Genomic DNA, 115220 nt, shown 5'->3' with positions numbered 1-115220 from the left:
ACGGTTGCCTTAAAGTTGTGTGTGGTTGTGGTGCCAGGCGCTGTCCCCCACCCCCGGCAGGCAGCCAGTTCCTGGGCCCCCGTGTGTGCTCCCAGCCCGTGGCTGAGGCTGCTGGGGGGGGGGGGGGGCAGCGTGTCATGTGGCTCAGACTGTTAAGGCGGAAGCCAGTGTGTCCCACGGGGGGTGGCTCCTGGGCAGTGGGGGCCCGGCTCCTGGGACAGCACAGTGGGGAGCAGGCTCCTGGCTGTGGGGGGGGAGAGAGTGCCCAGTGCCCCTTGGCAGGGGGCTGCATTGCAGCAGGGCCTGCTGTGTTCCCTGGGCATGGGCACCGCTGGCCCCAGTGGCCCAAGAGCATCCGTGCTGTGGAGGGGGCAGGGGGGCGTCCCTCCAGGCTCCCGGTGCCAGTGTAGCTGGCTAATGCCAGCAGAGCCGTCCCCCACGCTGGCTTGGGGGGCATCTGCACAGGCCTCCCTGGGGATTCCCTTAGCGCCTGTCCTCAGGCTGCCATAATACGGCTGAAGCTGCCTGTATGCACCAGGGTGGGGGGCTCTAAGCCCCAGTGAGAATCATTCCTCTTGAGCTGGGGAGATGCAGCTCCATCCTCCCCTCCATACGGCCGAGCTGCTGGCTGCAAGTGTCCCCCAGCAGGTCGGGAGCTGCTCGGCTCTAGACTGAGGGAGGCTGGGCTGGGAAGGTCTTTTTAAAACCCTTTTTTTCCTGTTGGTTTTTAATAAACGTTACAAAAAACTCCACAAACCTCTGCGCGGGGGCTTTTCCGGGCCTAGGATCATGCTGGGCGCCAGCCACCCTTCTGCCGGTTAGTAACACGAGTGGGGGCTCGGCTGGGTGGAACGTTTCATCGCTGCCCTGCCCGGGGTGGAGACCTGTTATCTGGGTGATGGTTTGACACTGCAGGCTCGAGCAGCGCAGCGTTGGCTCAGGTTTACCCAGTCTCCCCAGTGCTAAGAGCTGGAAATGGCGGGGGGGGGAGGGATGGAGAGGGAGTTGAATGAAAGAGTAAAAGGGGGAGAGGAGCCAGTGTCAGCCCCATGGCTGAAGCTCGTGAAATCCACGAGGAAGGGGCAGGGTGAGAGCCGCTGTTCTGTTGGGTTGACGCTGAGCAGGGCCTGGGGGCCAGAATTCTTCTTTTCACTTTTGAAAATGTTTTTCAAAACTGAAACTTCTAAGCCAGAAAGTTGGCTGCCCTCTGCCCTGACCAGCCAACCAGCTGGGCCAGGGAAGGGGGCAGAGAATTGGAAACCAACAAATGAAAAAACACCAAACCCCTTGGAGAGGCCCCAAACAGGAGCAGCCTCCCCCCAAGAGTCTTGGGGTACGTCTTCACTACCCACCGTATCAATCGGGTAGCAATCGATTTATCTGGGATCGATATCTCACGTCTCGTTAAGACGCGATATATTGATCCCCGAACGCACTCACCGTCGACTCCGGAACTCCACCAGACCGAGCGGCGGTAGCGCAGTTGACGGGGGAGGTGCAGCCGTCGATCCTGTGCCGTCTGGACCCCAGGTAATTCGATCCAAGATACTTTGACTTCAGCTATGCTATTCGCGTAGCTGAAGTTGCGTATCTTGGATCAATATTCTCCCCCCCCGTGTAGACCAGCCCCTGGAAAACTTGGGAAACCAACTGGTCTCACAAACCTGGTTTCCGAAAAACGCCTGTTTCATGGCAAAGCAGTCAAACTGCCCCCAGCTCTGTTTGTATCCTTCACTCTTCTCCCCCCTCCGCCAAAGTCACAGCCTGGTAGCTGAGCCCCTCCCAGTCTTCAGTGGATTTAGCCTTATGTAGGGCAGGGCTGTTATCCCTGTGGGGGAAACTGAGGCACAAAAGGCCCAGATCCCCAAAGGTATGTGGCCACCTAACTCGTGTTGAGCTCAATGGAAGATCTCATCTGTGAAGATCTGTGCCTAAGTGTCTTCCCCAGGCTGGGCCTTGATCCCAGGTCTCTCCCACCCCAGCCTAGAGTGTGGCACTCACTTGCCCTTGGTGGTGGCAGCACTTTGGATTCTGGCTGCCGGGGGGGCAGCAGGGAGTGTGTGCTCCAGGCTGCAGTGCCAAGGAGCTGAGCATGCTCCTGGCAGCTACGGGGGAGTTGCAGGGGCAGTGGTGGCCATGTCATTAGCCCTCTGCTGAGGCTGCATATGCTGGATGCTCCTGTTAGCTTCAGTGGGAGCAGCTATAGCATCCGGTCTTGCAAGGTGCCAGTAGCACCGTTCGTGCCGGGGCTCAGGCCCTGCTCAGCTAGCCAACAAGTCCAAAGCCCACCCAACCCTGGTTCAGTACCCTCCCCCCACCCCCTTTGCTTGCAAGGGTCAAAGCAGGAGTGCTGGTGGGGCAGTGAAGTGTGGGGTGGGGCTTAGCACCTCATTAGAATAGAGAGTCTGGCAGCTTAGCCACCCACTCAGCTGGTTAAATCTCCCTCTGGACGTTTCTTGGCTCTTACCAGTGCTGGGGGCCACGGGGCGAGGAGGGCACGACACTGCAGGGTTCCACGCAGCCTGTGCTGCTGCTCAAGGTTTCCACGCCTGGGGGTAAGTTGCGGGTTATCCTCGACACGCTGGGAGGCTTTGCAAACTGCCCAGGGAATGACACAGCGGGCGTGGGAGAGGGTCGAAATACGAGCCAGGCCACTCATGGTGGGTGCTTTAGAAATGGGTCTGATGGAGTCAGCCTACAGCCCGCTGACCAATGGAGAGCTAGTGCGCGTAGGGGCTGCACCGCGTAGGAGGCACTGCAGAGTGGCCGTGGCTGGTGCTGGAGAGTGGGACAACCAAAGGGGTTCAGAGGCAAGCAGCGGAGGAGCTAGGCCATATGCTGGAGGTGGGGATGTGAGACCCTTCTACAGCTCGAGGAGAGCGAGAGCACCTCGGAGAGAGGGTTAGTTGTGGTAGCACTGCCAGTGCCTAGGGGAGATCTGGACCATGGAGCCAAGCAGGTGGCTTGGCCCTCTCTCAACTAAAGTAGGGCAAGTCACCGGATCCTGGGCTGCGGGCAATGCTCCTGCCCTGCCTGGGGCTAGCCTGGATGAGACACCTTTCCCCTCCTCTGATTTCACAGCCCAGGGCCCCCGGCTGAGCGTGGTCAACAGGGGTCTCCATGAGGTGCTGCTCTCGACTGCTGGCAGTGCCAGGGCATCGTATCTGGAGTGGGTAGGTGGCAAGCCTGCTGCCTGCAAGAATGGGGTGCTCGGGGGAAACCTCAGTCTGACAACCTAGAGGAGAACATGTCGATAACCAGGGTGCTGAGCAATGGGGAAAGGGTTAAATCTGCTGGGTGGGGGCATGATCCCCAGGTACAAGCACAAGGGGGAGGGGCCCGTTGAGGGGATGCCTGGGGAGAGTTTAGCCCACTTTGCAGTTTGCCTGGGGATCTATGAACACAAAGGGTTAATTGGCTGCCCCTGGGAAAGCCCATTTGATTCCAGTGGGGCGGGGGATGGTGCACATCCTTGGCAGAGGCAGCTGAGCTCATCCCCATGGCTACTGGCCCCCTCCACCCTGTTACAGGCTAAGCCTGGGGCTGCCTCTGCGTGTCGAGCCTCTGCTGACACCTCCTGACTGGGCATGGAAACGGCAGTGCTGCAATGGCACTATGGGTCTGTCCACACTGCAGTGGAAGCCTGAGGGTCAAACTCAGGCTAACCCTCCCTTCTGTCTACACACAAATCGCACTAACCCAGGGATTGGACCCAATGGGGGTGGGAGTCTGAGCCTGAGTCAAGCTGGGACCCAGGGTTCAAGCCCTGTTTTGCAGTGTAGATGCAGTCCCACTGGATTCATGCTCTGAGTGTGAAAAGGATCCCACAATCCCACAGGGTAACTTTCCTTATCCTCTGGACAGTCAAGTTTGTTGGATAGATTCATAGACTGTAAGGCCAGTCATCTAGTCGTGATCATCTAGTCTGACCTGCATGTTGCAAGCCACAGAACCCCACCCACCCACTTCTGTACCAGACCCCTGACCTCTGGCTGAGTTACTGAAGTCCTCAAATCATGGTTTAAAGACTTCAAGTTACAGAGAATTCACCATTTACACTAGTTTAAATTTGCAAGTGACCTTATGCCCCATGCTGCAGAAGAAGGTGAAAAAAAACTCCAGGGTCTCTGCCAATCTGACCCAGGGGAAATTCCTTCCCCATCCCAAATATGGTGATCAGTTAGACCCTGAGCTTGTGGGCAAGACCCTCCAGGCAGACACCTGGGAAAGAATTCTCTGTAGTAACTCAGAGCCCTCCCCATCTAGTGTCCCATCACTGGCCATTGGGGATATTTGCTGCTAACAGTCACAGATCGGCTGCTACATGCCATTGTAGGAAGTCTCATCAGACCATCCCCTCCACAAACGTATCAAGCTCATTCATAGACTCATAGAAACAGAACGGGAAGGGACCTCGCGAGGTGATCTAGTCCAGGCCCCTGCACTCATGGCAGGACTATGTATTATCTAGACCATCCCTGACAGGGGTTTGTCCAACCTGCTCTTAAAAAGCCCCAATGATGGAGATTCCACAACCTCCCTAGGCAATTTATTCCAGTGCCTAACCACTCTGACACTCTGAAGTTTTTCTTAATGTCCAACTTAAACTGCCCTTGCTGCAATTTAAGCCCGTTGCTTCTTGTCCGATCCTCAGCGGTTAAGAAAAACCAATTTTCTCCCTCCTTGTGACAACCGTTCCTCGCCCTTTCCTTACCAGTCGCCGACAAGGGTCGGCTGACAGACTCAGGCATCTACGGCTCCGCCCTGGTCACCGGAAGGGCAGTGGTCCGACTCGGAGGGAGAATTCAGCCCCTCACCTAGGAGAGGCGAATCACCGACAGCCTGTGAGACCAGCGTGGCGGCGGCGTGGCAGCAGGGGCAGTGGCCAGTATCAATGCGGGAGTCCAGGGCGTGCAGGTCCCATATTCCCACCGTTCTTCTCAGGCCACATCGGACAAACTGCCTCCGGCCCAGCCTTGGGCACTGGGGCCCGCGGGAGCGGCGCAGCAGGCCCAAGGAGCCATCCCCAGACAGGCAAGGGGAAGCTGCCCCTCGCCCTGCGGTGCAGTCATCTTCGTCGGCTCTGGACGCGGCGGTGGCAGGCCCCTCGCCAGGGCCGACCCTAGCTATTCTGGGGCCTGCAGGGGGAGGCCAGGCCTCTGCGGGGGCAGCGGGGGGGGGGCTGGCCCCAGGCCTCCATGGTGGGGGGCTGGCTTGGAGGGCAGGGGGGAACCACCCCCCAGCACTCACCAGCGGTGCGGCTGGGGCTGGGTCGCTGCACTTCCCGCCGCCAGTGAGTGCAGGGCCAGCCCTTCTGCAGAGCTCAGGGGAGTGGGGGCGGGGCTGGGGCAGAGCAGGGGGCGGGAAGAGGCGGGGCTTGGGTGCAGCAGGGGCGGGGCCATGGGGAAGAGACGGGGCAGGGGCTGAAGCAGCACGTAGTTGCGCAGGGCACCAGGAAATGTGGTGCCCCAAATTTCCTGGTGCCCTACGCAGCTGTGTACTTTGTGTATGGGTAAGGACGGCCCTGCCCCTTGCAAGCGAGCAGCCCCCCGATGATTTCAAGGAGCACCAGGCCCTGCTCAGAAGGGTGGCTGCCAACCTGAACTTGGAGGTCGAGGAGCTAGTGGAGTCCAACGACCTCTTCAGCATCATCCCCTCCTCCACCCCGGCCCTGGTTGCGTTGCCCGTTCACCCTAGGGTCCTGAAAATTGCCAAGTCTGTGTGACAGGACCCCCTCTTCCATTCTGCCTACCAAGAAAGCGGAAAAGAAATATGTCCCAGCAAAGGGATTTGAATAGCTGTACATCCACCCTCCTGCAGGGTCCCTGGCAGTGTCCGCCATCAATGAAAGGGCCAGGCAGGGCCAGGCCAGTGGCACACCCAAAAATAAAGACACCAAGACTTTATTTGGACTTGTTTGGCTGGAAAATTTATTCAACGGCCAGCCTGCACTTCCGGGCGTCTCACCATCAGGCCCTGCTAGGCAGGTACAACATCAACCTGTGCCACCTTCCAGTCCTTGGGCCTGCACACCCCTCAACAGGCTAAAACGCAATTCCAGCTGCTGCCTCCTCCGCCTCTGTCAACGTCGTGAGGTTCCCCCCCAGTCCAGCTCCTACAGAAAGAAAGAGAAAGACAAGGGGTTGAAGTGACGGTACCCTTCGTCATCCCGCTCCTCTGCCCAGCCTGGCCCCTCTAGAGACCAGGGCAGCCAGAAATGGGCATTTTGAGGATGCCACTGCCCAGGATCCAGCCCCCTTTTTCCTCGACTGTCTACGCCCCTTCCGGTCGGCCTGGTCTCAGCTGACCTCGGACCGTTGGGTGCTCGACCCAATTTCTTTGGGCTATACCCTACAATTCCTGGATATCGGCCTGATCCTGCGGGGGGAGGGCTGATATTGCTGGGCCCAATCCTGCAGGCCGCCCCATTTTTTCACCCCTGGCGGCTCTGCACCCTGGGCAGCTGCCCCACTCACCCCACCCTAGTTATGACCCTGCTGGCATGAGCCAGCTACACCCCTTTGCCATGCCACCTCATGGGGAGTAGTTCACACACCTGGAGTCACATATGCCTCATGCTTCCATGCGGTCCCATGCAGCAGCCCAGAACGCCAAGACCTCTGAGTGGCTCGCAGACCGACTGGAGGAGAGGGAGCCCTTGGGGGCCCCGGCCCAGTCCTGCAGCAAAGCAAAGGGATAACGCCAGGGAGCAACAGCCCCAGGCCCTCCAGCAATGGTCCTGTTGTGGAGAGGCGGGCTGCGAGGCCACCCCTGAACCTGGTGTGTTCTGGACAGCACCTCCGGAAGCCAGCAACCACTGACCTTGGGCAGGAGATCGCCCTGGACTGCCAGGAGCTCTTCAGCGGCAAGGCAGGGCAGAGACAGCCCCCTAAACCCAGGCGGAGATTCAGTTTGACAGCACACACCTCTGCCAGTCAGTATTAGGGGCTGTATCACAATACCGCTAAATAAGGGGATTTAAACCACCATCAGGGCACCCCCATGTGGGGCAGATGTGAGCTGGGAGCTGCCCTTCATCCAGGGCCGGCCCACAACATTTTGGCACCTGAGGCGGGAAGCTCAAATGACGCCCCCATACCCCCTCGCTTGGGCCAAAACTTTGAAAGGTCTCAATTCTGCCTTCTTCCTGTTCTACTCCTCTCATGGTACTGCTCTCCTACCTACCCCAATAAAGGAGAACTAACAACTTAAAATGCCTTGTTCAAAAATTTTAAGTAACATTTTACTTTCAAACGCCTGAACAGCAAATGTAACTTTTCTTCTCTGCATAGTAAACACTGGCATTTGTATCTCTTTGAATAATCAAAGTGTGCTTTCTGTGCCGCCTTGGTTGCAAAGATTTGAACTGCTTCCTGAAGGTCCACAGTCTGGGCCAGCTCATGCTCTATTGCAGGGGCGGGCAAACTTTTTGGCCTGAGGGCCGCATCGGGTTTCGTAAATTGTATGGAGGGCCGGTTAGGGGAGGAGGTCGTGGCCCGGCCCCCATCTCCTATCTGCCCCCTCCCTGGGACTCCTGCCTCATCCAACCCCCCCGTTCCCTGATGGCCCCTCTGGGACCCCTGCCCCATCCACACACCCCCGCTCCCTGTCCCCTGACCGCCCCCGGACCCCCACTGCCCCATCCAACCCCTCCTCTCATTCCTGACTGCCCCCCCGGGACCCCTGCCCCATCCAACCACCCCTTCTTCCTGTCCCCTGACTGCCCCCGAAACCCCTCCCCCTGACTGCCCCCTGCCACCCCATCCAACCCCCCATTTCATTCCTGACTGCCCCCCGGGACCCCTGCCCCCATTCAACCCCCCTGTTCTCCCCCGACCCCTATCCACACCCCCACCCCCCAGGGCCGGCTTTAGGACCTGCGGGGCCCGATTCGAATACCCGGCAGCGGTCCAGGTCTTCAGCGGCACTTTGGCGGCGGGGGGTCCTTCAGTGCCGCGGAAGACCCGGAGCCGAGTGAAGGACCCCCCCCCGCCGCCGAAGTGCCGCCGAAGACCCAGAGCGGATCCCCCACCGCCGGGTGAGTAAAAAAAATTAAAAAGGCGCCTAAGGGGCCCTCTTAGGCACGGGGCCCGATTCCGGGGAATTGGGGGAATCGGCCTAAAGCCGGCCCTGCGCCCCCTGACCACCACTGCGAACTCCCCTGCCCTCTATCCAACCCCCCTGCCCCGCTCCCTGCCCCCTTACCACGCCTGGAGCACCGGTGGTTGGCGGCACTACAGCCGCACCGCCCGGCTGGAGCCAGGCCACGCTGCCGCCGCCACCATGCAGCACAGAGACCGGGTCAGGCTGGGCTCTGCAGCTGCGCTGCCCCAGGAGCTCACAGCCCCGCCGCCCAGAGCATTGTGCCGGCGGCGGAGCGCGCGAGCTGAGGTTGCGGGGGAGGGCAACTGTTACAGGAAGTGTTAGAAGTATGCGCAGAGCAACAAAAGCATTTGGAAAGAGGGTGGTCATCTTACTTGTGCACATATATTCCAGAACAGCCTTTGGAGTTGATCCTGCTGAAATGTAACTTGAAAGGGCTTTCAGTTCATCACCTAAATCACTCGCATCAATATCGCGCATGTCATTATGTGTCAACACTGTCTCTAGTGCCCTGCATTACTGGTGTAGGTCTTCTTCGGGTATAGTGAGGAGTTTTGGAATATCATACAACATCCCACATATACTGCTGTGTTCCTTGAGCTGCATGAAACGTTCTTCAACTGACTGTATTGCACAATCTAGCACCTGGTTAAAGAATTCAACTTTGAATTGTTGTTTGGGGTCTCTGATGGGATTATCCCATGCCTCATAATCAAAATGTCTTCTTCTTCGGTGACTCTTGTATTCTTGAATGGGTGGGAAAATAGCTTCAGTGTGAAGTTCCTCTGCCAGCTTCTGTGCACTCTTCAGAACGTTTTGAAATCCCTCATCTGAGCGGTAAGACTGTAGGAATGACTTTGCTTTGTCCAGTTGTTCCATTGCTCTAGATTTATCAAGGTCAACACCTTGGAGTCTCTTGCTTACAACATTTATTTCAAACAGTATGTCATGCCACAACACAGCCACACAGAAATTTGAAGTTATGTATGTTTCTGGTGATTCCATTTCCCTCTGCCACTGTTCTCCCACAAACAGTTCCTGTCATAGCATTATCCTCCATAATGGCAACTATGGCATCATCTATCTTCCCAATTTGGTGTTTGATAGGCTTTATCGCCTCCACTCGACTTTCCCATCGTGTGGCACTCAGTGGTTTCAGTGTCAGAGAGGATGTTCCCAGATGTTGCTTCAAAATTTGCCATCGATGAGTTGATGCAGAGAAAAACACAGAGATGCTTTGAATTACATTGAAAAATTCAGCAGCCTCACTAGAAGCTGATGCTGCATCACTGACCACCAAGTTCAATGAATGAGAACTGCATGGGGCAAAAAAAGCTCGAGGGTTTAACTCTCGGATCCGTGTCTGCACTCCTCTGTTCTTTCCTCTCATGTTGGCACCATTATCGTAGCCCTGACCTCTCATGTCAGCTAGCGCAATTCCCGTATCTTCCAGCTTTTTAAGAACCACATTTGTCATACCAGCTCCTGTAGTATCATCAATGTCAATAAATTCTAGAAAATGCTCTCTGACAGTCACCATTGCAGGGACATTTTCACTAGGTTCTGTTGTTGTTACAAAATGCACCATTAAAGTCATTTGTTCCGTATGGCTGATGTCAGGTGTGCAGTCCAGAATAACAGAGTAATATCTTGCTGCCTTCAGATCTGCCACAATCTTCTGTTTGACTTTTGTTGCCAGTAACTGTATGATCTCATTTTGAATTGTTTTTCCAAGGTAGTGGTGTGTGTACATTTCTTGGGTGGTGACTCTTCTTAGATGCTCCTGGAGTACAGCATCAAACTCAGCCATCAGCTCCACAATTTTAAGGAAGTTTCCATTGTTTGGCACATACGGCTGATCTGAAGTGCCACGCAGAGCTAGGTTTTGGGTAGCAAGCATTCTCACAATGGCAATGAGCCTTTTCAGAACATTTTGCCAGTAAAGAGACTCTGATGCAATCTTCTCATGATGCTGATCATCTATGGTGGCCTTTAACCTTAGTCTCATCTCAAGCTCTTTCCACCTATGGAATGCTCTCTAGTGATTAGCTGCCTTCTCACGGCATGCCAGATTTCTAGCCAGATTTTTCCAGTCCTTTGTTTCCATAGAACCCAATGTGGCTGGAACATTAGACTGGAAGAGTTTGCAACAAAAACAGTATGCAGCATTCTGGGTTTTTGAGTACATAAGCCATGGCCTCTCCACTTTGTCACCATTGGGGATTTCATACCAGTAATGTGTTGGATGGAAACTTCTATTTTCATTGTCTTTGGGGAACATGAAGTTTTTCACTTGCTGTGGCCCATGCAGTACAAGGAAGTCCCTCAGGCTACTGCTCAAGTGGGTCCACAGTCCTGGATCATCTAGACTTAAGGAACTAAACTCAGCAGCAGCTGTTTCTTGCGCCTCCACCACACTCTTCTCTGATCTACACTTTTCTTCAGGAATGTGCATGGTTACACACTCTCTCTCCCTGCAGCTCCTACTACTTTCTGTTCTTCCCTCTCACCTTTTCTCCTGCCTGCCTGTTATGTCTCTTGTGCCCTCCTTCCTCCAGCACAGCACTCCACCATCTCTGTGCATCTAGAGCAGAGAGAATACATATGCACCAGCAGCAGACACAATTGTCTACACTCTGGGTCCTAGTGGTGCCTCTTCCCCCCCCCCCCCCCCCAGTCTGGCACCTGAGGCGGCCGCCTCAGTTTGCCTCATGGTAAGGCCAGTCCTGCCTTCACCTGCTCAGTTTTTATTGCCTCCCTCTGACCCCGCAACCCCCCAGCTGGCCCTAGAGTGCTTGAAATGGCATCCTCACCAGAGAATTTACTCTCCAGAGTGTTTGTTTCTCTGAAATATCAAATCCCACAACCATCGGCAAATGTGCCACCCCATCCCCTGCTGCTTAATGCCACCTTCCCTCCTGGTCAACGGCCGTAACACCCTCTGCCCCCTCCGCCCAAGATGGCGTCACTCGGGGGGGGGATAAAAATCAGATGCATTGTCTGGCAGGAACGTTTATTGTAGCAGCATGTGCAGAAAGAGAAAAAGCAACAGGAAAAGTGCCCTGCCTCATAGTGTGGTCAGTGCCCGAGCGTTTAGCTGCCTTTACATTTTACGGGGTAAATTGCCCTAATTTGGCTACAGAGACATGTCAAATGCAAAGTGTTATAAGATATTTGTGGCTATTTTTACTCCCACCCCGTGGTTCAGAACAATGACTGCAAAAGTCTAGTTATTTTGCTGTGGACTTTGTACTGACCTGCTGGTGATAGAAAGGACAACTTAAGGCAAAGAGAGTGCGCTATTCTGGCGCACACATTGCAAGGCAAGGCAGATGTCTTGGGGCTGCCAATATAGCTAGAACCAGAGGGTTAGCAGGGACCACAAGGGTCATCTAGCCTAAGCCCCTGCCAAGATGCAGGATTTGTTGCGTCTAAGGCCTTGTCTACACAACAAGGTTTTGTCGACAAAAGTTATCAGTGGAGGTGTACACCTGGAAATGCTCTTCCCACTGATGTAACTCCCCTGCTAGGACGACATAATAAAACCACCTCCCTGAGCAGCATAGAGCTTTTTGTGACGTAGTTAGAGCAATGTAGCATCCGTGTAGACACCTTGCTTGGTTATGTCGCCCTAACTGACCTCCAGGAGGTGTCCCACAATCCTATCCTGACCGCTATGGTCAGCGGTTTGAACTCTGCTGCCCTGAAGGTACACAGCTCTGCCCCTCTCCCCCGGTTAAAGGCCTGGGAATTTTTGAAATGTCCTGCACAGTTCACGCCACTGAACATGCCAGCTGTCCACAGCAGACACTCTCCGCGTGGAGCACGCCGAACTGTTGGCTCCGCTGAGTCTATGGGGAGAGGAGTCTGTGCAGTCACAGCTTCGCACCATTTTGATACCTACAGGATGATTGCTAGTGACATGCAGAAGAAGGGGCAGGAGAGGGACACGCAGCAGGATTGTGCTAAAATAAAGGAGCTGAGGCAGGCGTACCAGAAGGCAAGTGAGGCCAACCATCGCTCTGGTGCAGCGCTGAAGATGTGCCTCTTCTACAAGGATCTTCACACTATCCTCGGCAGCAAACCCACCTCCACCACCATGAGCCCCATGGATACTTCCGGGGGACTAGTCTGGAGGCAGCGGCCAGTGGACTCAACCCTGGTGACAAAGTGGTGGATGAGGAAGTGGAGCTGGCATACAATATGGAGCAGAAAGCAAAGGTAAGAGATTGAAGTCCAGGACTTCCATGGTAGCATTCTCTGAGATGCTCCCAGTTCCACACGCAGGGCCAGTTAGACAGGCAGAACTGCAGAGTCTCAATGCATGGATGAGACAATGGTTTAGGGAGGAGGGGTTTAGATTCATTAGAAACTGGGGAAACTTTTGGGAAAGGGGAAACCTGTACAGGAAGGATGGGCTCCACCTAAACCAAAACGGAACCAGATTGCTGGCACTCAACATTAAAAAGGTTGTAGAGCACTTTTTAAACTAAGGACTGGAGGAAAGCTGTCAGGTGTGGAGGAGCACGTGGTTCGGACATCCCTTAGGGGAGGATCTATTAATAGAGAATCTCTATGTCCTAGTGAGGACAAGAGGATGGAAAATGATAAAATACAGGCAGGGTCTGATCAGAAACAGTCAAATAAAAAAGAGTCCTGTTCAATTACATCATATAATGGCAGACAGCTAAAAGGAGACAAGTTTTTAAAGAGCTGGTATACCAATGCTAGAAGTCTAAGTAATAAAATGGGTGAACTAGAGTGCCTAGTATTAAATGAGGATATTGATATAACAGTCATCACAGAAACTTGGTGGAATGAGGATAATCAATGGGACACAGTAATACCAGGGTACAAAATATATCAGAAGGAGAGAACAGGTCGTGCTGGTGGGGGAGTGGCACTATATGTGAAAGAAAGCGTAGAATCAAATGAAGTAAAAATCGTAAATGAATCAAACTGTACCATAGAATCTCTATAGATAGTAATTCCTTGCTCTAATAATAAGAATATAGCGGTAGGGATATATTACAAACCACCCGACCAGGATGGTGATAGTAACTGTGAAATGCTCAGGGAGATTAGAGAGGCTGTTAACATAAAAAACTCAATAATAATAATGGAGGATTTCAATTATCTCCATATTGACTGGGTACATGTCACCTCAGGATGGGATGCAGAGATAAAGTTTCTTGACACCTTAAATGACGGCTTCTTGGAGCAGCTGGTCCTGGAACCCACAAGAGGAGAGGCAATTCTTGATTTAGTCCTAAGTGGAGCACAGCATCTGGTCCAAGAGTCAGATATAGCTGGACCCCTTGGTAATAGTGACCATAATTGTTAGGGTTCCTTTCCCACTCTGAACTCTGGGATACAGATGTGGGGACCCACATGAAAGACCCCCTATGCTTATTTTTACCAGCTTAGGTTAAAAACATTTTCAAGGCACAAGTTTCACCTTGCCCTTGAACAGTATGCTGCCACCACCAAGTGATTTAGACAAAGAATTAGGGAAAGGACCACTTGGAGTCCTATTCCCCCAAAACACAGAGGATTTCCCCTCTTGGCAAAACTTTAAAGATACAAAAAAAACCCCACCTAGGAATAAACCTTCCTCTTAGCACAGGGAAAATTTACAAGTGAAAACAAAAGATACTCTAATGCATTTCCTTGCTATTACTTACTATTTTTGTAATATTAGATGTATTATTTTAGTGGGAGCTGGATTACTTGCTTGGTCTCTCCCTTTGTCTCCGGAGAGAACACCCACACAGCACAAAACAAAGCCTTTTCTCCCCCCCAGATTTGAAAGTATTTTCTTTCCCCATTGGTCCTTCTGGTCAGGGTGCCAACCAGGTTATTTGAGCTTCTTAACCCTTTACAGGTAAGGAGGGATTTTATGCTACCCTTAGCTGTATGTTTATGACAATAATATAATTAAATTTAATATCCCTGTGGCAGGAAAAACACCACAGCAGCCCAACACTGTAGCATTTAATTTCAGAAAGGGGAACTACACAAAAATGAGGAAGCTAGTTAAACAGATACACCTCTACCCCGATATAACGCTGTCCTCGGGAGCCAAAAAATCTTACCGCGTTACAGGTGAAACCGCATTATATCGAACTTGCTTTGATCCACCAGAGTGTGCAGCCCCGCACCCCCAGAGCGCTGCTTTACCGCGTTATATCTGAATTCGTGTTACATCGGGTCACGTTATATCGGGGTAGAGGTGTATTAAAAGGTACGGTGCCAAAAGTGAAATCTCTGTAAGCTGCATGGAAACTTTTTAAAGACACCATAATAGAGGCTCAACTTAAATGTACACCCCAAATTAAAAAACACAGTAAGAGAACCAAAGAGGTGCCACCGTGGTTAAACAACAAAGTAAAAGAAGCAGTGAGATGCAAAAAGGCATCCTTTAAAAAGTGGAAGTTAAATCCTAGTGAGGAAAATAGAAAGGAGCATAAACACTGGCAAATGAAGTGTAAAAATGTAATGAGGAAGGCCAAAAAAGAATTTGAGGAACAGCTAGCCAAAGACTCAAAAAGTAATAGCAATTTTTTTTAAGTACATCAGAAGCAGGAAGCCTGCTAAACAACCAGTGGGGCTACTGGACGATCAAGGTGCTAAAGAAGCACTCAAGGACAATAAGGCCATTGCGGAGAAACTAAATGAATTCTTTGCATCGGTCTTCATGGCTGAGGATATGAGGGAGATTCCCAAACCCAAACCATTCTTTTTAGGTGACAGATCTGAGGAACTGTCCCAGATTGAGGTATCATTAGAGGAGGTTTTGGAACAAATTGATAAATTAAACAGCAATAAGTCACCAGGACCAGATGGGATTCACCCAAGAGTTCTGAAGGAACTCAAATGTGAAATTGCAGAACTACTAACTGTCGTCTGTAACCTATCATTTAAATTAGCTTCTGTACCAGATGACTGGAGGATAGCTAATGTGACGCTAATTTTTAAAAAGGGCTCCAGAGCTGACCCCGGCAATTACAGGCCTGTAAGCCTAACTTCAGTACCGGGCAAACTGGCTGAAACTATAATAAAGAACAATAGTGTCAGACATATAGATGAACATAATTTGTTGAGGAAGAGTCAACATGGTTTTAGTACTAATCTACTAGACTTCTTTGAAGGGGTCAACAAGCATGTGGACCAAGGGAATCCTGTGGATATAGTGTACTTAGATTTTCAGAAAGCCTTTGACAAGGTCCCTCACTACAGGCTCTTACACAAAGTAAGCTGCCACAGGATGAGCGGGAAGGTGCTCTCATGGAAACAAAGGGTAGGTATAAATGGTCAGTTTTCAGAATGGAGAGAGGTAAATAGTGGTGTCCCCCAGGGTCTGTACTGGGCCCAGTCCTGTTCAACATATTCATAAATGATCTGGAAAAAGGGGTAAACAGGGAGGTGGCAAAATTTGCAGATGACACAAAACCACTAAAGATAGTTTAGATCCAGGCAGACTGCGAAGAGCTACAAAAGGGTCTCTCAAAACTAGGTGACTGGGCAACAAAATGGCAGATGAAATTTAATGTTGGTAAATGCAAAGTAATGCAGATTGGAAACCATAATCCCAACTATACATATAAAATGATAGGGTCTAAATTAGCTGTTACCACTCAAGAAAGAGATCTTGGAGTCATTGTGGATAGTTCTCCGAAAACATCCACTCAATGTGATGCAGCAGTCAAAAAAATGAACAGAATGTTGGGAATAATTAAGAAAGGGATAGATAATAAGACAGAAAATATCATGTTGCCTCTATCTAAATCCATGGTATGCCCACATCTTGAATACTGTGTGCAGATGTGGTCGCCCCATCTCAAAAAATGTATATTGGAATTGGAAAAGGTTCAGAAAAGGGCAACAAAAATTATTAGGGGTATGGAACGGCTTCCGTATGAGGAGAGATTAATAAGACTGGGACTTTTCAGCTTGGAAAAGAGATGGCTAAGGGGAGATATGATTGAGGTCTATAAAATCATGACTGGTGTAGAGAAAGTAGATAAGGAAGTGTTGTTTACTACTTCTCATAACACAAGAACTAGGGGTCACCAAATGAAATTAATAGTCAGTAGGTTTAAAACAAATAAAAGGAAGTATTTCTTAACACAACTTACATTCAACTTGTGGAACTCCTTGCCAGAGGATGTTGTGATGTCCAAGACCATAACAGGGTTCAAAAAAGAACTAGATAAGTTCATGGAGGGGTCCATCAAAGGCTATTAGCCATGATGGGCAGGAATGATGTCCCTAGCCTCTGTTTGCCAGAAGCTGGGAATGTGCGACAGGGGATGGATCACTTGATGATTCCCTGTTCTGTTCATTCCCTCTGGGGCAACTAGCACTGGCCACTGTTGGAAGACAGGATACTGGGCTAGATGGACCTTTGGTCATAGAGTCATAGACTTTAAGGTCAGAAGGGACCATTATGATCATCTAGTCTGACCTCCTGCACAACGCAGGCCACAGAATCTCACCCACCCACTCCTGTAACAAACCCCTAACCTATGTCTGAGCTATTGAAGTCCTCAAATCATGGTTTAAAGACGTCAAGATGCAGAGAATCCTCCAGCAAGTGACCCGTGCCCCACGCTGCAGAGGAAGGCGAAAAAACCCCAGGGCCGCTGCCAATCTGCCCAGTAGAGCCATTCTTATGTTTTTATGTTCTCATCTGGTGGTGCGACGAGTCAGGCCCTCTTTTCACTCCGGAGGGGTCTAGCCAGAGCGGCACACAGATGAGCAGCATACAGAGCCGGTCTGAAGCCACACGCATGCAGAGATGCACCCATGCATCCTAGGTTACCCTTAGGAGTGAGATATCGGGTTCAATTATCCTAGCCTGTGAAAAAGGGTACCAATATTCAGAACAGACTCCCTAGCCGCTTATAGTAACCCCCTTCGGAAATCATCTTTGTCCCTTCTTGCCCTTTCCCCCTTCCCTCCCCCCAAACTCACCATAATTGGGACTCGCAGTGACCTGTGTGCTAGCCAAAGGACAACAAGAAAGAGGGGTGTGTAACTTTTGTGACTCATGGCTGTGAGCACAATCACAATACTGGTTCTGTTCATTGTTTCTTTGCCTTCTGCTGATGAGCCCTTGAGAACACACTCCTCCACACTGGTGGAGCGCCTCCATCAGATAAGGCAGCGACCCAGGAATAAGAAGGATCTGTTTCGCAAAGCACTGCAGTCAACAGATGCAGCACATAGTGAAGCAAGAACATGGAGGGAGACAATTAATGAAAAATTCAGGCTGGATAGCCAGGAAAGAAGACAAGGTGGGAACAGATGATAAAGCTCCTAGAGGGCCAGACAGAGATGTTGAAGTCCCTCATTAGCCTGCAATCAGAGCAAATCTATGTCCGACTCCCCCTCCAACCATTGCAGTACTCCAGTCCATGCCCTCCCCAAACTCCCCCACCTCATTCATCATGTGTTCCCAATCCCTCACAGTACCCCGTGCACGCCGCGCCTGGGGACTGTTTTTTCCAATGCAAACTGGAGTTACACCCAGCTGTGAGAACCCTAACTGTGAGACTGTTCCTCATTTCATGTTCCCTGTTTGTCCAAAAGTTTGTGTTTTATCTCGTTATTAAACTTGAGTCTTTGAAATAAAATGAGTCTTATTTAGGACATACATACATAGCTCAGTGCTAACATTGAAACAAAGTGGCTATAGGTAGGAATATTTGCTCCTTGCAATTAATACTCAAGAAGCAAGCACTACAGGGGTTATTCATGGTGGTAAGTAAACACTGACTGACCGAATGCATCATATACAGACATATTACTGGGAATCATTCTCAAAATGCTCCTTCAAAGCCTTGCTGATTCGAATAGCCTCCGATTGCTCCCTTCTAATTGCCCTTGTATCTGGCTGCTCAAAATCAGCCTCAGCAGCCCACCCCTGGGGTAACTTTTCCCTCTTCGATTCATAAATATTATGGAGAGCACAGCAGGCCGCAATGACCATCGGAATATTTTCCTTATTGAGGTCTAACAAGCCAAAAAGACAGCACCAGCGACCTTTTAATCGGCGAAAAGCACATTCAACGGTCATTCAGTATATGCTGTGCCTGTTGTTGAAGCAGCTCTTGCTGCTGTCTAGGTTCCCCGTGTAAGATTTCACAAGCCATGGGAGCAAGCAGTATGCTGGGTCTCCAAGGATCACTATGGGCATTGCATATCCCCCATTGGAATCTTCTGGTCTGGAAATCATAGAATCATAGAATATCAGGGTTGGAAGGGACCTCAGGAGGTCATCTAGTCCAACCCCCTGCTCAAAGCAGGACCAATTCCCAACTAAATCATCCCAGCCAGGGCTTTGTCAAGCCGGGCCTTAAAAACCTCCAAGGAAGGAGATTCCACCACCTCCCTAGGTAATCCATTCCAGTGCTTCACCACCATCCTAGTGAAATAATGTTTCCTAATATCCAACCTAGATCTCCCCCACTTCAACTTGAGACCATTGCTCCTTGTTCTGTCATCTGCCACCACTGAGAACAGCCAAGCTCCATCCTCTTTGGAACCCACCTTCAGGTAGTTGAAAGCAGCTATCAAATCCCCCCTCATTCTTATCTTCTGGAGACTAAACAATCCCAGTTCCCTCAGCCTCTCCTCATAATTCATGTGCTCCAGACCCCTAATCATTTTTGTTGCCCTCCGCTGGACTTTCCAATTTTTCCACATCCTTCTTGTAGTGTGGGGCCCAAAACTGGACACAGTACTCCAGATGAGGCCTCACCAATGTCGAATAGAGGGGAATGATCACATCCCTCGATCTGCTGGCAATGCCCCTACTTATACAGCCCAAAATGCCGTTAGCCTTCTTGGCAACAAGGGCACACTGTCGACTCATATCCAGCTTCTCGTCCACTGTAACCCCTAGGTCCTTTTCTGCAGAACTGCTTCCTAGCCACTCGGTCCCTAGTCTGTAGCAGTGCATGGGATTCTTCCGTCCTAAGTGCAGGACTCTGCACTTGTCCTTGTTGAACCTCATCAGGTTTCTTTTGGCCCAGTCCTCTAATTTGTCTAGGTCCCTCTGTATCCGATCCCTACCCTCCAGTGTATCTACCACGCCTCCCAGTTTAGTGTCATCTGCAAACTTGCTGAGAGTGCAGTCCACACCATCCTCCAGATCATTAATAAAGATATTAAACAAAACCGGCCCCAGGACCGACCCTTGGGGCACTCCGCTTGAAACTGGCTGCCAACTAGACATGGAGCCATTGATCACTACCCGTTGAGCCCGACGATCTAGCCAGCTTTCTATCCACCTTACAGTCCATTCATCCAGCCCATACTTCTTTAACTTGCTGGCAAGAATACTGTGGGAGACTGTATCAAAAGCTTTGCTAAAGTCAAGGAATAACACATCCACTGCTTTCCCCTCATCCACAGAGCCAGTTATCTCCTCATAGAAGGCAATTAGGTTAGTCAGGCATGACTTGCCCTTGGTGAATCCATGCTGACTGTTCCTGATCACTTTCCTCTCCTCTAAGTGTTTCATAATTGATTCCTTGAGGACCTGCTCCATGATTTTTCCAGGGACTGAGGTGAGGCTGACTGGCCTGTAGTTCCCCGGATCCTCCTTCTTCCCTTTCTTGAAGATGGGGACTACATTAGCCTTTTTCCAGTCATCCGGGACCTCCCCCGATCGCCATGAGTTTTCAAAGATGATGGCCAATGGCTCCACAATCACATCCGCCAACTCCTTTAGCACCCTCGGATGCAGCGCATCCGGCCCCATGGATTTGTGCTCATCCAGTTTTTCTAAATAGTCCCGAACCACTTCTTTCTCCACAGAGGGCTGGTCACCTCCTCCCCATACTGTGCTGCCCAGTGCAGCAGTCTGGGAGCTGACCTTGTTTGTGAAGACAGAGGCAAAAAAAGCATTGAGTACATTAGCTTTTTCCACATTCTCTGTCACTAGGTTGCCTCCCTCATTCAGTAAGGGGCCCACACTTTCCTTGACTTTCTTCTTGTTGCTAACATACCTGAAGAAACCCTTCTTGTTACTCTTAACATCTCTTGCTAGCTGCAACTCCAAGTGCGATTTGGCCTTCCTGATTTCACTCCTGTATGCCTGAGCAATATTTTTATACTCCTCCCTGGTCTTTTGTCCAATCTTCCACTTCTTGTAAGCTTCTTTTTTGCGTTTAAGGTCAGCAAGGATTTCACTGTTAAGCCAAGCTGGTCGCCTGCCATATTTGCTATTCTTTCTACACATCGGGATGGTTTGTTCCTGCAACCGCAATAAGGATTCTTTAAAATACAGCCAGCTCTCCTGGACCCCTTTGCCCTTCATGTTATTCTCCCAGGGGATCCTGCCCATCTGTTCCCTGAGGGAGTCAAAGTCTGCTTTTCTGAAGTCCAGGGTCCGTATTCTGCTGCTCTCCTTTCTTCCTTGTGTCAGGATCCTGAACTCGACCATCTCATGGTCACTGCCTCCCAGGTTCCCATCCACTTTTGCTTCCCCTACTAATTCTTCCCTGTTGGTGAGCAGCAGGTCAAGAAAAGCTCTGCCCCTAGTTGGTTCCTCCAGCACTTGCACCAGGAAATTGTCCCCTACACTTTCCAAAAACTTCCTGGATTGTCTGTACACCGCTGTATTGCTCTCCCAGCAGATATCAGGGTGATTAAAGTCTCCCATGAGAACCAGAGCCTGCGATCTAGCAACTTCTGTTAGTTGCCGGAAGAAAGCCTCGTCCACCTCATCCCCCTGGTCTGGTGATCTATAGCAGACTCCGACCACGACATCACCCTTGTTGCTCACACTTCTCAATTTTATCTAGAGACTCTCAGGTTTTTCTGCAGTTTCATACCGGAGCTCTGAGCAGTCATACTCCTCTCTTACATACAACGCAACTCCCCCACCTTTTCTGCCCTGCCTGTCCTTCCTGAACAGTTTATATCCATCCATGACAGTACTCCAGTCATGTGAGTTATCCCACCAAGTCTCTGTTATTCCAATCGCATCATAGTTCACTGACTGTGCCAGGACTTCCAGTTCTCCCTGCTCGTTTCCCAGGCTTCTTGCATTTGTGTATAGGCACTTAAGATAACTCATCGATCGTCCCTCTTTCTCAGTATGAGACAGGAGTCCTCCCCTCTTGCGCTCTCCTGCTTGTGCTTCCTCCCAGGATCCCATTTCCCCACTTACCTCAGGGCTTTGGTCTCCTTCCCCCGGTGAACCTAGTTTAAAGCCCTCCTCACTTGGTTAGCCAGCCTGCTTGCGAAGATGCTCTTCCCTCTCTTCGCTAGGTGGAGCCCGTCTCTGCCTAGCACTCCTCCTTCGTGGAACACCATCCCATGGTCGAAGAATCCAAAGCCTTCTCTCCGACACCACCTGTGTAGCCATTCGTTGACTTCCACGATTCGACGGTCTCTACCCAGGCCTTTTCCTTGCACAGGGAGGATGGACAAGAACACCACTTGTGCCTCAAACTCCTTTATCCTTCTTCCCAGAGCCACGTAGTCTACAGTGATCCGCTCAAGGTCATTCTTGGCAGTATCATTGGTGCCCATGTAGAGAAGCAGGAAGGGGTAGCGATCCGAGGGCTTGATGAGTCTCGGCAGTCTCTCCGTCACATCGTGTATCCTAGCTCCTGGCAAGCAGCAGACCTCTCGGTTTTCCCGGTCGGGGCAGCAGATAGATGACTCAGTCCCCCTGAGGAGGGAGTCCCCGACCACCACCACCCTCCTCCTTCTCTTGGGAGCGGTGGTCGTGGAACCCCCATTCTTAGAACAGTGCATCTCATGCCTTCCAATCGGTGGAGTCTCCTGCTCCCTTCCCTCAGATGTGTCATCTAGTCCACTCTCCGCATTAGTACCTGTAGAGAGAACATGGAAACGATTGCTCACCTGTATCTCCATTGCTGGTACATGGATGCTCCTCTTTCTCCTTCTGGAGGTCACATGCTGCCAAACTTCATCACCATCCTTCTGTCCCTGCTGCGCCTGCTCTGAAACTTCAGAACGTTGTGGCCGTAGAAGCATCTCCTGACGTCTGTCCAGGAAATCTTCATTTTCCCTTATGCAACGCAGAGTCGATACTTGTTTCTCCAGACCTCGAACCTTCTCTTCCAATATGGAGACCAGCTTGCACTTTATACAGACAAAGTCGCTTCTGTCCTGTGGAAGAAAGACAAACATGGCACAACCTGTGCAGGTTACAACAGCTGATCGCTCACCTTCCATATCACCTTCCTCTTAAGAGCTTCCTCAGCTGTTGCAGGAACTACTCAGAGAAACCAGCGGATGAAAGCCTCAGTGAGCTCTCCCCAGGCGAACTCCCTCTGTTAGCCTCTGCTGTTGGCTGCTCAGCTGGTTCGCTGCTGACTGCCCTTATATACCAGTCAGGCCCACTCAAGGCCCACCTGGAACAAAGCACTCCCAATTCACACTTTTCAAACAAACAAGCAAGCAATCAAGCACACGGTCAAACTGACAAACTGTCCCAGCAACAGACACTCAGATACTCACCAACACAGCCCCCCTAATGCAGCACTTAGCGTACCTCCTCTCGGACAGCTCCCAGGCAAACTCCCTCTGTTAGCCTCTGCTGTTCGCCGCTCAGCTGGTTCGCTGCTGACTGCCCTTATATACCAGTCAGGCCCACTCAAGGGGGCCTGACTGGTATATAAGGGCAGTCCCTTATATATCAAGGAAGTCCCAGCATGCAGCTTTCTATACAGTCCAGTATTCTGAAAGATGCATGCATCATGCACCTTCCCTGACCACCCCGCCTTGATGCAGTGAAACAGCCCTGGTGATCCACCAGTGCCTGCAAGACCATGGAGAAGTAGCCTTTTCAGTTGATATCCTCCGTCACAAGATGGTTGGGGGCCAAAACTGGGATATGCGTTTCATCTATCGCCCTGCCGCAGTTAGGGAATCCCGTTGCCGCAAAGTCATCAGTTATTTCCTGCATATTACTGAGAGTCACAGACCTTCGTAGCAGGAGGTGATTAATGGCCCTGCACACTTTATTAATGGAGATATCCCATCTCCTAGAACTGGAAGGGACCTTGAAAGGTCATCGAGTCCAGCCCCCTGCCTTCACTAGCAGGACCAAGTACTGATTTTGCCCCAGATCCCCAAGTGGCCCCCTCAAGGATTGAACTCACAACCCTGGGTTTTAGTAGGCCAATGCTCAAACCACTGAGCTATCCCTCCCCCCACTTGCATGACTGCAGCCCCCACGGTGGACTTTCCAGCTCCAAACTGATTCGCGACTGACCGGTAGCAGTCCGTAGTTGCCAGCTTCCACACAGCAATTGCCACTCGTTTCTCCACCATGCGGGCAGCTCTCATTCTGGTGTCCTTGTGCCACAGTGCTGGCGTGAGCTCTGCAAATAGCTTCAGGAAGGTGGCTTGGCACATTGGAAAGTTCTGCAGCCACTGCTCATCATCCCATAGATGCATCCTGGTGTGATCCCACCACTCAGTGCTTGTTTCCCGAACCCAGTACTGACGGTCCACCATGACAAGCTGGTCCATGAATGCCAGCAGCAATCCTGAATGATTTGTTTCCCTGGCAGACAGCAGGGCAGGCATCACCAATTCACTCTCTGTTTCGCAGCTGACGAAATACTGCAGGACCAGCCGTGTTGTGTTCATAACGCTCATCACCAGAATGGTCAGCAGCTCATGATCTGTGCTGCCAGGCAGAGATGGCAGGTGCACAGTTTACAAGGGCTGTTGAAAAATGGTGCAAAACAAAGTAGGAAGCCCATGGAATGATGGGACAGAAAGAACTGCATCATGGGATGGCGAGCACGTCCCCATGAAGCCCCACGATCCATTCCCAGAGCTCCCAGCACCAGAGGGTGACAAAGGGTGGCGAGTTGCACTATGGGATAGCTACCCATGATGCAACGTTTTCTTTGTCGATGCAAGAGCAACGACTATGGACGCGCTCAGCCAACACAAGGAGCATTGTGTGGACGTGCTCTCCCAATGTTATTAAAGTGACATGATCGTCGACAAAACTTAAGTCGACTTAACTCTGTAGCCTAGACTTGGCCTAAACGCCATCCAAGACAGATGGCTGACCAGCCTTGATAGAAAAGGCCTAGAAATCTGATGGAAAAGGCCTAAAGACCTAAGTAGAATTAAGGACATGCATTTAACCATGTATTTAATCATGTTAGCTATTTGCCAATCAATTTAATTGGCTCACTTGGCTCACAAGTATATGCAGCTGCTTCCCCATATCTTCTCAAGGTTTTTAGTGCAAAGGGTCAGCAAATGTACCTTGTTTTCCCTTCAAAATGACAAATGTATCCGCCACAGATGTCTCTTGTATCCCCCTCCCCAAAAAGTAAGATATGTATCCTGTGTAACCTATTATCCATAAGTCAGCGTAATGACGCAAAAGGATGAAGGCTAAGTTGTTTGTTACTGGTTATAAAAAGGGCCTGTTCGGCCATGTAAGGTGTGTCTCTCCTCTGGCATGAGCCGATGAGAGCGCCCGCTCAGCTGATCGATCAATAAAGAACTTGGTACCCGTCTTCCTGGCTCTCCGTGCCTCCTTGGTGTAATTGGGTAAGCTCCGGGGAGAATGGGCCCTATTTGGCCAACAGCCTCTTCCACTTCTGCACCAGCTGTGGGGGCACCATCCTGGTGAATAGCAGCGTGTAACAGCTCCCCAGTTAGGCCACAGCCTTTTTGAACAGCACCCTTCTCTGCCTCAGGGTAAACTCCTCCAATGTGAGAACAGTCTGCAGATGTGCACATGCAGTCAGTAGCCTGCCCTCTGCTCCCCCCATTCACCTCTCCCCCCAGCCCACCACCACCACAGCATTGGCGCAGGGGCCAACAGAACAGGGAAGTAAGGTGGAAAACAACTTATCTTCACGCTCTGCCTACACAGACCTGCTTGCTTCCTCTTCGGAGCCTGATAAAGTGATTGCCACAGACATCAGTCACCACGCAGCACTTCCTGTGCAGGTCTGCGCTAGTTTGAAGGTACAGAGCACCACAGAGACAGCACATTAAAAACAGTAAAAGAACCTCCACGCATGCCAGGCATCTCAACTCATCAGGCATCACGCCACCCTAGAGATTTCTTTGTAGCTACAAGTTCATCAGAGCTTCAGCTCAGACCAAGCTCACAGTCCTGTAAGGCCAAGTCCTTCCAATCCTCTCCCAGGACTGGAGCCCTCCGGGGGACCAGGGGTCCTGTCCGTTTGCTGGATCAAGAAGAAGCCCCCAAGTCAGCTTAAAATCCAGGCTTTTTAGCCAGAAGTCTTTTCTCTGTTGAGTGGTCTCTGGAGAATCCAGTTTGAACCAATATATGGATATCTCTGGGGAGTGGGGGCTTCAAAGGCTGATGATGGAGAATTTCCCAGAGGAAACACACACAATTCCACAATAACTCATACACACCTGCATTAATACAATGGACAGCAAAGGTGCTATCAGGTTTAACTTAACTTGGTAAAGCGTAGCCTAATTCCAGGTTTGTTTCGAATATTACAGGCTCTTATCATCTGTCACCCCATGTTTCTGGCAACCGACAGACCTTCTGGGCCGACTCCCCCACTTTCATCCCTCTCTTGGCTTGCGGACATGCTCAGCTGTGCTTTGTGTGTGTCTGCCCACACCTGCCTGCATCAGGCCTGGTCCCCACTAAGCCCCCACTTCGGACTAAGGTACGCAAATTCAGCTACGTTAATAACGTAGCTGAATTCGAAGTACCTTAGTCCGAACTTACCGCGGGTCCAGACGCGGCAGGCAGGCTCCCCCGTCGATGCCGCGTACTCCTCTCGCCGAGCTGGAGTACCGGCGTCGACGGCGAGCACTTCCGGGATCGATCCGGGATCGATTTATCGCGTCTAAACCAGACGCGATAAATCGATCCCAGAACATCGATTGCCTGCCGCCGGACCCTCCAGTAAGTGTAGACGTACTCTCACACTCACTTGTTTATCAGTCCTATCGATTTCCTTATGCAGTGGTTACGGCTCGCTCAAGTCTGTGGCACTACCTGAAAAAGTCCTTAACTTCCCCCTAAAAGGGATCTAATTGTCTAACAGCTGCAAAGCTAATCATACCGAATCTGCCTAACCACACCTCTACACTTCTGCACCATTTGACAAGTGCGCCCACCCCCCCTTTCCAAAGGCCTTTGAACTGCCTGACAGTCCTTCAGTCTCCAGCCACCCCACTGCCCCCCCATCCCAGCATGCCCGGGTAGCATATAGGAATTGGGCAGTGCCCCGTTTAAATAGTTGTGAGCCCTTTAGTGGTGCAGCCTGTTGTGTGTGTGTAGCTGGGCCGTCACGCTAATGAACACAGTGGTTTGGACCACGCCATGCCCGGGTGGATCCTGCATATTATGTTTGTTGTAAAGAGCAGAAGAGGTGACACCCCTAAGCAGGGCTGAGGAGAGGCAGGGAAAGGGGGACTGCTGTATGGGGGCCCCAAGCTCAAACATCTGTAACGTTAGGGTTACCATATTTCCACAATCAAAAAAGAGGACACTGGGGGGGGAGCCCCGCCCTAGCCCCGGCACCCTGGCTTGGAGCGGTGGTTTCTCTCAGCAAGAGGGCGCTTCCCCCATCAGAGCTGTCTCTGGCAGGCACAAGGGGAGTGCGAATCGTGGGGAGGGGGAGTCTGGTCTCTCAGCACCAGAGTTTCTCTGGGGCAAAGGGGGAGGCCTTGGCTGGCAGTTGTCTGGGAACTTAATGGGATTTTGCTGGCCAGGCAGCTTCTGTGACTCTTCAAAAATAACAGGAGTACTTGTGGCACCTTAGAGACTAACAAATTTATTAGAGCATAAGCTTTCGTGGGCTACAACCCACTTCTTCGGATGCATATAGAGTGAGAAACCAACCTTCCACACAAACTTCCTCATGGATAGACTTTACAAAAACTAGACAAGCCATTTACAAGACAAACTTTGCCTCTCTACAAAGGAAAAAGGACACTAAACTATCTAAACTGCTACATGCCACAAGGAGCCACAACAGCAGTTCCCTTAACCCACCCAGCAATATTGTTAACCTTTCCAGCTATACTCTTAGTCCAGCAGAAGAGTCTGTCCTATCTCGGGGCCTCTCCTTTTGTCCCTCCAGACCCACGAACATGATACAGTTCTGCGGTGACCTAGAATCCTACTTTCGACGTCTCCGACTCAAAGAATATTTCCAACATACCTCTGAACAGCATACTAACCCACAGAATCCCCCCTACCAGCACTACAAACAAAAGGATTCTGCGTGGACTCCTCCGGACGGTCGAAACAACAGACTGGATTTCTACATAGATTGCTTCCGTCAACGTGCAAAGGCTGAAATTGTGGATAAGCAACATCACTTGCCCCATAACCTCAGCCATGCTGAACACAACGCCATCTACAGCCTCAGAAACAACCCTGACATCATTATCAAAAAGGCTGACAAAGGAGGTGCTGTCGTCATCATGAATAAATTGGAATATGACCAAGAGGCTGCTAGACAGCTCTCTAACACCACATTCTACAGGCCATTATCCTCTGATCCCACTGAGGATTACCTAAAGAAACTACACCATCTGCTAAAAAAACTCCCTGACAAAGCACAGGAACAAATCTGTACAGACACATGCCTAGAACCCCGACCAGGGACATTCTATTTGCTACCCAAGATCCATAAACCTGGAAATCCTGGACGCCCCATCATCTCAGGCATTGGCACCCTAACATCAGGCTTGTCTGGTTATGTGGACTCTCTCCTCAGACCCTACGCTACCAGCACTCCTAGCTATCTTCGAGATACTACTGACTTCCTGAGGAAACTAGAATCCATCGGTGATCTTCCAGAAAACACCATCCTGGCCACTATGGACGTAGAAGCCCTCTACACCAATATTCCACACACAGATGGACTACAAGCTATCAGGAACAGTATCCCCGATAATGTCATAGCTAACCTGGTGGCTGAACTCTGTGACTTTGTCCTCACCCACAACTATTTCACATTTGGGGACAATATATACCTTCAAGTCAGCGGCACTGCTATGGGTACCCGCATGGCCCCACAGTATGCCAACATTTTTATGGCTGACTTAGAACAACGCTTCCTTAGCTCTCGTCCCCTAACGCCCCTACTCTACTTGCGCTACATTGATGACATCTTCATCATCTGGACCCATGGAAAAGAAGCCCTTGAGGAATTCCACCATGATTTCAATAATTTCCATCCCACCATCAACCTCAGCCTAGATCAATCCACACAAGCGGTCCATTTCCTGGACACTACTGTGCTAATAAGCGATGGTCACATAAATACCACCCTGTACCGGAAACCTACTGACCGCTACACTTACCTACATGCCTCCAGCTTCCATCCAGGACACACCACACGATCCATTGTCTACAGCCAAGCTCTAAGATATAACCGCATTTGCTCCAATCCCTCAGATAGAGACAAGCACCTACAAGATCTCTATCAAGCATTCTTAAAACTACAATACCCACCTGCTGAAGTGAAAAAACAGATTGACAGAGCCAGACGAGTACCCAGAAGTCACCTCCTACAAGACAGGGCCAACAAAGAAAATAACAGAACACCACTAGCTGTCACCTTCAGCCCCCAACTAAAACCTCTCCAGCGCATCATCAGAGATCTACAACCTATCCTGAAAGATGATCCTTTACTCTCACAGATCTTGGGAGACAGACCTGTCCTCGCTTACAGACAACCCCCCAACCTAAAGCAAATACTCACCAACAACCACACATCACTGAACAAAAACACTGACCCAGGAACCTATCCTTGTAACAAAGCCCGATGCCAACTCTGTCCACATATCTATTCAAGTGACACCATCATAGGGCCTAATCACATCAGCCATACCATCAGGGGCTCGTTCACCTGCACATCTACCAATGTGATATATGCCATCATGTGCCAGCAATGCCCCTCTGCCATGTACATTGGCCAAACCGGACAGTCTCTACGCAAAAGAATTAATGGACACAAATCTGACATCAGGAATCATAATACTCAAAAACCAGTGGGAGAACACTTTAACCTGTCTGGCCATTCTATGACAGACCTGCGGGTGGCTATCTTAAAACAGAAAAACTACAAAAACAGACTCCAACGAGAGACTGCTGAGCTGGAATTGATATGCAAACTAGACACAATCAACTCAGGGCTAAATAGGGATTGGGAATGGCTGAGCCATTACAAACATTGAATCTATCTCCCCTTGTAAGTATTCTCACACTTGCTTCTTATCAAACTGTCTGTACTGGGCTATCTTGATTATCACTTCAAAGTGATAATCAAGATAGCCCTGCCTGGGAGGTTAGATCAGCCCCGCGTCTGACCACCCGTAGGGAACGCTGAGGACATGCCGAGCTACTGAGGCCTTCCAGCCCCACCCAATGCTAAGGCTCTATAAGAGGTTGATCAATGGTTACCAATTGCTGTAGATTGTGATGGAGTTGTGTTGCGTATAACCATGGCTCAAAGCCGTCGGTAACTTGCTGCTGCTGTGCTTACAACCGGCTAGAGCACAGACTGCTCCAGGCCGCGACCCAGCTAGTCACTGGTTATTAACCCTTTACAAGGGGACCTGACCATACTGTGAGCGCTTCTCTCCCGGTACTCAGAACAGCAGCACACAATCGGCTGCCCCCCTTTCCTCCTCCCCAGCACCCCCCACAAACCCTGACCCCGCACACATACCAACGCTCGGGGATTGAGCACGAGTTGCGATTTCTGAGTCAAATCAGGCCTCGCTCATGATCTCGCGATAGAACTCTCAAATGACAGGATTTTTTCTTCAGCTGAGGCACATTCTTAAAATGGGTTTCCAGGCCAACCCACCCACCCCCGAACCGAAGGAACATGGCTTCTCCACGGGGCAGATACTGTGCTCTGAAATGCCCCTCTGCCATGTACATAGGCCAAACCGGACAGTCTCTATGCAAAAGAATAAATGGACACAAATCAGACGTCAAGAATTCAAAAACCAGTCGAGAACACTTCAACCTCCCTGGACACTCAATTACAGACCTAAAAGTTGCAATTCTTCAACAACAAAAAACTTCAAAAACAGACTCCAACAAGAAACTGCAGAACTGAAATTAATTTGCAAACTGGAAACCATTAAATTAGGCTTGAATAAAGACTGGGAGTGGATGGGTCATTACACAAACTAAAAACTATTTCCCCATGCTAATTTTTCCCCTACTGACAGGTTTCAGAGTAGCAGCCGTGTTAGTCTGTATCCACAAAAAGAACAGGAGTACTTGTGGCACCTTAGAGATTAACAAATTTATTAGAGCATAAGCTTTCGTGATGCATCTGAAGAAGTGGGCTGTAGCCCACGAAAGCTTATGCTCAAATAAATTTGTTAGTCTCTAAGGTGCCACAAGTACTCCTGTTCTTTTTCCCCTACTGTTACTCACACCTTCTTGTCAACTGTTTGAAATGGGCCATCCTGATTATCTCTACAAAAGTTTTTTTTTCTCCTGCTGATAATAGCCCATCTTAATTGATTAGTCTCGTTAGAGTTGATATGGCAACCCCCATTGTTTCATGTTCTCTGTGTATATATATATATCTTCCTACTGTATTTTCCACTGCATGCATCCGATGAAGTGGGTTTTAGCCCACGAAAGCTTATGCTCAAATCAATTTGTTAGTCTCTAAGGTGCCACAAGTACAGGCGGGGGTTCCATTCCGCGGTTAGCGCGTAAAGCGAAAACCGCGTATAGCCAAAACCCCATTGAGTTCAATGGCCGGCGGAATCGCCCGCACTATAGGTACAGTATTAAAATGGTTATTTTGCTCCTTTTTTTGGTTTTTGCCAACCGCGTAAAGCTGAAATCGCGCCTGTTAAATGCGCGTAAGATGCGAGAGACCACAGACTAACACGGCTACCGCTCTGAAATGAGAATGTATGTACCTCTCAGATACACAAAGCTAACAGGCTAACCAGTGGGGAAGAGGCAGCAGGGCGCAGGGCAGAGGAACGTCAGCTCAGATATAACCTCAAATAAGGAATTGAATCAACTGGGGGGGAAAATCCCGACATTTGAGAGTTCTAAAAGTGAGGCTTCATTTTACTTAGCAATCCTGTCAACTGGCCTGGGCATGGCCGGGGCTCCAGCTGTCCCTGCTCCCCTGCCAGCCTGGGAAGTGAGAGCGGGGACCCCAAGCAGCCCCCCAAACCTGGAGCTCTAAGGCGCAGAGGTGAGGCTCGGAGGGCAGACCTATGGCCTGGAGGCTACAGAGGGGCTGAAGTGCTGAGGGTGGGAGCTAAGGGGGGGGGGCTGTACTGATGGTGAGTTCTGGGCAGATGGGGTGAGTGCTGGTAGGGTGAACTGAGGTGGGTGGGGGTTGATGGGGTGGGGGGCTGAACTGATGGGGTGGTGATCATGGGGGCTGCGGGACTGAATTGATGGGGGACAGGGTTAATTGCTGGGCAGGAGAGGGGCAGATGTGGGGGTGAGGGCTAAAATCACCTTACCCAGTACATGTGGGAGAGTGGGGAGCACCAATTGTCACATGCCCACTCCCTGAGATGGGCACGGGGAGTCCAAACATCAAGAGACTGACCTAAGAACACACTATGATCTTTAATTTTTAAAATGACATGATTTTAGGACCAATTGCACGATTTTGGAGGGGTCCGACTCAGGATTTTTGATCTCTTGAAGTTGACAATTAATGGGGATTAATATGAAAACTGAAAGGTGGATAAGGAACTGGTTGAAGGGGAGACTACAATGGGTCATACTGAAAGGTGTATTTCCTTTGTCTAAAAAATCAGTTCTCTTCTCAAAGAAAGATAGTAATAACTTTGTTACCACCTCTTGAATCCAACAATTGAAACAATTGTAGAAAAACCTTCAATTACTTTCTAACACAGATGTGGGCAAACTACGGCCTGTGGGCCACATCTGGCCCGCGGGACCGTCCTGCCCGGCCCCTGAGCTCCCGGCCGGGGAGCCTAGTCCCTGGCCCCCCTCTCCCGCAGCCATGCCACAGCGCGGGCCACGCTCAGGCCCACTGCTCCCACTGGGCAGCATGGAGAGCGCAGCTGGCTCTGGCCAGGTGTCGCGGCTGCGAGCTCCTGCTGCTGGTAAGGGGGCGGGGAGCGGGGGCCTTGGGTAAGGGAGCAGGGGGTCCTGGGGGGCAGTCAGGGAGGAGGGGGCAGTTGGATGGGGCGGAGGTTCTGAGGGGCAGTCAGGGGATGGGGAACAGGGAGGGTTGGGAGTGGGAGTCCCAGGGGGCCTGTCGGGGGGGGGGGGATGTGGATAGGGGTCAGGAGGGCAGTCAGGGGACAGGGAGCAGGGGGATTGGATAGGGGATGGGAGTCCTGGGGGGGCTGTCAGGGGGCGGGGGTGTGGATATGGGTCGGGGCAGTCAGGGGACAGGGAGCAGGGGGGTTGGATAGGGGGCAGGGGTCCCGGGAGGGGGCGGTCAGGGAACAAGGAGAAGGGGTATTGGATGGGTTGGAGGTTCTGAGAGGGGCAGTCAGGGGGTGGGAAGTGGGAGGGGGCGGGGGCCAGGCTTTTTGGGGAGGCACAGCCATCCCTACCCGGCCCTCCATACAGTTGCGCAACCCCGATGTGGCCCTCGGGCCAAAAAGTTTGCCCACCCCGGTCTATCATTTAGGCTACTCACTTTTTGCAGTTCACCAAGTTTGGAACAGATCATTTAACTTTAGGGAACTTCTAACAGCCATTTCTTATCCAAACCCCCCCCCAAACCTGCAACCTGCCATTTATAACACGTTCAGAGCTATTCCAAAAACAGACAAACCAAAATCAGCTTCTTGTAAGTGGGCTTGGCAAGGGCCATTGGGACTCCTCCTGCCCCCGTGCCCCACATAGCCAGGCCACGCCCATCCTGCCTCCTTTTTCTGCTTCAGCAGCATACAGGCCCGTTTCTATCGCTCTGTCCCCACAGCCAGATCTGCCACCTAGAAGCCTGTTATGGTTCAGCCTTGATTGCTAGCCTAGTGGCTAGGATGCTGAAGGAGGGTGCAGGAGACCAGGGTTCAAGTCCTTACTCTGCCACTGCCTTGTTGGGTGACCTTGGGCAAGTCATGGCACTGCTCTGTGACTCAGTTTTCCTATCAGTAGAATGGAGATAATGATACTGGCCTCCTTTGTAAAGTGCCTTTGAGATCTCCTGATAAAAAGTGCTAGGAGCTAGGGATTGTGCTGTTCAGTCTGGCCTTCCAAACATGCACACGTCACCTCCTACAGTCCGTACTAAACACACCTGCCTGCCAGCTTGATGGTGACTTGAATTCTTCCATTGGCTCCCCATCTGCTGTTAGACCCAACAAAGCCCTACCTGTCTGTCTGACTGTGCCTCCCCAGAGACAAACGCAGCAGCTAGGAGACATTCAATGAAATGGAAAGGGAGCAAATTCAAAACTCCTGCAAGGAAATGCTTTCCCACTCCGTGTGTAATTAGCCGGGGGGACTCAATGCCTGGATATTGCTGAGGCCAAGAGCGTAGCAAGATTCAAGGAAGGCAAAGATGCTCATAAAGAGAACAAGAACAGCCAGAGTCAGGGTAGTTTATGCTGACAAAAGAGGTTTGCAAGGGACTGAAAACGTCACGCTCCAGGGCTTAAACTGACCTCTAGAGACCAGGCTGAGCAGATTAGCCCATTACAATCTGGCTCAGTCTCCCTTTCCAAGTGGTCACCAGCTTCCTGAACCTGCTGTTCGTAGGACAGTCGCCCCTGGAGGCCCCGTCTGAGCTCAGGCCCCTCGTGCGAGGTGATGCACACTCCGTGTGACACGCTCTCTGCCCTGAAGAGTTTATAATCCAAACAGAGGATGGCAGAGAGCCGGGGGGAAGGGACTTGCCCAAGGACACCCAGCAGATCAGCAGCAGAGGTGGGACTGGACCCCAGGTCTCCTCAGCCCTAGGCTAATGTGCTAGACACCACTGCCCCTCAGCCCACTCGGCAGTGCTGCTGGAAATCAGCCCACCACTTCCTGATCTGGGCCTTGAGTTTAATTTAAACCCAGCTCAAAAGGGGCCGTGTAGCTGCTGCCGGGGGGGTTGCTCGCACTGCCCACCGCAGGTGTCACTTCCTAATCGGCGGCACCAGAGAGACAGTCCCACGGCTCGAAAGGAGGTCACTCTGCTGCATGCATTGTCTGGCATGCCTGACCCCAACCTGCCTTTCTCCCAGCATGCACCAGGGTTGGGGGAGGGCTTCCGCCATCTGGTTTTAAAGTCAGTCCCACGCAGCCTTGCCTCCATTTCTGCCTCCACAATTCATGTCATTTTGAGGCTCCACAAATCTGGTGCTCCAGCTTCTGAATGGTCTAAACTGCACAAACAATGACTAGTGGTGCAGAAATGGCCGGCGGCGTTTGAAAATCTGGCCCATTAGCTCTCACTTAGTAGTGACCGGTAGTTAATGGGGTTTGAAGGGAATATGCTCATGGGACAACAGGATGGGTCATATGGTTCTGGCTGATGAATGGAGGGGAACAAGCAGGTAACTTAGTACAAAAGGGGGAGGATGCATCACTCCTAGAGGATGGGCAGGTGGATCGTTGCATTAAATGGAGCCTGAGCTGGCTCTAGCCACGTTAGCTGTGGATCTTGCCTATTTGCAGCTGACTCCTTCTATTTCCCTGTGAACAGCAGGCGAAAAATATTTTGAAGCACAGGAACCATCTCATTAAGCAGGTGCTTAAATACCAGAAACAGACCAGAACTGGAGCCCCAACGCCAAACCTTGCAGACGCTGGGCGACTGCAGATCTGCGTCTGATCTCAGCAAGTTGGTCTTGTCCCAAGGGGGGGGCAAACCAGAACTTTAGTTCCAAACCCCCAGCCTGATCTTTGCGGCGCTTTGGACCTGAATTTAACAACTTCTGTTAAAGGGAAGCAGAATATCAAAACTCCCAGTTAGGGTAAATCACTGCATATAAAACATCAGCATGAAGCTGGGAGCTGCCCTGTTATGAGGCTACACCACCTAGCAAAGCAGGTGATCGGGGCTACACCTCGTTGGGAATTTTTCATTGAAATGTTTTTTGACAAAAACTGTTTTCATCTGAAATGATACACTTCAAACATTCCTTTAGAAAAAACTTGAAGTGAAGAATTTTGATAAAGTCAAAAATGTCCTGCTTTGACATTTTCAGAAGGGACCATTCGGATTTTTCAGTTCAAAATGGCTTGTCTACACAGAATTCACTGGTTTATAGACAGTGATGAGCTCCCAAAATCCTAAGAACCGGTTCCTTACCGAGTCCTCGGCGGCAGGGGGGTCTTCACTCGCTCCGGGTTTTCGGCAGCAGGTCCTTCACCCGGAGCAAGTGAAGGGCCCGCCGCCGAAGACCCGGTAGGGAACCGCGCGGTGAGTACAAGCCCCACGTGCCTGTCTCCCCCCTGCCACCCACCCACCCGACCCTAACCCACGTCCTGCCCCCAACTGCCCCCTCAGAACCCGCAACCCATCAACCCCCCCTCCTTTTCCCCTGACCACCCCCTCCCAAGACCCCCCACCCTAACTCCCCCCCAGGACCCTACCCCCTACCCAACGCGCCCCACTCCCTGTCCCCTGACTGCCCCAACCCCATCCACCACCACCCCGACAGACCCCCAGGACTCCCACGCCTATCCAACCCCCCGTTCCCCGTCCCCTGACCGCCTCCCCATAACCTCTGCCCCCTCCAACCGCTCCCTACCCCTTATCCAACCCCTCCTCCCAGCCCTGGCTGGCCCCCTTACCATGCTGCTGTGTAAGGATGCCACGCAGCTGCTGGAGCTTGCAGCCCCACCCCCTTACCCAGAGGTGAAAGTAAGCCGGTATGCCCCCGTACGGCGTACCGGCAAGAGCCGGTGCACCGTACCGGGGTGGCCCAGCTTCCCCAGGGGGCAATTTAAAGGGCCTGGGGCTCCCAGCAGGGGCTGGAGCCCCAGGCCCTTTAAATTGCCACCAGAGCCCCACTGCTGGAGCCCTGGGTAGCGGCAGCAGGGCTCTGGGGGCTATTTAAAAAGTCCGGGGCTCCTGCTGCTTCTACCGCCCCGGCCCTTTAAATAGGCCCCGGAGCCCCGCCTCCACTACCCCAGGGCTCTGGGGGCTATTTAAAGGGCCGGGGCTCCAGCTGCCTCTGCCGCCCCGGTCCTTTAAATAGCCCCCGGAGCCCCGCCTCCACTACCCCAGGGCTCTGGGGGCTATTTAAAGGGCCGGGTGGTAGAAGCAGGGGAGCCCTGACCCTTTAAATAGCCCCCGGAGTCCTGGGGTAGTGGGGGGCTCCGGGGGCTATTTAAAGGGCCGGGGCTCCAGCTGCCTCTGCCGCCCCGGTCCTTTAAATAGCCCCTGGAGCCCGCTGCTTCCCCCAGGGCTCCGGCGGCTCTGCGAGAGGGGCCGGGGGAGCCTTGGCTCCCCAGCTGGGAGCTCAGGCGGGCCAGACAGGACGGTCCTGCGGGCCGGATGTGGCCTGCGGACCGGAGTTTGCTCACCCACCCGTCCCTTTAGGAACCGGTTCTACACCGGCTTCTAAATTTAACAACCGGTTCTTGCGAATCGGTGGGAACCGGGTCCAGCTCACCACTGTTTATAGATGTATAGTTTTAAAAAAAGTTTGAAAGGATCAAAATTGGAACGGAATGTTTTGATTTTATTGCAACAAAACATTTTGATCAACCCCCCCCCCCCAAATTTTTTTGGAAGGGAAGTGGAGGGGCAGCATTTCATTTGGCTGGAAAATGTGGGTTTTGGTTTTCATTCTGTTTTGAAATGGGGGGAGGAACCCCTGAAATTGTAGAACTTCTCAGCTCCATCCCAGTTCTAACGAGAACTGCAGCAAGGGAACAGCAGATTTCCACAGCTCTTTCCAGTTACGGACTGTGTCTTTTGTGGGCTTGGCTGCTGACTCTTCACACGTCCGGGTTTGTAGCAAGAGGAAAGGAAAGCTGAGTTGGGGGTGGGGGAGAGGGACGAGGTAGCAGCCCTCTGTCTCTGGATCCAGTTCTGATCTTTCTGCCATGCTACATGTCACCAGGCTGCCCTTCCTGTCATTCAAATGGCAGCTCAGAGCTTACCCAGGGCTGGAACCATCATGGCGCATGGCCTCAGCCCCTTGGAGGGTTTGTTTTCACTGCAGTTAGCCTGAGTGATCTACACTCGAATGACTCCTCGAGTTAGCCCAGATACAGTGAGGAAGGCGACTCTGCAACAGAACCCTTGGTCCTGCACTCACGCAGGTGTGCTGCTAAGGCTTCTGGAAGCGCATCCCAGGAAGCTGAGCGGCTGTATGAATTCTTTCCAAGAGAATTGTCCTTTCCGGCCCATGGGGGAATTGTGGGAAAGCACTGGAGGACTAATGGCACTCGACTGCGTCACACTACAGAGTAGTCATGTTAGCAGCTAATGAGTCGAGCTGAGACAAGTTTTAGTCTATCCCCCTATCCTTGGGCCAGCAAACTCGAGCTAAAAGCACCACTAGGCTCAAGGTAAAGGCTTTTGTATGTGGACAGCACTTGAGCTTGGGGCAACACTCAAGTTATAACTTTACTTGTCAGTGAAGACAGGCCCTTAAAAGGGAGATGTTTATTTAAAAAAAAATCATCTCTGAACTCCAGGCACAAACAAAGAGGTTTCTACACAGCCTGAATTTCAGCGTTGTCTCCTTGTTCACTAGGGGCCACCACCATGGAACTCCGTTCAGCAGAGTGTGACATCTAGTGGCTGAATTATTGACTGCAAGTGAATGTATTGTTACGGGTCATCACCACCACCCTTCATTTAAACGGGTGTGAGAAACAGTGAAGCTACTTTATGGAACCAGATAGCTGAACCAACAGCGGCTGCCCCTTCCCCCCAAATACATGCACGTGTCACCACCCAAAACAAAGGCACATGTGGACAGAGGGATTTTGCTGGCTATTGTTTTGTGAAGGTTTGTGTGTCTGTGAGAGAGAAACAGGAGAAAACGTAGGGGCAGAAAAAGCCAAGGATACAGTCAGAACAAGCATGAACCTGAGAAAAGCAGGCTTCTGGGCAGAGGGCTAGCTGGAAGAGGCCTGGAACAACCATGTAGTGACCCAGATGTGGCTAACCACTTGGATCATAAAGGGGTAACAATATCATTACAGCGGTGAAGGCCTTTTTCAGCATCAAATGCAGACACTTGTGAGAAATGGGTTTTGAGTTACCTGAGGCTGTCAGGACAAAGACCCTTCTTGGTCCATCCCTGCCTCCCTGTTCTTTAAGATGTCTCAAAGCTGGGACCCCCCCAAAATCAGAGGCCACTTTGGAATAGGTGGCTGCAGGTGTTTTCCTTTCCCAGGGGTTTCTGCACAGACTGCACCCCCAGTTGGACTGGTGACTCAGGAGCTAATTGTCCGCCTGGGGGGCACACAGCTTTCTAAAGAACTCGGGACTGCCCAGGGTATTTTAGCCCTGCAGACGAACACACACAGGCCTGGGTTTCTCTGGCGTAACTGACTTTTGGGTTCAGGCACCATTTGCTGTGTGAGCACCATGGGGAGCAGCTGTAGCTTCCGGCCCATCTCTGCTGAAAAGCCCCCATGTCCCCCTGCCACACAACCTGCTCCAGTTGCACTGCAGGAGTGTGAGGGGTTTGGGGTCAAATTCTGGTGGGGATTAGTGCTTGCTCCCCATTTTGCAACAGGAAACATGGAAATGATCTGTAGTGATGATCTTGGGTCCAAGTTCAGGGGCGTATGGATTTGGGGTTCTGGATCAGGCCTCGTCTCTGGGGTTCTGGATCAGGCCTCGTCTCTATACATATATTTTAAACCAAGTAATTTAAAATCTGATTTGGAAAGTCTCCCTCATGCTGCTTTGGTCAGACAGCTGAGTCCTCCAAGAAATTCATCTACATTAAAAATAAAACACGTATTCCTTTGGGGTTTCATTCAATGCTGACACTAGCTAGTTCTCCCCCTCCTCATGGTTGATAGTGAGTACTGGGGGGAAGGAAATGGAAGGAAGTCTTCAGAGGATACAGATGTACCTTTGTACTCTGTGTGCTGTGCCTTTACATGTGTGTACAGAGATTGCAGGCATTTTGGCTTCAGTGTTGTTGCAGTCTGTTCCCAAGGAGAGGCACACGCTGTGCTCGCTCCTGTAGATTGTATGTTCTTGTCTTGTGGTTTCCTCTGATCTAAACGGTCATTTTTAGACTTTGATATGGAAACACAACACGTGCATAGCCTCTGGGGGACGGTTTTGGCATCTTGCATCTGCCTGCTCCCCCGCTCCTCCTCTCTCCCAGGTTCTTCGTGAACGTGAAGTGGACGGTAATACTCAGTCTCTGCGTGGCTCTGCTGATTCCCTGTATGGTTTTGACACCCTCAGGTAAGACCCACACTGAACCCTGGGCTGCCAACTCCCACAACCCCTCCTTAGCCCTTCTCTGTGGTGCAGTTTCGCCCCACACAGACTCGGGTTTCTGTGCACTGGGTCCTTGCTGCAAACCAATCTCAGCAATGGACTCCTTGCAAACAAATCACCGGGCTGGTGTCTTTGGTCGCATGGTATTGTTTCTGCTCCCTCACTCTATGAATGAAAAGTTGTGAACCAGAGAGTAAGGAATAGTGAGCGCTCTTGTTCGTGCATGAATCTCCATCATCATGTTGGAGGGGGTTATCCATAGGAGGAACAGCCATTGCCCATATAAGCAAAACCCCTTCACAAAGCATGGCTAGTCCAGGGCAGGATCAGGGCTCACTCGGACAGCTCTTTGATATAGGAACAAATGCTTGTCAATGTAGTGTTTGCAGAATTTCCCCAGCTCCAGTGGCCACAGTGGGCTGGGCTGGCCAGGGGGATTATGGGTATAATGCCAGAAGCAAGCAAAATGACTGGCCACTGTTTTCACCAATTTCAGTCTGCGAGCTACACCCTGGGAGCAGAGAGAGCTCTCTGGATATGCCTCATCTGGAGTTCCTAATGAAGTCAGCAGCACAGCTCAATAAAGCACTTCTCTTGCAGGTACATGGAAGGTTTCATCCCCATGGAAGTCTGTCCGTTACCACAGGATGCTCATTTCCATCATCCTGGCATGGACTCTCACAGCTCCCTCAACATCTGGTAGGGAACTGCTTTCACTTTCTTTGTCCTCCTGTCTATGTCAGAACATAGGATTTACCATCCTGGATCAGACCACTGGACCATCTCATCTGGTGTCCACCTTCTGCCCTACCAGCTCAAACCCTCGTCCTTCTAGCCTGGTTCTCCCACTGCCACTTGCCAAATGGGTCAGGCCAGACTATTGGGCCCAGATCCTCAAGGGTCCTTTGGCTCCTATTTTCCATTGGAATTCCTTTGAGGCTCTGGGCCTTGGTTCATCCAGCCCAGTATCCTGTCTCAACCTGATGCTTCAGAGTAAGAGAGAAGCCCCTGTGACATACCCAAGGAGTACAACCTGGAACTGTAGGACTGCTGTGCCTCCTTAACTCTCCTCCCTGGGCTGTCTATTACACTGCCATGCTAGTGACAAGCAGCAAACCCCTCCACGTGCTGTGATCACTCAGCCAACAGCATAGATGATCAGGGTTAGAACAGATATCAGGAGGTCATCTAGTCCAACCCCCTGCTCAAAGCAGGACCAATCCCCAGACAGATTTTTACCCCAGTTCCCTACTAAATGGCCCCCTCAAGGATTAAATGCACAACCCTGGGTTTAGAAGGCCAATGCTCAAACCACTGAGCTATCCCTCCCCAGGCCTTAAAAACCTCTAAAGATGGAGATTCCACCACCTCCCTTGATAACCCATTCCAGTGCTTCACCACCCTCCTAGTGAAAGTTTTTCCTAATATCCAACCTAGACCTCCCCCACTGCAACTTGAGACCAGGGCCAGCTCTAGGCACCAGCGTTCCTGCCTTTTTTTTTTTTTTTTGCTTGGGGCAGCAAAAATCCTGGAGCCGGCCCTGCTTGAGACCATTGCTTCTTGTTCTGTCTACCACCACTGAGAACAGCCGAGCTCCATCCTCTTTGGAACTCCCCTTCCGGTAGTTGAAAGCAGCTATCAAATCCCCCCTCACTCTTCTCTTCTGCAGACTAAACAATCCCAGTTCCCTCAGCCTCTCCTCATAAGTCATGTGCTCCAGCCCCCTGATCATTTTCTTTGCTCTCTGCTGGACTCTCTCCAATTTATCCACATCCCTTCTTAAGTGGGGGGCCCAAAACTGGACGCAGTACTCCAGCCCTGGTGAGGCCACATCTGACTAGAGGGGAATAATCACTTCCCTCTATCTCCTGGCAATGCTCCTACTAATGCAGCCCAATATGCCGTTGGCCTTCTTGGCAACGAGGGCTCACTGCTGACTCATATCCAGCTTCTCGTCCACTGTAATCCCCAGGTCCTTTTCTGCCGAACGGCCACTTAGCCAGTCAGTCCCCAACCTATAGCGGTGCATGGGATTCTTCCTTCCTAAGTGTAGGACTCTGGATTTGTCCTTGTTGAACCTCATCAGATTTCTTTTGGCCCAATCCTCCAATTTGTCGAGGTCATTCTGGACCCTATCCCTACCCTCCAGCATATGTACCTCTCCCCCCAGCTTAGTGTCAGCTGCGAACTTGCTGAGAGTGCAATCCATCCCATCACTGATGAAGAGGTTGAACAAAACCGGCCCCAGGACTGACCCTTGGGGCACTCTGCTTGATACCGGCTGCCAACTAGACATGGAGCCGTTGATCACTACCCGTTGAGCCCGACGATCTAGCCAGCTTTCTGTCCACCTTAGAGTCCATTCATCCAATCCATACTGCTTTAACTTGCTGGCAAGAATACTGTGGGAGACCGTATCAAAAGCTTTGCTAAAGTCAAGATATATCACATCCACCGCTTTCCCCATATCCACAGAGCCAGTTATCTCATCTGTAGCGGGGTGGTTACCCACTCCTGCCCTGAGGGGTTTAAAACTGCTCTGGAGGAGGGCTGTGGAAGGGCTGCAGCTCTAAAAGCTGGGCTGATTGGGAAGCAGCTGCAGCTGGGCCACACCCCAATCAGGCCTCAGCTGGCCTGTATAAAAAGGCTGGGAGCCAGAAGCCAAGCAGTTTCTCTCTGCCTTTAGAGAGAGAAGGGCCTGGCTGCAGCAAGCTAGAGACAGGGTACCTGAGGGGAGCAGGGTTGGGGACAGGTTGAGGAGCTGGGGAGCTCCAGCCTGGAAAGCCCCAGGCTGTGGCCTAGTAGGAGGCTAAGGGGTACTGGGGGTTGCAGAGGGCAGCCAAGGCAGCAGGTCCAAACCCCCCTTGCCAGTGATGAGTGGCCTCTACTGCGATCTGCCCCAGGGAATGTGGGCTAGTTGGTGACTGGCAGTGGCCTTATTCTGAGGTGAGGTGGGGATAGTGGGTGGGGGTTCCCTGGGGAGGGGAGACCCTAAGACTGTGGGGTTACTGCCAGGGGGCAGCACCCCAGACAAAAGGGCACTGGGGTCCTGGGAGGGACATGGGGCCAGAGGACAGGCGGATCACTGGCCTGCAGAGGGTGCTCCAATGCTGGAATGAGCTAATTCCCTGAAGCAACCAGTAGGAGGTGCCGCAGGGGTGAGTCCGCACCTCTACATCATCATAGAAGGCAATCAGGTTGGTCAGGCATGACTTGCCCTTGGTGAATCCATGCTGACTGTTCCTGATCATCTTCCTTTCCTCCAGGTGCTTCAAATTGGATTCCTTGAGGACCTGCTCCATGATTTTTCCAGGGACTGAGGTGAGGCTGACTGGTCTCTAGTTCCCTGGATTCCCCTTCTTTCCTTTTTTAAAGATGGGCACTATATTTGCCTTTTTCCAATTGTCCAGGACCTCCCCTGGTCGCCACGAGTTTTCAAAGATAATGGCCAATGGCTCTGCAATCACATCAGCCCACTCCCTCAGCACCGTCAGATGCATTGCATCTGGCCCCATGGACTTCTGCATGGCCAGCTTTTCTAAATAGCTCTTTCACCACTGAGGGCTGCTCACCTCCTCCCCGTACTGTGTTGCCCAGCGCAGCAGTCTGGGAGCTGACCTTGTCTGTGAAGACCAAGGCAAAAAAAGCCTGGAGTACTTCAACTTTCTCCACCTCATCAGTCACTAGTTTGCCTCCCTCATTCAGTAAGGGTCTCTCACTTTCCCTGACCACCTTCTTGTTGCTAACATACCTGTAGAAACCCTTCTTGTTACCCTTCACATCCCTTGCTAGCTGCAACTCCAATTGTGCCTGGCCTTCCTGATTACACCCCTGCATGTGGGAGGGATAGCTCAGTGGTTTGAGCATTGACTTGCTAAACACAGGGGTGGGAGTTCAATCCTTGAGGGGGCCATTTGGGGATTTAGTTGGGGATTGGTCCTGCTTTGAGCAGGGGGTTGGACTAGATGACCTTCACAGGTCCCTAATAATCTATGCTTGAGCAATATTTTTATACTCCTCCCTAGTCATCAGTCCAAGTTTCCACTTCTTGTAGGCTTCCTTTTTGTGCTTAAGCTCACCAAAGATTTCTTTAAGCCAAGCTGCTCATCTGCCATATTTGCTATTCTTTCTGCACATCAGGATGGTTTGTTCCTGCGCCCTCAATAAGGCTTCTTTAAAATACAGCTAGTTCTCCTGGACTCCTTTCCCCCTCAGATTAGCCTCCCAGGGGATCCTGCCCATAGGTTCCCTGAGGGAGTCTGTAACAGGGTGCTGGCCAGGTCCCTGTTAGCCCCTCTCCAATTAAGGAGATTAGTTGGGGCTGGCAGGGGAGACCACACCCTGATTACTTGAGCATTGGCACCTGCGGGCCTAATCGGCCAGCCATATAAAGCTGGCATATAAAACTGAAGGGGGACAGGAAGGGGAGAAGCATGTGGCTCTAGACCCCTGCTAGCTGGGGAAGCTAGTGGTCCCCCTGGGTGTTGGCCTGAAGACAGTGTATATAGCAAGTGGTGGGAACTGGCACAAGAATAAAAGAGCACTGGTGCATACAGTTTGAGTGGCCTCTGACTGAGTTTTGTGGAGGATCAGGGAGGGCTCCATTAGAGTCAAAGTCTGCTTTTCTGAAGTTGAGTCTGTGTTCTGCTGCTCTCCTTTCTTCCTTTTTTTCAGGATCCTGACCTTGACCATCTCATGGTCACTGCTGCCCAGGTCTACTGCCCCTAACAATTCTTTGCTGTTTGTGAGCAGTAGGTCAAGAGGAGCACGGCCCCTAGCTGGTTCCTCCAGCACTTGCACCAGGAAGTTGTCCCCAACACTCTCCAAAAACTTCCTGGATTGTCTGTGCATTGCTGTATTGCTCTCCCAGTAGAGGTCAGGATGATTGAAGTCCCCCATGAGAGCCAGAGCCTGTGATCTGGAAACATGTGAGTTACCCCACCAAGTCTCTGTTATTCCAATCACATCATAGATCCTTGACTGCCAGGATTTCCAGTTCTTCCTGCTTGTTTCCCAGGCTTCTTGCTTCTGTGTACAGGCACCTAAGATAACTAATTGATTGCCCTGCTTTCTTAGTATGAATCAGGAGGCCTCCCCTGTTGCACCCTCCTCCTTGTATTTCCTCCCGATATCCCCCTACTTACCTCTGGGCTTAGGTCTCCATCCCCCAGGGAGCCTAGTTTAAAGCCCTCCTCACTAGGTTAGCAAGCCTGCCTGCAAAGATGCTCTTCCCTCTCTTCGTTAGGTGGATCCCATCTCTTCCTAGTGATCCTTCTTCTTGGAACAACATCCCATGGCCGAAGAATCCAAAGCCCTCTCTCCGACACCACCTGTGTAACCACGCATTTACCTCCACAATTCGATGGTCCCTACCTGGGCCTTTTCCTTCAACAGGGAGGATGAACAAGAACACGACCTGTGCCTCAAACTCCTTTATCCTTCTTCCCAGAGCCACGTAGTCTGCAGTGACCTGCTCAAGGTCATTCTTGGCAGTATTACTTGTGCCCACGTGGAGAAGTAGGAAGGGGTAGCAGTCCGAGGGCTTGATCCGTCTCGGCAGACACTCCGTCACATCCTGAATTCTAGCTCCAGGCAAGCAGCACACTTCTCGAGTTTCCCAGTCTGGACGGCAGATGGATGACTCCACCCCCCTTAGGAGGGAGTCCCTGACCACCACCACCATGCAGAGACACACCTAGCTAACTTGCATGAATGCTTTCTAAGCCACTCATGAATTATACAGAGACACCAGCAAATACTTCCAGCTTCACCCCAGCCTTGCACCCCAGAAAGGTACTGCCTTGCACTGCTCAAGGTGTTCTCTTGAACAATGCAAGCTCCTTAATTAGTTCACTACTTCATCAGAGGATAGCAGACATGCACCAGCCTTTGTAATCTGAGCAGATTCCCCAAGCACTTTAGACAAACTCACTTTTAAGGATAAAACATTAAAATGAGTTTAACTGCAGAAAGATGGATTTTAAGTGATGACTATAAGTGTTAGGCAAGAGGTCAAAGTTGGTTACGTACGATATGAAATCTCAGTCTAAATTCTAAGATTTATCAGACTAAGCAAGATTTGAATCAAACCACTTCCCCCCCCCCCCCCCCCCACCTCCCGATGCTGGAGAAAGGTCCCAGTTCTTAACACACAAGTGGAATTCTGTGTTCAATCTCCCCAGGCCCAAGTCTTCTCTTCCAAACGTTCTTGCCTTCGGAGTAGGTGGGGAAGGAGAGAGGCCAAGTGGTGACAAGTGGTGATGTCACTGTCCCTCTTCCAGCTGCTAGAAAGATCCTTGCTGTGTCCTCGGAGCGAGGCTGCCTCCATCATGCACCTGCCCTCCGCGGCGTCTCTGGGACAGCCATTGGGCGAGTCGATTCCCCTTAATGGGCCATCAGCACCTGTCTGGCCAATCTCGATGTAAATCTGTCTTGGTCGGTGTTAGTTACTCCTTTGCCATTGAGAGGCAGGCTGTGAGTGTTTCCCACTTGCCACGTATTTCAGTAACAAATATACAGCAACACTTCCTAATTTCACATACAAGGATAGTACCCACAATGCAACAGGATAGCAGTGTTCCATACATCAAGACTTTTTCAATGATCCCTCACCCAGCATACTTTGTACAAAACATACCATCAGCATGTGAATGTGGGGTTCCAGGGTGCTCTTTTGAGGTACAGCCTGTCACACCCCATAGTGCACCTGTCTGATTCTTGCTGTGCTCTAAGGGTGCTCAGATCCTAGCATGAAGGTTTAGCTCTAGGTCACTGGCTTAGCTTTTCTCTCTGCCTTTCATTACTTCAGTTTCTAACTTGGGCAATATCCTCAGTGGAACGAAGCCAATTTACCCTTGCTGAGGAGCTGGCCATATTCATAGCTCGATTGCCACCTTAAAGGTGACCAAGCCCTAGTGCAGACCTGGTCCACTGGATGAAAGTTCTAGATCCACTTCGCTCTCTTCCACCATGTCGGCAGTTCTGTGCCCTGGTCTGTCTTTGCCCCTCCTCTGGCTCTGTATCTGTTGCAAACACAGAGCCTCAATAACTCTCTGTCCCAGCTCCCCTCAGTATGGCCCAGCAATGCTGGGTGGGGGAAGGGATGTGTGTTCAAAGTCCACTTACACTGGGTCAAGTTTTTAATCTAAACTTTTTTCAGCAAAAAATGCAGATTCAGCAACCCTAAAAACGTACCCACATTCATGTCAGTTTCCCCACATTGTTCCAGGCAAAAAAAAAAACCTACAACAAATTCCATGAAAATCAGAACATTTTTATTTTTCTATTCAAAATGACTCTTCTTTTCAAAATATCCTTTAATTTCATTCCCACAGCTATCGAAACCATTTAGCTATGGCCTAAATCCAAACACGATGGTTTGTTCCATCTGAAACAAAATATTTTTTGACCTTTGGATTCACCAAAAATTTCATTTTAAGTTCGACCTAAAACAAAATTCTCTTCTGTTTTTTGAGAATTGCCAGTGACCTGAGACATCCACTATTCAGCCCACTCTGTCCCAAGTGACCCAGGAGAACAAGGCTCTGTTCCATGAGACTCGTGCACCTGAATTTGCAATTCCCACCCATCGTTGGCAAGCCAGCTCTCCGGAGAGCTCCGGAGCTGTATCACTGGCTTTGCTCTCTGGTGCAGGTTGAGGTGGGACATGCTCACCTGCGCGCACTGGGGTGCTCCCATTGTCTGGGAGGGGATGTTCCATCCCGAGATCTTGCAGCAGGAATATGGGCGCCGGAATCTCACTATTGGCCATTGGAAGGTGAGGGCCTCTTGACAGTGGTCTGCACGTGGGGACGGCCTGGCTGAGGGGGCTGGTAGTGAACTGTGGAGCCTTTCACCCCTAGCTGTGGCCAGCAGTGAGTGAGAGTCGCTGGGGAGGGCGCTCAGTCTAATTCCCAGTGAACCCACCTGCCTGACACTAACTGGCCCCTTGGCAGCTTCAGCTACAAAGGCGACGGCTGAATGGGCCATGGCGAGGGAACTCCCCTCCTGGCACTAGGTGTGGGCCCGGGGCTGAGGAAATCTTGAGCAAGCATGTGGCAGGGACAGGGCACAAGGGTCCTGCCCCCCCTCCACGCACACATACTTGGGCCCCTGCATTGAGGCTGGGCCTGATCCCATCAAGCACCTGACTCGCTGCTCCTGGACCACGGGCAGAGCTGGCTAGGAGCAGGGCCCCCATCACAGCTGCAGGGAACTAGACAGGCACAACTGCCACGAAGAGCTATTCACATGGGGCCCATGCTGACTAGAAGCCCCTTCTGACCCAGGGCGAGGCCCTTGCACCCTTCACTAGAGCCACTGAGGCTGCTTCTGAGGGTTAATAATGATCCACCCGTGCCCCTCCCTAAATACAGATCAACCCTGCAACCCAAACCACATTTCATAGATGGGGAAACAGGCCCAGAGAAGGGACAGGATTTCCTGAGGTCCCCCAATGAGTGTGGCAGAGCCAGGAGAGAGCCCAGTAGACCTGACTTCCCTTCCTGTTCCTGAACCATGGGACCATCCTTCTTCCCTGGGCAGTCCCAGGCGCCTGGGGCCAGCCTGGACCCCTAACCCTCTGCCACCTCTTGTGCAGGTATCTGGCTAAGTACCTGGAGCATTTCCTGGTGATGGCTGAGGAGCACTTAGAATCATAGAATCTCAGGGTTGGAAGGGACCTCAGGAGGTCATCTAGTCCAACCCCCTGCTCAAAGCAGGACCAATTCCCAACTAAATCATCCCAGCCAGGGCTTTGTCAAGCCGGGCCTTAAAAACCTCTAAGGAAGGAGATTCCACCACCTCCCTAGGGAACCCATTCCAGCGCTTCACCACCCTCCTAGTGAAAAAGGTTTTCCTAATATCCAACCTAAACCTCCCCCACTGCAACTTGAGACCATTACTCCTTGTTCTGTCATCTGCTACCACTGAGAACAGCCGAGCTCCATCCTCTTTGGAACCCCCCTTCAGGTAGTTGAAAGCAGCTATCAAATCCCCCTTCACTCTTCTCTTCTGGAGACTAAACAATCCCAGTTCCCTCAGCCTCTCCTCATAAGTCATGTGCTCCAGCCCTGTGACAAAGTGGGACTGTTCTTAATGTTTCCTCTGAATACTGTGTGGGTGCCTCAGTTTCCCCTATGCATTTCTTAAGTCTCGAGGTGGTGGGGAAAGGCCAGTGTGCATAAATCACTGACACTCTGTCTCCCTGGCAACAAATGGCCAGGGCCCCTTCCCCCCCTGCAAGGAAATAGCTAAAGGTGAACAAAGAGATCAGGTGACCTCCTGGCCCAGGAGAGAGCCAAAGCCGAGAGAAGGAGGGGCTGAAGGGGGTTTTCAGAGTTGGAGCTACCTGGGGACTAAGAGTGAGGGCAGATGTGGGTGTCTGGCTCTCTGACCCCATAATGGACCTGGCCGAGGGGTCCCGTTTGCCGTTGTACCTACAAGCTCTGTTTTAGACCGTGTTCCTGTCATCTAATAAACCTCTGTTTTACTGGCTGGCTGAGAGTTACGTCTGACTGCGAAATGGGGGGTGCAGAACCCTTTGGCTTCCCCAGGACCCCGCCGGGGCGGACTCGCTGTGGGAAGGGCACGGAGGGGCATATGCTGAATGCTCCCAGGAGAGGCCCAGGAGGTGAAGCCGTGTGAGCTTCTTGCCCTGAAGACGGTCTGCTCCGAGGGAGAGGAGGCTCCCCAAAGTCCTGACTGGCTTTGTGGGGAGCAGTTCCAGAGCATCGCCCGGGGACTCCGTGACAAGCCCCCTAATCATTTTTGTTGCCCTCTGCTGGACTCTTTCCACATCCTTCTTGTAGTGTGGGGCCCAAAACACAGTACTCCAGATGAGGCCTCACCAATGTCGAATAGAGGGGAATGATCACGTCCCTCGATCTGCTGGCAATGGCCCTACTTATACAGCCCAAAATGCCATTAGCCTTCTTGGCAACAAGGGCACACTGTCGACTCATATCCAGCTTCTCGTCCACTGTAACCCCTAGGTCCTTTTCTGCAGAACTGCTTCCTAGCCACTCGGTCCCTAGTCTGTAGCAGTGCATGGGATTCTTCCGTCCTAAGTGCAGGACTCTGCACTTGTCCTTGTTGAACCTCATCAGGTTTCTTTTGGCCCAGTCCTCTAATTTGTCTAGGTCCCTCTGTATCCTATCCCTACCCTCCAGTGTATCTACCACGCCTCCCAGTTTAGTGTCATCTGCAAACTTGCTGAGGGTGCAGTCCACACCATCCTCCAGATCATTAATAAAGATATTAAACAAAACCGGCCCCAGGACCGACCCTTGGGGCACTCCGCTTGAAACCGGCTGCCAACTAGACATGGAGCTATTGATCACTACCCGTTGAGCCCGACGATCTAGCCAGCTTTCTATCCACCTTATAGTCCATTCATCCAGCCCATACTTCTTTAACTTGCTGGCAAGAATACTGTGGGAGACCGTATCAAAAGCTTTGCTAAAGTCAAGGAATAACACATCCACTGCTTTCCCCTCATCCACAGAGTCAGTTATCTCCTCATAGAAGGCAATTAGGTTAGTCAGGCATGACTTGCCCTTGATGAATCCATGCTGACTGTTCCTGATCACTTTCCTCTCCTCTAAGTGCTTCAGAATTGATTCCTTGAGGACCTGCTCCATGATTTTTCCAGGGACTGAGGTAAGGCTGACTGGCCTGTAGTTCCCCGGACCCCCCTCCTTCCCTTTTTTAAAGATGAGCACTACATTAGCCTTTTTCTAGTCATCTGGGACCTCCCCTGATCGCCATGAGTTTTCAAAGAAAATGGCCAATGGCTCTGCAATCACATCCGCCAACTCCTTTAGCACCCTCAGATGCAGCGCATCCGGCCCCATGGACTTGTGCTCGTCCAGTTTTTCTAAATAGTCCCGAACCACTTCTTTCTCCACAGAGGGCTGGTCACCTTCTCCCCATGCTGTGCTGCCCAGTGCAGCAGTCTGGGAGCTGACCTTGTTTGTGAAGACAGAGGCAAAAAAAAATCATTGAGTACATTAGCTTTTTCCACATTCTCTGTTACTAGGTTGCCTCCCTCATTCAGTAAGGGGCCCACACTTTCCTTGACTTTCTTCTTGTTGCTAACATACCTGAAGAAACCCTTCTTGTTACTCTTAACATCTCTTGCTAGCTGCAACTCCAAGTGTGATTTGGCCTTCCTGATTTCACTCCTGCATGCCTGAGCAATATTTTTATACTCCTCCCTGGTCTTTTGTCCAATCTTCCACTTCTTCTAAGCTTCTTTTTTGCGTTTAAGGTCAGCAAGGATTTCACTGTTAAGCCAAGCTGGTCGCCTGCCATATTTACTGTTCTTTCTACACATTGGGATGTTTTTTTCCTGCAACCTCAATAAGGATTCTTTAAAATACAGCCAGCTCTCCTGGACTCCTTTCCCCCTCATGTTATTCTCCCAAGGGATCCTGCCCATCAGTTCCCTGAGGGAGTCAAAGTCTGCTTTTCTAAAGTCCAGGGTCCGTATTCTGCTGCTCTCCTTTCTTCCTTGTGTCAGGATCCTGAACTCTACCATCTCATGGTCACTGCCTCCCAGGTTCCCATCCACTTTTGCTTCCCCTACTAATTCTTCCCGGTTTGTGAGCAGCAGGTCTAGAAGAGCTCTGCCCCTAGTTGGTTCCTCCAGCACTTGCACCAGGAAATTGTCCCCTACACTTTCCAAAAACTTCCTGGATTGTCTGTGCACCGCTGTATAGCTCTCCCAGCAGATATCAGGGTGATTAAAGTCTCCCATGAGAACCAGGGCCTGCGATCTAGTAACTTCTGCTAGTTGCCGGAAGAAAGCCTCGTCCACCTCATCCCCCTGGTCTGGTGGTCTATAGCAGACTCCGACCACGACATCACCCTTGTTGCTCACACTTCTCAACTTAATCCAGAGACTCTCAGGTTTTTCTGCAGTTTCATACTGGAGCTCTGAGCAGTCATACTCCTCTCTTACATACAATGCAACTCCCCCACCTTTTCTGCCCTGCCTGTCCTTCCTGAACAGTTTATATCCATCCATGACAGTACTCCAGTCATGTGAGTTATCCCACCAAGTCTCTGTTATTCCAATGACATCATAGTTCCTTGACTGTGCCAGGACTTCCTGTTCTCCCTGCTTGTTTCCCAGGCTTCTTGCAGTTGTGTATAGGCACTTAAGATAACTCATCGATCGTCCCTCTTTCTCAGTATGAGACAGGAGTCCTCCCCTCTTGCACTCTCCTGCTCGTGCTTCCTCCCAGGATCCCATTTCCCCACTTACCTCAGGTCTTTGGTCTCCTTCCCCCAGTGAACCTAGTTTAAAGCCCTCCTCACTTGGTTAGCCAGCCTGCTTGCGAAGATGTTCTTCCCTCTCTTCGTTAGGTGGAGCCCGTCTCTGCCTAGCACTCCTCCTTCTTGGAACACCATCCCATGGTCAAAGAATCCAAAGCCTTCTCTCCAACACCACCTGCGTAGCCATTCGTTGACTCCACAATTCGACGGTCTCTACCCAGGCCTTTTCCCTGCACAGGGAGGATGGACGAGAACACCACTTGCACCTCAAACTCCTTTATCCTTCTTCCCAGAGCCACGTAGTCTGCAGTGATCCGCTCAAGGTCATTCTTGGCAGTATGATTGGTGCCCACGTGGAGAAGCAGGAATGGGTGGGCTGGAGGGTGATCTACTACGTCTTCACAGACAGGCCGGGCACGGTGCCGCAGCTCTGCCTGGCCACAGGGTGGCACCTGCGGACTCTGATGGTGGAGAACCAGAAGTGCCGGCAGGACATCTCCATGATGAGGATGCATTGGCTCAGCCAGGGCCTGGACCCCGCCATCTGCAGGGAGGCCCAGTACATCTTCTGCATGGATGTCGACCAGTTCTTTGTTGGAGCCTTTGGGTCAGAAGCGCTGGCCAAGTCCGTTGCCCTGCTCCATTCCTATTTCGACCGGTGGATCCGCTTCTCCTTCACCTATGACCGGAACCCCAGATCAGCTGCCTTCCTGGGCCCAGGTGAAGGGGACTGCTACTACCACAGCAGTGTTTGGGGGTCATGCCAGCGGTGAAGAACCTGATGGAAAGCTGCTTCCAGGCTGTTCTGCAGGTCAAGCGGAATGGCGCGGAGGCCCCACTGGCATGACGAGAGCCAGCCAAGATCTTGTCTCCGGAGTACTGCTGAGATGAGGCCGTCGGGCCACGTGGAGACACCCGCATTTCTAGGCTGGTGTGGGCCAAGAAGCAGCACAGCATGGTGCGCCCGACAGATTGGTGACTCCGCTAGCAAGAGCCCCCAGGGGGCACGTGGCTGGAACCCAGCATGGGGACTTGGGGAATAGTCTATCAACTAGGACGTCACTCGCTTCATAGCTTCTGTCGGCCGAACTCACCGACCGCATGCGGGGCTCCTGACATCCCTCCATTCCCTCCACAAGTCTCCTGCGTGTCACATCCGCTGCCCTTCTAGTTCAGGGACTCCCTAAACTTCCTCCCCTCCATGCCAGGGGCTCTGCATGCCCCCCATATCCTCTCCCCTCCATGCCAGGCTCTCTGTGCCTGTCCCATTCAGCCCCATCCCCTCCTGCCACACACGATTATTCTTTCTTTTCTTCTTGTCTGGGAGATGTCATTCAGGGTGTCCACAGGTTGGACTAGGCTGGGAGGATGAGCAGAGGATGGAATGAGGTGTATGTGTGTGTTATTCTGCAAGGTGTCAAAGGCCCATCAAGTGGATTTTTGACCTATTACAGAGGTGGCTGGGGTCCATGTGTCCCCCATTTCCCTCTTCTCATTTTTCACCAAAATAGGGTTCTGCTCATTGACTCCTAGACCAATTCCTGCAGTTCTGGGATTGATCAGATATGGCGCTCCCCAGTCATCGCATGACAGACAGACAGCCATGCCATCAAGCTGAGTGTAAGGCTGTTAAGACAAAGAATTTGGTACTGATGGTAAATACTTTAAAAATATGTACCATGCATGATTTTTGGAAGAAACTTTGGTACAGGCTAGGAGTGGTAACAAGGAAGTCCTGGAAGAATACTATTTATCAGCTAGTACCTGTAAACAGGCTTAGAGCTTGGCAAGGCAGAGAAAGCATAACCAATCTAGACTGCTGTGTGGAAGGGGAAACTGAGGCACACCACCTCATGGCATTGGTGGCTAAATGCCAGGACATCTACAGTCTAGAAGATATTATTATATACATTGTATTAACAATACTGTACTCTAAAAGACTTTCAGGCAACTTGGAAAAAGGTACCCAGAACTTTGTAAAAACATCGGTGGGTGACAGTACAATTTTTGGTAACACTAAGAAATTAGATAACCAAGAACTAAAGACCATGAGGAGTCTGGTGGCACCTTAAAAACTAACAGAGAATTTTAGCACACTGCCTTTGCATTGGTAAGAAACCAACCCTCCAGCAGTAATCGAAGGGGAGAGGTGTGATGCTATACCCCATATTCTTCATAGAAATGTTATGATATAAATATGGCATAACTAAGATATGTTTTATGCAAGATGGGCCATGTTTTACTGAATATGATTATCCCATTTGTATACATGCATCATTTCTGTAGCTGAAGTTAGGAATATTGCCTATGTAACAATTACAACTGTGGTTACACCTGGGAAATGCCCACCAGTCAGCCTGGATGAGCCATTAGGAATAAAAATGGGTTTTTGAGGATGCTGATCTCTCATCTTCCTGGAGTTCCTTCCTATGGACCTTGTCTCATGGTTGGGGCTCGAACACTGCAAGGTTATGTGATAATGTCACCTGGCACAGAGTACCACGTTAGACGCTGCTGGTATTGGAAACAAAGGATTCCTGCCTTGTGTAAAAGCTATTTAAGGCTGGGAAGTGAGTCAATCTTGGCTCTTCTCCTCTGCCTCCCCACCCAAGGAGGAAGACTGCTGAAAACACCTGAAGAAACAAAGAATTTAAACTGGGGAAAGGCAAGGGCTGAGTCCAGGCTGAGACAGGATCTAGCCTATGAAGAGAAGTAACTGGAACTCTGAGCTGCAGAAACTCTGCAACCTGCCCAAAACAACCTTTCGGGTGAGAAATTACTATTTGTAATTTCTTTAGTGGATTAAGCTTAGTTTGTGTGTTTTGTTTTCTTTGCTCAGTAATCTGCTTTGTTCTGTTTGCTGTCCCTTATAATCACTTAACATTTACCTTTTTGTAGTTAATAAACTTGTTTTTTGTTTATTTTAAAACCCAATTTGTGCAATTCATGGCGGGGGAGGGAGCTGTAGATATCTCCCTCCACACAGACGGAGGGGGTGATTTTTATGAGCTTTCACTGTACAGATCTCTCTATACCACGCAAGACAATATTATTTGGGGTTTACACCCCAAGGGAGGTGTGCACATGAGTGCTGGGTAAATCCCTGAGTTGAATCCTCCCACACAGAGTTGATTTCAGCTGGGTGTGGCCTTACCTGTGTGTGTGCTGAGATGGGAGGGGAGGGCTAGCTCAGTGGTTTGAGCATTGGCCTGCTAAACCCAGGGTTGTGAGTTCAATCCTTGAGGGGGCCAGTTAGGGATCTGGGGCAAAAATCTGTCTGGGGTTTGGTCCTGCTTTGATCGGGGGTTGGATTAGATGACCTCCTGAGGTCCCTTCCAACCCTGATCTTCTATGATTCTAAGGCTTAAGGGCCTGGCTTAGCAGGACAGGGTGAGGAAGCCCAGGCTGGTGGAATGGGTGGGCTCAGTGGGACCCCAGTATGTCATGTGGCACCTGTGCTCCTCCCCCAGCACCTTCTGCCCAGCCACAGAACAGCTGATTGCAGGAGGGAGAGGGAGGAGTTGATTGATGGGGCCACTGGGGGGAGCAGAAGGTGTTGAACGGGGGGGCTGCCAGTGGGTGCTCAGCACCCAGTAGTTTTTTCCCATGGGTGCTCCAGCACCTATGGCCACAATGTCTAGTCTAAGCAAGAGGATATGGCAAAACAACACACTGACAGAACACACAAAGATCTGTGTGTATTGTGCATGTGTTATCAGCACACGTTTGTACGGGAGCGAGACATGGACCTTTATAGCATCAGGAAAAGAGGCTCAACACAGCTTTCATATGTGTTGCCTTCCTTGAATCTTTTTGGCATCTCCTGGAGGGACAGAGTCACAAACACTGAGGTGCTCAAACAGGCCAGCATGCAAACACTCCTCAGGCAGGCTTGGGCATGTGTGCTGAGTGAATGATGGGCACATCCCAAAGGACATCCTCTACGGCCAATTGGCATCTGGAAAAAGACCCAAAGGATGCCCAAAATTGTGTTTCAAGGATGGGTGCAAGCGAGACCTCAAAGAAATGGACATGGATGTGGCCAACTGGAAAGATCACACTCAGGACCACAGGTCTCTGGAGTTACAAGGAAGCCATCCAGCTTAGCAGAGGAGAAAAGAGCTCTCAGAAGGCAGAGCCCAAAGGGTCGAAACATCACCTTTAAATGTGACCGAGATTGTCTCTCTTGAATGGGTCTCTTCAGCCATGTTCGCAGCTGCCATAAAATCAAGTGAGTAAACTCTTTACCTCTCAGGGGCGTATCCCCATGGTCTCTCGAGACTGAAGGATGCCTACTAGGGGTGGGATCACATTTAGAGCTGTGTTGCTCTGCAGGAGATGCACTAATCACCACAACGGCAAGCAATTCCCCCAGCTGTGTCATGCAGCTGCTGCCTCTGGGATACCTCCTCGCTCAACAAAGACACATCCCCGCAGTGCCTGAACTACCAGGCTGCCAGCTATTCTAGGGTTTCTCTCGCTCCCTTGTTTGTTTTTGGTGGGGACGGGGACCAGTTGCAAAAAATCTCAAAAGGTCTCAGTGCAGAGCAGGAAAACTGTTCCCACCCAGCGATCCTGTGACCCTCCTGCCCTCGCGGTCAATGTTCAGACTCCCCTTGGCTGCAATGGGGCAGGGGCAGACCCACCTGAGTTGTCTCCAGTGCCGCAAACCTGTCAATGCTCCATCGGCCAGCGAGTCTAGACAAGACCTGAATTCCAGCGGAACAAACCAAACCAAACAATTTTGGTCACATGAATGTTCCGGCTCTCTTTACCGCCAGGAAGTAGCAAAGGGCACAAGCCCCCGTTTCCCCCCCTTACACGAATAACTGGATGCTTATCAGGTTTAACACCCTGTGATAAATGAAGGGAGGGTAGCTCCCTTTTATAGACACCCAGCCAGCCAGTTAGCTGTAAAATCCCTCTAGGTAGCTGTTCTCTGCTTGCTTTACCTGTGAAAGGTTAAAAAGCCTCCCTGCATAGGTACAAAAAAGAAAACGAAAAAAAAAAAAGGGCATGGGCACCTGACCAAAAGAGCCAATGGGAGGGCTAGGACTCTTTAAAATTGGGAAAAAACTTCCCCTTTGTTGTCTGTTGTTCTCGCTGGGCTGCAGGGACACAGAGCAGCAATGCTATAAGCAGCAATGCTGTGTAAGGTTTGAACCAGGTATGAAAAAGTATCTTCCATACCTAGAAGGAATCATGGGGACAGGGACTGTTTAGCTAGATGCGATCAGGTTTATTTCTTTATTTTGGCTTGTGGATCTCCTCTGTGCTAACCCCAGATGCTTTTGTTTGCTTGTAACCTTTAAGTTGAACCCCCAAGAAAGCTTATTTGGGTGCTTAATTTTTGGAATTGCTCTTTTAAAATCTAGCAAAAGCCTAAGTTCCAGATGTATTTTCTTCCTTTTTGTTTTTAATAAAATTTACCTTTTTTTAAGAACAGAATTTGATTTTTGGCATCCTAAGAGGTTTGTGCATATGCTGTTTGATTAGCTGATGGCAACAGTTAATTTCCTTTGTTTTCTTTCTCAGCTGTTCCCGAAGGGGGGGGGGGGTGAAAGGGCTTGAGGGTACCCCACAGGGAGGAATTCCCAAGTGCTCCTTCCTGGGTTCAAGGGGTTTTTTGCATTTGGGTGGTGGCAGCGTTTACCAAGCCAAGGTCAGAGAAAAGCTGTAACTTTGGGAGTGTAATACAAGCCTGGAGTGGCCAGTATTAATTTTTAAAATCCTTGCGGGCCCCCACTTCCTGCACTCAGAGTGACAGAGTGGGGAGTCAGCCCTAATACACCCACTACTTTGCTATGTACTGTCAGCCCTAACCTCCGCTCAGAGTTTTTTGCCTGGGAATTTCCTTAGTTTTTTTTTTTTTTTAAAGATGTTCCACAGCCAGGGGGCTTTGACTCCCTGCTTCTCATCTCCCGCTCCCTCTGACCCCTCTGAGTGATCCTTCCCTTGGGCCCCTCCCCTGTATCTCTCAACTACACTCAGGTGCTGTGCAGGATGGTGGTTGCAGGCTATGCTCATTCACCCCACCCAAGGTCTCACAGCAGGCCAGCAGCACAGTGCTCTAAGGCCTTGTCTACACTGGCAAGTTTCTGTGCAGTAACTCCCGAGGTTACACACTGCCGAGCCACTTAGTGCACAGAAACTGCACAGTTGCAGTGCTGTAAAAAACCCACCCCGACAAGAGGCGTACAGCTTTCTGTGCCAGGGCTACAGCGCCGCGGTACCAGTGTAGACATCCTGGTCGATTACAGCACTGCCACTTGTGATGTGTTCATGAGAGCGAGCAGCATATTGGTCAACAGTGCGGGATCCATTCCTGCAGACTGAAGAAGCAGGGCGCCCAGTACACAAACTGTTGAAAGATGGCGCCAAATGCAGACGGAAGCACAGGAGGGATTGCTGGGATGCGAAGCAATGCATCACGGGGTATTGGGACAGGACCCAGGATGCCCCACAACCCCCTCCACCTTCCCACAACTAAGGCCGCAGAAGAGGAAGAGATGCTCTGTGGGATAGCTGCCCAGAGTGCACCACTCTGAATACCAATGCAAGTGCTGCAAGTGTGAACATGCTATTGTGCTGGCAGTTGACAGTGTGAACACACAACAGCGGTTTCCCTTCAGTGCTCTCTGAGCGGCGCTGTAACTGCCAGTGATGTAACTCTGCCAGTGTAGACATACCCTAGAGTCTCCCCACCTACATTATTTCCATGAATCTCCTTCTGTTCTTGTGTCCTGATAGTCTTCAAATATGTTCAGGGTTGTTCATAGACCCAGAGGGTTAGAAGGGACCGCAAGGGTCATCTAATCTAACCCCCTCCCAGGATGCAAGATTTGTTGCGTCTAAACCATCCAAGACAGGTGACTATCCAGCCTCCTTTTGAAAACCTCCAGTGAAGGAGATTCTACAACCTGCCTAGGTGTCTGTTCCATTGTCCTACTGTCCTTACAGTTAGGAAGTTTAATCTAAATCTGCCATGCTGTAGTTTGAACCCATTGCCTCTTGTCCTGCCCTCTGTGGCAAGAGAAAACAACTTTTCTCCATCTTTTTTATGGCAGCCTTTCAAGTATTTGAAGACCACTATCACGTCCCCTCTTAATCTCCTCTTTTCCAAACGAACCACCCAGTTCCTTCAGCCTTTGCTTGTATGGCTGCATTCTATCCAGGGCCGGCTCTAGGTTTTTTGTCACCCCAAGCAAAAAAAATTTTGGCTGCCCCCCGTCCCAGCCCTGGGCTCCTCGCCGCACCCCCCCTGCTGCCCCAGCCCTGGGCTCTCCACCCACACCCCCTGCCACCCCAGCTCTGGGCTCCCTCATTCCTCCCCACCATTGCCCCCCCCACACACCTCCTGCCGCCCCAGCCCTGGGCTCTCTCCCCCCCCCCCCCCCCCACCTGCACCCTCCTTCCGCCGCAGCCCTGGGTCACTGGTAACTCGCTCCCACGGCAGGTCATTCAGCAGGAATTTTAGATGTGCACAGAATACAGACAGGATTGGTTCCCACATGGTTACAGAACTGCAGTAAAGTGGAACAATTTTCAGCTTGTGTGACTGGAGGATATCTGGATGCATATTATAAGACTGTCCTCCATAAATGAGGAAAAGTTGAGGTGCCTTTATTATTCTTTTGTTCCACTCTTTCTTTCTATGGGGAATTTGCCAATGCAATATCACTGTCTTCCTTTTACACAAACAAACAAACAAAAAGGCAATGGCTGTTGAAAATAGCAATTCCAGTCCTAATAACCACTGGGAAGCATTTCTTGCTCAATTTTATCCTACTTTTTCTACAGCAAGTTACAGTGGATCAGTATAGTTGATTTGGGAGAAATGAAGTAACAGCTGCCCAAACTGAGCTTGAGCACTCCTGAATTTTGAGGTGTTCAAATCTGGAAGGCAGGTGCTGGGGGGGGGGGAGAAGGGGGCTGTGGCTCTGCGGGGGAGCACGGCAGCATGTATGCAGCAGTGTGTCTGGCGCTGCGCGGAGCCAGACACGCTGGTCTGAGTGGCACGGTAAGGGGGCTGGGGGGTTGGATGGGGCGGAGGTTCGGGGGGGCAGTCAGGGGCAGGGAGAAGGGGGGGTTAGATGGGTCAGGGGTTGGGGGGGCAGTCAGGGGACAAACAGCGGTTGGATAGGCATGGGAGTCCCAGGGGTTTGTCAGGGGACAGGTAGGGGGTGGGATCCTAGGGCGGAAGTTGGGGGGGGGGTCTCAGGAGGGGGCAGTTGGGGACAAGGAGAAGGGAGGCTTAGATGGGGTCCCAAGGGGCAGTTAGGGGCAGGGGTTCCAGGAGGGGGCAATCAGGGGACAAGGAGCAACGGCGCTTAGATGGGGGGTGGGGTCCTGGGGGGCAGTTAGGGGCCGGGGTGATCAGGGGACAGGGAGCAGGGGGGTTGGATGGGTTGGGGTTTCTGTGGGGGGCAGTCGGAGGGAGTGGATGGGGGCAGGGTGGGGCTACCCTCCCTCCCTGTGGAGTGTCCTATTTTTTTAATGTTAAAATATGGTATTCCTACCTTCACAGTGCAGCTCTCCATTCACGGCAGGCTGCAGCATGAGGTCTCAGCTACCTCACTCCCTCGCCCTCTTTCCTGTTGGTAGTGGCCAAGGGAATGCTGGGAAATGTAGTTCTTTCCCTGCTCCAGGGCTGGCTCTATAGGCAGGGAGCTAACCAAGGAACTACAGCTCCCAGGGCCCCCTGTTGGTTCTCAGCTCCCAGGCTGGAGCCCTGCCGCCCCTGCAAATGGGCTGCCCCAAGCACCTGCTTGCTTTGCTGGTGCCTAGAGCCGCTCCTGATTCTATCCCTTGTATCATCTTTGTCACTCGCCTCTGGATCCTTTCCAGTTTCTCTATATCCTTTCTATCCATTGCTGACCAAAACTGGACACAGTACTCCAGCTGAGGCCTAACCAGCACCGAGTAGAGTGGTACTATCACCTCCTATGACTTGCATGCTCTGCCTCTGTTAATGCAACCTAAAACTGCATGTTTTTGTTGTTGTTTTTTTTTGCAACAGCAGCGCATTGCTGGCTCACGTTGAGGTTGTGATCCACCACAACTCCCAGATCTTTCTCAGCACTGCTGCTGCCAAGCCAGTTATCCCCCATTGTGTATTTGTGCATTTGGTTTTTCTTCCCTAAGTGTAGAACCTTACATTCGTCTTTGTTGAATTTAATTTTGTTGTCTATAGCCCAGTTCTTCAATTTATCAAGATTCCTCTGAATGTTAGCTCTATCCTCCAAAGTGTTGGCAACTCCCTCTGGCTTTGTGTCATCTGCAAACTTGATCAGTGTGCTCTCTAGTCCTACATCCAGGTCTTTAATAAAGATGTTAAATAACACTGGATCCAGAAAAGATCCCTGTGGAACCCCACTTGAAACCTCCCTCCAATCTGACATTCCATTAATAGTGACTCCGTTTGTGGTTGTTTAGCCAATTATGTATCCATTTAAGGTTAGTTTTGTCGAGCCCGCATTTCTCCAGCTTACTTATCAGAATGTCGTGTGGGACTGTGTCAGAAGCCTTGCCGAAGTCCAGGTATATTATGCCCACCGTATTCTCCCATCCACCAAATCAGCTACCCTATCAAAGAAGGAAATCAAGCTGGTTTGGCAGGAGTTGTTCTTGGTAAATCCATGCTGGCTGCTAATGATCACCCTTCATCCTCCAGGTATTCACAAATTGAATGTTTGAGACATTGCTCTAGTAGCTTTGCAGATATCGAGGTCAGGCTGACTGGTCTGCAGTTCCCCAGTTCCTCCTTTTTAAAGATGGGCACTATGTTAGCCCTTCTCCAGTCTTCCGGGATCTCTCCTGTCATCCATGAGTTTGCAAATATTAGTGCCAGTGGCTCCAAGATTTCTTCAGCCAATTCCTTCACTTCCCTGGGATGAATAGCATCAGGCCCACTGACCTGTATTCATTCAAATTGGTCAGAAGATCTCAGATTGGTTCTTTACTTATGTTTGTTTTAAACCTGCTGCCTGCTCATTTCATTGGGTGACCCCTAGTTCTTGTGTTATGGGAAGGGGTAAATAACGGGTTTAAGCTGCAGCATGGGAGATTTAGGTTAGATATTAGGAAAAACTTGCCAGCTCTAAGTGTAGTTAAGCTCTGGAACAGGCTTCCCAGGAAGGTTGTGGAATCCCTGTCATTGGAGGCTTTTCAGAACAGGTTGGCCAAACACCTGTTGGATGGTCTAGGTTCACTTGGGCCCGCCTCAGTGCAGGGGGCTGGACTAGGTGACTTCTGGAGGTCCCTTCCAACCTGACAGTTCTGCGATTATACGCACTCACTGTCTGAGAGCCCTCTCAGAGTAACAAAGCCCTACAGGTGCCCCAGGTCCCAGTTGCATCTGCAGAGCGCACACCTTCCCCTGAGCCTGCTGAGTGGGTTCTCTCTGCCAGGTGAGCTGCTGAGAGACAGCAAGTTCTTGTACTGCAAGCCAGGACAGGAGGGGAGCAGGGATGATGGATGGCTGTGGGCTGATTCCCTCTGCCTCACACCTTGTGTCATTATTCACACCCATGCAAGGGGGTATAAAATACGACCCAATCTGCATTCTCTGCTCACCCCAATGGGAGCCTCTTGCACCCAGTGTAAATTACACTCCCGACCCTGTATTGTGCCTTGCACACATTGCCCAACATGGTCAAATCACACTTCCCCTTCCAGTCTCAGCCCTGCATCTCAAAGCACCGTTCAGCAGTGGCTCAGTTTCATCATCCCCATTTTACACACAGGGAAATTGATTTGGAGGCAAAGTGACTCTGCCAGGGTCATACAGCAAAGAGGAGAGAACCCAGGAGCTCCGATTTCCACTGCCATACTATGGCCCGTCTCCACCCAGGCTATCTCAGAACAAACCAGCCTCACAGTTTTGCCAGGCCTTCAGAAGTTTGCATGTACAGTTTATTTTGTTTCACAACAGAAATACAAAGAGCAAAATTGTTTTGAATTTTTTTTTTAAATTCTTTTTCTTTTAAACATAATGCAAACTTTCGATATGGAAGCCGCAGCCTCCTCATGTCTTTCCGTTAACCACAATGCGAGACAGAGAGAAGGGGGAGGGAGAATCCTTTTTTTTTTTTTTCCTTTTTTCTTTTTTAATAAGGTAATAACTAGATCTAGAGACACGTGGCCTGGATTTTCATATAGAAAAAAAAGAAAAAAAAAAAAGATGTGTTAACAGTATGTATAAGAGGCATATTTACACAGTATTAACATGCTGACAAAAAGGTTACAATATTGAATATCGTACAACATCAATTCAGAAACAAAGGTCAGGGCAGAGGGCAAGGTAAAAAGAGAATCAAATTAATAAACAGAGTAGGCAATAAACAACCTGGTAAAACAATGATATAGTTAAGGCTTAAAAAGTGTATAAAAATAACAGTTAATATCCAAAACGGAACCAAAGAGTACATAATATATATGAGTTTTTGTCTAGTCTTTCTTGGAGGGCTGGGGGACGTGGGGCATTCTTCCTTCTCTATACATAGGTGTTATATATATATACACACTCACACACGTATATTTATATAACTCCATGTATCCATCCATACACACACAGGCATGGGCATGGCTTTCCAAACAGGGAGGCTGGCAAGGAGGAGGGCAAGCCCATCTGCTTGCTGCTTTTTTAATACTATATTGAATTGGTTTCACCCAACAGGAAGGGATCTATGATTTGCTGCTGGAGGGGGAGGGGGATGGGATGGATCTGCTCTGCTTTTATAAATCTCTCATGGTTGGGAGGGTTTCTGTTCTGGCAGTGAAAGGCTTAAGTGGCCACAGGTGGCTGTATCACCTCCTGCTTGGGAGGATGTTCTCTCCAGCAATGCACAGCGCCTCCTGCTGGGAGAAGCTGGGTTAGTGCATGAGCAGCCAGCCAGTGCTTCCAGCTGGAGCAGTGGTGAGCTCTCCATCAATCCGAGCTCCTACCTAGACCCTACCATGGCCCTGCTGAGCTGAGTTAGCTCTGAGCTCCTGCCCAAGAAACGCTGCCCTAGTGTATTTGTTCCCTGCAGGGCCTGCTGCTGCCGTTGACTCTGGCTGGGCCAGGCCCTTCCAAAGCTGCTCCATTGGAGGTATTTACACATTGCAAATCATTCTTCCTGCTGCATTTGCTTCTCGGTGTCTGGTATGTGGGACTCTGCAGGGCAGAGAGGCAGATCACAGCACCCTTGGCTGGGGGAATCCCCCTCCAGTCCATCTGGCCTGAGAGCAGGCTCTGCAGCTCCCAAAACAGCTGTCCCCCAAAGGCCAGAGATCAAGCTGGTGCCCCAGGTGCCCCGAGGGAATCACGTGGAGGGCAGTGGGATCCATGCCTGTGGTACCACTACTGTACCCAATGAGGTGACCCCAGGGAAGGGAAGGGCCTCGTGTAGACAGTATTTGGTCCTGCCATGCGGGCAGGGGACTGGACTCAATGACCTCTCGAGGTCCCTTCCAGTCCTAGAATCTATGAATCTATGAGTCTCTTGTTGCTGGATTTCACCCTCCTAAGCCTGCTCCAAGGTTCCCTGCCAGGGGACTGCACTGCTGGGGGGCTGATTTCCAGGAGGTGCCAGGGGAGGTGGGGAAGGAACGCCGCTCCGGGAATAGACCGCTCTGCGTGTCTCCCATCGCCCGTCTGACCAGCCACACGGTCCCAGGACAGAGTAAGCCAACCCCCTCAGGCACTGCCAGTCCCTGCTACTGGGCACAGCCCCCAGGGCACGCTGGCTTTCCTCTTCCCCTTTAGTGTTTTAGTTTGCTCAGGAGGGAGCTGGTTTGTTCCCTGCATCCCAGGAGCCAGGGGGGCTCACAGCCTAATCCTGCCCCACTAACCTCTGGGAGAGCTTTGTCATGGCAGCAGAATCAGACCCCAATGGATCAGAATTTCAGATCCAAGCGGTGCTAATGTCACAGCTCACCTCCGATGCCAGCAGCAGGGAGTGGGGGCAACGCAGGCTATCCCCTGCTGATCGCCCCAAGTCCTGCAGAGCCCTACTGTGCTCAGTACAGCCCTGTTTGCAAGTGAGCCTCAAACCTGATTCGAACCGGCCCCGTTTCACAGAGCACAAGCTACAGCCCAAACCATGGTCCCGGCTGAGCCAAGGTAGGGTCAGCCAAGTTCAGAACAACGGACAGGTGCTCGGTGCATGGGCGGGGTTACAGCTGGGCCAGAAATGGAGCCAGTCCCAGGCCCTAGTGTGGATAGGGCTAACAGGAGCTGTGCCCAGCCAGGGGTTACTGGGCCAGAAATGGAGCCAGTCCCAGGCCCTAGTGTGGATAGGGCTAACAGGAGCTGTGCCCAGCCAACAGGTGCTCTGCAGGTGGCTTCATTACCACCCTGCACAGACACTGCCGGAGAAAGGGAAATTCTCACGGCCGCTGGCTGGTGCCACAGCAACCGACTGCTCCAAAGCCCCAGGGACTGAGCCAGTGCTAGCCTTGCCGCAGGGTTCAGGGATGGGCTGGGGTTTCTATGTGAATCCTGTGAAGGTGCAGAAAGTGTTTGCCAGTGCCCTGCTGGGAACCCAGAGGGAGGGGCAGAGCCGGGGGGTAGGGGTCCGTTGTACTGCATGGTGCAGGGGGTGGAGACATTCCTGGTAGGGGTGGTCTGGAGGGAGCTTTCCCATGGGGCAGACCCCCCTCTCCCACATGCAACACTCTGCCTGGGGCCCAGCCCCTTGATACGCAAACACAGGCTCCAGGAGGTAACGGAGACAGAGGAGACCCCTGGCTGCCCCCTTGCCCCGGGCTGCTGTGGTGCCCGGGCTTCCAGAGCAGCAGCACTAGATGCCCATAGTGGGGAAGAGAGATTGAAAAATAACCCACGTCAAAGAGCATAACCTGCGGCGAGTACCCCCCCCCCCCCCCCCGTCTCTCACACTCGCTCTTCCTTAGCAAACGCCCCTTCATAGCTCAGGACAATCCCTAGTTAGCACCAGGTGGACTTGGGGGGGGGGGGGGGGGGAAGGGCAGCGGACTGTGGACAGCTGAGGTTCCCAAACTCCTGCTGTGAAACGCCATGGCTGGCCTAGCAGAGCTGGGGTCTGGAAAGGGGAGCCCCACAGCTGGGACTATACCAGAGCTGGCCACAGTCTGCCTGACTCGCTGCCCCAATCCTATAGACTACAGCTCCCAGCAGGCAATGCACTTTCCCGATCTGGTGGGATACTGCTTAGCTCAAACTAGAGCACGGCATGCTGGGACCTGTGGTCTCCATGGGCTGCATCTCCGGATTCCACACAGGCATGGCCAGCCCTGCCCTCGATGAACGTGGCCAACCCCGGCTGTGTCCCTGTCGTAGGCTGAGCGCCTCCTCCGGCAGCCACCACACTTACCCCAGCCGGGCGGAGGGCGCGGGTGAAATGTGCACGGACCACGGCGTGGCTGCGGGGCCAGCCAGTCCTGTGCAGCTCGAACCAGGACAAATGAAACAAACCAAAGGAAACAACCAAAACGTCCCAACGAGGTTAGACAAAGCGGCAGAGGGACGAGCCCCAGCGGGGAACAGCGACGTCTGCAGAACAAAGGTCTCCCTCCTGTGGCTGCTGCTCGAGCGCCTGTCCCCACACCACCAGAGCCGCAGATCTCACCTCTCCAGCCAACAGGTTAACCCATTCCCCTCTCAACTGGCCTCACGCTGGCTCCCAACAGAGAGTCCAGGAGGGGCAGCAGATACCAAGCGCCAGGCTGGGCACGTCCCAGAGTCTCATCCTGAGGCTGAAGGAGCCCGAGTGCCAGGCCCTGGATTCTGCCCGCCACGCCATCCAGCGCTTCTCTGTCCAGTTCGGGTTTTCGGTTTTAGCAGCACCAACTTCTTGGCCAATATATATATATATATCTCTACTTGTATCCAAAAGAGAGCAGAAAGGAGCACGGAGGATGGGGGTGGGGGCAGAAAGAAGGGGAAAAAAAGAAAGAAAATGAAGAAACCAAACACAGAGATTCAAAGTGCTCTGAAATAGTCTTTGGATTTCACCAAAACTGTGGACAAGTCCCTGGCTCTCCCGGCAGGGTGCTGGGGACGGGGCCAGGGCCGAGGGGTGTTTTCCAAACATTAATTCATTCATTAATTTCTCCCAAAAGATGAGTGTCTTCGCAGTCGCTCCCCGTGGCTCGGCAGGCGCGGGCACTCGGTGGCGGTGCTGGGGGGGTGGTCTGTGTGATCGTCTCCAAGCCGCCCTCTGGCCCCTGGCGATCCGGAATTGGGGGGAGGAGAGCTGCGCAGGGTAGGGGTGGGCGAGGGAGCCCCAGATTAGATGAGTGAGATCCGCACTGGGATGCCAGGGGACTCCGTCCTTTGAGGCGAGTGCTGGCTCACTAGGTGTTCCACCACGGTGTGTTTGGACATGTGCTTCATCAAATACGTCTCCTGGGGGGAGAGAGACAGCCAGGCAGCAGGGTAAGCAGTGCAGCTAGGAGGGGTGGGCCCACTGTCTGCCTCGCCCCCTGTGCCCAGAAGGGAGCCCCCATCCCATGCCCCCGCCCAGAATCCATCCTCATTCACACGCCTGGGAGCGCTACAGGACAGCTCAGAGGTGACAAGCTGATTGGCTCTCCCAAGGGATCCGCCTCCACCTGGCGGGAAGAAGACCAGGCTTCAGGCTCTAGCCAATAGAGAGCAATTTTCTCTTACCAGCTGGTTTGCGATTGGCTGGAGCCTGATCCCTGCAGCACCGTAAGAGCCTCCCTTGCCAGTGCTGGGATGACTGCTGTGCTAAGGAGCTCCTCACCCAATGAGCACCTGGCTGTGGGCAGAGACCCTCCCTTTCTCATCCCGTGTGGCTGAGCTGGCACAGGCTGGGGGCATGAGCCGTCTCTGGAACAGACCCTGCCCCGTGGCACCTCTGGCCCCGTCCCTGCCTTGGCCAGTGCCTGGCTCCCCACGCCTCCTGCCACTCACCGAGGTGTAGGCCCGCCCACACATGCTGCAGCAGTAGGCCTTGGCGTGTTTGATGGCGTGTGCAGAGAGGTGGATCTGCAGCGATGCCGAGTCCGAGTACGCCCGGTAGCAGTTCGGACACTTGTAGGGCTTATCCTTGTTGTGCTGTCGCTGGTGTGACTGCGAGGGCGGGAGGAGGCAGGGGCAGTGTTACGTGGCACAATCCTTGGCAGCTCTTGGGCCACGCCCCCACCCCATGGGGACACGGAGCCCAGTGGCTGGGGGACCATGTAGAGCAGCCTGCTCTGCTCCCAGGATCCACACCAATGGCAGAGTAGACACCCCTGTGGGACAGGGGCCAACGACTATCGATCCCCACAGCCCCCTGCAGGGCTCCGGGCATCGGCGCCACCTCCCCCAGTCCTAGGCCCCCAGACACTGATGCTGCTCCCTGGAACCACATCCATCTCCCCCTTCCCGTCAACTGCCCGGCTCCATGACCTAGGTCCCCTCCCGCCATCAGCTTCTTATTTTCTGCTCCCCACCCTCATCAAGAGCTCTCTGCCCCCCCACCCCCACCCCGCAACCACTTGTGTCTCCCCTCCCCAAGGGCTCGGCCCCCCGTGGGCTGGGAACCTGCCGGGCCCCAACAGGGCACTGACCTGGAGGTTGGAGAGCTGCGTGAAAGCCTTTTCACAGCCAGGGTGTGGGCACTTGTAGGGTCTGTCGCCAGTGTGAATTCTGCAACACAGCAACAGGCACGTCAACACAGGCACTGCCTAGAATGGGATCAAACCCTGTGCCCTACTCTGCTGTGGGGGTGCAGCAGCCCTCTAAGGCCCCAGCACACACAGGGCACCTGGACAGCCCCTCTCCTCTCCTGCCCCACTCAGCGAGCAAGGGGGTGAAGGTGGCTCTGTCCCTCAAAGGGCTGCCTCTGTTAGCACGCTGGATTCCAGCCCTGCGGGGGCCAGGTACACAAAAGCAGGAGCCAGCCCCCTCCAGCAACGGGACGGAGATGGACCAGCCCAGCTGCAGGGCAATGGGCTCCCAGCATGCTGCCTAGCCAGCGCCAGCGTGGGGCAAGCCTCCCCTTGCCGTCATTAGAGTTATAACTCAAATGTCCCGTCCGCACAGAAACGCCTTCACTCGAGTCCAGGGGTGCTTTTAGCTCAAGTTGGCTGGCCCGAGACGTGCACCACTCGTCACCTGCCCTGCGGTGGGGACACAGGCTAGTGCCACTCGGGTGCTGCCAGTCTGCCAGGGCCTTCCTACCATGCCCCCTGTTCCTGGAAGGACAGATGAGTTCTCCCTCAATCCACTGGGAACGTACTCACAGAGCCGCCCAGCCCCCTCCATGCGAACGTCCTGGGCTGTGCCCCCAGAAGTCCTAGCGCCTCACACGAGCGCGAGCAGTGCCAGCGCAGACCTGGCAGTGGGAGAGCCCGGACACAGCGTGGCCGTGCTCACTGGAGCTGGGCTCGCTCGAGAGGAGTCACTCGAGCTAACTCCGTGGTGAAGACACATTGGCACCACCCCACAGGTTAGTTATTTCCTGCTCAGCAAGATCATGGAGTCTGACTTGTTCAGCCCGGAGGGAGGGCAGAGCTGCCACCTCTGAGGTACAAAAACCCAGGACAAGCAGGATGCTCCTGGGCCTGTCAGACGGCCATGTACTGAGCACCCTGACAGGTCTCCCAGCACAGCTACCTCAAAAGAGGGTCGATCCTGGGCAAACCTGGACAGGTGGCATCCCGAAGGGAAAGAGGGAGGGAGGTTTATAGGGCCAGTCCACGGAGGCAGGCAGAGGATGGCTGGCCTGTCCCAAGGGCTCACAGGAGGCAATTGTCCCTCTGGCTTCATTCCACACAGGCTCCCAGAGTAGAGAGGCCAGCAGGTGCTTTCTGAAGGCCTCCTGCTCCTTCATGTTTGACGCTGGGGGGCAGCGCAGGAATCCAGGGGCATAGGGAGAGGAAGCCCAGGCTGGGAATAGGAGTCAAACCCTGCATCACTCTAGGGGTCCTGCGGTGGCCAGAGAAACGCTCTCCCAGGCAGGCCCAATGGGAAAGCCTGGGCTCGATTCCACAGCTCCATGCAACAGGATGGCTGGGCACCCGTTCACAGGCAAAATCTGGCACCTGGGCATGTGAGACCAGGGACACGTGCCACACACCCACTGCATGCAAACACTGGTGCAAGGGCGCAGACCTACACCACTGGCGTGCCCACAAGAGCCGGGTCTTATAGGTGCTGGTGAATTTTTACATGGCTCTTGGGGCGCTCAAGGCTGGAGAAAGCAGGGGCCACCAGCAGCCCGGCTCCTGACAGGACAGTGGTGGCATGTCCATGCTGTGCTTATCCCAGTGCATTCTGGGACTCCATAGTTAGGGCCCTACCAAATTCACGGCCATGAAAAATGCATCACGGCCCGTGAAATCTGGTCTCCCCCTGTGAAATCTGGTCTTTTGTGAGCTTTTACCCTCTACTACACAGATTTCATGGGGGAGACCAGCGTTTCTCAAATTGGGGGTCCTGACCCAAAAGTAGGGTTGCCTACCCTCCAGGATTGTCCTGAACTCTCCAGGAATTAATCTTTAATTAAATTAAAGATAATGTCATGTGATGAAACCTCCAGGAATTCATCCAACCAAAGTTGGTAACCCTACCCAAAAGGGAGGGTTTTTTTTGTGTGTGTGTGTGGGGGGGTCGCACGGTTATTTTAGAGGGGTCACGGTATTGCCACCCTTACTCCTGCGCTACTTTCCGAGCTTGGCAGCCAGAGTGGGCTGCTGTTGGCTAGGTACCCAGCTCTGAAGGCAGCGCCCCGCCAGCAGCAGTGCAGAAGGGTAGCCGTACTAACCCCCCTTACAATAACCTTGTGACCCCCTCACAACTCCTTTTTGGGTCAGGACCCCTACAATTACAGCACCATCAAATTTCAGGTTTAAATAGCTGAAATCATGAAATTCACTATTTTAAAAATCCAATGACCGTGAAACTGACCAAAAAGGACCATGAATTTGGTAGGGCCCTACCCATAGTGCCTGGCACTGTTGGTGGGTGCAGGTGGTTAGGAGTAATTTCCCCATACAGAGCACTGCAATGCGGGACCATCGGGAGGACAGAGGCTACAGCTTCCCAGACGCTTGAGGACAAAGGCTGTGGGACGAACCAGTTCAGCCAGACAGGAGTTACAGGCTTGGTCCAGCTGTCAGAGGCTTGTTTGCTCTGGGATTCCATGGGGCGTGCAGGTGGCACCTGCTCAGAGCCAGCCAGGCACTGGCCATTGCATCGCTCCCCGTTCCCTGGGCAGCCCTGCCCCTCACCTGGTGTGCTGCTGGAGATGGGAGAGCTGGCGGAAGGATTTCTCACAGTAGGAGCAGTGATACGGCTTCACGCCCAGGTGGATGCGCAGGTGCTGGGCCAAGTAGGAGGCGTTGGCAAAGGATTTGGAGCAGTGCGGGCACTTGTGGGGTTTGGCCTCTGTGTGCGACTTGGAGTGGATCTGCATCTCCGACTTGGTGAAGAAGGTCAGGGGGCAGACTTTACACCTGGGGAGGGACAGCGAGAGGGACCCGGGGGGCATCAGGCAAGGGCATGGCAAGCAGCACACCCCAGCCCAGGCCCCCCGCCAGGCACCTGCACTGCCAGCTCTAGGACAGTGTGCCCTGCAGCGCTGCAGGGGCCAGGGGCTGAGAACAGTGTGGGACATGAGGCTGTTGCAGCCCCAGCCTGCCCCGGGAGTAACTCCGGTCTGGCTGCTACGGGCCAGATCCACCCCACAGGCCTGGCTTCCTACCCAGGACTTGTCCCATTCCCCTCCCTCTGCCCGGCCCGGCGATGGGCACACACTGTTCTGTAGGCTGTGGGGAGCCAGCATGGTTGGGCAGGGCAGCCAGTCTCTGATGGGCCCCACAGCAGGGACATGTCTGCAGAAGCTAGCAATGCAGGGACTGAGCACAGCTTCCGCTCACCAGCACTGGGGACCATCTGACCTTTCAGTCCACACAATTGTCCCCCACAAGACAGGCAACTGTGAGCCCCCCATTCCACCGATGGAGAAACTGAGGCACGGAAAAGGGAAACGACTTGCCCAAGGTCACCCAGGGAATCAGTGTCAGAATCAGGAACAGAAGGAACCCAGCCACCCTGATTCCCATCCCCTTCCTAGAGCTGGGACTAGAACACAGGAGTCCTGGGTGCCAGTCCTGTGCTCATGCCCCCACACTGGCAGAGAGGTGCATGGAGGGTGGGGCCACACCCCAGCAGAGGCCTGGCCAAATGAAGGCCGTAGGGTGGCACCCGAACAGAAAGGGGCTGTTGCCATGTTCCCATGCCAGGTGCCCTCCTTCAGCAGAGGGAAGGGAGCAGCCCGCAGAGCCAGGCTGGGAGTGCCCAGCTGGTGTGGGGGCAGCCCAACCTGTAGGTTTTGCCCTCTTTAGCGGTCTCGCCCGAGGCCAGGATGGGGTAGGGCACCACGAGGACGGGCGGCCCCGACGGGTTCTCCGCCTTGATCTTCTTCCTCCCTCGCTCTGACTTGGGCGCCCCCAGCAGGCTGTGGCCCTGGATTGTCTTGATGGAGTCCAGGAGCGGGGGGCTGGTGATCCCTGAGATGAGGGTGGGCGAGGAGGCGATGAGTCTGCTCTGACTGGTGGAGGTGGGGGTGGAGGGGGTGCTGGTGCCAGTGCTGGATTCCGAGGTGCTGACTGCAGGGGCACGGGAGGCCAGCCCCAGACCTGAAAGGTAAAGGGGGGGAGGGGATCACTGGAACGCAGCTGCGCAGGGATGGAGCTCGCCCTTCTCCCCCAGGGGGCAGCTGGCTTTGGGATACTGAGACCCCATCGCAGGAAGCTTCCCAGACAGGCGTGGCTTCCCCAGTACAGCTGATCCCACTTAGGGGACCCTAGCTAGGGGAGGGAGGCTGACCCATTGCCCCCCCAAACTCCCAGCCCCTGAGAACAGAGGCAGAGGAGGGGACCCCCTGCAGCTGCAACACGGCACTGAGGTTCCACCTCCGTACCCCACCGGCAGAAAGGGCAGCGGGTGAATCAGCCCGTCCTGCCAACAGGGAGAGCATGGCCTAGGAGTGGGGGGCATAAGAACATAAGAACATGAGAAAGGCCGTACTGGGTCAGACCAAAGGTCCATCTAGCCCAGTATCTGTCTACCGACAGTGGCCAATGCCAGGTGCCCCAGAGGGAGTGAACCTAACAGGCAATGATCAAGTGATCTCTCTCCTGCCATCCATCTCCATCCTCTGACGAACAGAGGCTAGGGACACCATTCTTACCCATCCTGGCTAATAGCCATTTATGGACTTAGCCACCATGAATTTATCCAGTCCCCTTTTAAACATTGTTATAGTCCTAGCCTTCACAACCTCCTCAGGTAAGGAGTTCCACAAGTTGACTGTGCGCTGCGTGAAGAACAACTTCCTTTTATTTGTTTTAAACCTGCTGCCTATTAATTTCTTTTGGTGACCCCTAGTTCTTGTATTATGGGAATAAGTAAATAACTTTTCCTTATCCACTTTCTCAACATCACTCATGATTTTATATACCTCTATCATGTCCCCCCTTAGTCTTCTCTTTTCCAAACTGAAGAGTCCTAGCCTCTTTAATCTTTCCTCATATGGGACCCTCTCTAAACCCTTAATCATTTTAGTTGCTCTTTTCTGAACCTTTTCTAGTGCTAGAATATCTTTTTTGAGGTGAGGAGACCACATCTGTACACAGTATTCGAGATGTGGGCGAACCATGGATTTATATAAGGGCAATAATATATTCTCAGTCTTATTCTCTATCCCCTTTTTAATGATTCCTAACATCCTGTTTGCTTTTTTGACCGCCTCTGCACACTGCGTGGACATCTTTAGAGAACTATCCACGATGACGCCAAGATCTTTTTCCTGACTCGTTGTAGCTAAATTAGCCCCCATCATGTTGTATGTATAGTTGGGGTTATTTTTTCCAATGTGCATTACTTTACATTTATCCACATTAAATTTCATTTGCCATTTTGTTGCCCAATCACTTAGTTTTGTGAGATCTTTTTGAAGTTCTTCACAATCTGCTTTGGTCTTAACTATCTTGAGTAGTTTAGTATCATCTGCAAACTTTGCCACCTCACTGTTTACCCCTTTCTCCAGATCATTTATGAATAAATTGAATAGGATAGGTCCTAGGACTGACCCTTGGGGAACACCACTAGTTACCCCTCTCCATTCTGAGAATTTACCATTAATTCCTACCCTTTGTTCCCTGTCCTTTAACCAGTTCTCAATCCATGAAAGGACCTTCCCTTTTATCCCATGACAGCTTAATTTACGTAAGAGCCTTTGGTGAGGGACCTTGTCAAAGGCTTTCTGGAAATCTAAGTACACTATGTCCACCGGATCCCCCTTGTCCACATGTTTGTTGACCCCTTCAAAGAACTCTAATAGATTAGTAAGACACGATTTCCCTTTACAGAAACCATGTTGACTATTGCTCAAGAGTTTATGTTTTTCTATGTGTCTGACAATTTTGTTCTTTACTATTGTTTCAACTAATTTGCCCGGTACCGACGTTAGACTTACCGGTCTGTAATTGCCGGGATCACCCCTAGAGCCCTTTTTAAATATTGGCGTTACATTAGCTAACTTCCAGTCATTGGGTACCGAAGCCGATTTAAAGGACAGGTTACAAACCTTAGTTAATAGTTCCGCAACTTCACATTTGAGTTCTTTCAGAACTCTTGGGTGAATGCCATCTGGTCCCGGTGACTTGTTAATGTTGAGTTTATCAATTAATTCCAAAACCTCCTCTAGTGATACTTCAATCTGTGACAGTTCCTCAGATTTGTCACCTACAAAAGCCAGCTCAGGTTTGGGAATCTCCCTAACATCCTCAGCCGTGAAGACTGAAGCAAAGAATCCATTTAGTTTCTCCGCAATGACTTTATCATCTTTAAGCGCTCCTTTTGTATTTTCATCGTCAAGGGGCCCCACTGGTTGTTTAGCAGGCTTCCTGCTTCTGATGTACTTAAAAAACATTTTGTTATTACCTTTGGAGTTTTTGGCTAGCCGTTCTTCAAACTCCTCTTTGGCTTTTCTTATTACACTCTTGCACTTAAGTTGGCAGTGTTTGTGCTCCTTTCTATTTGCCTCACTAGGATTTGACTTCCACTTTTTAAAGGAAGTCTTTTTATCTCTCACTGCTTCTTTTACATGGTTGTTAAGCCACGGTGGCTCTTTTTTAGTTCTTTTACTGTTTTTCTTAATTTGGGGTATACATTGAAGTTGAGCCTCTATTATGGTGTCTTTAAAAAGGGCCCACGCAACTTGCAGGGATTTCACTTTAGTCACTGAACCTTTTAACTTTTGTCTAACTAACCCCCTCATTTTTGTATAGTTCCCCCTTTTGAAATTAAAGGCCACAGTGTTGGGCAGTTGAGGTGTTCTTCCCACCACAGGGATGTTGAATGCTATTGTATTATGGTCACTATTTCCAAGCGGTCCCGCTATAGTTACCTCTTGGACCAGCTCCTGCGCTCCACTCAGGATTAAATCTAGAGTCGCCTCTCCCCTTGTGGGTTCCCGTACCAGCTGCTCCATGAAGCAGTCATTTAAAGTATCGAGAAATTTTATCTCTGCATTTCGTCCTGAAGTGAAATGTTCCCAGTCAATATGGGGATAATTGAAATCCCCCACTATTATTGGGTTCTTAATTTTGATAGCCTCTCTAATTTCCCTTAGCATTTCATCATCACTATTACTGTCCTGGTCAGGTGGTCGATAATAGATCCCTAATGTTATATTTTTACTAGAGCATGAAATTTCTATCCATAGAGACTCTATGGAACCTGTGGATTCGCTTAAGATTTTTACTTCATTTGAATCTACACTTTCTTTAACATATAGTGCCACTCCTCCCCCTGCACGGCCTGTTCTGTCCTTCCGATATATTTTGTACCCCGGAATGATTGTGTCCCATTGATTGCTCTCAGTCCACCAGGTTTCTGCGCCAGCTTCTGCCTAGGGATCCTGCCAGGTAATCTGGGTTCCCTCAAACACAGGGGGCCCCCCTCTTCTGGAGTCCTGTCCCCTCCTGCCTGTGCAGAGATGCACACCCCTGCCCCTCTAACCCTGCTCGGAAGCCCCTCCCTTCCCCTCCCAGCCCCGCCCACAGTGCTCCCCACGGTGCTGCTGGGCTGTGGTTACCTGTGACCGTGCTGGTGGCCGGCCGGGCATGCAGGGCCACGTCAGGCTGGGGGACGGCCTGTGGGTGCAGCCCTGGGACCTGCTGCAGTTTGGGGAGGGACATGATGGACTGGCTGCTCTCCGCGGGCGAGGGGGGCACCAGCAGGGGCTGCTGGGAGGACACCGAGGTGGGGGGCAGGTGAGGGGGCCGGATCTTCTCTGCCATCAGCTGCTCCTTGATTTTATTGATCAGAACCAAGTTGTCCAGCTGGGACGAGGAAAGCAAGACGCACACGTCACTGCCAGAGGCACGGGAGCAAGGCAGGTACCGGCCCCACGGGGAAGCTGCCAGCCCTGGCACAGTGCAGGTGAGGAGACACTGGCTCCCACCCCCAACTATGCCACTGTTCTGGGGCACGGCCCCTCCCCTGCAAGTCCACGTGTGGAGTGGGGAAGGGTGCTCCCCCCACGGCCCCACCTCTGCGACTGCTTGGAGGAAAGAGGGGCCAGACTCCTGGAGCTGCATGCTTCCCAACATGCAGCGGGGCCCCCAGCACTGGCAGATCCCATGCCAGCACGTGGCACTGGGCTTCCACCCACCCCCCAAGCTAGCTGGCACACTGTTCTGCGCTGGGACGCCTGCCAAAGGCTGCCCCTCTCCCAGCCAGCTGCAGCTGGGGTATCTACCATAGTCGCTGCAGACGGAGCAGAGGTAATAGCTCATCTAATGCACTCACCTCCCCCCGGCCCTCCAGGAGCTCAGGGCCGGATTGTCCCTTCTCACCTACCCCTGAGCCTCGCAAGGGGGGCTCCCTTCCCTGGCATGACGCTCCCCAGCCCAACAGCTCCGTGGGTCCTGAGACGTGGTCTAAGTGTCTGGATCCCGCCTCATCACCACTGGCCACAGGACTTTAGCAACCTTCATTTCTCCCCAGGGGTCAGTCCCCCCCGGCCATGGCCCTGCCCACTGCTCTTCCCGGGGTCTCGGCTGGCCCTGCCACAGCCCCCAACAGCCACTACCTGGGATCGCGCTGCTCTGCAGCCGGACCTCACCCACGACTGCAAAAAGCTGCCCCTCCTCGCTTCTCTGGCTGCAGGGTAGGGAGGGGGTCTTACCTGGCTGGGCATGGTGGGAGGGGGCGGCCAGAAGTAGGGGTTGTTAAAGCGAGGCTCCGCCATCCTGCAAGGAGGCAAACAGAGAGAGGGTCACAGGGTGGCACTTGCTGCTGGGCTCCGTTACCCCCTCCCCACAGCTCAGTATGTGCCACACGGCAAGGCCTGGCCAGGCCTGCTGGTCACGCATCCCCCCACCCCCCTGCTAGGCCCAGCCTCCTCCCCATGCAGAACAGACTGTGCCGGAGCTGCAACTCTGAGATGACACGGGAGCTTTATCTAGAGCCTGCGCTCCCGGACACAGCTCCGGGCCTGGGACCGACTCCATGGGGCAGGGGCGCATGCAGTGGGTTTATTCAGCGCATCTGTGCATGGTTTATCCTCTCCCACTCCACACACCAGTCCCACGCCCCGGCCCATCTCCTCAGGCTTAGTGCACCAGTGAAATCAGTGTCGGGGCCTCTGCTTCAGGGCAGCCCCTCTGTCCCCTGTAGGTGACAATGTGGGGGTCCTGCCCCCGGGTGCCGGCTGATAGCAGCAGAAGGCTGCCCCTCCTGCCCCAGGAAGGGCGATGGCCCATGAGGCAGCCGAGTGCCCCCCACCCCCACCAGCATGGCCCTGGGGTTCAGTGTAGTCGCCATCTCGGGCAGCAGGGCTCCCACAGCCAAAAGGATTCCCCCTTCACTCCCTAGAGACCACCCTCTGCTCCCTTCACTGGAGCCGTCCACCTCCGGATCAGGGGCCTGGGAGCCCAGTGACGCTGCCTGGCTGGGGTGAGGTGCAGCACCCCCAGGCCTGGCAATCAAACCCAGACCCTGATGGAGCAGGGGGGTGCTAAGGAGCAGCTGCTCCAGGATCCGTTTGGCTGGAAAGATGGTGGCAACAACACAACCTTTGAGGGCCGAAGGCAAAGCAAGGCGTCCCCAAGGGCTCAGAGTGGGATGAGGACGGCACCCCTAAGCGTCATGCAGGAAAGCCCTGTGGCTCCCAGGGGGTAACCAAGATGGAGGGTGCCTTCCCCAGACCATCCCTGCACAGGGAGTGTGGGACCATGGAGGATCACAAAAGACCCGGAAGATAATGAAGCAACAACAGCCCACACCACCTCATACCCCTTCGTGGCTCAGCAGGAACCCAGTACCCACCAGAACTCACCAGCTCCTCTCAGCAGAGAAGCAGAAACTAGTTAGGGCCCATCTAATCCAGCACTGGGGGGGGGAGGGGGGGGGGGAAGCAGGCAGAAGAGTCCCCTGCAATCGGCTCCCTGGGCTGTGCGCAATGGAATGGCAGTGCCCTCAGCAAGCAGGTTCCCAGAACATCCCCAGGGAGACGATGCTGCAGCCGAATAGCTCCGACAGCCAGACATGCACAGCCGCTCAACCCATTTAGGAGGAACACGGTCCCTCTCCTTACAGCACAGACCCCTAACGTTCTTCCCACTCCCTCAGCAGGATGGATTTCCATGGGGCTGGCCCTGCGCGTCTCCTCTCTCACTAGCTGTCTACCCATGGCTAATACAGCTAGCCTAGCCCTGAGGCTAGGCCTCGCCTTGCTGCCTCTCATCCCATTCCTCAACAGCAACATTTGGGCCCCTAACTCACCTCTGGTCATTGCAACTGTGGGAGCACAAGGGTGTTTTTCTTTAATCCCATCTCTACACTACACTGCTCCCCCTGATAGGGAATGAGGAGTCAGACAGGTGGGCCTAAGTCCTACCCCCAACTGCCAGCTGGAACAATCATTCCTTCTCCCTCCTTGGGTTTTACACCCACGAACGCCTGTGCAGGGTCACCACAGCCATCTCTCTCCAGGCGATGCTCAGCTGAGTCGGTAAGCAAGAGATCTCAGCGGCTCTCCCTCCTTACCAGGGAGTCTCTCTGGGGATACAGGAAGGAAGGATTTCACAGTCCCAGGCCCGAATGCTATCTACGCTCACCCTCGCACACACAGCACCAAACCCTCACTGACAGCTCTGTTTGCACATGGCCTCTGCTTTTAGGTGCCTTGCCTCTGCATTGTCAGACATGAGACCCCTGAGCCGGATTTCCAGCACTCACAGCTCCCACTGACATCTGAAGATGTGGGTGGTCAGCGCACTTGCAAGTCTGGCCATAGGTGTCTCAAGCGGAGACCAGAAATCAAGGCAGGCACCCAAAAATCAGAGGCCACTTGAAAACGTGGTTCTTCATGTCCATATCTGGTAAGGCTGAAGGGCCAAAAAGCTGGAGAATTAAAGCAAATGGCACTGTCTAATTTGCATAGTTGATGAATATGCATTTCTTCATTTACATGCAGACCAGAAATTAACTGAGTTATAATTTTTCAGGTTCATAACACACCACCCACTGCCTGTCTGCCCTGAACTAATTCTCTCTCTCCCCCTCTCAGCCGTAAGTTCCTCCCTGCAAGGAGGCAGCCATGGGCGTGACCTGATACCTGCACGGAGGCGGCTGTGGGCCCAAGCGGCACCTGGACACCTTGTGGCAACTGAAGTTGGATTAAAAAATGACACAAGTAAATAAATAAAATCTGTGCTGTCTGATGAGATATTAAAGTTGCCAACAATTATGCAAGCAACAGGATTTTGGCCCCTGCTATAGATATTTGATGAGATAACTGGCTCTGTGGATGAGGGGAAAGCAGTGGATGTGAAATACCTTGACTTTAGCAAAGCTTTTGATACTGTCTCCCACAGTATTCTTGCCAGCAACTTAAAGAAGTATGGGCTGGATGAATGGACTATAAGGTGGATAGAAACCTGGCTAGATCTTCAGGCTCAACGGGTAGTGATCAACGGCTCAATGTCTAGTTGGCAGCCGGTAGCAAGCGGAGTGCCCCAGGGGTCAGTCCTGGGGCCGGTTTTGTTCAATCTCTTAATTAATGATCTGGATGATGGGATGGATTACACCCTCAGCAAGTTCGCGGCTGACACTAAACTGGGGGGAGAGGTAGATATGCTGGAGGGTAGGGATAGGGTCCAGAGTGACCTAGACAAATTGGAGGGTTGGGCCAAAAGAAATCTCATGAGGTTCAACAAGGACAAGTGTAGAGTCCAGCACTTAGGATGGAAGAATCCCATGCACCACTACAGGCTGGGGACTGACTGGCTAAGCGGCCGTTCGGCAGAAAAGGACCTGGGGATTACAGTGGAAGAGAAGCTGGATATGAGTCAACAGTGTGCCCTTGTTGCCAAGAAGGCTAATGGCATATTGGGCTGCATTAGTAGGAGCATTGCCAGCAGATCGAGGGAAGTGATTATTCCCCTCTATTCGGCACTGGTGAGGCCACATCTGCGTCCAGTTTTGAGCGCCCCCACTACAGAAGGGATGTGGACAAATTGGAGAGAGTCCAGCAGAGGGCAACGAAAATGATTAGGGAGCTGGGGCCCATGACTTACGAGGAGAGGCTGAGGGAACTGGGCTTATTTAGCCTGCAGAAGAGAAGAATGAGGGGGGATTTGATAGCAGCCTTCAACTACCTGAAGGGGGGTTCCAAAGAGGATGGAGCCAGGCTGTTCATAGTGGTAGCAGATGACAGAACAAGAAGCAATGGTCTCAAGTTGCAGTGTGGGAGGTCTAGGTTGGATATTAGGAAAAACTATTTCACTAGGAGGGTGGTGAAGCACTGGAATGCGTTACCTAGGGAGGTGGTGGAGTCTCCTTCCTTAGAGGTTTTTAAGGCCTGGCTTGACAAAGCCCTGGCTGGGATGATTTAGTTGGGGATTGGTCCTGCTTTGAGCAGGGGGTTGGACTAGATGACCTCCTGAGGTCCCTTCCAACCCTAATCTTCTATGATTCCTGTGAGGACATGAGAAATCCTGGCTTTCACATGATTTCAGGGAAGCAAAGTACAGTGAGTGAAAGGCCTACGTGCCATGCCCAGGAGACTAGGGGAGGGCCACTAAAATACAAGCTTAGAGACCATGAGTTCTAGCCCCAGCTCCTCCGCTGCCTGCTGCTGCTATTTCTATGCCCTTTCTTCACCCTTATTCTGAACCCAACTCTCATACTGTTACCTTGGGGGTAACCAACATTCACCCATTTTACAGGCCAGGTTGACACTAAAAAATTGGGCTAGCAGAGCTCCGTTGGCTATTCACAGCCCTAGGTGACATGCTGGCAAAGCCCCCAGTGCAGATGCAGCTAAGCCAACAGAAAAAAGTGCTTCAGTCACCCCGTCATTCAGGGAGATAGTGTTACTACCGGGCAGAAAAGCTCCTTCTGTTGACATACCAGGGGCCATGCTGACATAGGCCCTGTAGTGTAGACATGGCCACAGAGAACTGAGCACGAGGGCTCATTTTCACTCCCCTTCTGCCCCTGAGTCCCGTTCACACACAAAACCCCTTCGTGAGTATGACGGCACTTTTAACTCCAGTTGGCTGGCCCATCGGGGTCCGGGCTATCGCTCGAGTTAGCACAACTCCTCAGCTGTGAACACAATCACACTGCTGCTAATCCAATCACTCCGGGCCACCTGTGTGTGACTTCACAGCATGGCCGCTCTCCCTTGACCTAGGTTAACTTGAGCCGCATTAACTCAATGGTAGATCATGCAAGTGAACTGTTAAGACCTAGTGTAAGAACTTGCACAGAGTCACTACCGGCAGAGCTAGGAACAGAATCAGTAACACAGCCAAGTCTCCTCCACTTTGCCACGTAGGGGTTGTCTGCCCTGCAGAGTTAGGGCATGTCTACACTACCATTTTAAGTCGGCCTACGTTAGGTGATGTCCACACTACCCTTCTTCTGTTAGTGGTTCCGTTGACTGAAGAGGGGTCGTGTGGGAGGCTGAGAGCCAAGGCTCTCAGCTCTGCGCAGCTCCATGCCAGGAGCCCAGCTGCCCCCGAGCTTCTTGCCCCCCACCCCCAGCTTGGAGCAGGGGCGTCGTGAAATTAACAAGCCAGCCAGCAGCTGATGTAAGGAACGCAGTGTCTCACCCTAACTACACCAACATAAGCCCTACACCTCTCGCAGCGGAGGAGTTATGTCGGTGTAGTAGAGCACTTACATCGGTAGGAGCACAGCTGTAGTGTAGACACTGACATAGTTAGGTCAGTGCAGACCAAGCCTTAGCCTGGCTTCTTACCAGGGTGCTTGCCTGCCCCCCTGTGCCCTATCCCCCCCTTAAATCCCTCTGGCCTGAGTGTGGCACTGTTTTCACCCCAGGCGAGCTGGCCCAGCTTGGGGGAAGGGTTAGAACGCTAACACTGGTAAACTGCCCACCTTGCGATGAGGATGCCACGCAGGTGCTGCCAGTCCTCTAATGCCTTCTCACGTGCCAGGACAGAGAAGTTCTCCCACAACTCACTGGGGAAGAATCACAGAGTGACTCAGGTCGCTGCAGCACAAAGAACCATGCGGATGTGCCCCCGATGTCCTAGTGACACACACAGGGGTGTGCAGCACCCGTGAGGACATGGTAAGCCAGGTAGGGTGTTGCAGCGCGGCTGCTCACACCTGGGCTAGGCTAACCCAAGTGCCAATCATATGGAATAACTGCAGTGAAGACAGACCCACAGACTGTTAGAAGAACATGGCAAATTAGAGGCTTCTGAAACCCACAGTAACAAAGGGCAGCTCCGTGTTACTCTCTAGCCACTTGTCCACGTAGATGTTTGTGACTCTGATACTACATCCCTGCTAGCTTCAGTGGTATAGCCCCTGTGTTTGCACTCAGAGCTCCTAACCCGACTGGGGAGTGTTGTGACATTTGGCTGTGCCGTCTGGAATCACTAAACCGCCGTCTGCTCCCAGAGCCAGGAATCCTGCTGCCCGGGTGAGCCATTGTCGGTGGGTGACACGTGTGTGAGCTGGCAAGGGGAATAACACACCTTCCCGAGCAGTTACTCCTAGAGCTAACTGCAAACAGGTCTGTGCTGTGGATCTGAATAGTGGGAGTTTAAACCAGAGGTGGGCAAACTATGGCCCGCAGACCACATCCCACCCACGGGACCGTCCTGCCCGACCCCCGAGCTCCTGGCCCGGGAGGCTCGCCCCCAGCCCCTCCCCTGCTGTTCCCCCCTCCCCCGCAGCCTCAGCTCGCGCGCTCCGCCGCCGGCGCAATGCTCTGGGCGGCGGGGCTGTGAGCTCCTGGGGCAGCACAGCTGCAGAGCCCGGCCTGACCCGGTCTCTGTGCTGCATGGTGGCGGCGGCAGCGTGGCTGGCTCCAGCCGGGCGGTGCGGCTGTAGCGCCGCCAACCACCGGTGCTCCAGGCAGCACGGTAAGGGGGCAGGGAGCGAGGGGGTTGGATAGAGGGCAGGGGAGTTCGAGGTGGTGGTCAGGGGGCAGGGGTGTGGATAGGGGTCGGGGCTGTCAGAGGGGAAAAAGGGGGTTGAATGGGGGCAGGGGTCCTGGAGGGCAGTCAGGAAGGAGGGGGGGTTGGATGGGGCAGCAGGGGGAAGTCAGGGGCAGGGGCTCCGGGGGTGGTCAGGGGACAGGGAGCCCCCCACAGGGGCTGTCAGGGAACAGGGGGGGTTGGATGGGGCAGGAGTCCTGGGGAGGGCAGATAGGAGATGGGGGCCGGGCCATGACCTCCTCCCCTAACCGGCCCTCCATCCAATTTATGAAAACCGATGTGGCCCTCAGGCCAAAAAGTTTGCCCACCCCTGGTTTAAACCCTGTTGATGACCCACTATGGAGGAGAAAAAAATATATTTACCTGGGAAGCTGGCTTAGCTGTGGGAAGGATTTTATATGGCAAAGCACTGCTTTTAGCAGTGAATTCGGATGGTCTATTAAAAGGTGTTTCACTATTGCATTTGTTTGTTATCAGTGGGAGCTGTCCCTTTCAGAACCAGCTGGAGACAGAGCAGAGAGTGCAGGAGATGTTTCCTGTGCCCAGAGAGGAGCAGACCCTGCCTGTGACAGCACCACTAAGGGCAGAACCTGATTTAATACATTCATCTTCCCACCAAGCAGCCTCGTTCCCCAAGGTGTAACGTGGGTGCTTACGGGCACTGGATCCCTCAGGGCACTGAGAACCCTGGGCCTGTAGGTCACCAGTGCAAACCCAGCCCAGCTAGCCAAGCTGGGCCCAGCTAACAGCTGTTTGGGGAGGATCTGTTCCAGCTCCCACATCCCAAACTCACCATCATGCTTTGCACTAGACTGCAAGCTCTTCGGGGCAGGGTCTGTCTCCTATAAGGTGGCCACTCACGCATTCCCAGAGACTCCGGTACCTCTGGGAATGGTGTGAGCCTGCCCCTGCCAAGACCCCACCCCCACTTGGGTGACCTCAGACGCACAGTGCATGTGAGGTCACGCTATGTGGGGGGGAAACGGCGCCCTCCTCCCATGCAGTGGGATCTTGCACGCAGGCCACATGGAAGGAGGGGTCATTTTTCACTACTCCGCTCCCACCAGAGTGACCATGTGTGCGAGGTCCCGCCAGCTGGGGCGGAGTGGTGCGCTCTTTAAAATGGCATCCCCTGTCTGATACCGCACAACCTCAGGTCCGATTCTGTGCAAGTGCCGGACCCTGCAAAAGCAGGACTGCCCGAGAGGCTTGCCTGATATCTTCCTGCGTGTCTGTGCAGTGCCTAGCACAACGGGCCCAGTCTCAACAGGGGCCGCATGGGAGTGCCTCAATTACTATGAACGTAAGAGAGTTGGCAGCTCTGGCCCCATGGCACACACCCTGGGGGGAGCTCAGACACAGACCAAAACACATGATTTAATCTTACGTTCGGGCCCAGTTCATGACATGTAACTGCAGGAGGCAGCAATATGGGGCTGCTACATAGCACATATATGGGGAGAGTTAAATATCTTGTGGGGCTTCTAACTCCCTTCTGCCTAAGGAGCAGGATGTGAACCCAGGTCTCCCAGCCTAGCTAATCCGACCCCAACTCCTCTTAAAATCCCTCCCTGTGGTCTCCAGGGCATTTGCCTTCCCCTCGTGACTGTTTTGTGCTGTGTGTCCTGCTCAGAGTCAAACCACCCCCTTTGCCTTGTACCCACACCTCTTCCAGCTGCCCCATTTCCTGAGCTGCGGGGACCTGCTCCCGCCACTGGGTCCGCCCGCCGCATTCCCACCAGCACTCTGGATCTTCCCGCTGAAGGGACCACGCTGCAGCTGCTGTCTCTACCCCGCTTTTATTTACAGCTCTCACAAACCCAGTCTCCATTGCATTAGGCTCCCTGTTGGGGAAACCAAGCAGCTGCCTTTCCTTAAAAAACAAAACATGAGAGGCAGTTACTCGGTGCCTGGGAGAGCATGCCAGAATCAGGCGCATCCCTGGAAATTGGGCAATCTCACACGTCTGCATGTCACCCACTGACACTCCCAGAGAGTCACATTTTAGCTCCACCCACAAATAATTCTCTCTCTAAGCCCCACCCTGAAGGGATGGCCTCAGCAAGTGGGAGGAAAGAGCAGCAGCCTTTAAACTGGTCGCTGGAGTAAAATGCAGTGTTATTGCAAGTAAACTACATAGGAGAGTAGCTAAGAATCCTGCCTAGCAACCTAAAGGAAAGCTGAGGTACTATCCCAGACCTAAAATCCCAGGACATGGAACAATGACAGCTTGTTCTAAGAACGGGGATCACTTCATAACTTTCCAAGCAGTTAATACCGATGTTCCAGCTGGGGTAGGATTAAAACCATAAACTTGGGGCTTGTCTACACTTAAAATACTACAGCGGTGCCTCTGTAGTGCTTCAGTGTAGACACACCTCCCCGAGAGGAGGGATTTGCCCATCAGCCTATTGCTGGCTACTTGGGGTCTTAGGTTGGCTTAACTAAGCTGCTATGGGGGGGATTTTTCACATCCTTGCCTGACGTAGTTAAACGTACCTAATTTTCTAGCGTAGACCGGGCCTCAGTTTCAAGGCTGTTGGCTGCAAATGCCCCAGTATCACATATGGGTTGAACGTGACATGATAAGACAGAGGAATCAGCAACACTGGTGATCCATCCACCGTAAAAATATATATATATGGTTTTTTTTTCCCCCCTGAATGCAAAGATAAAAATTGAGCTTTGTAAAATGCAAAAGCTTGGGGTTGTAGAAAATCCAAATAACCTACATCTCAGATTAATTCTAGATATGCACTGAGCCGTATGATTGAAATAAAGACAAAAATGGAAACATAATCCACTGAAAACTGGTCAAGGAGCAGCAGCTAAACTCTCTCAAGAAAAAACCCAACATTCTCAGTATTAGATGCAGGACATGCATTTTGGCAAGAGGAGTCAGATGAATCAAGCACTAAGCTAGTGACTTTTAATATGTCATTTGGATATTAGAAGGTGAAGTGAATTCCCCCTGTAGGTATTAGTTCTGCTCCTCCGGTATTTCAAAGAGTTACTGCTCAGACTTTTCAAAGGTGCTCAAGTTATAAAGTGAATAATGTTTTCATTTGGGCTGGGCAACGAAAGACTTGGGCAAGTTTGGCAGACAGCGAGGGAGAGACACCAAAACTCAAAAACCCTTTCAAAGGCCAAAAACCAAAGTCCAACTGAAATTTACCTTAATGGCTGATCCAGATAAACTAGAAGCCACATCTGAAATGCCTTGTCTCACAATGTAAAGTGGAGGCAAAGATTTATGGGGATGATAAATTATTTGGAAAAATTCATTTCAAATCTACCACTGGCTAATAAAAATTTTTTAAAGGAAGCTCAGAAAAGTGGCAATAACATAATGACCTGATTTAAACAGCAGTTTAAAGCCCCAGTTCTGTGAAGCTCTTAAACATGGGCTTAACCTTATTAAGCACATGAGCAGTCTCACTGAAGTCAATAGGACAATTCACATGGGTAACAGATAAATGTATGCACAACCCTTTCCAGGATCAAGGCCTGCATCACTGATTACTAATCTGCTAGTTTTAAAAGAGGGTTTAATTAAGCCAGTTGCAGCTGCCACTTCTGCCAGACTGAGTGCAGCCCCCTTATAACAGAACAGTAGCCACTTGCATTTATACTGAGAACCCTAAACGAAGGAGAAGGAAATTGTCCAGATTGAAAAGGAGAGGTTGAGTATTGTGACTGGCTGTTTGAAATTCATACGCAGACAGGATGGATTAGATTAGCTGCATCAGAAAGAAAATAATACTGTAGAATCGATCACAAGCCATCACAAAGTTTCTTTTGCACTACCTACAATCCACAGCGTGGTGAAGCTTCAAAGACGTGACCTCCATGTGGAATATAAATCAGTCAAGAACTGGATTCCCTTACTAGGGAAGTAAATAGATCAACATCACCTGATGCCAAGATTGATGAACATGAAAGTCAAGTAGGGAGGCATCTGCCTATTAGTATTTCAAAAATTAGCTACATTTCACATTAAAACAGAGTGAACGTGAATCACCAGTTTGACAAGGAAAGGCCAGCAGCATTAGACCTGAAACTGAAACCACACTGGCCAGTTAGGGAAGGCCAGGAAAAAGACTTGACTGTCAGAAACTCTGAGAAAAGGGGCTCAGCAAAAAAACAAAAACATTGCTGTTATTGAGGTATCGAGAAATGCAAGCGAAGGCCAAGAGAGATTTTGTTCTTGCCTGAAACAATTGCTCAAATAAGAGACATGCCTGCTCGCTGTAATGCATGTAATCATTTCCCAAGAGCAAAACCAAAATGAGGCAACACAGGATCAAAAGGTGCCAAAGAGACGAGCAAAAGCTGGGGAGAGATTTATTTCAGGTTGGCAAAGAAACCCATTTATTCATTACTAGCAAATTCATGGAGATGTCAAACTATCAGACACAAGCAGCACTCAGTGCTTACCCAGATCCCATCACAATCAGCAAGACCTGAAATTATCAAAGCCCCTAATTACTGACCCAGCTCTCACATGCAGAATCTCAGGAATTTGCCCTGACCTGCCATCACCTCCTTGCCAGTGTATCCCAGGGTAACGGGACAGCCAAGAGAGTTATCCCGACAGTGAAAATCTCCCTCAAAGAAACTAACCAAGACAGAGGTCTGTGTCCAGCCCTGCTGGAACTCAGAAATATCCAGAGAGAAGGATCTGTTTTCCCAGCACACCTGCTACCAGCCAGACAAAGTTTTGCCTCCCATAAGACTGCAGTTGCTCAAAGCTACAAAAAGAACAGACTAGACAAATGCACACTGGAAGGAAAGCAAGAGAGACAGAAACTTGCCTAGGACACACACACAAAGCCACTGTCCACTCTGCCATCTGGACATGCCATCTACCTGGGAACAGCAGGAAGGCAGCAAAAACTGTTACCCCACAGCAGAGACACAATTACAAGCTGTTGGAAACAGACTGTCTGTCTGGGCCGGAGAAAGAGAGATTTGCCTGAAATACCCGAGATGTGCCAGATACCTGCTGACACAGGAGAAAAAGGTGATAACTGGATTCCTCAAGGAACACAGGATACAAGAGGTTCAGCAACCACAGGAGCACACGAAGTACCGGTATCCAGGGCTCTCCCTAGAGATTGTGGTGCCCCACGCAGCCCCCCTGCAGGGGGGCCGCCCCGGGGCCTCCAAGGGGGAGGGGCTGCACCCAAGGGCTTTGGGAGGCAGGAGCAGCCAGTGCAGGAAGGCAGCAGGGGTCCGACCTGCCACTGTACTCACAGGGCGGCGGGAAGAGGAGTGACCCGGCCCCAGCCTGCTCCGTTCTGCTCCCCCGGCTCCCAGGCTTGGAGGAAGGGGGGGAACCACCCCCCAGCACTCCCCGGCAGCGCGGCCAGGAGCCAGCGTAGCGTAGTGGGCTGGGGCCGAGTCACTCCACTTCCCGCCGCCCCGTGAGTTCAGGGCAGGCCCGACCCTGACCCCTGCTGCAGTCCCCCGGGACACATGGATCAGGGGACAGGGTTTGGGGGGGGGGAAGGGGCGGAGTGGGGGCGAAGCAGGGGCAGGAAGAGGCAGGGTGTGGGCGGAGCAGGGGCGGGGGCTGAGGGGAAGGGGTTGGGCAGGGGCGGAGGCAGCTTTCCTAGGCCCTGCTGTGCACAACTCACGAGGGGCCGGCTCAGCCATCCAGGGGATCGTGCTGGCCGCTGGAGCTGGATGCAGCACGCAGCTGCGTAGGGCACCAGGAAATTTGGGGCAATTTGGTGCCCCAAATTTCCTGGTGCCCTGAGCAGCTGCGTAGTTTGCGTATGGGTAGGGACGGCCCTACCGGTATCACCAGGGTTATCACGTGCAAATTATCCAGACTCTCAGGGAGTGCCTTGCTGAAGCCTCACTATTAAAGGGGGCACTCTCAGAAACTGGGTTTGAAAAAAAACTACTACTACGATCTAGTGAACAGCTTCTCACCTGCATCTCTCAGAGCGCTTTCCAAAGGGGGTCAGTGTGCCCATCACCACCATGCAGGTGGGGACACTGGCGCACAGAGAGAGGAATTGACTTACCCCAGGTCACCCAGTAAATCAGTGGCAGAGCCAGGAACAGAACCCAAGTCTCTCAAGTCACAATCCTGGGCGTTAACCACTAGACCATACAGCCTCTCCAGTAGAAAAAAAATCATAGTTGACATTGGGCAGCTATCCAACCGACAGGCTGGATTTCCCCCCAACATTTGCCCCTTGGGTGGAAATCATACCCCCCCACCCCAGACACTAGGGCCATTAGCCTGTGACTTGGGCATTCCAATCCCGCTATGGCTATTTATTGCCAATGGAATGTTAAAAATGTAGATAAGAGAATCATCGCCGGTGGAAATGACAGTGCGTCACTCCAGCCAATTAAGACGTCTGCCCCCTCTCCCTGAGTGATCTCATCCACTCCCATGGCCAATCGGGATGTCTGCCCCTCTCCCTGAGTGATCTCATCCACTCACATGGTTTCATTTACCATCTTTACACTGATGACTCAACAGCTGCCTTCCCGTTCCTGACTTGTCTCCCTCCATCCAGTCCCTGGCTCTCTGACATCTCCAGGATGTCTTGCTGTTACGTTCAACTTAACATGCCCCAAACTAATCTTTCAGCCCAGCCTCTCCATCACCGTTCAAACCCCACCATCCTCCCTGTCACTCAGGTCTGTAGCCTGGGAGTCATCTTCCCTTTCCTGACACATCCAAGCCATGTCCAAGTCCTGCTGTTTCCTGCTCCTCAGCATCTCCGAGATCCATGCTTTCCCACCCAGGCAGCCAAACTCTAGTCTGAGGCCTCGCGGACACCTGGCCTGGTCTCCAGGCCATAAAAAATGATGCTGATAAAATAACCCTCTTTGCCCATCACACCGCCCATGTCACCCCTTCTGTGAACCCTTCCACTGTGCAGAAAATTCAGGTTTCTTGCCATCAGCATCAAGGCCCTGCCTAACTCTGCTCTGGTCTCTTATCTGCCCCCTCCTCCCCTCCTCCAGCGATGCCAGCCTTGAGCACAGTCTCTTGGCTTCTCCAACCATCTGTTTCCTCCCACACTACCCTTATGCCAGAAGTGCCACCCCTGATCCATACGACTGTTACCCTCCCCAAAACCCACAGTAACACTGGCCAGCTTGCAGGGCAGCTGGGCAGAGCTGAAATTAGCTACTTAGCAATAGAAGGAGAGAAAGTGCTTTCAAATGATTCAGCCCCATCAGGTAATGCACAGAGCTTATCCATGGGACCTTATCACTGTCCTCTGGGCTTCCCTCCTACTGTCTATTACACTCACTTATTGAGTCCTGGTTTGAATTAGATTATGTGCCTTCAGAGCAGGGACTATGTCTTCATCTGCTTTTGTACCGACACTGCATAATGGGCTTTTGGGCGCTGTGCAATGCAAACAGAAGTGACTGGCCCAAGGCCCACACCGAGTCAGTGGCAGAGGCAGAATTAGAGTACAGGCACTCCTGGCTCCCAGCCTGGAAAGCTGCAAAGGAGATACCTCCCGTGACATCAAAGGGTGTTCAACTGCTAGGGAGGCCTGGATCTACGATACTTTCCAATAGGTCAATCCCAAGGAAGCAAGGTGCCCTAACTTTGCCCAGCTGGGGACCAACTCTGCACCTTTCCCGGACTCAATATGCTGCACCCAGCTGGCCCAGAACAGGTTTCCAGCTGCCCTCGTCTGTAGCACAAACGCGCACGCCAGAGAGACTGGACCCCAGCATGCATCACGACATGACTGTGATCTGGAAGGGCGGTCTGTGGGCAGACGAAGGTGGCTGCAAGCTGCACTGTACAGCTCCAAGGATCTCAGTCTCGGAGCCGCACCTTAGCGATCCCTGTTCTGTTAGACATTTGCTGCGCTGGCATAGCAGCTTGGCTCTGCGCTGAACTCCGGGGGGAGTTGAGGAGCACAATGATTTTCCAGTAATGGCTCAGTAATAAGCATTCGTTTTCCCCGATGGCCCCTGCATCCTCACTCTAAATCCCAGTCATCAGAGCAACTGTGGCTCTCAACACAGCCCCCTCCAGTCCCATTAACAACTCCCCAGCTCCCACCCATCTGCTGCGTGACTCGCGCAGCCCATCCGCCAGAGATCCTGCCGGGCGATGGGGAAGGCTGCGGAGATGCTTTTACTGATTAGCAGGTCAGCTGAGGGCACCGCTGAACCTCACGCCAGCAGCCCTGAGCGGGCAAACATGGCTCCTGGTGAGAGAGCAGGAAGGGGGAGAGGAACTGGCTGTGGGGCTACGACGACGAGCCCATTCGGATTCCATTCCTACAGCACCCTGCTGCCAGTAAAGGTATTTAGACTCATCTGCTATTACAACAATGCAGCTCTACAGCTACTGACCCGAGTGGCTGGCTTGTGTTTCCTGCGGCCCGGGGGACCGGAGTCTCCATGGCAATGCACTGGCGCTGCCCAGACACCGGGAACACATCTACACAGTCTCAGTGCAGCCAAGCAGAATTCCACTCCCGCCCCGGGCTGGAACAGGGGTTTTCCCCACCATCAGCAAGGACGTCGAAGTAGATTTTGCTCCTGGGCTAGTGAAAGGTCATGGCAGCTCTGCAAGGCTGCCTGGTACTTTGCTCCTCCCAAGGACTGAATTAAGTCTCCCAATAAACCCTTAGAAGGCGAGGATAGGACCACAGGAACTGCCCGAATGGATCCAACTGGGGCCCATCTAGCCCAGTATCCGGTCTGTGACAGTGCCCACTCCCAGTGCTTCACAGGGAGGTGTAACCCCACAGGAGCAGATGTGGGATAATCTGCCCCCACCTAACTCTCATCCTGATCTCTACTATTAGAGGTTGGCTTAACCCCTAAAGCATGAGGGTTAATAGCTCTTCCACAATTGTTGTTGTTAATTATGACAACTCAAGATGTTCTTGTCATCCATATAAATGCCCAATCCCTTGTTTGAATCTTGTTACGTTCCTGGCCTTTATTTAGTATTACTCTCCTCATTTAAGATGGGGAAACTGAGGCACAGAGCAGGGCAGTGACTTGCCCTAAGTCACACAGTGAGTCAGTAGCAAAGTTAGGAACAGAACCCAGGAGCCCCGATTCCCAGTCAGGATGAAATATTATAAATACAGAATAGCGACTATCGACAATACAACAGAATTTCAAAACAAAAGTTACACAAAAAACAAACCCTCTCCCCCCAAAGAAAGTGTGAAAATAAACATCCCAGAAGAGCCAGATCCTGGGAGGTGCTGAGCCCCACAGGTGTGTAATAGCTGGGTCCTAGCCTGTACCACACCTAGCCTCAGCTCCCACAGCCACCTGACTCAAGGCCCAGGCCAGCAGCAGCGGCTGCAGATCTGCTGAGTCACCTCCTATGTTCCCAGAGTCCCGATTTATTGCTGGGAACAGATTTGTTCCTATGCACGTCTACTGGCTGCTCTATTCTTACACTGCGCTCCCCGCCGTCGCGTCTCAGTGCCAGCGCTAGGGAGAGGAGCCAGCTCTCTGATTTTCCCTCCTGCTTCTCCCCAAGCCAGACACATGAGCCGGGAAGGTGAAAAGCCCAACACAAACCAGGACAGGAGAGAAAGAATCAACCCCTGAAATTCAGCCGCAGCTCAGGTGCCTGAAAGTGCGGCAAATCCAGCCTGACTCCACCCCTTCTTAAATGGGGGAGCCCCTTTCTGCCTCTCCAGTCTCCTAATGAGGAGGCTCCCTTGCCACCCATCCTCCTCACTCCCTTCTGCATCCCCCCATCCTCCTCAAAGGGGGGCCCCTAATATTTTGTAATTAGAAGCAGATCCCTGGCTGGGCATTTAGCTAGAGCAGACCCCTTTCAGGAGCACAAGGGAGCTTTGAAGTATCCCCACCAACCCAGCTGGGATAGGAATGCCCTGGGAGGTGAGCCCTTTCTATTGGGGGGCAGTGGAGGAGGGCACCCCCAAGAGGGGTGACGGATTCTTCCTAAAAGTGGGAGGGTGCGGCCATGAGGCCCTGCCCCCTCCATGGCCCCACCCTGTCCCTCCTCCCTCTCCTCTCCCCCCACCCCCGAGGTCCTGCACCCTGGCCAAGCCAAAAGCCAGAGCTGGGGTGGGGGGGGGCCCGAGAGCAGCCCCTGGCCCGTGTTCCCCGCCCCCCCCAGACCCCCATCTAGGGCAGGTGCAGGGTCTGCAGCTCTCCACAGCTGTCTGGGCTCCCTGGGCCAGGCTCCAGCTCCCATCCTGGCCGGGGGGCAGGGCCTTGGGGGGGGAAGAGGAAAGGCAGGGGGCCAGGCCCGTGGTGAAAAGTGGAAGAGCCATGGCCCCTTGGCCCCCTCGTTCCAGCACCCCTGGCCCCCAAACCAAAGAAACATAAAAGGAGACTCTCGAGAGAAGGACGTAGTCTCCCCGGCCGGCCAGGCCAGGGCGAGGGCGGAAGGCAGACAATTGAACCGTGGTGTGCCTCCCCCAGCCCAGACCTACATGCTGCTGCTGCTACAAGCGCTCAGGTTAGCAGGGATCCAGCCTGCTCCTCCCAAACCAACAGGCATTTCCCCCGAGATTCCCCGGGACCAGGATCCAGTCACTGTCAGCAAACAGGGCCTGCAGGGCACGAGCTACTTGTACCCGAAGGGCTGGGATCCCATCCACTCCCCAGCCGGTGGCCAAGACAGGCTTGTTCACCAACCGCAGGGAGCCAAAGCTGGAGCGACAGCCTCCGTGCACCACCTCCCCCAAATGCTGCACAGCTCGTCCGGCTGCGGCTTCACCCGCTTCCTCCAGCAGCAGAAAGTGACACACGGGCGCCCCAGCACCCACGTTTGGGCAGCAGGCAGCACCCATCACGTGGAGAAGGAGGGAGAGAGTAAATGCTGCACGTAAAGGGGAGAACGAACGAACGGATGGATGGATGCACTGAATCAACACAACAAGACTGCATCAGGTGAGGAGGAGGAGGAGAAACAGAGAATGGAAGCAGTACAAAGCCCTAGTGAGACGCAGGGCACTCTTTTTAGGGGGTCACCGAATGGAGATCTGGGGGACATACTATCTGATTTAATGATGGTTTCTCACACAAGCAGAGTGAAAGTGTCCCCCAGCTTGGGCCAGGGAGAGGGGGACATCCCCAACCCCCAGATCTAACCGCCCCCCTTCAGCTGCTGGAGCTCCCCATTGAAGCCCAGCAAGTGGAAGGCCTATAGCACGGGAAGCTGAAATGCCCCGGGTCCCTCCTCAGCCCAGGCCGCAGGTTCTGGAAAACAGGAAGTCAGGGCTATGATTAGAAAAGGTTCTTGGAACCAGCCCAGGCTAACAGGGCTGGACAGCAGCTCCTCTCCCCCGAGGAGCAGGTGACGGAGCCACACGCCTCTCCTTGTGGCACAAAGAAGCCCCGCACTGCCCCTCACCCAAAGCCAGCCCTCTCCCCTATCCTGCTGCCCAGCCCAGCTTCACGGCTGCTCTGCCCTGTTATTTCTACCATGCTGTGAACATGGTTATACCCATTCCTCTCCAACACGACTGAAAACACAGATTGGTCGTGCGGGGTTTTACTCATGCTCCTGAGCTGTGCTACAGACTTGGGCTGGCAAAATTGCAAGGCTCCTGCATGGCTGATGCAAGGATCACCGGGGAACATGCAAAGGCATCTTTAGCATGTTCATTGCATGAAACACACACATTTGCATTGGCCAAACTATCTCACACAGCAAAACCGCCAACCGCCTCTTGGGGCGCACACACCAGCCCTATTTAAAGGGCAACTGTCAGGTCAAGTTTAGCCCCATAATTTAAGCTTTGTAAGAACAAGGTGCTAAGGAATCCAAGACCTAGAGAAACAGCTCTGCAAAATGGAACAGAAATTCCAATGGACGCAGAGAAAGCTCATCCTACAGCACTTTCAACCCAAGCATTGCTGCAGGCTGCTAGCACAGGAAAGCCACAAAGCAAAATCAACTAAACACTGACACTGAAACAAAAGTGACGGAGACCCGTCCGTTTTCACTAATCCCCCCCCCCGAGGAAGCACGGGAACTCACATACTGAAAACTACCCGAGGAGGGAAATCCCGGCCCATTGAATTTAATGGGAGTTTTGCCATCACTTCAATGGAGCCCAGATTTTACCCTGGACGTTTACATCAGTCTGGCAGGTTTGAGAATCTGAAATCCCATCAGCTCAGGGCAGGGAGGGGGCGTCCCCTAAGATCCTGTCTGCATGACAACTATAGCCAAAGCAGGGGGATCTGATTACAACACATATACAATTAGTGTAGACGGACCCTAACCACGTCACTGTAACTGGGCTAACACGTTGGGCTGGTTCTGGGTGTCCATCTCCTCTGTCCCATCAGAAAGCTCCTCTCCCTCTATAGTTCCAATGTTCTCAGCCCCGTAGCGTGGGGCGCCTCCGAAGCACTAACCCCGCTGGGAGGCAGGGAAGGGTTATCACGGCTTTACAGCTGGAGAGAAGGCACAAAGTGGATTAAGTGACTTGTCCAAGGTCACACAGGAAACTTGTGGCTGATCCAGGAACTGAGCTCAGGGGTCCTGAGTGCCAGGCCAGTGCTGTAACCACTAGGCAATCCGTCCTCCCCCCCCCCCCCCCCCAGTTTTTATACCTAGCATGAGTCCTGCTCCTAGGCCAGCAAGTTACAATGGAGTTTAATGGCAAATCCCTCCTGAGAGCTCTCCAGCCCTGGCAGGTCCATGAGGGACAAAGCCAGAGTTTGAGCCACAGCCTAAAAGTCCCCTGCGGAGTCTCAGGACATAGGAATCCCCGTGCAAGAAAAGTTCACTCTGAAAATGAAAAGTGGCCGCTGGGCAGCTCCCTACCTCCCCCCTCTGGCTCGGGACGTCTGGGCTTGGGCCTGGCACCAGCCCCACGGCGCTGGCAGGAAGCGTCGCCCCATGAGTGAGTCCCCTGCCCTGTCCTCTGATGGGCATCCAGGCCCAGCCCTGGAGAGTCTGCCACGAGGCTGGGCCGAGCTCGGAGCCTGGAGCTCACAGGCCCTGTCCTGCTGGGACCTAGCTCAGTCCAGGCCTCTCGCTCTTTATCCACATGGGAAGTGAGAAGACACGGTCCCCACCCCCTCCGCCGCCCAGTGCAGGGCCTGCAGGGAACCCGGGGAGGGGGAGGTCAGCCTCCATGGCCTGGGCAGTCCTCACCCCCAGTCCCTGGGCAGTGCAGCGAGCCATTCCCAGAGCCAATGCCATGGCCAGCTGCTCCCCACCCGCCGCCGCCGCCGGGCGAGTGCCAGCTGGGGCCCCAGCTCCCCCCGAAAAGGAGCCACGTTCCAAGCAGGACAGGAAGAGCTTCTCAAGCTCCCTTCACCTTGGGTGTCGCCCCACATCCTGTCCCCCGGGTTCTCACCATGCCCCCCGCTCCTTTCCCCTTTGCACTGCTCTGCACCATGTGCGCCTCCCCCCACTGCCCTGCACCCCCTCTCCCCACTGTGCTCCTCCCCAACTGCTCTGCACCCCCTCTCCCCACTGTGCTCCTCCCCCACTGCCCCACACCCCCCGTACTCCTCCACCCCACTGCCCTGCACCCCCCTGTACTCCTCTGCCCCACTGCCCTGCACCCCCTCTCCCCACTGTTCTCCTCCCCCACTGCCCTGCACCCCCCGTACTCCTCCGCCCCACTGCCCTGCACCCCCTCTCCCCACTGTTCTCCTCCCCCACTGCCCTGCACCCCCCGTACTCCTCCGCCCCACTGCCCTGCACCCCCTCTCCCCACTGTGCTCCTCTCCCACTGCCCCACACCCCCTGTACTCCTCCGCCCCACTGCCCTGCACCCCCTCTCCCCACTGTGCTCCTTCCCCACTGCCATGCACCCCCTCCCTCCACTCTACTTTCCCCCTCCCCACTGCTACAAGCCCCTTCAGCTTGGGGTGTCTTTGAGCCACAGCCTGGCGCCTTCAGCACAAGGCCATCCTTCCTAGCACTCTGCCAAGGTGCAGAGGAGAGCTCGAGCGTTAGGATTTCACCCCCCGCTCCTTTTGCCCCTCACTCTCCAAGACAAGGATCCACATAAAGGAAACAGATCAATGCTGCCAGGCCAGGCGGCTCTGCAATGAACATCACAACATGATGTTCTCAGGAAGTGTCTCAGGAAGCTAGGGACGCCCTCTCTAGGTCCCTGGTTCAAAGCCAGCCCTGGTCACCGTCTGTTCAGTGGCCCATGTAAAGTGGGTCTCAGCCTGGTGCATTAGTATCCACAGGCACTAGCCGGTGCCTCAGCAGAAGAACAATCAAGTGAGGGAGATGCAGCACCACAGCCTCGTGATCCATTCAGGTTGAGGTACATAGGCTGGATGCCAGGAAAGCGTGTGGACAGAGGGCTGGAGTCTCTAGTGCTGGCACGTCACCACCTCTGACCTCACACCATATCGATTTGTAGATGACGTGCCAAGGGCTATCCCAGCTCCACCGAACAAGGCCTGGGAATTTTCTAGGGCCTGCTGTATTAGTCCTTTGGGGGCAGCGCAAAGGGAGGAGCTTTGGGCTTCATTACGTATGTCAGCTGGTCAGAGCCCCCTTCAGTTTTCCCCTCCGGCTCTTTGGGGCAGGGACTGAGTCCGTCGGTCACTGGCCTTCACCTGGCTCACATCTCCAGGGTTGGGAAATCTCTCTCTTGCTGCCCACCACTTCTCTCTAGGTCCCTGTCCACCCACTGGCCACTCCTGGGGGCCCCACTATGCCCATGTACCCCTGGCACAGCAGTACGCTAATCTCTCCCCACCCCGGCAGAAGCAGGGACTGGAGTCCAGAGGGGAAAACAAATGCCCAGTGCTGCCGCAGCAGCCCCGCAGCAGCCAAACCCTGCTACAGACACACCCCGCAGAGCGGCTGAAGATGGAGCCCTCTGCTGGGATCCCTTCTCCTGCGGGGGGAAGGGGGTAGAGCAGAGGTGCCCCTACAGCGTACTCTCAAGGCTCTCTCCAGACCAGCTTGAAATTACTCCAGTGATGGGACTCGCAGCCCCTCTCTTGGGCAGATGGTTGGGAAGCTTTTCCCAGTAGTCCCCCACTAAACGTCCGTTTGCTTGGTTCCCATCTTCACCCCGTAACATCCCCTTTGGGCTGCCTTAAAATCAGCCTCCTCCATCATTGGTGCTTGCGCCATCATGGAGCTGGAGGGTCTCACCTCATCTGACACCCCACCTCCAGCTCCGCCTGAACCATCCAGCAATGATCCACCAAAGAGCCAAACCTGACTCCTCCGGGAAAGGGCAGTTCTAGGCACTCCCACATCCCAGCCACTCACAGTCCAGCGACCTGGCCCCACATGACCTCACACCCCGGGGGCACTCTGCCGCTGTAACCGCTCTGCCCAGACTATGCCTTTCCGTTTGCTCTATGCACTCGGTCCTGCAACTGCTGAGCATCCGGGACACATTGGAGCCCAAGGGCCCAGCCCTGCTACTGCTGAAATATCAACAGTCCTGAGCTTCTACCGCAGAAGCCAGTGGCAGCTGTGATTGTTCAGGGCTTCAGAGGCACTTTCCCTAACACTAAGAACATCTGCAAACCTAGCAGTATGTGTGGGCACAGCCCTGCAATCCTGAGTGCAGAGCCCATACCAAGCCCTACGCTCCGTGCTCAATGCATGTCTGCAGTGCCGGCTCAGCTTCCCCCTCCACATGCAGCTCCCACCTAGGTCACTGGGGGCTGCAGGGATCGGGCCCCACAAGAGGGAACCAGACTTTCTGGGCCAGATCCTGGCTTTGATTTCAATGGCACTACTCTGAGCTGACACCAATGTCTTTGCCCCACTGGGCCTGAGCTTATCAAGTGATTTTCAACAGTGTAACGGGAGTTGCTTTCAGACCAGGATCACAGAACCAGGCCCACTCATAACTGTAACGTTTGCTTGGTGGCCAGGCAACAGCTAAAAATTACCAAGACAGACAAACACCCCCCAACACAAACACACACACGCAGGCGCGCACACGCACACACAGTGTTTTCAGATGCTTAGACAGACTGAGTCAGAAACTTTCCCAGGCAACACCATAAACTGCTGCAGAACTTCAGATTCCATTACGAAAATTACTCTTTGTGGTTGTGAAGAAAACCTGCCAAATTTGAACCAAATACGACCAATCCAGCCATGTCTGCCTGAGTCTGCAGACAGACACAGGGCCGTCCTTAGGCATACACAGCATACACGGCTGTGTAGGGCACCCGAAAATTTGGGGCACCATTCCCCTCGCTGGCCACGGCTGGACTTCTCTCTTCTCCTGCCCCTCCCCCCACTGGGGCGGTGGGCTTCTTTCTCCCCCCCCCCCCCAACACCCCTCCACACACACACTCCTCTGGCTCTGTCGCCCTAGCCCCAGAGCAGCGCGACGGCCCAGCCCACAGCCGCCCAAAGCGGAGTCCCTCCCTGGACCAGGACAGGAGCAAAACTTCCATGTGAGTGGGGGTGGGGGGAAGAGCCGGGCTGAGCGGGGGAGGGAGGAAGGGGGGCTTAAAGTGACAGTGCGCTGTCTCTCACACTTTCCTAACACACACAGTCTCTCTCACACACAGACTGGCTCTCACACCCACATACACTCTGCCTCCCACAGTCCCCCAACACAGATTGTCGCACACACACAGACTCACACTCCCCAACACACACTCGGCCACACAGTCCTCCAACACACAGTCACACACACACACACACACACACACGTATTATTGTTGTTGCTATTACTGCTTGGTACTTCCTGTCACAATGCTCGTGGTGAGCCAGGAGTGGTGAGGGGCTGTGGGCTATGGCAAGATGCAGCCCCCATGTGACAGCATGAAGCCGGCCTTGAGCCACTGCAGGTGTGAGTCAGCAATGGGGGGGGGGGGAGATTCTGGGGGTCCGCAGGCGGGGCGGTGGCTGTGCCCACTCGACACACTGGGATCAGCAGCGCCGGCTGGGGACCACATTCAGTGGAGCATAGGGGCACCAGTTTAATAATACTGCGTAGGGCCCCATAAATCCTAAGGTCGGCCCTGGACAGACAGCTCCAGTGCCTCTGCAGTTGCTCAGAACTCTGCCAAGTTACAGCTGAGTGCAAACTAACCAAAGCTGCAGTTTCGCTGCCCCTATTCAGAACTGGGCAGGCAGCTTGGGCAACTGTGAAACTGACAAAAATCAGGTCAATTTCACTCTGCTTGGGAAGGGCAAGGAGTACTAGAGACACATAGGCACTATACCTGCCCTAAGCAGCCACCAGAAAGCCACCACCCTATCCTCACAACAGCTAAAAGGGCCTGGATCGGGAGGGTGGCAGATTTAATCCTGTGGCTACTGGGTGTCTGGTAAAATTTCCCAGCCCTCTGCGTGAGTGGGCATGAGAGTGGGAGGGAGAGACAGGCAGCATAAAGCAGACAGGAGAAGAACAGCAGAGAAACAGAGCGTGTAGGAAATAAAAAAAATAAAAAATAAAGAGACTCTTAAAAAAATGGACAGGGTCTCATCTTGTCTGCTAGTGACCATAATCTCTCTGCTCTGCTTTTGTTTAGCCCATTTGTTTGACTTGTCGTAACTTGACCGCTGTGGGGCGGGGACCATGTCCTATATTTGCAAACACACAATTAGCCTGTGGAACTCACTGCTACAAGTATCAAAGGAGTAGCCGTGTTAGTCTGGATCTGTAAAAGAAGCAATGAGTCCTGTGGCACCTTATAGACTAACAGACGTATTGGAGCATGAGCTTTCGTGCATCCGAAGAAGTGGGTATTCACCCATGAAAGCTCATGCTCCAATACGTCTGTTAGTCTATAAGGTGCCACAGGACTCTTTGCTTCTTTCACTGCTACAAGATATTGTCAGTTGCTTAGAAGGATTCAGAAAGGGATTAGACATTTATAGGGATAAAAGGACAATCAGAGTTAGAACCAAAAATACTAAAAAATGCTTGGAAGGGATACGAACACTCCTTCCTTGGGGCATGCGCTACTGGGGGTCAGGAGGGAGCTTCCCCTGGGGGCAGGTTACTCCATAGCTGCTACTACAGAGTTTCTTCCCTCTGAAGCAGCTGGTGCTGGCCACTCTTAGAGCCAGGCTCCTGGGCTAGGTGGAACCCTGGTTTGATCCAGTCTGGTAACTCCAATGTACCCTGTCTCCAGCACAATGAGACCTGATCCCGACTGGGCCCACTAGGTGCAACCATAACACAAGCAAGTAACACTACCGCTAAGGGAGGAGGGACCATGCACAATGTAGAGAAGGGAAAAGGCAGAGAGGGAAACAGGGGAGCAGATCCTGAGTTTCACAAAGGCTGCACAGCGTCTCCTCTGCCAACCCCGCTCCTGGGCTCCAGGCAGGAGATGTAGCCCAGTTACAATTTCCCTACAGCGCTGGCAATCTCCAGTTTCCACAATGTCCCCCTGGGGGCACGGGCAGCCAGCAGGCAAGCAGAGAGTGCCCAGCGGCCATACGATAGGAGCTCGTGCCTTGCTGCTCCGGGCACACCTGGTTGGGACTCTAAGAAACTGGCCCATAAGGGAGCAGCAGGAGAGAGACAGAAAAGACACTGAGGGCACCGCTGGAAGATACTCCACAGGAGAGAATGGAGTGAAGCCAGAAGAGGAACAAAGGCGCAAGGGACACAGGACAGGGGATGGCCCCGCAGCACTCTCCTATATTACTCAGCCAATTGCACTGTTATTAGCAAATAATCTACTTGGCAAAATCGGGATTCCATCAGCTCTGCAGCTCATCAGCACATCGCTCATCCCCTGTATTGGGAACACATCCACCCCATCCTCCCAGGAGTTACGCTTTGTAACAGGAATGATTAAACAGGGAGCTGATGGCCACTCTTACAGCTCAGCGCACAGCTATCTCTAGCCTGATTCTGCAAACACCTGTGCACCAGAGCAACTAATTACAGGAGTTAGGATGGGACAGCTCATGCAAGGGAAGTTGTGGGATAGACCCTTGTTCCTTTAGATTGCAGGGGAGTGGCCTCGCAGGTACTCTTCACCCTGGCTATGTCTACACAGCAATCAGAGGTGTCATTGCAGCACAGGCAGACAGACCTGATCTAGCTAGCTTGGGTACTGACAGCAGTGAAGCCAGGACAGCAGAGGCTGCCTGCCTGGGAAGGTACCCAGGGTCCCATGCTGAAGTCCGTGCTGCCACAGCTTCACTGCTATTGGTACTCCCGCGAGCTAGATGAAAGCTGCCTCGGGTATGTCTATACATGCTGCAGTCACATCCCCGATTGCAGTGCAGACGTACCCTCAGCCTTTGGGTTAGTTGGTGCACTTTTTTCAATCCCTGGGCACAACTTTTCAGAAAGCCGTATCGGGAGCTGAAATGGTCTATGCTGTACCTCAGGCAGAAAGCCGACATCGCCGTTCGGGGCTCAGCAGGGAAGGAGAGCACCGAATGGAACAGACCCCAAACACATTGCTGTCTGCGGAGGGCCCCGATGCACTCTCAGTTATACCAGCATTTAGCTTCACTAACTTGACTCCAGATTGTTACAAAGAATTTGACCCAAAATAAGGCACAGATCCACTGTCCCCCTGTGCTTCATTCCCTACGTATCCTGCTTCATTCCCTGTGCAGGGGTCCTGAGGAATTAATGGCACGTGATTATGCAATTAAAGCCTTTATCATAACGGGAAGAGTTAAGGGAGCAGGGACAACCTTTACAATGACATTTCCTGACTGCTGAGGCCTCACTTTACAATCTTAGCATCCTCTGAATAGATTTTCATTTAGTCAATTTCCTAGCTCTCTGCCCCCAAAGGACACCTCCCGCCCCATCCCGATCCCACCCACACAAAGAAGTCTACAGTGTAGAGGGATTTGCGAGTGAGCAGCAGGTGATTCTGCTTAGCACAGGATGTGCATTCACCATCGAAGGACATTTACATTCTGGGAATTGTGGCACAATTCAAAAAGAGGACGATCTTGGTTAAAGCACTAGCCTAGGACTCCAAAAACCTGGGCACAATTCCTGGCTCTGCCACAGACTGAATGACCTTGGGAAAGTCACTTAGACCCTGATCCTGATCCATTGAAGTCAATGGGAGCTTTCTCAGTGAGTTCAATGAGCACAGGCTCAAGCCTTCAATCTCTTGGCTTAACTTTAAACACGTGTTTAAATTCTTTGCGGAATAAGGGCTTTGTGCCTTCATTCCCCATGTACACAATGGGAATAATACTCCTTCCTCTCTCCTCTGCCTGTTTTGTCTGTATGGACTATAAGCTCATGGGAGCCAAAACCGCCATGTACTTTATGCAGCACCTAGCACAACACGGCTTTGATCTCAATTGCTGCCTCTAGGTGGCACCGTAATACAAATAAGAGCTGCATCTCATTCGGCACACGTTCACATCATGCTGCCTTATTCCATCCGCACCTTCCAAGACCTAAGAGTTCACCCCGCTTTGCAATGCACAGGGCCAAGAGAGGACAACTGTCAGACCACCCTTGTCATGAAGAGATTGCCATGCACGCGTCATGTGTATTTTCAATGCTTTATAATTGAGCCAAATCAAAATGGATTTTCATCACACCTCTGAAAGGCACAAGTCAGACCTAGGGACTCTCCCCAGGTCAAATTTCACTTTTCGATCCCAACCTGCTGATGTGCCAACACTGTTCACGTTACAGCCTCTTAAAAACAAGGATCAAATTGTATAATTTTTCCATGACTCAGAAACAGCTGAACCATTTTTGCCCAAACTTTCAACCACAATAAAAATCACCTTTGGGCAGAGAATGAATGGCTGAAGACAGCATCAGCCTGTCAGAATGGAAAGGCTTACACTACAGGAGCGGCTCTGAGCTGCACACTCACACACTCCCACCGCCACACAACCCTGACATGGAAACTTGTTTCCACCACCAAGACCCGCTCCCCCACCTCCACCGATCTATTACTGTAGGGTGGCTTGCAGGAGTCAAGCTTGGCTTTGCAGGATCTCTCAAGACAGCTGGTAGTGAGCAGACCAGTATGTTATTGTGGGGTGACCAATGACCTCCAGGCTGCAAAGACTGCCATTTATTATTGTAGGGTTGGTTGTAAACACTGGGGTTGGTGGCAGCTTTTTTAAGATTAAAATGCAACTTAAAAAAAAGGGATCCACAGAAAGGAAGACACAGCCTTTGCAAACAGAGAAAGACCCTCCAAAAGGGTTGCTGTATGGGCCTGACCCCAGAAGGGGGGTCTCTTTAATAGTGTTGCTGCTACGATGGCCAAACCTGTAATGGTTGGAGATCTACAAACCTGCCTAGAAGAAGAATAAAAAAAGAACAACAATGTCAAGCAATCTATTTCTGTCCCAGCTCTATTGTACAGTATTTCATTTGGAACAGATGGGATTGCCCTCCCTCCCCCACAGGCTGGAAAGATTCAGGCTCAGCTTAGATTGGGGGGGGGGGGGAACTTGGGGGGGGCTAGAGGGAAATAAAACAGATGGAAAATATATGAATTCCCTCTCTATATTTCCAGCTAAATATGAAAAATGGAAGCTGACACACAGCAAAAAAAGCCATTAAAATGGAAATGATGAAGGGTGGGAAGCACTGCAGCAGATACCTCCCCCAGGCCTGCGGGAGATGCCGCAGCTCAAAGCGCCCCCTCGGCCTCTCTCGCCCACACCCAGCGCCGCCGCTGGCAGCACCATGCAGGCAGGGCACACCGGCCTCCAGCTCCGGGCCACAGGTTCAGATTAAAACCTGACTGCTCTGAAAAGCGACTCCTGCCACTCCACTGGCAGTCAGGAGAGATGGGCTAAGGAGGCGTCTTGCCCCAAATGCCTGGCCTGGCCCGCGCCCGGCGCCATGCACCCTCTGCCTACAGCACGCGCAGGGGAGCGGGCAGGCAGGGAGACACGCACGCAGGGCCAAGCCCAGGCAGTCAGGCACACAGAGACAGGCAGAGAGATGCACACACACAGGTGCGCGCTCAGAGTCAGGCAGGGTCACGCACAACACAAAGCAGACACAAGTATGCACACACTTAGGTGTGCACAGCGAGGCCTGGACAGGCGTGCAAGCTCTCACCCACCGAGCGATCAGCTCCTCACCCTGCCTGTTCTCAAGGCAGACACGGCATTGCTGACACCTCCGCGCACCCTGTAGGACCCTGGCTCTCGCCTCCTCACTCCCAACTGGAGTCCCAACCCCGAGCCACCCTCCCGCCCACAGCCTGCATCTGCTGATACCTCCCAGAAGGAGGCACAGAAGGAAACAGCCCTGCTGCTGGAAAGGCTGATGCTGGTGCCGAGCGGTTCTTTTCCCGGGGTTGCTTGCTGTCGGCTGCCCTAGGGTCCCCCGGAGCGGGAGGCAGGACTAAAGGAGAGAGCAGTGCAGGACACTAGCCTCGCAGAAGGCACAGCCAGGGCAGAAGAGAGCCACATGGGCAGCTGCCTGCGGGAGATTCCTGGGTACCAGGGATACCTGAGCTGTCCCTCACCCATGGCTCCTGAGTGGCTCATCTATGAGCTCAGTTCCTGCCCCTCCCTACACACAGGAGGAGGGGCCCTGGCGTCCTCGCTGCCCGTGAGATGCTCCCAGACAGGGGCCACGGGCAAGGCCGGCACTCTCCGGTGGCAGCCGCCAGGACACAGGGGAAGCTGCAGTGCGGGGGAGATGTGGCTGCCCCTGCAGAGAGCAGAGCTCATACTGGGGTGGAGGCTGCAGGCTCTAGCCCGTGGGGGGAGTGGCCCCATCACAAGGGGACAGCATTGCTCCTTAGAGAAAGAGGCTGATCTTTCTGCTGAGCACAGAGGGCAAGCTGGGGGCAGGATGCTCCTGAAGCAGAGGGCCAGTAGGAATCGCTGGATGAAAACGCATTCAAACCCCAGAGTCCAGAGAGCATGGATACTTGTCCCAGGCCTGGCACAGGTGGGCACAGGCGATCTCGCCTCCCTATGCCTCACCCAGACACCCAGGGGGGCAAGGGCACAGACCTGCTCCCGGGTCGTCAATCAGTGACTGGGGAGGGGAGGGGGGGGCCGTGTTTCAGGCTCCATCTCATCAGAGGGGAATCTGCTGCAAAAGGGCCTGGACTCTGATGGGGGAAACACCCCGGGAGCTAAAGACCCCAACCCCAAGGTTGTTACCTGCATCACCGGGATCGGGGATAACAGACAGAGCAAAACCAGCCCCTCAGGACAGGGCAACAGCTGGGGAGAGGGAACCTAGGGTAGCCGCAGGGAGTTTGGGTGGCAGGGGGAAAAGGGGCGTGGAAAACAGCATTGATATGGCCTGGAGTTAGGAGCATGGTTTGCAGGCAGGGCCTAGGAGAGGACCCATGGCGGCCCCAGGCTATGGATCCAGGGTGGGAGGGGAGTTCAGATAAGGCAGTGCAGCAGAGGGGACCTGTTGCAGCCCTACGGCGGCGGTGTGAATAGAAGCCCCAAGGCAAGAGAGCGTGGAAAGCAGCTGGCACAAGGGGATCTGCATGGCCCCAGGGAGGGGAGGGGAGGGGATGGAGCCCCGGTAAGGGGTTCAGAAGGCAGCTGCAGCAGGGGGACCTGTCACGGCCCCGCAAAGGGAAGACGTTATGTGCACTCGCGTTTCAGTACTCACAGGCTGGCCTCAGAAGCCAGGTGGCCGCAGCTGCCTGGGGAGACGTGTAGATGATGCTCCAGACTGGCGGAGGTGGACGATCCCTCCTGGTGCAGGCGGGCAAAAGCCCCAGTCCCAGAAGCACACTAGCCTTCACCAATTCCTACCACTGCCGTTAACACAAGCTACACTTCTATCGGGGACTCCTCTACTTTTGCAGCCCCCTCTGTCTCGTCTTTGCTGAAATAAAAAGAAACAAGAGATTCTTTTCATGGAAACTGCAAGGCAGCACGTGGCTGCGTACGCTCCTGGCCAGCAGAGTCATCACATCGGTAGAGGCCGAGACACCAGTACCACTGACCCATGCAGCCACCTCTGGGGTGGAATGTGGCAGCTGATTAACAGCACCCAGTTGCCCTACACTACAGTTTGGGGCAAGGAAGGAAGAGACTGTATCTGTTTTAAACTGCAGGGGGATCTAGGGAGGCAGGGAGAAACTATCCCAGCTGCAGTCTGGCCAGGACACCTGGACTAAACACACCGCTCTTGGGGAAAGTGCCATGGGATCTTTAACAGCCAGAAGGAGTCAGAACTTAGTTAGCCTGCCATGCAAAAGACAGCCCTGTGCCAACAGAGCATCCACGGGCACCATGCAGGAGCTGTTCAGCACGGACTCCAACGCGATTTCCTGCGGCACAGCGCTCCGGAGGGGAGGGGGTGAGCCACCTACTGAGTTGCTAGCGAGCAGCAACCCCAGGCCACAGCCAGTCCAGGGAAAGAAGGGAGGATGTAAAACTGTAGGGCTGGGGGAATGGAATCTGGAGTCCCATCTCTGTGGAGACGTTGAGATGCCAGGTCTGAACAAGCACTGGTCCGGCTTCTCTCTGGGACTCGGAACGGGGCTAACTCACTGACAGCAGATCATGTGCCATTAAAATGCCAGTGCCCAAAGCACCACCTGTCAGCTCTCAAAGATGCTCCTGTTTGCCCCCTGCTGTGGGCACAGCTGGGTGAAGAAGAGCCCCGGAAGCCAGTAGCAATACCACAAACAAGTGGGCAGCCAAGCAGGCTACCGCCCCAGTCCCCTCCACAGCAGCACTGGGCTCCCGTGACCAGCTCCCAGCCAGAGCCAGGCCTCCGAATATCCCAAAGCAGGTGTCCCGCTGGCACTGCCAACACATCTCTTGCAGCCTTTTCTCTGCACTCCATCCATCAGCTCAGTCCCTTCTCTCTCTCCCCACACCCACTCACACCCTCCGCAAGTTCTCACCCTACCCAAGAAGAGACTGATCCAGTGGTTACGACAGAAGACTCCTAGGTTCCATTCCCAGCTCTCCCACTGACTCACTGTGCGACCGTGGGCAAGTCACTGTCCTGCTCCGTGCCTCAGTTTCCCCATTGATAAAATGGGGATAACGATTGTGACCTTACCTCATTGTGGGGCTTCAACTCCTCACTCCATGTAAAGCACTAGGGGAACCCCAGGAAGAATGGGCTGAATCTCACTCTCCTCCCCCCTTGTTCTGCCCCAGTCAGAAGTGAATGGGATGGGGAGTGGAGGGGGAATTGGCCTACTCTCCGGATGGGGATTTGTATCAGGGTTTTAATGTTTTGCACAGCGCCATGATTTCGGCAGTCAGCATTCGACAAGGCCCTGCGGACAGGCCCAGGGGGGAATGGTTCACCTTGGGAGTGAACTGGCCTTCCCAAGGGAGCCTTGGCACTGGGAAGCCCTTTCTGCAATGGGAACTCATGGCCTCCTGAAAGCAGCTGCTGAGGAGACACCGTGCAGCTCTCCACGGCAATGGCTGTGAAATCACACGTGAGGTCCTCTTCCTACACACACACCAACCCTACTTCTCCCTTGCAGAAGGAATTTATACCAAGGCAGAGACACCAGAAAGAATAACAGCCACAAAGGCAAAAAAAAAACAAGCCCAAAACCAAAACTAGAATCCCAGCCAGAAAACCCAGGGGGGCAAGTCTAGAAACCCAGCCTCAAGATCTTACTTTTTGGAAGGAGCAATCGTGGGGATCCTGCACCAGAAGAATTCACCGAAGATGGAACCAAATGAAGCCCTGTGTTTCTGCCCCCTGAAGGTGTTTTCATTCCGATTTCCTTTCCTGATCAAAACCGACAAAAGCCCCAAAACAAACTCCCTCCCCCTCTCATGCGCCCACCTCCTCCTTGACAGCTGGGGGCATTCCCAGCCCCTGGGCAATGCAGAGGTCTTCAGCAGCTCCCCTACAAGGGGCGAGGGGACCCTGTCACCCACCCTCCCTCCCCTACTTCTGGAGGCCACCACCACAAGTGTACCGTACACGATCAGGAAAGCCCCAAAGCCGGAGCCCATCTCCTTGGGCAGCCTTGAGCACGTATGTGAGCCTGCTGCCAGCATACTGGCTCTTCAAGCCCTTGCCAGAGCTCTCCAGCACCTCTGGGGAGAGTTTTTAAAAACAAACACACACAGGGCAGCTCTTGGGGGGATCACAGCCCAGACTGGAGGCCTGACCCATCCCTAACAGCCACAGCACAAACACAAGCTAGCGAGAAAACTCACCTGCTGCAGATGGCCCATCAGGACTAGGACAAGGCACTGATTTTGTCTGCCTTGGGCACTCCCATGGCCCCCCATCACTGAGCACCTCACAAGCATTAATGGATTTGTTCTCACACCCCCTGTGAGGCAGGGCCAGGCTACTATCACCCTCCCTGCTGTACAGAGGGGAATATAGGCACAAAGAGGCTCAAGACCACCCAGGGAGTCTGTGGCAGTGCCAGGAATCAAACTGGTGTCTCTCAAGTCCCAGGCTGGCCCCCTCACCACCGGGCCATGCTCCTGCTCCAGCCACTAACGCCCCTTTGGCAGGCAGAGGCCCACATTCCCAGGGCGGTGTGAGGCACCCAGGCTGGGACAGCTGCAGATCAGGACTGAAGGACTCTGGAGGAGCTTGCACAGCACTGCCCACGCTACACCCATCACTGATGGTTGTGTTAATCCGGAGTCACACCAGCACTGACACCTCTAATTCCGGAGCCTTAGAAGAGCTGCCCTCTCCATGTGCACACCTCGCAAATCACTGAGAGACTAAGAGCGCCCTCTAGAGCGGGAGCCAATGCTTCCCTCTTTGGCTGAGTGGGGCCTAGCGCAACAGGGCCCCGCTACGGACTCCGGCTTCCTGTAATACAGGAACGGGAATGCGTGCTGTGCAGAAGACGGGCTCCCAGCCATCTCCAGGATGACTTGTGACTCTTACAATGTGCGAGTGACCAGACCCCCTCCCACCCCGTCAGCACCGTTTGTCAGGAGAGAAAACAAACACCCACCCCGAGGAGCAAAGGGGACATGAGACAATAAGGTACAATTGAGGTGAAGGGCCTCCCTTACAACGTGTATATGGAAAATTGTGTCAGTGCCTGCACTGGGAAAATGTGACTATCCAGCACATTACAATAATCACAGGGTGAAATGGCCAGGTCTCTGCCCACACTGTGTATTAGGAAAATCAAGGCCCAGGGAAACACATGCAGCATGATTCCTGCATTTGCTTCTGACACGTTCAAAAGAAGGGGAAAATCTGCAGCCAGAGGTTGAAGCTGGTTAGTTAGAAGAGCTATGGAGGCACACAGGGCAAGAGCGCAGTTCAGGGCCACCATCCTAAGAGCTGACGCAGCTGCGGGGTTTCTAATGCAGAGGCTCGGAGCGCAAGAGACAACTGAATGGCGAGGTCTTGTGTTTAAAATCCATTTACCTGCCGCATCACGCTCTGGGTTGAATTCGCCAGTGTCAAAGCATTGGGGTTGGCAGAAGGAGGCATCCAACAGGTGGTGAATAGTTAGGAGAAAGCAGAGGCCTAACTAGACCCTTTCTACCAGCAGATAGCGCAAGGCTGGCAGGGTGACCTGCAATAGCCGCAAGACTCAGCAACCACTGAGGGGAACCTGAGACACCAACAGGCCCCATCAAGAGGATCAGACTAAAATAAAAGCAAAGCCACAAAGCTCAGCGCATTTGCCCAGCTCCGTCTCAGCTCGAGGCCCCAAAGCCAGACTTGCATGTCCTCTAACAAGATCAGTGCATGGCACCAACAAGCTCTGCTGGAGGCACAGTCCACACCAGGGAAGATTTCTAGAGTGAAAGTGACTTACACCAGGAGAGATGTTACTGGAATTCTGTGCCTTTCCACTCCAGAATGGCAGAGCACAAAGCAAGGATCCAAGAACTACTGCGGCCTAATCCCAGACCTCACACCAACTCCCTCTGGCTGCATCTCCACTGGCAAGAGCAGACACACTGGTACGAACAGGGCAAGGTTGGCTATCACCGTACTGTCAAGGTCAGACAATAGGCCACTAAAAGCACCCAAGCCCTGTCTACACTGGTGCTTCCATCACTGCTACTATCAGCAAAGCTGCCCCCGGTGAGTTATGATTTATAGATTTATTTATAATACAACATGGGTGTAAAACACTCAGCAGAATGGCAGAGCAAGGGTGTATCACGCTCAAGGTGTTATTATTTCTGTGCTACTGTAACAGAAATAAATAATGCCACCACCCCACGCCAACAATGAAGTGTAAAAGCAGCGTCATCAGAGTGCACAGGCCAAAGGGAAACCTTCATTACAGCGCCCTCTCTGCCAAAGCAAACCCTCCAGTTCAGCCCTGCTCTCTCCCTTGACTGCTCCCTGGAAAGTTCACACACATACACAGGCATTTCTATCACACTCTTGTGAAGGCAAAACTCCTGCCTAAGCCCTGAACATTACAACAACAAAGCCATCTAAGAAGTCCACACCACGTTAGTGTCTAGCTCTGGGCACCAGGCCTCGTTAGCAATTTGGATCACCACAAAAAGTTCCCTACACACAGAGTTTTTGTGCTAATTAGGAAAGCGTCTTTTGGACACATCAGATTTCAAATGCTCACTGCTGAGACAGCAGAAATCAGGACAGCGGGTGATGTTATGGTGCCATGTTATCTGGCACCAGGGTGTGTAGACGCAGCACGGTAGTTTTCCACAGCTGCACAGTGCATAGATAGGAACACCAACACGTAGCACTTGTAGAGGCCCTTTTCATCCAGAGAGCTCGAGGTGCTTTACAAAAAGACAAGTAAGTATCCCCATATCAGTCTTACACGTGGGGAAATTGAGGCACAGAGAAGTTAAATGACTTGCTCAGGTCCCACAGGAAGTTGGTAGCAGAACTGGGATTAGAACCCACGTCCACTGATTCCCAGCTCTGTGACAGACAGAGAGACAGACAGACATTATACACACATGCACTTGTGGGTAATGTTTAGACGTGCTGATGGCTAACTTGCAGTCTGATGTACTTCTGCTATTGAGGAAGATGTTGTTTCGTTTCATTCCAAGTAGTTTTTTCAGACTGTTTTGGGATCAAGTTCTGAACAATCCACAGACTTACAATGAAAAGGATTTCTAGAGGGGCTGGATCCAGCAATCAGCAGGAAGCCCTCAATGGACATTCACCAAGGTCCACATGTGGGTGGCTTGGGAAGATCTCCAGCATGGACATGGGGTCTGATTTGTCACAGCCCTACTTTCGAACAGCTTCATGCACTTTGGTGGGTTACTAAGACACATAGAAATCTGTCATTGAGCATAACTCAGAGCGCCCACCTCTGTATGTACTGTCGGTGCTTCCCCTGACATCTGTCCATCTCCAGAGCTAGCAGAGCACAGATGTTGCGCGCAAGGTGTTGTTCTATAGGGGACAAGGAGGACAACTTCACACACCCCCCAATACACACATCCCAAATACACAGAAAACACCCCCAAAATGAGCCCAGGAAGACACACCTGGGGGCAACAGATACTGCCTCCAAACTAACACATCCGTGGGAATGCCGCATTCTCTTTAGAGAAAATAAACAAAGGGCCAAATTTCTCCCTGCAGTAGCTTCATGGAAGTCAGAGGAGTTATCCCAGGAACAGGGTTGGACTAAACTATTTAGGAATATTTGGCCAAAAGCAGAACCAGCCGTAGGGCTGGGCCAGATTCCATCCACCCCCCTCCAATCTTCTAAATCAGGATTTAAAAAACTTTTGCCTCTTCCCCAAAATGTGACTTTTAAGAGGCCTCTCGTTGACCCATCTGCTATCAGTCACAGAGCAACAGTAACAGAGCAGCTCAAACAGGCATTTGAGAAATTGTCCTTCACTTTTCCAAGACAGGCAGCAAATAAAAGTGCAACACTAACCATACAGTAGCATCTGAGAAGGATGTGTGCTCTTGACTACACGCTGTACAATACTTCTGAATGAGCAGCTTTTCTAAAAATAAATCATTTATATCCTAGAATACTTCTCTTAGTCGGACTCTCTTTTAAATATGCTAGAACAGACTGTATGTACAATCCAACATGTACTTAAAATTATGCCTGTATACATAGTAAATGCATGTACACACGATGCACATAGATAGCACACACTAAATACATGTTCACATATGCACAGACCTCTCTATACAACAGCACGAAAAATTGTGTCAGTTTCTAAAACTGCAGATTCCACACTCTGAAAACACTACATTCCTGCTAAAGTGCAATTGCAAAATATTCCTGGTTAAACATTCCGTTTATAATATTGCTTTCTATCAAAATAAAAAAACCACTTTTTCACACCCCCCCCAAAAAAACGGAATCCCTTTTAACCAACATGCAACATTCACAACCATCTGTTTTTTAAAAAATAGCTACATTCAGATTCAATTAACTTTTCCATTAAATAATCCAAAGGGAGAAAGAGAAAATACAGAGCAGGGTTTTTCATTGCGTTTTTGTTTTAAAAAGGCTGTTTAAAAAAACTTTTGCATAAGTTAACTTTAAATCTTAAACCCCCTCCCACAGAAATGTTTGACTGTTTCCTTTTTTAAAAGTCCAATTACATTGTATCCCCCCCCCCGTGCAAGCAAGATCTTTGCAACAACACAAAAACGCAAAGCAAAGAAAAAACCCACCCCTTTCGGTGCCCCTTTTGCCTTTCAGCTGCCTCTCCCACATTCTCAGACAGTTTTATTAAAATTTTCAGACAAAAGAAAAACAAAAATGGCAGCCTGGCTTATTTTTAAAACAGGACAGGGACGCCATATTCTGCAGATCTGCAAAAAAAGACAGAAATCTGAGGCTTGGCCACTCAAACAAACCCAGGCAGCTGCAAAGTGCAAAGGGAAAGCTCCATTTGCAATCAGTTTATTTGCATTAAGCCCCATGAATCATTGTTTACCGGAGAATTGCACCAAAGGGGTTTTTTGAATAACCCGGCTTTAAAAAAAAAAAAAAAAGCAGACACTTCCTATACCAACAATCATGCTCCCTTTGCAAATTGCAATCCAGCCAGCGATCCGTCTGCAAGGAAGAAAATGGGCTCCCCCCTTTAGCTTCCTCTCTTCCTCCTCCTCATCAACCCGCCCAGGCTTTAGTGCATTGGGGGGCACTGAAAAGACAGAGCCCCCCACGCAACCGACACTCATCGGGATCAAATGCATGCATCAGATTAAAAAAAAGAGGGGGGGAAGCCCCTAAAACCCTCCTCTCGCTAGACTCCAGCAGCCGGAGCCCGAACCCAGCAGCGCTCGCTGGAAACTGACATGCGATTGCGATTTGCAAAGGAGACCAAGAGCGACAGAAAACTACATGCAACTTTTTCTTGCGACCCCATCTTTAAAAAAATCCCCCCTCTCTTTGCGGCTCCCCCTTCCATGCTCCTTTCTTTGCTGGGAGCAGGGAGCCCCCCAACCACCACCACCACTGCTCTCCTGGGGGGAGGGGTGTTGCATACAGACCTTGGTTTGCCTTAACTGCAGGTTTTTTGGATTTTGTTTTGTTTTTTGGCAAATAGACATAAAAAAAAAGAAACCCCCTGTCCCCAGCCCACCCCCCGCCCCAAAGCCGAGGTTGGGATGGTCTTTCTGGCTTTGCTGTGTGTTAAAGGCTTAGTTCAAACCTTCCGGGTCGCCTGCTGTTCACTTCTGGGTTCTGCAAGCACCACAGCTCGAGCCGAGGCGGTAGGAAGTGCATGAACCTCCTCGGGAAGGGAGCTTTCGGGGGGTTCTTTTCCTCCTCCCTCTTTGTGGTGTCTGGGAACCTCCTTTGCTCCCCCTCCCCCCCATCCCTCCTTCCGGAGTCTGGGGAAGAGCTCCCAAAAATGGGCAGACACAATATTCTAATCAGAGATGGGGGAGGGAGCCTTTGGCAAAGAAAACAGAGGGGGAGAGCTGCTGCTGTGTGCCGACTGCCGCCGAGCAATGCCCAGGCAGGGTTCGCAGGGCTGGGGAGGCTGGCCTTGGGTCCCCCTCACAGTCTCTCGACTCTCCTTCATTATTTCCCCCCCCAAAAAAGTTGCCCAGTGTTTCCCTTCCTGGCCCTAGAGCCAGAGCCGAGCCACCCACAGAGCCTTGGGAAGCCGGGACTGTACACAGTTCTCCACCTCCTCTCTTGATAGGCCATGATAACTACACTTTGCATGACAATAGCCCCTCTTTTCTGCAGAGCTTAAAG

General features: G+C 52.5%; 1 protein-coding gene across 1 annotated transcript; it reads right to left on the bottom strand.

The window, feature by feature from the left end:
• Positions 1-66517: 66517 nt before the first annotated feature.
• ZNF362 (zinc finger protein 362) lies at positions 66518-114208 on the bottom strand. Its single transcript, XM_065421331.1, has 9 exons — positions 114022-114208; positions 112342-112426; positions 76934-76997; positions 75839-76085; positions 72059-72374; positions 70965-71189; positions 68301-68379; positions 67660-67818; positions 66518-67128 (listed from the first exon to the last, which is right to left on the bottom strand). The coding sequence occupies exons 1-9, from the start codon at positions 114206-114208 to the stop codon at positions 67012-67014; spliced, it is 1479 nt and encodes a 492-aa protein (XP_065277403.1). The 3' UTR covers positions 66518-67011.
• Positions 114209-115220: the final 1012 nt, after the last annotated feature.

This window comes from Emys orbicularis, chromosome 22 (assembly GCF_028017835.1).
Source record: "Emys orbicularis isolate rEmyOrb1 chromosome 22, rEmyOrb1.hap1, whole genome shotgun sequence".
Lineage (NCBI taxonomy): Eukaryota > Metazoa > Chordata > Testudines > Emydidae > Emys > Emys orbicularis.
Note: the sequence above shows the minus strand (reverse complement) of the source record. Positions and strands in the feature narration are given on the sequence as shown.

Excerpts from the sequence above, each read along its gene's own strand:
- ZNF362 (XM_065421331.1), bottom strand. The coding sequence starts at position 114,208 with ATGCATTTGATCCCGATGAGTGTCGGTTGCGTGGGGGGCTCTGTCTTT. Across the intron at positions 112,427-114,021 it reads CAAAGGGAGCATGATTGTTG|AACAACACCTTGCGCGCAAC; the intron begins GTATAGGAAGTG and ends TGTCCCCTATAG. Across the intron at positions 76,086-76,933 it reads CTCCCACCATGCCCAGCCAG|CTGGACAACTTGGTTCTGAT; the intron begins GTAAGACCCCCT and ends TCCTCGTCCCAG.